Source organism: Pyrus communis, chromosome 3, assembly GCF_963583255.1.
Source record: "Pyrus communis chromosome 3, drPyrComm1.1, whole genome shotgun sequence".
Lineage (NCBI taxonomy): Eukaryota > Viridiplantae > Streptophyta > Magnoliopsida > Rosales > Rosaceae > Pyrus > Pyrus communis.
The window spans coordinates 16,807,932-16,934,692 of record NC_084805.1 but is presented as its reverse complement, the minus strand read 5'-3'; the positions used below and the strand labels follow the sequence as shown (position 1 = coordinate 16,934,692).

At 38.3% G+C, this 126,761-nt stretch overlaps 11 protein-coding genes, 1 long non-coding RNA gene and 2 pseudogenes across 14 annotated transcripts; 6 read left to right on the top strand and 8 right to left on the bottom strand.

The window, feature by feature from the left end:
- Positions 1–9,599: 9,599 nt before the first annotated feature.
- On the bottom strand, positions 9,600–18,405 carry LOC137729695 (mitochondrial phosphate carrier protein 1, mitochondrial-like). 3 transcript variants are annotated; one of them, XM_068468703.1, is made up of 6 exons: positions 12,414–12,826; positions 11,763–12,112; positions 11,645–11,688; positions 10,585–10,799; positions 10,367–10,491; positions 9,600–10,294 (listed from the first exon to the last, which is right to left on the bottom strand). In XM_068468703.1, exons 2-6 carry the CDS (start codon positions 12,086–12,088, stop codon positions 10,213–10,215), a joined length of 792 nt encoding a protein of 263 aa, XP_068324804.1. In that variant the 5' UTR covers positions 12,089–12,112; positions 12,414–12,826; the 3' UTR covers positions 9,600–10,212. The 3 variants fall into 3 exon arrangements, with proteins under 3 accessions (XP_068324804.1, XP_068324802.1, XP_068324803.1); XM_068468701.1 differs by lacking the exon at positions 12,414–12,826 and adding an exon at positions 18,109–18,405 and having other exon boundaries at positions 9,602–10,294; XM_068468702.1 differs by lacking the exon at positions 12,414–12,826 and adding an exon at positions 18,109–18,405 and having other exon boundaries at positions 9,799–10,280.
- A 5,778-nt stretch (positions 18,406–24,183) lies between these two features.
- On the top strand, positions 24,184–28,375 carry LOC137727924 (monosaccharide-sensing protein 2-like). Its single transcript, XM_068466791.1, has 6 exons — positions 24,184–24,658; positions 24,767–24,985; positions 25,265–25,831; positions 26,269–27,200; positions 27,294–27,481; positions 27,692–28,375. Exons 2-6 carry the CDS (start codon positions 24,907–24,909, stop codon positions 28,134–28,136), a joined length of 2,211 nt encoding a protein of 736 aa, XP_068322892.1. The 5' UTR covers positions 24,184–24,658; positions 24,767–24,906; the 3' UTR covers positions 28,137–28,375.
- Positions 28,376–28,941: 566 nt separating this feature from the next.
- Positions 28,942–30,271, bottom strand: LOC137727925 (homoserine kinase). Its single transcript, XM_068466792.1, has one exon. It carries the CDS (start codon positions 30,204–30,206, stop codon positions 29,097–29,099), a length of 1,110 nt encoding a protein of 369 aa, XP_068322893.1. The 5' UTR covers positions 30,207–30,271; the 3' UTR covers positions 28,942–29,096.
- Positions 30,272–32,148: 1,877 nt separating this feature from the next.
- LOC137728311 (glutamate receptor 3.2-like) lies at positions 32,149–33,064 on the bottom strand. The gene is made up of 2 exons (XM_068467132.1): positions 32,768–33,064; positions 32,149–32,529 (listed from the first exon to the last, which is right to left on the bottom strand). The coding sequence occupies exons 1-2, from the start codon at positions 33,062–33,064 to the stop codon at positions 32,149–32,151; spliced, it is 678 nt and encodes a 225-aa protein (XP_068323233.1).
- Positions 33,065–34,517: 1,453 nt separating this feature from the next.
- LOC137728973 (probable protein phosphatase 2C 27) lies at positions 34,518–37,687 on the top strand. Its single transcript, XM_068467790.1, has 5 exons — positions 34,518–34,673; positions 35,241–35,642; positions 35,741–35,935; positions 36,067–36,272; positions 36,919–37,687. Exons 2-5 carry the CDS (start codon positions 35,427–35,429, stop codon positions 37,475–37,477), a joined length of 1,176 nt encoding a protein of 391 aa, XP_068323891.1. The 5' UTR covers positions 34,518–34,673; positions 35,241–35,426; the 3' UTR covers positions 37,478–37,687.
- A 5,928-nt stretch (positions 37,688–43,615) lies between these two features.
- LOC137729401 (protein NUCLEOLAR COMPLEX ASSOCIATED 4) lies at positions 43,616–49,238 on the bottom strand. The gene is made up of 15 exons (XM_068468344.1): positions 48,781–49,238; positions 48,583–48,675; positions 48,406–48,479; positions 48,246–48,307; positions 48,080–48,131; positions 47,517–47,617; positions 46,757–46,830; positions 46,533–46,634; positions 45,759–45,817; positions 45,453–45,627; positions 45,159–45,332; positions 44,870–45,032; positions 44,727–44,784; positions 44,534–44,639; positions 43,616–44,325 (listed from the first exon to the last, which is right to left on the bottom strand). The coding sequence occupies exons 1-15, from the start codon at positions 49,144–49,146 to the stop codon at positions 44,122–44,124; spliced, it is 1,863 nt and encodes a 620-aa protein (XP_068324445.1). The 5' UTR covers positions 49,147–49,238; the 3' UTR covers positions 43,616–44,121.
- A 2,581-nt stretch (positions 49,239–51,819) lies between these two features.
- On the bottom strand, positions 51,820–57,580 carry LOC137729138 (alpha-1,3-mannosyl-glycoprotein 2-beta-N-acetylglucosaminyltransferase-like). Its single transcript, XM_068467979.1, has 18 exons — positions 57,307–57,580; positions 57,120–57,170; positions 56,651–56,738; positions 56,056–56,118; positions 55,488–55,599; positions 55,335–55,380; positions 55,158–55,220; positions 55,002–55,068; positions 54,860–54,928; positions 54,691–54,760; positions 54,495–54,556; positions 53,920–54,009; positions 53,724–53,818; positions 53,148–53,210; positions 53,002–53,040; positions 52,752–52,922; positions 52,406–52,534; positions 51,820–52,307 (listed from the first exon to the last, which is right to left on the bottom strand). Exons 1-17 carry the CDS (start codon positions 57,373–57,375, stop codon positions 52,418–52,420), a joined length of 1,335 nt encoding a protein of 444 aa, XP_068324080.1. The 5' UTR covers positions 57,376–57,580; the 3' UTR covers positions 51,820–52,307; positions 52,406–52,417.
- A 2,846-nt stretch (positions 57,581–60,426) lies between these two features.
- Positions 60,427–62,017, top strand: LOC137729733 (amino acid transporter AVT3B-like). The gene has a single exon (XM_068468743.1). It carries the CDS (start codon positions 60,553–60,555, stop codon positions 61,834–61,836), a length of 1,284 nt encoding a protein of 427 aa, XP_068324844.1. The 5' UTR covers positions 60,427–60,552; the 3' UTR covers positions 61,837–62,017.
- Positions 62,018–68,420: 6,403 nt separating this feature from the next.
- On the bottom strand, positions 68,421–69,167 carry LOC137728310 (uncharacterized). Its single transcript, XM_068467130.1, has one exon. It carries the CDS (start codon positions 69,165–69,167, stop codon positions 68,421–68,423), a length of 747 nt encoding a protein of 248 aa, XP_068323231.1.
- Positions 69,168–69,880: 713 nt separating this feature from the next.
- On the top strand, positions 69,881–75,217 carry LOC137727818 (disease resistance protein RPV1-like). The gene is made up of 4 exons (XM_068466651.1): positions 69,881–70,546; positions 70,675–71,767; positions 71,918–72,208; positions 72,306–75,217. Exons 1-4 carry the CDS (start codon positions 69,951–69,953, stop codon positions 74,151–74,153), a joined length of 3,828 nt encoding a protein of 1,275 aa, XP_068322752.1. The 5' UTR covers positions 69,881–69,950; the 3' UTR covers positions 74,154–75,217.
- Positions 75,218–98,005: 22,788 nt separating this feature from the next.
- Positions 98,006–104,339, top strand: LOC137727819 (disease resistance protein TAO1-like). The gene is made up of 5 exons (XM_068466652.1): positions 98,006–98,703; positions 99,946–101,047; positions 101,250–101,525; positions 101,626–103,278; positions 103,425–104,339. Exons 1-5 carry the CDS (start codon positions 98,120–98,122, stop codon positions 104,097–104,099), a joined length of 4,290 nt encoding a protein of 1,429 aa, XP_068322753.1. The 5' UTR covers positions 98,006–98,119; the 3' UTR covers positions 104,100–104,339.
- A 137-nt stretch (positions 104,340–104,476) lies between these two features.
- Positions 104,477–107,075, bottom strand: LOC137727820 (uncharacterized). Its single transcript, XR_011067857.1, has 4 exons — positions 106,542–107,075; positions 105,961–106,150; positions 105,211–105,508; positions 104,477–105,058 (listed from the first exon to the last, which is right to left on the bottom strand). It is a non-coding gene; the product is annotated as an uncharacterized lncRNA (long non-coding RNA).
- A 492-nt stretch (positions 107,076–107,567) lies between these two features.
- Positions 107,568–111,199, top strand: LOC137728309 (disease resistance-like protein DSC1; annotated as a pseudogene).
- Positions 111,200–122,720: 11,521 nt separating this feature from the next.
- Positions 122,721–126,761, bottom strand: part of LOC137727691 (disease resistance-like protein DSC1) — a 4,433-nt pseudogene continuing 392 nt past the window's right edge.

The window sequence follows — 126,761 nt, the reverse complement described above, 5'->3', positions numbered from 1 at the left end:
TTAATAACACGTGACGTCCAGTCATTATCCACATGGGTGCCACATCATCATTTAACGAGAGACTTAACAGTTTGACTAACGGATGTATGAGACTGTCCCAAAATTAACACTTTAGGTATGACTCTGGGATGAAAAAAACTTGATGTACCAAATGTTGAAAACCACGAAACATGAGAATAGTAAACATAGTTTAACCCTATATATATATATATATATATATATATATATATTAAAAATTGGATGAAGTTCTATGTATATGAAAGGGTGGTTAGCTAAATATGATAAGAAACAATAAAAATTTAAATGGATCATTCTTTTTGGTGTGATGGGGACCAAAGTCCCTTTCACTAGTTTTCAAAAAAAAAAAAAAAAAAAAAAATGAGTCCCTTTCACTATAAATGAAGAGCTTCTAGATTAAAGAGATAAAAAAAAATATATAGAAAATATTGCCATACAAACGAAACTGGTGAAACCATTCATCAATGGTCAAATTTCTAACCCTAAAAAGGCAAACATGCATATAACCAAGTCAATTTTATAAATGGAATAATTTTATTATTTTCTAATAATTTTTATTTATTTTCTGTTGGCTAGCCCGTAAGTGAGGAAATCTAAAGCCAATAAGTAAGGCAATTTCCAACCGAATGAGGGTCAAATGACTCGTTTTAGCCCTATAGCCCTCTAAGAAATTAATATTTTAATGAACAGTACAAGATCATATTTCTTACCATCTCCAACCGAGGGGCCAGAGGGCCATTGTGACAAAAAACCATCTCCAACCGAGGGGGCCAAAGGGTCATAGGGCCAAACATAATTTATTATTTAAATTTAAAAACTACAACTACAACAAATTAAATGTAATATAATTAAATATTTAAAATAAATTGTGAAAACACTTATTTCGTCGTAGTAATTGACACCACACTCATGTCTATTTGCGGTGGTTAATAGTTGTATGTTAAATTAATTTATTAATTTAAGTGTCAAATTACTAGTACAACTTAGTTTGAGATAGTCCCACATCAACGATGGGAGAGAATTGAGCAAGAAAACAGACCTATAAAAGGAACATCCCAACATTGAACTAATCATACCTTTCTCGGCCTATAAATATATATATATATATATATATTTTAAATTTTGGCCCAAAAAAAAAAAAAATCAAATCCAATAGTAACCGATGTTAGCTAACCGTTGCTAACTGGTGCTACGCTAATGTCAGCTAGCCGTTGGTTTCAAATTTATGGTCTAGCCCGGGGCTAGCTGGCTGACCCATTTTATGGCCAGCCGGTTGGCCCTTTTCTTCTTTTTGGCCCGGTGGGGCCTACGAGCCCTTTGGACTGGCCCTCGGTTGAAGGTTGTTTTCGTGTCATTTCGGACTATTTTTTAGCCTCTGGCTGGATCAGTTGGAGATGTCCTAAGGTCCACAACAATCCAGCCAAATGGTTAAATAGTGCAAAGCTGGTCATTTAGTACTCCGATCTAGTAGTATTTCTCTTTACTTATAATTAAAAGGTTTTATCGAATGTGAAGTTGAATAATATTATTATAGCAAGTTTATTATAAGACTTGGCCTACTTTTTTACTTTTTTTATTTAAATATTATCGTTTGTTTAAAAATAATAATAATAATAATAATAAAGAAAAGAAAAAAAAAAGTAGTGCAAAGCTGAAATACCTGACCCAAAATTCTGGTAGAAGTTTGCAGTCAACTCACTGCAGCCTAAAACTGAAAAATGAAAAGGGCAAATGGGACACTGTGTCTATTGAAGCATAGCAGCCACCTATAGATGCATAGGTCCAATGACATAAAATCTAAGTTCTTCTGAGACGCATGGACTTTACGGCCTGAATATACTGTTGTGATTTATGTGTCAATAATATGACATGGGAAATTTTTTTCATACATAAACAGCGTCATATATTAACATGAAATGTTACAATTATAGTATATGTACTATATAAATTGTTTTTAATGTGAAGAGTTTAAATACAACTAAGGCAAATGAAGTGGTTAATCTGTTTACGTGCAGCGAATCACACATCAAAATAAATTAGCATCAAATTAAACCAAATTGAACAAGAAAATTAACGTCATAAAACACCCAAGGCCAAATTGATTAGATTAAAATTTTCCTTAAGTACAACACAAGGATCCTAATCAATCAATTAGTGTCAGCCCAATGGTGACATTGACGAACATTTCAAGGATTAGAACAACTTCTATAACATTAACACCCATTATGTTTCTTTTTCATATGCATTCAAGAAAAAAATATATTAGTAAAAGTTGTATAAACAGTCTCAATTATAGATTTCTATATCCATATATTGATTTAAAAAAAATGAAGTTGATATGAAAGGGGGGCTTAACTAAATAAGATCACCATTTTATTCTTGCTTAGAGCATTCTTAATAAGAGACTCTATATGAAACTGTGGAAGCCTACTTTAGAGCTCAAACAAATTTTTGGGGCTCTAGAATAGAATCTCTTCCGATGGGGTCCCGGGCACTATATAAGCCATAAGGTTATATATTTATTTATGTAGTAATTCGATTACACGATAATTTCATTTTTTGTGTTAGCTTTTCTTAATTTGCTTTTTTTTTTTCAACAAACGATATTATCTACACTAAAGGGGTAGAGAAATGTACTAAGCCTCATAATGGGCTATTAATAATAATGTGGTTTAAATTTGCATTTGACGAGAATCGAACCTAAGACCTCTCATGCTATTTTAATGTTTTTTATAAACATTTCAACAATGTTAGATTTGCTTATAAGAATAGGGAAATAATATGTTGCAAAAACATGCATTGTGGCCTAAAAATGTCACTACAAGCCCAATCATTTCTCAAAACCCAATTGTTGTTGAAGCGGAGCTTAAATCCATGCATAAAGTACGAAACAAAGAATATGCCAATTTATGATCATGGCATGCCAATAGAATAATAATTTATTAGATGTCAAACCCATACAATCACGCATATCTACCATGCCAAGCTATATTATGATATTAATACATTAATATTATAGTACAAGTCACACAAAGCATGTGACACGCTTAAATGAGCTTAAGCCACTTAACAGGGCTTGCTGAGCTGTTAGTAGTGTGTATGATTACATAGATTCATTGGCCTATGTGGAATTAGAATTGTGGATGACTTTTGGGTTGCTTGAGAGCACTAAAAGTCCAAGCGTATGATTTTGGCTTCACATGAGAATGTTTAGAGAGAACATCTTTCCTTTTCAAGCTCACACAGGAAAAAGATGAGCGAAAGCAGGAAGGAGCGTTACCAAAGATAGAGTCATGCAGTGGGACTTAGTCCAGTAAAAGTGTTGTGGGACTTAGTTCAGGAAAGGAGAAATTTTGGGCAGTGTGCTCAAACAAGCTTCACAGAGTTTCTAGCCTGTGCAACATTATACCAAAAAAGAAACATGTAGTTGCAGCCATGGAAAGATGAAAAGAAGATTCAACTAATTTGGAAGAGGAGAAAGGACCAAGAGATCCCCCAGCTGGAGCCTACAAAAGTCTTTGCTTCTATAAATACAAGGCATCAGTACGCTATAAAGGGGAAGACACACAAACACACAGGGGAAAGAAGAACGACAAGGGCAAGAATGCACCACGCAGAGCAAACTTGATCTAAGTGTAGGAAACCCTAGTTTATAAAGGATAAGTTTTTCTTTCATCCTGAGTCTTCTAATAAGTCTCCTTAACTCCTACAAAACCATTAAAAACTCTAGATTAGCTACTTCAATACCATACAGCCAAGAACAACCTCTCTCTCATGCCAAAGTAGTGGGCTTTTAGCTTTCACACCATGCATCATTCGTGTAAGTCATAACTTATTGTGGTTACTGAGTCGTTTTCAATGTTTGTTAGTTTAACAAATACTCCTCAAAGTTGCTACAATCAATGAGAGAAACATTCTATCAGCGCCTAGGGAATGCACCATCAACGCTTAGGGAAACGCTCTGTCAACTCCTAGAGAAACACTCCATCAGTGCCCAGGGAAAGGTCCTATCAGCATTGGAAGCACTTCAGTGCCTAAGCACTCAATATAATACCAAACCAAGCATCCAAAAGTTGCTGTAAGAAGAACAAAGCATTCCCTAGGACTTGTTTTTCCTCCGGGATGCTTTGGGCCTAGTCATCACTAACTCAAAAAATGGGGGACATGAAGGTTTTGGCTTGTTTCTTTACAACATAAGCCCTTAGGAAAACTAATGAAAATGGCTTGAAAACTTTGAGTTTTAATGATAAGGACAAAATAAAGGGTAAAGTGAATAGAACTAGGTGTTAAGCAAAAATTGTACACAATATGTAAACCAATAATTCACTCGACACAATTTCACCCTCATTCATTTTTCGAAAAGGGTTTTATTAATTTGAGTTCGACCCATTCTAAGCTACACGCCTATTAATTACAACCTTTCTTTTGGGAAAGGAATATCTTTTGATTCTAATATGAATAAATTGTAACTTTGGGGATTTGGGTGTTTATTTGATTTTGTGACTACATTTAAGTAGAGCTTTAGATTGCCTACGTACCCTCATTGAGGGATCAAGTCACTCATAGTTCCTTAGTATTTGGTACTTGTTTAGATTTGATGCCTTGTGCAGTTTTAGCTCGTGCGGATGAGGACTTTGAACCATTAGAGATTTTGATGCCTTGTGCAGTTTTAGCTCGTGCGGGCAAGGACTTTAAGCCATTAAAGTGATTGATGCCTTGTGCAGTTTTAACTCGTGCGGCCGAGGACTTTAAGCCGTTGGAGCGATTGATGCCTTGTGCAGTTTTAGCTCGTGCAAGCGAGGACTTTAAACCGCTGGAACGATTGATGCCTTGTGCAGTTTTAGCTCGTGCGGGCGAAGACTTTAAGCCATTGGAGCGTTTAATGTAGCTTCGTGATTTTTGAGCTCATGCGGGCGAAGACTTTAAGTCGTTGAAGCGTTTAACGTAGCTTCACGAGGACTTTAAGTCGTTGGAGTGTTTAACGTAGCTTCATGATTTTTTTAGCTCGTGCGGGTGAGGACTTTGAGCCGTTGGAGCGTTTATCGTGGCTTCGTGAGGACTTTAAGCCGTTGGAGCATTTAACGTAGCTTCGTGATTTTTGAGCTCGTGCGGGCGAGGACTTTAAGCCGTTGAAGCGTTTAACGTAGCTTCGTGAATTTTGAGACTCGTTGCGGTTTTGTGCCATTTGATATTTGATACGGCTTCATGCCATTTAAGATTTTCTTTCGGCTTCGTACCATTTGGGATTTGATACAGCTTCGTGCCATTTGAAACTTAACGTGACTTCGTGCCACTTGAATTTGGAAGGCAACTTTGTGCCATTTGAGATTTTTCTTCGACTTCGTGCCATTTGATATTTGATTTTTCATTTGACATTTGTCGTGACTTCGCGCCATCGATCTTTGTGTTATAAGATGGTTAGCATCACGATATTTGAAGTGATGCGTGTCTACCAACTTGATGCCGACATTATCTTTATAATGTTGATATTGTCTTTATATTTCTTTTCGTCTTGGAATGCACCATCCTCTCGCCATTTAATTCTTGGTCAGAATTCAAATTCATGGGGTTACTCACATACAGAGCCCATATAAATTTAGATGGGGAGCTATGACTTCGTGCCACTTGAATTTGGAGATTTCCCCCCCCGCGAAATGGGTTCAAAGATTTTTCCCCCTTTTTCTTGGCTCTTATACCAGTGGTCTTCCTCCAGAAATAATTCCGATATTCTGGGCTTCCACGGATTTCGTATATTTCGAACTTCTATTTGGATTGGGTGACTGTTGATTTCCAATTGAGGATGGTAAGGTTTGTTAGAGCTCAGATCGTTTTCAATTTTCTTCAATTTACCATCATTTCCCCCCTTAAATCATAAAGGCTTCCTCCTGTGCAGGTCATAAACTCTTTCATTTTTCTGCTGCATTGTTCTCTTGCTCTTACTACCCGGCTTGTGATTCTTTTGTGGAGCAAAAATTCAAAGCAAAAAGGAGGAGAAAATAACCAGCATGTCACCCCATTTTCGTTTTTTTAATGTTCTGGGTTTGATTTGGAGTGGGTTGAAACTCTGAACTGTAACGAACTTATCAATTATTTCGTGCAGGTGTCTCGGGCAATGGCATCTCTTCGATTTGGTTTGTTGCTGTGTCTTTCAGGTAATGAACTTGATTGGGTTGACAAAACAAAAACCCGTCTTTTTTGTAATGGTAGATGATAAGCCTAATTTGATGTTGGTAACTTTTGTAGTCTAAATTTATATAACTTTTCCTTTATGATCAGTAGCTTTCAGTACCATTTTGACTTGGTTTTTGACATGGTCGTTGGACAAACCATTTTGCAGTACCGAATTTATTGAAGACAATTGTTGATTCATGGCTCCAAAGGTGAGAATTACACCCTGAAATTTGTAGTAACGTACTCATTGTATCTGCCGTATTTTGAATGGGTTTTAATGTTTCAGTGTGTAATAATCGCTCTCTGGCATTTCTGTTGCATTGAGAATTATTTGGTTGGTCTTGACAGTGGGCATTTGGACACCCTTTTTGTGCTCCCATCCATGTGTTGTCTATGATACTTGCCATCTTTTCTCATTAACACTTGTACAAAGTGATGCTTTTCCCAAAATCTTTTGTAATTTTGATTTGTCTTCTAGTTCTTTGGGTGTTAATACAAAGGTTGCCATGTGAATGAGTTTCCCAATTAATTTGGGAAGTTTGATAGCAAGCTTTTCCTTCTTTGTAAACTTGGGACATCTTTGAACTCTTTCAAATCCAACTTCACGTGGCAGAGAAGCAAATCCCCTTTAGCTGTTTATTTAGAGATTGGCAAGTTTCCTTTCTTTCCCCTTGTCTTGTAGCATCTGTCAGTCTTACTTCAATGCTTTTGGTCAATATTTTTTACCCATACTTTAACTTTCTTCTTTGGTAAAGTCCCATGCTTTGACTTTGGTCCATCTTTGAAATATGCAAACATCATCCCAATATATTTTGCTGGAACTTTATGAAGGGAGACATCATCTTTTCCAATTTCTCCTTTTCCTTGGACTCTTATCCCAAGTCAGTTTTCATAGGATTTTATGCAAAGGCCTTCTCCTCGTCTTGTACTCGTGAGTAGCAAAGAAAACAGAACAATTTCTTTCCTTTTGAGTTGCATTTTGTTATATGTTGATCCCTTGTTGTTTTTCTTCATAGAGACCAAGCATGGGTCGGTTTAATGGGAACAAAAGTTGTATTTGACTTCTTTTCCTTTGTTCATTTGTCCATAAGTGCACCTATTTTGTCATTGGACCGTAAAGAATGACCTTGCAGATAAGACTTGACTTTCTATATCTGCTTCCTTGGCTTGATTTTTGACCGATAGCAATTAGAATGATCCTTTGTTGTCTTTCAAGTCTCCTTAACTTTGCCCAACATGATAACCATAAGAATGGCATTCATGTTACCTAGAAGACTTGCCGTCAATGTTCTGAGTCGAATGAAACTTTGCTCTTTCTTTATCCAAAACATTTGCTTGCCGTAACACCAATTGCTCCTTTCCTTCTTGGCATGGACGGCAAGCATGGGTTACTTAGACTTGACTGGAACTTCACAGGATGGTCTAGGCCACCCCGAAGAAATTCATGGAATGACGGCAGTGGCGAGGAGCGAAACTCTTGTGTACTTTTGCTCTCTTCAGATTTAGGCAGAAAGAAAACATGTGGCTACTTTTTTTTGGACCGCTTTGTGTTGTTGTTGCAGGTATAGAAGAGTAGTCGGGCTACCATTTAAGAAACCCTCCTTGCACAGAAACCTTTTATGGTGGCTTGTTGGCAATTTTCTTGATGATTACAGGTTCAAGGTAGTTGATTATGCCCCATTTTTTCACTTTTGTCTGCAACACAACATTAAACAAGAGAGATAAATAAATTAACAGAATTTGTTTCATACCTGGTGATGAATGTTCTTCTTTGAATCTTGATTCGAAGGCACGAATGGTTGAACTCCTTGTTCACTTTTCTAGTCGCACTTCGTTGCTTTTGATATTTTCTCTCAAAGTTTTTCTTATTTTCTGCAGAGTATCCCCTCTCTTTTTCTGTCTCCTTCTTGCTGCAGATGATGCCTATTCATAGGCATCCTGGGAAGGCTCTAGATTTTTTTACGTGGGGGAGATGGAGGCCATGTTTTCTACCACTTTCTTTTAACCTCTTCCACTTTCTTTTGTTGCAGAAAAGTGGGGAGCCCGTCTTGCACGTTTCTCCCTTTTGTAGGAAGGGATTCACATCCTGTTTACTTTTATTTTTTAAAATTTATTTATGGATGTTTGACTTGTATGCAAAGCCTATCCTCGTCTTTTGGGCAGAATTACATTTTTGTCTTGGCTTGTAGTTTGATCCAATTTGTATTGACTTTATATATTTTTTATATGTTATATATTTTTATTGTTCAACACTAGAATTGATTTTTTAGTGTAAAAATGTGGTTTTTTTTGTTAAAGTGAATAATACCGGAAATTTTTCGTTAAAGTTCCCTACAATCTTTGACACGAAAATTCCCCAACATGATGTCCCACAGGGGCATTTTTGACATTTTACTGTTTACGTGAGGAGCATTAAACATGGGCAAAACCATCAAAACACAATTGAATGAACAATATTTTTAGTGCTCATAATACAATTTTGGCATTTTAGTACAAGTGGTATTCGAGATTGACATAACTCCATACTTTGGTCCCTGATATTTAAAATCGATAAAAATGGTCATTGTGTTTTTCCACCATCAATCATTTTGGTCATTCTATGAAAAATTTATGTTAAATAAAGACCAAAATAACAAAAATACCCTCAATTTAATAAACAATATGCTAAAATGATTTGACAAAATTTGAAAGTATTTTTGTTATTTTTTCCTTATTGAACAGATGTTTTTCATTAAATGATCAAAATAATTGACAATGAACAAACTAAAGGGTCAGTTCTATTAATTTTAAGGGGAAACTTGATATAAGTCCAATTTTTTGAGCCAATAGTAGGAATAGTCCAGTTTATTAAAATAAGTCCAATTTGTATATTTAATTATTTAATTATCAATAGTTTTATGTTCAATGATAAGATTTATTATAAAAATCAAATTTCTTCCCAATTATCTCTTTGCTTATTTCTTTTTATTTATCTTTTGGTTATTTCTCGTTTTTCCTCCTACTTTAAACCCCATTTATAGATTTTATTTTTAATTTTTATAATCAACCTATATCACAGGTTAATTATATTTATCTACCTATATGACAGATTCTTTTTTTATAATCAACCTGTCACAGATTAATGTGTCTTACTTGTAGGTATGTTATGTTTTTTATACATTTTAATTAGGTTTCATATCTCACGTATAGGTATTATATACATTCATATATTTGTTACTTGAGTTAGGGTAGAATGTTTTGTAGATAAATTTATGCTAGTATATTAGTATTTTTGTTGTAAGATATTAAATATATTCTTTTGGAGTTGGAAAATGCATAATATTAGAAGATTTTAATTGATTTTTAATATTTTTAGAAAATATAAAATGAGTATAAAAGAAATAAAAACATATAATTAGATAACTGGACTCACTCCTAAAAACACTCTACATTTTTGGACCTGAATCTAAAAGCCCCTAATTTTAAATCTCAGATACCAAAGCGATGAGTTATGCCAATCTTAAGAACCACTCAAGTTAAAAAAAAAAGGTACAATTTTTAATAAAGGATATCTAACCATGAATGACATGCCACTTGCACCACGATGTAGTGATATTTTTATTCGCATGTAAGTTATCTCAAGTTCAAAATCGATCCCATTGGACAGAGCGCGTGCCCTGCACTGAAAAGGCTCCGCAAAGTGTACAGCTTAGCTTTCCATAGGACTCATGAAACCCCTACTAACATAACATTTGAAGTATACAAAATGTCTTCCAAGGCAAAGCTCATACTTTATAATTGCTGCTGCACGTTAACATAAAAGCATGCAGCACAATCTATTTACATCTTATATACCCAAAATCATAACGTTCCACGAAGCTAGACTGCCGATCAACGACATATTATGGATATAACAAAACTATTTACCGTAGCCTAACGAAGGATCAAAGCCGAAAAGCGAGAGACAAACGATAGTATTTTCTGGCCCTAAGGGTGACTTCCCCTCATCCTCAAAGAAATTGATCCGATTCAACTGTTCTTTATCTAATCTATGTTATTCAGATGATATGTTAGCTTCTTCAAGACGCCTGGTAAGCCCTCCACTAGATGGCCTGAAATTTTCAAACTGGAACTTGTCATTAGATGAAACAAGAGAGAATATGTCGGGTTGTGTGTGAATCAAGTAACAGGCGCTTACAGTCCACAAAGAACTTTGATGCTGTCATAGAAAAACCACTGCAAGGTAATAACAGGGCCGACAAGTGTAATTCGCACAGGAAGACTTCGAGTAAATAGATTAACGAGGCCAATGTTCTTCACAGCCTGAAGATAAGATATAAAACCAATGCATTAATTGATGCTTTAACCTTGAAATGCAAAAAAAGAACCAATGAAAAGCTTAGTTCGAAGGGCTACCTGCATCACATTGGCAGCCTTTTTATTGTAAAGAGTGGAAACGATGTTATCTGCGGGGTTGGAGACCACAGTACCAACAGCTCCTGCTGCATAGGCCGCTAAACATGTCACACCAAGCTGTTGGGCTCTTGAACAATCCTCTTTTCTCCTTTGCATAATGTTGCGATAAATCAGATCCACTGAGTGCTCAAACGTCGTGAACATTATCACCGTGACTGAAGAAAATGAATACAACAGGAAATTTAATAAAAATAGTTACTGCAATGTGACATTGCATAATCTCTAGTCACTACTGAATGCTTGATCACAATAAATAAGAAAAGATAGTAACTTTCTCATGCTAAATGCCAGAAAGAAACTAGCCGATTGCTTGGGTCAGGCTTGACATAAGCCAACAGGCTACGATTTAGTCTCGAAGGTTTAATGTAATATTTTCCTGTTCAGAATAGATTTAAGACTATTTTCTTGTTTAAAATTTTCAATAAAACTTCTCAACTAAAATCATTACTGGAGAAGTAGGACGGCTTTGTCAGAAATCATGTATAGGACTGTGTACATAAAAAATTTGAACGATAACTAGCAGACGCAGACAGCCAAAAGAAGTTTATTTCTACTTGAAAACAACCAGACTAGCAACAAGGCAGCTCTTGTAATGACATATAGCCAACTACCATCATGATTTCATACTGCTATTTAACAGAAATCATGTATAATATTCTGTACTGAATACTAATATATTATTTAAAAGGGAATTGTTATTGGCACTCGAAAAATCTCATTCTACACTCCAAACTTTCTATATTTGGAAAGAAAAATACACTTGTGAGGAGTGTAGAATGAGATTGTTGGAGTGCCAATAACACTTCCCATTTAAAATTGCAAAATGGCATGAACATCAAAACTGCATTAGCTGCCCATTATACTGGATAAATCAGGACAACACACACCCTTGAAATTTCTACTGTGACAAACCCTCCAACAAGTATATTTTTAATTCAAAAGCAGGAATCCCACTAAACAAGCAAAAGAAACTTTTACAATGCAGAGATAGAGATATTACATGGAAGATTTCGACCCCAAAGTGGTAAAATTCCTCTGTAAAAGCTGCAGTGTAGATGAGCTGATAAGGATAACTGAGAAACTATGAGAAGGAAAAGGACCAGTTTTTGGTAACTTACCCAGATATCCCTTCCGTTGAGTATAGCTTTGGAAACCCATCAACTAAGCCCTTTGCAAAGTAGGGCTGTGTTTGAACTCGGACTTTGACGGCTTCAAAAGGACAGAGAGCCACATCAGCAAATACTTGAGCAGATGCACTGCTGAGGAAGAAGATGGTACTCTTGTTTTGATCTATCAATGCATCCGAGTAAAGCTTCTTAAAGTATTCGTAGAGACCAAATCTGCAGCCACCCTGAAAACCATATCCAAAAAGCTTTCCAGACCAACCTCTCCAAAGAGAAGAAGGGCCTTGTTCTTTCCAAAGAGTGGAAAACCCTGTACCCATCCTGTTATATTTAATTGGATTTACCTGAATTGGACAAGTTAAATTATCAGCATCCGTTTTAGAGAATAATAATGTTCTCGACTGTCAAAAGAGTAACGAATTTAAAGACAAATAAAAATAAGGGAGATCAATCCTTGAAACATTAATTTGCATCCCCCAGAAATGGAAATGGAAACTGAAATGAATATATGGAAACCAATGGAACCACATGAAATTTCACTACTGGAAAGAACAGAGATGTACATCTGGTAAGTCACTTGAAGATACAAGCTAAAGCACCAGAAGAATTATGTGCAAGGGAAGTGATGTAGTTGGTTATACTGACCTGAGACCAATGCCATTCAATGTATTAAATTTTTCAAGAAAAACCATCAGCACCGAGATCAATTTGCGAGGTTTTGGTCAAGGAGAAACATACCATCATACCAACCGCGCAAAACCCCTATTCCTTTTTTGGGAACTTCTATGCTTTAGAGACGGAACAATTTTTTCTATAAGGGCAAGGGCTAGCCTACTATGTTTAAACTCACCAAATGAAAACTTCAAACTTGGTATCTTATTATCCCACAGTTTCCTGATTTCTCATGCCAAATCCTTGCACATTATATTAATTCATCTCTAACAACAACTAAAACCGTCAGTAAGTAAACAAAGGATACAGCCACCTCTGCAACCAGTCTATTACTAATAAAAATTGGTAAGACATACAGTGGCACTCAACTGTACTAATCGGTAACATAAACTGTGAAAAGGTATTTAGCCAGAATAATCCTTTCATTGATAGAATGCTCAATATATACAATACCTACAATACCTTTCCTTGTACAACAAGAAGACCTAGAAACTAGGAACACGATAACAGAAAGTATCAATTACAAATCAATTAAATAAAACATTCCTATCTAGTTACAATGACTTTCTAACACTCCCCCTCAAGTTGGAGAGTGGATGTCAAGAACTCCCAACTTGCACAACATGGATGAAAATTTTTCTTTGCCTAAGGCCTTTGTAAATATGTCTGCCAATTGTTGAGAAGAACTGACATATCGAGTAGCTATAGAGCCGTCTAAGATCTTGTCCCGAACGAAATGGCAATCCATCTCTATGTGGCGTGTTCTCTCATGAAAGACAGGATTAGCAGCAATATGCAATGCTGCCTGGTTATCACAAGACATAATGGCAGGTCCTGAAATGGGTACATGCAAATCTGTTAACAAATACCGTAACCAAATGAGCTCGCAACATGTTCCAGCCATAGCCCTATATTCGGCTTCAGCACTAGAAAGTGAGACCGTTTTCTGCCTCTTAGTCCTCCACGAAATCAACGAATTCCCCAAGAATATACAATACCCAGTCGTAGAACGTCGAGTTATCGGACAACCAGCCCAATCTGAATCACAAAAGGCTCTCAAAGTTAACTTATTATCTGACTGAAAATATAAGCCCTGACCTGGTGCAGACTTCAAATACCGCACAATTCGAAGTGCTGCATCCATATGTGGTTGACGCGGTTGATGCATAAAACGGCTAAGTACATGCACGGAGTATGTGATGTCTGGTCTAGAAACGGTAAGATAAATCAACCGTCCAACCAATCTTCGATACAAAGATGGGTCTTTGAGTAATTCACCTTTATCTGAAAGTTTGTTTTCCTCCATTGGAAATCCTACTGGTTTTGCACCCAAAAGGCCGCAATCCTTGATTATTTCAAGGGCATACTTTCTTTGTGAAATACATAGTCCTCTTTTTGAACGAGAAACTTCAATACCCAGAAAATATTTCAGATTACCAAGATCCTTAATACGAAAGCGAGTATGAAGAAACCGTTTAAGAGCATTAATGGTATCTAAATTGTTGCCCGTAATAATAATATCATCAACGTAAATCAACAAAGCTGTGAAGGATGTACCGTTCTTTTGGGTGAAGAGAGAATAATCTGCTTTGGACTGAGTAAAACCAGCGGCAAGAATAGCTTCTGTGAATTTTGCAAACCATTGTCGAGAAGCTTGCTTGAGACCATATAAGGACTTGTTGAGGCGGCATACAAGGTTCTCCCCCTGACGCCGAAGACCAGGAGGAGGGGACATGTAAATTTCTTCCTGAAGGTCGCCATGAAGAAAAGCATTATGAACATTAAATTGTTGAAGAGACCACCCTTGACCAGCGGCAAGAGCAAGTAGACAGCGAACTGTGATCATTTTGGCGGTGGGAGAGAAAGTGTCATGATAATCAATCCCCTCGGCCTGAGTGAATCCTTTGGCCACTAAACGAGCTTTGTAACGCTCGATAGAACCATCAGCATTATGCTTGATTTTGTAGACCCACCGACAATCAATGGGACGCTTGCCGGGAGGAAGCGGAGTAAGAGTCCAGGTATTGTTGGAAGAAAGTGCCTCAAGTTCGGAAGCCATAGCTGCGCGCCAATGAGGGTCTTGAAGAGCCTCGGCAAAAGAAGAAGGTTCTACACTCCGACTAACGTGAGCAACAAAAGAAAGATGCAATGGTGAATATCTGTGATAGGAAATAGAATTACAAATGGGATAACGAGTACCTTTGGTGGAACCGGATGACGAAGGCGACGAAGATTGGAGTGGGGGCAGCATCACCTGCGAGCAAACGTAGTCACGGAGACGAACATTGGGCTCCCTGTGGCGTGTGGAAAAACGGGTGGGTTGAGTAGAAATAGGAAGGTCAGGGGTGGGGTCCGTGGGGGGGTCCGTGAGGGGGTGAAAGGTGGGAGGATGTGAGGATGAGTCAGGCAGTGGGGATGGGTCAAGCGGTGGGTCAAGCGGTGTGGAAGTGTGGGGGACAATATCTAGTGGAGTAGTGATGGAATGGTCAAAGGTGATGGGATCAAGTGGGATGGGTAAAGGTGTGGAATGAGATAAATCGGATAAGGGAGGGGAGGGTGCAGCGGTGGTGGATGGATCAAAAGGAAACATGTCTTCAAGAAAAATAACATCCCGATTGGTGAAAATTTTATGTGTCTCAAGATCATAAAGCTTATAAGCCTTTTGACCTGGGGGGTAACCAAGAAAGACACATCGATGAGCCCTCGGAGAGAACTTGGAGGAAGGATGGACAGACGTGGCATAGGCAAGACAACCGAAAACACGCATATGGGAATAAGAAGGTGGTTTGTTGTATAGTATCTCAAATGGTGATTTTCTGGAAAGTAATGGTGTAGGAAGACGGTTTATGAGATAAGTGGCGGTGAGAATACACTCCCCCCAAAACTTAACTGGTAAATGAGACTGAAAACGCAAAGCTCGGGCAGTTTCTAGGATGTGGCGATGCTTGCGTTCTACAACACCATTTTGTTGTGGTGTGTAAACACAAGAGTGTTGATAAATGATCCCATTGTCAGAGAAGAAATTCCGCATGGAATAAAATTCACCCCCATTATCGACTCTAATTTGTTTGATTTTGGTGTGAAATTGAGTTTCAATATAAGCAAAAAAAGTTTTGAGGGTAGGTTGTGTTTCATGTTTGTGTCGCATTAAGAAAACCCAGGTGAAACGAGAAAAATCATCAACGATAGTTAAGAAATAATGAGCACCAGTAAGGGAGGCAGTTTGATGAGGACCCCAAATGTCACAATGCAAAAGTTCAAAAAAACTAGAAGTTGAAATGGAGCTACGACTAAAAGGTTGGCGAGTTTGTTTCGCCAATGGACAAACATGACAACGATGACTTGAATCAAAAGGGAAATTTAAGGTTTTATTTGCTAAATATTGTAGACGCCCAAGAGAAGGATGCCCCAGACGGCGGTGCCAAAGGTCAGCAGAAACGGTAATGAGGTGACAGGAGGGTCGGTTTTGCAGAGAGGAAGTAGAAGCCAACGCCACAAGGTAATAGAGATTGCCCCGTCGCTTACCAACACCAATCGTCACCTTCGAAATCAGGTCCTGTAAAATGCACCAAGAGGGGAAAAAAGTCACTGAACAATGTAACCCATCTGTAATTTTTCCAACAGATAATAAATCAACTTGGAAAGAAGGCACGCATAGAACATCTTTCAATTGTAGTAAATCACTTAATTGAATATTGCCAATCGAAGTAATAGAAGCCTTCTCTCCGCTAGGCAGTGAGACAGGCGGCAAAGAGGTATTGTTAATGGAATTTGTCAATAAACTAGACGAGCAAGTGATGTGATCCGTTGCTCCGCTGTCGATGATCCATCGACCGGGAACAAGCGGAGACAAACCTGAGAGTGGTGGAGAAGTGAGAGCAGCATGGGCTTGTGGTGCTTCATTCGCAGCTTGTGGTTTGTCATTCTTGGAAGTCAAGGCAGAAAAGATATCTGCATATTGTTTCTCGGACAGGTTGGGCACGGCAGCTTGAAGATCCTTGATGGTGGGAGTAGAAGCAACGTGATGAGCAGAAGAACTTCCACGAGAGAAGCCGCTGCCACCACCAGTTTGTTTGGAGTTGCGTGTCTTGTTGGGATTGTGACGGGGATGATCTGGTGGATAACCATTCTTCTGCCAACAAGTCTCAACGGTATGATACTTAGCGTCGCAGTAAGAGCAGTGAAGAGGAGGTCGACTGTTGCTGCTGGTCTGCAACTGTTGGTGCTGCTTCTTGTAAGAGTGCTGCTGATGGCGAACCACCATGGCTGCTGGTTCAGTTAGACTACGGGATCCAGTGCCTAACTCCCGTTGTTTTTCTTCTTGGATGATCGAGGAATACGCTTGTCGGTAGGAGGGAAGTGGATTCATCAATAGGATTTGTCCACGAATAGCACTATAAGACTCATTCAATCCCATGAGGAACTGCATAAGTCTATTGGTTTCATGTTGTGCGCCACAAGTGCAGATTGTTGAAGAACTATAGGATGCTAACTCATCCCAAAGACCCTTCAATTTTGTGTAATAGACAGCCACAGAGTGTTGGCCTTGGGTGAGAGAGGCAATCTCTCTTTGAAGCTGAAAAATTCGTGGAGCATTGCTTTGAGAAAATCTTTCCCGAAGATCTTCCCAAACTTCATAGGCTGTCTTCAAGTAAAGAATTGAATCTGAAATATCAGATTCAATGGAATTGATGATCCATGCAAGCAGCATGTTATTGCACCTCTGCCATGCGGCGTAAGCATCGGGTTGCTTTGTTTCAGATGGCATGTTCACCTTGCCGTTAATAAAACCAATTTTGTTCTTGGCACCTAAAGAAATCTCCATAGCTCGGCACCAAGTGTTGTAGTTGTCCCCAGTTAATTTTTTGGAGACTAAAATCAAACCAGGATGATCTGAAGGATGAAGAAAATAAGGGTCGGCAAAACTCTCGCCGTCGCCCTTCTTGATAATGGTGTTGTCGCTGTCAGCCATGGAGAAGGAGGACAACGAACTAAAAAAAAGGTTCTGGTGGTTTCGGCAGAGAAAAAGAGCTAGGGTTTGGAACCTGCTCTTGATACCATGTGAAAAGGTATTTAGCCAGAATAATCCTTTCATTGATAGAATGCTCAATATATACAATACCTACAATACCTTTCCTTGTACAACAAGAAGACCTAGAAACTAGGAACACGATAACAGAAAGTATCAATTACAAATCAATTAAATAAAACATTCCTATCTAGTTACAATGACTTTCTAACATAAACACGCAAATGCAAAACTATAAAATCAGATTTGAGGGAACACGAAAAACCAGTATCGAACTATTGCAAAGTAAACTAAGCATGGATCTTTTATTCAAAAGTAAAACTTGAATGATCACAGTGACGAACATGAAAACAACTACAATTCCCTATAAAACAAATCCATGAAACACAATACTCGAAAATAGCTCGAAATATTGTCACACAGAGCTGAAGATTAACTGTTTAATTGCTTAAGATTCTTCAGCTTCCAAGAACAAAAACACCAATGCCAGACAATACAAAGCAACAAAAACCCACCAAACATTTTGTCACCAAAAGGCAAAGTTCTCAACTTCAACACACAAAACATCCAAGAAAATTGGAGAGGAAGCTAAAAAGGTTGATTAACAACAAAACGCAGCAAAAATAATGGAAAACTGACCTGCATATTAACTTTCAAGACATCGAGAGGCGTGATTGCGAGATGGGTAGCCCCAGCACTGAGCATTCCCCCAACAGTGCAGAGCCCATAATACGCAGGTGAAAATTCCTCACACAACCTTCCTTCAACCCCTACCATGATCTCGACAATCTCAACACTCTCTCACTTCCAATCTCACATCCCTTTAGGTTCCAACCCCAAGAGGAGCAAAACCCATCTGATAGATTCTTGGGTTGGAGGGCCGGAGAGATAGAGAGAGAGAGAGAGAGAGAGAGAGAGAAGAGCTTACTTGGTAGTAGTTGCAAACTCGCTACAAACTAGCTTTAGGGCGTTGGGGGAATAAAAAAAAGGGTAAAAGGAGGTTCCAGGATCACGTGGCAGCGGGGATTTGTGCAAAAAATTTCGATGCCATGGACGACTTCTCTAGCTACGTATACGTCCACGTTTACGATCCAAATACATGGCTTTGCCATTCTCAACTAAACCCAACTGTATTGCTCTTTATGGCGTGGGCTATAAGCTGGCCGTGAACGTATTCAATTTGAGTTTAGTTGTTGGACTTTTTAGAGTCTGACTATTCTTTTATGCATGGTAGAGAGAAATTTCGGCATCATGGTTTATAACTAGAACAATTCTCGTATTAAGTGAATTTAGTGTAAAGTCTAATGAAATTGAAATGTAAGAGGCCCTTACTTGGCCATGACGGTTTAACTAGAAATTTTGACACTGCTCTTGTCTTGCTAGATTTGTCGCGGCATCGCTTTTGTTGGATTCTAGCAACAGTAGATTTTACATAAGCGGTATCGTCTCAGATAGAGAGGACCCAACCCGTGGAGATGAGTTGACAGTGGACTTCATTCTTGTATTAGTTATGTTTTGTACGTGCTGTGTCTAGCGGGTAATGTCTCGCCTGGCGAGTGATGTGGTCTCGCTTGTTAGTGATAATTTTTGTGGTCTCGTTTGCCAGTGACAACATTGTGTGTGCCTTGGTATAGGTTTGCATCGTATGTTGTATTTGTGGTGAATTTATACTGCGGCACAATGTTGGGTAAGCATTTCTCAACTTATAGAAAAAATGTTTTGAGTTCGAATTCCTTATCCGATAGATCCAAAAAAACTTTTTTTTTCACATGCTAGTTACATAACTATTCATTGATTATGTGATCATCTCCTCCTCATATGTTGTCACATGACCAACATGGCGGGATTACATGTGGGTTGCAGTGCATGGAGTTCTGTCCCAGCCAATTTTGAACAATGCATAGCTTTAATTAGGGTTTTACCACAACTTACTATCCGATTCTAGAAAGATCTTATTCAAGTAAAATACCAAACAAACATCATATTCATCCATGTCCGATTGAGCCAATTATCTCAGTCTATCCAACTCTAAACCACATCGCTTCTTGTTTGTGCTTCAATTCCTTTTGTTCTACATGTGTTAGTAACACATAGAGGAAATTAAAAAAAAAAAGATGAATTTAAGAATCTGAATAAATTCAATAGACATTTTAGAGTCTCGTACACCATCTATTAAAAGGTATCAAATCCTTGATTACCAGGTGACAAGGTGAACATTTCTGAGTCATTTCGTGTACACAAAGATGTCATTGTAGTATGCAAGAACTTTTTGTTCGCTGCCACGTTAGGGTTATCAGACCATAAAACAAATTTGGAAGAATTTATCTACAATGTTATTTGGGCTCAGCCCAATGGGCTTAACATTATATCTTCTAATTTACAAAGGAAGGTCCAAGTTTTATCTCAGGCCTGCATCATAACCCTATAATTCGACATGTTTGAATAGAAAGGAACAGAATCAAGATCAGTCACAAGGCGCTAGTTTTCAAGTTTTCAAGTTTTCCTACCAAAATCAACGGTTCTTAATTATTTGCTAATTACACAAATGATATATTGAGAAGTATAGATTTCCCTTCGTTCTCTCCATTCAATTAGGTAGCTAGCTGTAAGGCATTGATAAATGGTGATAGATGTCAAATTCAACGTACTTGTTTGGAAGATAAATTTCGTAAATGATAAATTTGTTGGGACTGATTTGAATTTGAGTTTTGACGATTATTTGTTTGAGATTCCTCATGCTATTGTGGGACGTCTAGTTCAAGAAGATATTATGGGGGTATTTTATTTAGACTCGTGCTTGTGATTGTTTATGGTCTTTCTTGGGCTGTAACTCGTCTATTGAAATATTTTATTTTATTTTTTAACAAGATCACTTTTGTTCACTTTGATATTTATTAACCATCTATGATGCTAAGCTAAAGATTTATAGTTAAAATAATATAGAGAATTAGTAATCACATATTTACATGTTCAATTTATTAAAGAAAATTTATGTTGTGAAGGTGACTTACATGACAAGCAAAAGCTTATAGAATTCTCCTTTTTTTTTTTTTTTTTTTTTTTTCAACAAACGATATACCTAGACTAAGGAGTGAGGAACTGGACTTAGTCTCATTATATGTTAGTAATAATATAATTCAAATTCATCTTTCAAATTCGCCTTTCAAAATAAATAATTGAAACCCACGAGTACCATACCGCATGGAATTACTTGACCCACACAAAGCTGGCTTTCAAATTGTTGGTAACTTTGACATGCCAACCATGGAATAGATCCTATACTTGTTGGCTTCAATTATGCAAATCCCTAACTTGTTGAATTTGATGCCCCAACCATTGATATAATTGTAAATAATACTAACCAAATACAAATAAAAAAAAATCAACCCAATTAAAAAAAAAAAAAAAAAACTCATTTCTTACAAATTACGAGTCATTATAATGACTCGCAAATTATAGTCTCATTCGTGCACAAATCACTTATAAAAACACACACAAAAAAAAAGAAAAGAATATATGCACTTGCTAAATTGTAATTTGTAGCACAAATTATAGTCTCATTCGTGCACAAATCACTTATAAAAACACACACAAAAAAGAAAAGAATATATGCACTTGCTAAACTGTAATTTGTAGCCACTTAGTACTGCAGTATAATGGTATACCTCTTCACTTGTAAGTGAGAGGTCTTGAGTTCAATTCTCGCCAAAGGTGAATTGGAACCTCATTATTGCTAGCCCATTATGTGACTTAACCCACTCCCACAACCTTTTAGTATAGATAATATCGTTTGTTAAAAAAAAACTGCAGTTTGTATAACCAATGCTAATTTTGATCAAGCCTGTCTCTGAGAATTTGGGGCCCTAGGCGAGCATTTGAAGTGGGGCATTAGAGTTATTTGACCCCCATCCTTTGTACATTGATATCTATAAAAAGTATTCGCTAAACACATGAAATGTCTATTTCTACATCAATATCAAATAAATTAACGTAAAAAAAAAAAGAAGGAAGTGTTATTGGGCACTTCATAAATCTCATTTTACACTCCTCACAAGTGTATTTTTCTTACTAAATATAGAAAGTTTGGAGTGTAGAATAAGAATTTTGGATTGCCAATAACAATTCCAAAAAAAAAAAGAGAAAGATATACAAACATTACTTAAATATTATACATCTCACCTTTTTAGATGCAAATGTGCTAATTTTGAGTACATAATCTAAGTTTTCAACCAATTCTTTTCAATTGATAAAATAGCTAACCCATCCAATCTTTCTTGTAACATAGTTGATCGAAGTTAAGATTTCATCAACTTCAATTTTTAAAAAACTTCTTTTTGCAGAAACAACTATAACTTGTATAGCTAACAAAATTCTACACACAAGACTCAATGACTCAAAAGTTTGTAAATTTCTTATTTGAACAAACACAAAGTTTGTAATATTGATTTTTATATGAACACTTATACAATAAAAAAATGAAGCCCCTCAAAAGTGGAGGCCCTAAGTGGCCCGTCAACTCCGGCTACCTAAAAGGGAAATCCTATCAACTTATTCCGACCTAGGATAATAAGCTCATGAGTTTAGTCTTACTTCACTGTCAAGAAACAAAAGGAGATTTTCATCTCCAAATTTAACTCAGATGTAGCTCGCTTTTTTTGGATGTGAATGTATCAAACCAAAATACCTAACAAACATTAGCTTTTCCTAAAAAAATAGGTGATCCAGCCGCACTTTCTAGTAGGACTACTTTGATGATGGTGGGCCCTGATTTTGATATTTATAACATGTAGAAGGTAAGAGTAAAATATTTTCTGTTTAGAAAACAAAAAAAATAAAACAAAATTAAAATAAAGGAGCTCAAAGAAAGGGAAGAAAAAAGGCAAGCCGAAAGCCCAACCTACTAGATTGTGGATTGATAAATTTTATTTGAATCTTTGTAACTTCTTTCTACACTTAACTTATTCTTTACATTCATGTTATTTTTAATTAAAGAATTAATATCTATTTAAACTTAATTTTATTACCTAGACTAACCTCCCAAACCCATTTCAAACGTAAATTTATCTTTGCACCCATTTAAAAAACAAAATCCCAAACTGAAAATTTTATTGAAGTTTGTATTTGTGCACTAGGGGAGACAGATCTCCAATGTGTTCATGAGATGTTTGAATCTGTTGAGGAGTATGTTAGAATATTTGAACTGCTTTTGTTTGAAGAATGTCGGCACAACTTTACAACACCTAGGAGAAATTAACATAGGGTGTGTTCTAAAGATGCTCATATAATTGTTTGTGTAAGAAGCATTGAAAGGAGAAGAAGAAAGAGAGAGATTTTCCACGTCCAATTTGTTTCCTCCTACTTTAGTCTAGTGATACATCTGGGTACAGATTTTAGAAATAATGAAAATAAAAAAGGTTAACCATGTATTTAGGGTTGGTCGATGGCCAGTATAGCTTATAGTACCTGTGTTTTTTTCGTGGCTCTATGATTTTGTGAACTGACTAAAGTGTAACTTTTGGTGGTTAGGGTGGTATGATGTAATAGTCCTTCAAGTTGGTGAATGCAAGTAGACATTTAAAGAGGGGATGTGGCGACTCTCTCAACTCCACAACCTAGATCAGGTCTGATAGTCTCTGAGAATCATTTTCTTTATATCCATGTCAAGGGTCAATAAATTCAAGAAGCTTATAATTACCATCCATTGATAAATCCATGTCATTGAAAGATTAAAACTTCAAAATCATCATCCATCGATAAAAAAAAACTTGTCTTTCTCTACAAGAGTTATTAGGATTTTAGTCAGAACGAACGTATGATAAAAAGGAGTGATGGTAGAGTTTAATTATAGTATGTGGGTTTATTGAGAAATTTTTAGTTTTATTATTAATTTCATCTTATACTAAATGGTAATTGTACAAAAAGATAAAAAAGACAATTAACATTTAAAATACAAGATGTGAAAAAAAAGGTACATAAGTTCAAATACAACTTCTCTTGTGGATTTCCTTGTCCTCTACTTGTGTTCCGTTACCAGACAATCCAATTCGATTCGATTCACGTCATCTCTCAAATCAATCATTGCTTTAGTGTTGTCATTTATTTTTGTTACAAATAATATTTTTTTAAATAAATAATATTATCTATATTAAGAGAGTGAAAAAGTAAACAAAGCTTGATAATGACTAATAATAATATGATTCAAATTATTCTTTAACAAAAATTAAATCTAAGGTCTCTTGAACTTACAAGTAAAGATAAATACCATAAGATCGTAGTATTAAGTAGCCTATCATTGCTTTAGTTTAAGGCTTCTTCTTTTCTTAATACAAGATTGATTTGAGCTAATACATGTCCTACACGCTTACAGGGACAGGGACTCTGATATTTACACAAACAAATCCCAGTTAAATTATTAAAAAATTCTGCTAAACATGCTTTTGATTTGATTCACCTTTTTATTGGTCTTGTCCATTACGTAATAATGGCATTAATTGCAGATTTGAAAGTGGGAAATATTCAAGAGCTGAGCTGGGTTGGTGCTGTTGTGCTGTCCTCTGCTGAGACTGCAGGCCAATCGTTATGAATTTCTTTTAATTTTTTACCAAATCTTTATTTTTAGCAAATTCTTTAAGTTTTTTTCTTTATATTTCTTTTGGTTTGTTAAACTTAAACCTACACGGCCTTGGTTCAGCTGGTTCTCTCCTCTCAAAACCCCATTGGTTCTTCTCACATGCTCTTCTCTAAGAAAACAGAGCATCGTGCTCGTTGGCGTTCTTTCATTTTCGTTCGAACGATATTCGAATCTAATCAGTATTACAAATTGATAATTCATACTTGAGGAATATTGTTTTATTCAACTTAGTTACGTAAAACACGCGTTTAGATGGTGATGGAACATGTAGCAGAAAGCTGAGCAGGGAGGGGGTGACGTGCAGGGCGAGGAGAGAGGGAAGGGGGCAGGTGTCCAACAGCCACCGCTCTGTTCCGAAAGCTGCTTAACGAAAGAGAATTGCTTTATTTTTTATTTTTGCAAAACCCTGCGTTTCGTTTTCGTGGAAATTATAAAAAAAAGAGTGAAAATATCATCTGCAAAGAGTCAAAGTCTCGAACTCCCGACGGTGTCGTGGCATTCGAAGACAGACGCACACAACAGAACAGACCCACTATCAATCAAACACCTATATTTCAGGTAAAAACCTTAATCACCTATTGTTGTTGTCTTTTGGTTTTTGCTCATGTTCTTCCTTTGTGTTTGATTTTTGTCTTGTTTTCTGCAATGGGATCACTTTGTCACTAGGATTGCTGAATTGGGTGATCAAGAACTGGTTCGATTCGTTGATATTTGATCTGTTTTTTTTGTTTTTTGATTGGATTGGTTGGTTTTTCCTGAGATTTTGTGAAAGGGGTTGCAATTGGTTTTTATTTTTGAGTGGAAAAATGAGTGGAGCTGTTCTCGTTGCCGTTGCTGCTGCAATTGGTAACCTGTTGCAGGGATGGGACAACGCTACTATCGCAGGTAAATCTCTCTTTTAGTATCTACAACTTATGCCTGTCTTTTTTCAACATTTGAAAGTTGATGCTTTTAAGATTGAGAGAAATAGTCGCTTAGATGCTTCAAAGATTGGCCTTTTTAGCTTTGTTTTGATTGCTAATCGAGTTCAGTTCATCGGTCTATCCCCGAAATTTACTTCAACGGCAGTCCTTGATTCGTTTTTTCTTCCAGTAGTATTGGTTTTAAGTTAAGCTTATGCGATTTCGGAGCTTGATTGAGTGAACGTTTTGGTTTTTCTTGCAGCTTCTGTTTTGTACATAAAGAGGGAATTCAACTTGGAAAGCGAACCAGCTATGGAAGGGCTGATCGTGGCCATGTCGCTTATCGGGGCAACTGTGGTTACATTTTGTTCTGGAGCTGTAGCAGACTGGCTAGGCCGCCGTCCTACGCTGATAGTCTCTTCTGTCCTTTACTTTCTTAGTGGTCTTGTAATGCTGTGGTCTCCCAATGTTTATATCCTTCTCTTGGCACGGCTTTTGGATGGATTTGGAATCGGTTTGGCGGTTACCTTGGTTCCGCTTTATATATCTGAGACAGCCCCGCCTGAAATAAGGGGATCGTTGAATACCCTTCCGCAGTTTCTTGGCTCTGGTGGGATGTTCTTGTCATATTGCATGGTTTTTGGGATGTCGTTGACAGAGTCCGCAAGTTGGAGGTTGATGCTTGGGATTCTCTCTATTCCTTCTCTTGTTTATATTATATTGACTGTGTTCTTCTTGCCTGAGTCTCCACGATGGCTTGTGAGTAAGGGACGGATGCTTGAGGCTAAGCAAGTTTTGCAGAGGCTACGTGGCAGAGAAGATGTCGCTGGTTAGTCATTTTGTTCTGATTATCTTCGATTATTTGTTGTGATACTTTGTTTCTAATTAATTTGCATTGATAGTAAGTTTTCAGCAATTCATTTCTAGATCAACATAGAAAGATAGCTTTCTGAAACTAAATTGGAGAACCGGTTTCAAAGGCAAGTTTTGGGTAATTGGAGCCGTCATACTTAAAACCCTACCTTGTCACTTTGTGGATTTTTGTGAAGCAGAAGTCCTTTCTGCTTTCTTTTTTAGCTCTAACACTGCGAAACCCTTTTCGAGTTCGCATAAAGGTGGTACTTTTTCTTTCTTACTTCAGATTGCACAATCTGGTGTGGTAGCCATTATGGTAGGAAAGTACGTGCTATTTGCTTCTGCTATATAACTATTCCATATGCAATGCTGCATTGTTTGAATGGTATTTGATCCTTCTTTGGCCAACAGGTGAGATGGCTTTACTTGTTGAGGGTCTTGGAGTTGGGGGTGAAACGTATTTTGAGGAGTACATAATTGGCCCAGCAGACGACTCCGCTGATGACCACGATTTATCTGCTGAAAAGGATGAAATCAGATTATATGGGCCTGAACAAGGACAATCCTGGGTTGCCAAACCTGTCACCAGGCAAAGCACTCTTGGACTTGTGTCTCGACATGCAAGCATGGTAAATCAAAGTGGGCTTGTTGATCCTCTGGTCTCGCTCTTTGGCAGTATACATGAGAAGCTCCCCGACACAGGAAGCAAGGGAAGTATGCTTTTTCCGCACTTTGGCAGCATGTTCAGCGTGGGAGGGAATCAGCTTAGACATGAAGAGTGGGACGAGGAGAGTGTTGCCAGAGAAGGAGAGGGTTACGCATCTGATGCAGCCGGTGGTGATTCCGATGACAATTTGCAGAGTCCATTGATCTCGCGTCAGACAACAAGCATTGAAAAGAACGTGGGCCCACCTCCCCAGGGAAGCCTTGCTGGCATGAGAAACGGCAGTCTCATTGGTGGAGAGGGAGCTAGTAGCACCGATATTGGTGGCGGTTGGCAGCTGGCGTGGAAATGGTCTGAGAGAGAAGGCCAAGATGGACACAAGGAAGGAGGGTTTAAAAGAATTTATTTGCACCAGGAGGGTGTCCCTGCATCTCGCCATGGATCTATTGTTTCGATACCTGGTGGCGATGCACCGAACGACGGTGAGTTCATCCAGGCTGCTGCTTTGGTGAGTGAATCGGCTCTGTACTCACGTGAACTTATGAATCAGCATCCAGTTGGACCGGCAATGGTTAACCCAGCTGCAACTTCTGCAAAAGGGCCAAGTTGGAGTGATCTTTTTGAACCCGGAGTGAAGCATGCCTTGGCTGTTGGGGTGGGAATGCAGATACTTCAGCAGGTATTGAAAATTCGTTTACTGAGAAGTATCTAATAATTTGCTCGTGTAACCTCAACTGGACCAGTGATGTTTGTTTTTATCTTTTCCATGCAGTTTTCCGGTATAAGTGGGGTTCTCTACTACACGCCTCAAATTCTTGAGCAGGCGGGCGTTGGCATCCTTCTTTCGAACTTGGGCATTAGTTCAGCTTCTTCGTCTCTGCTTATCAGTGCAGTGACAACCTTGCTGATGCTTCCTAGTATAGCCATTGCCATGAGGCTCATGGATATAGCAGGCAGAAGGTAAATATATATTTTTTGGTTATATCTTGACATCTTTCTTGAATGGCTAACTGAACACGTACCGGTTTGTATTTGTTGTTTGAAGCATACGATTTCGTGATCCTCAAAATAAGATGTTGAACATCAGTTATGTTTCAGTTTTGTTATGTCAATGTTAAATTTATGTATCACATTTTCTCATGTAACAATTTGGAACCATTCTTAATTCAGGAGCTTGCTGCTCGGCACAATCCCTGTCTTGATAGTGTCTCTCGTCATCCTAGTCCTCGGAAGTCTTGTGAATATGGGCAGTGTTGTAAATGCATCAGTTTCGACTGTCAGCGTTGTGCTCTACTTCTGTTTCTTTGTTATGGGGTTTGGTCCAATCCCCAACATACTCTGTGCAGAAATCTTCCCCACCAGAGTTCGAGGCCTCTGCATTGCCATCTGCGCCCTCACGTTTTGGATTGGCGACATCATTGTCACCTATTCACTTCCAGTGATGCTCAAATCTGTTGGCCTTGCTGGTGTCTTTGGCATGTATGCAGTTGTGTCCGTCATAGCGTTTATCTTCATTTTCTTGAAAGTTCCGGAGACCAAAGGTATGCCCCTTGAAGTGATTACCGAGTTTTTCTCTGTTGGTGCGAAGCAGGCTTCAGCTGCCAAGAGCAATTAACTTGATCCATATTGGGTTAAAAGTTTTGACGGCTGTTTTATCTTCCTACTTTCGCGTTGAATCTACATTTTCTTTACTTGTTTTGGAATTGGTACGGTTGATCCTTGTAGAAAGGATCATTGTATAATTATCCCTCATTTGTTATACTAGATAAAAATGATAGGAGTTGTGTTTACAATTTGTTCCGAACGAAAATGTGCTTTAACCTTCATATGAAAGGTGATTGCTTTACTATTTTACTTGTCGAAATTTTACGTGTGCTTCGACTTGAATGAAAATTGTGCTTTTCTGCATCTTCCTCTCCCTATTGGAGCTCCAAAATCTGGAATCCATGAGTTCGGAACCACCTTCATTTGCGACGCCTCTCTTCCACAACCACAATGCGCGACTAGACGGGCACAAAGAGTTGCACTGCAGCCACCTATCAACACAACTCACATGGAATCCGTGACAACAATATGGCAACACCCCTGTGACATCTCCGTCCACAAATTCTATCACGCAGATCGCACATTCTGCGAGTCTTGCATCAACTGCTGCTTCGAGTGGAGACGATCGGAGGTTTTCCGGTGAAAAGCATTTAAAAACCAGCTAGAACCTTTAACCACCAACTGTTTGTTCAAACATCCAAATCCAACTCTGTAGTATCCAACTTTAGAGCATTACTCAAGAAAAGGTGGTTTCCATACTCGTTTATTTTAGAGCAGAAAAAGAAAAGTGCGGAAATCACTTCGCTTATAAAGCCATGCATTAAAGATGTCACAAGAGAGGCTAACTACATTGATATATGTGGGGCAGGCAACACTTGTGCTCAAAACACTTGGTTACGCAGTTCTCAATTTTTATGTGAATACAAAATGCAACACAAACACAAAAAACACCTCCTTCCTCCTACTACGTTTGTATACAAAACCACCTAATCATTTTGGTACCGAGCTGCTCTTAGTCTAGAGATATTTCTTATCTTGGAATGGTGCTGACAAGTCTGGCACCAACCCGGTCGAGTCTACTCACACTCGCCGCGGCCTTCAACTTTCCCTCCTTTAGAAAGGCCGCCACCATTTTTTCTCCGATCACCTTTCCCTTCTCGGGATCATCCGTGACCGCCACGGCAGTGGGCCCTGCCCCGCTAATGGTGCACCCGAATGCCCCGGCCTCGATTGCTGCCTTTTTTACAGCGTCCATACCGGGAATCAGCGGGGCTCGCCGCGGCTCCACGATCTTATCGCTCGACAAAGCCCTGCCGAGCCCGGGCAAGTCCCCCTGCAACACTGCCGCAACAAGGGCCCCGGCCTGGCTCGAATTCCAGACATGATGGGCCATCCCCACCTCCGCAGGCAGCGCCGCCCTCATCTTCTTCGTCGGAGCTTCAAACTCCGGCGTAGCCAACACAAAAAACAATTCTTTACCATCTGGAAAGATCAGCGGAATCAAATCCAACGGTTCATAGCTCCGAATCAATACGAACCCGCCCATAATAGCCGGAGCTATGTTATCAGCGTGGTAACCGGAAACCTTCTCCTCCGATTTCAGCCCCGCGATCACCAATTCCTCTATACCCAATTTCCCGCCAAAAATCTCGTTGACCGCAACAGCCGCGGCGGCCGCGCTCGCCGCACTGGATCCGAGCCCCGAGCCTAAAGGCAAGCCCTTTTCCAGAGTGAGCGAAAGGCCCACCGATCGGACTCCGAGCATCTTCATGACTTCGATGGCGGCGATTCCGGCGCAGTTCCAGAGAGGGTTCTTGCTGAGCTTCTTGGAGTTGTGGTCACCGGAGATCTCGGAAATGGAGATCTCGCCCGGCGATACCTGGGGGTCGAGGGTGAGAGAGACGAAGTCGCCGAGGCCGTCGACTGCGCAGCCCAAGAAGTCGAATCCGGGGCCGAGATTGGCGACGGTGGCGGGAGCGAAGGCCTTGACGGAGGTGAAGACGGGTTCGGGCTCGGTGGAGGTGAGGGGGGGTCTGGAGGGGAGGGAGAGGTTGCAGCGGAGGTGGAGGGGTTTGGGCTTCGACGATGGTGATGGGATTGCGGCGAAGAGCTTGAACGGAGATTGGTGGCAGATCGCCATTGGTGGACGGACTGAGCAGCTGAGGCCTGAGGTTCTGTGAGGGGTTTTAGGATGGAGAAAGATGCTTGTTGGGTAATGGTGGGGACTTTTGGGGTTTTTGAAGAAATGTTAATGGGCTGGGCCGGGGGTTTTTGGTATTGGCATAACCACTGTCAAGAGAAATTGAAAAGATAACTTCATTTATTAATTTTTTTTCGTACTTAAACATTAATCATTTTACCACTTTTATATTTTGGGAATAATTTTATTCACGATCATAATTATGGTGTATATTCATCATATATCTAATTATTTTTTAATGTGTTCTTTTACTTAACTCTAGTTAACTTTTACATTAAATATTACTTTTTTAATTTTGAAAAAAATTAACCAAGATAAAGTGAAAGGAGACGTAATAGATAATTGACACATACTATGACTGTTCACTTTTATTTTAATTGATGACGTGGTAGGGTGTCTAGTGAAGAAAAACTGTACAAATATTATCGTAAATGCATTAATTAATGTTCACGTATGTACATTGTTTGTGACAATATAATATCGAGATAGGCTTATTAATTGATTTGCCCTTTAAAACTATCATTTAGTCTCACTTTAACCTTTAAAGTTGGTTTTTTATCTTACTTTGCCCTATGAAACTGTAATTCTCGTCTCATTTAATCTCAGTTCACCCCACTTTTGTTCATTTTGTCAAATAAATGTTGAATTAAAGGGTAATTTAGAAATTTTATTTTTGACACAACTCTTTGCCTAAAATTTGTCGGCTAAAACAGTCCCAATTCCATCTCTGATAACTCTAATTCAACCTCTGTTTGTGTCTCTTATAGATTGATGCAGAGCTATTGCAATCATTAGATTCAATGAGGGGCTTGAATTAGATTTTGAAACACAACTCATTATTTGTTTTTGAAACACAACCCATTATTTGTTTTTGCAACAGCTGTAGCTACAGTTCCACACCAATTCACAAGAGAGACAGACAAGGCTTTGAATTAGGGTTCGACAATGGAATTGGGATTGTTAGCAGCCAAGTTGGAGGCAAAGAGTTGTATTAAAAACAAAATGTCCATACTACCCCTTAATTTAACGTTGATTTGACGGAATGGACGGAAATGAGATAAACTGAGACTAAATGAGACGATTGTCACTTTCATGGAATGAAAGTGACAGTTTCATGGAATGAAAGTGACAGTTTCATGGGGCAAAATGAGACAAAAACTGTTTCAGGAGGTAAAGTGAGACTAAATGATAAATTTAGGAAGTAAATCAATTAATAAGCCTATCAATATATACATTTTTTTCAATAATGAACATCGATATGCATATGGCATGTAGTCTAATATCTTAGTGGATCAGGTGTTTGGTTTATGATATATAACTATCCATGCATCCTGGGTTCAAAACTTCCCCTCCCCTAAATTATTGTAATAATTTCGAACCCCTCCCCTCCCCCTTCCTATTATAATAAGAAAAAAAAAATGCATATGTAAATTAACAATAGCATATCGACGATCCATTTCATAACCAGATACACCAAATTAGTTATATATATAACTCTCGAAAAATTGAAATGACAGTTCATTACCAAACAAAATGAGATGACACCACTTTATTTATCCAAATCACATGACTCTGTGTAGTGACTAAATAATAAAGCAAACAAATTTGATGATCACTTTTTTTTTTTTTTTTTTTTTTTCTGATATTAATACAAGGGATTAAAAGACAAAGCATGAATATGATTCTTTTTTGGTCAGAAAAATATGAAATGATTCACTTCTTAATCATGTTTAATTAACGAATTAGCCAAGTATCATTGTCAATCCTACGCATATTTTGAGAGTTGTTGATTTGTATTCTCTTGGAAGCACTCCTTACCGATCGATCACCTTCCTTTTCAATCACATTTGGTACCACGCTTTCGTTGCGTTTCCTTTTCGACTTACTTCTCTTTGATTTCGTCCCTCTTTTTGTCCACGAAGGACAAGAACGTGAGGAGATGTGTTAAGGTAGAACGAGAGTTGATGTTTCCGTGGCACGAAGGCTCAGACTGATCTTCAGCTTTGGGGGTATGTCGTTTGAACTGGCGTAACATGGAGAACAAGTGAATGAGTAGAGCAATAAAATATACAGCGCCCGCGATAAGGAATAGCCCCCAAAAGCTTTGTAGTTGAAGCTGGTCCGACACGATGTTGGAGGTCTCTGAAGCACAAATCTTTCTGGAGAGCCATTTGTTATAAATTCTCTGGAGATCACCATTCTCAGAGAGAGTGAGTGTGGCAGTTGACATGTCAATTGCCAAAGGAGAGTCTCTTGGAAATGCCTACAAAAAAACATGTATGGTGTAGTCGTCTCAGATATCTGATATGTTATGTTGTTAAACTGTAAATATGAACTAAACACGCAAACAAGATTTCACTTCGTTGAGTGGTCTAGATCGAAGTTTGATAACGTAAAGCATGTCAGACTGCTCGGCAAGAGAAAAATTTGAAACGGAAAGTATTGGTCTCCGGGCGGATTAAGCAATTTAAGAACAAAAGTAGTTAAGTTCAGGTACTCACAAATCCCCACCCACTTTTGGTGAACTCCGACCCCCTAATTGAGAACTTGCAATTTTCTGAGAGGAAGAGTTCTATGTATGCTCTTTCATCAACCACAGCAGCAACAGTTTTGTCCTTAAGCGCGGTTGCATAAGCTTCTGGCGAGCCGAGAGGAACTAGTCTAGACTTAGGGATGTTGAGCTGCTCAACCAAATAGCTCTGAGCAAAAGATCCGATTTGGAATCCTATAGGTTCTGTGCTAGTTATCAAGTTATCGATGCCGGTGACGGGGGATGATAATTGTTGTACTGTGAGCATTGATGTCAGGCTAGCTGTGTAGCTTGAGTTGATCACTAGAACTACAAAAAACCAGATGATCAGCACCGTGTGGCCTAGCGTGCTCACGATGTTTTCTCCTGAAAGTTCGAAGTAGATCTTTTAAACTCGCATCGAGTTCTTGGTAAGGACACAACATTTGGGGCAAAATTGAACTTACCATGAGCAAAAAAACATGGTAGAGAAGCTAAACCTGAAAAACGAGAGAATGAAGGCGGATGAGTCAACAATTTTTCGTGCCACCAGGGATCCCAGTCTCTGTAAATTAGTATCTATGTGCAAAATCTGTGTCGGAATGTTAAATGTACAAAGTACTTACCATAAAATTGTGGTATGGTATGGAGACATGACTATATCGTGGACACAATTGAAGTGATCAAGTTTGAGTAAATGACATATATTATCCATATATAATTTTTAGACAATTTCAAATGTAGAGATTCAATCATAACGAGCTAGAATCGCATAGGGTAGCCAGACCTAAATCTCCTTCATCAAATCAAACACACGACATGTTGTGAAAATGCATTTTAATTTTTTGGGCTGATTAATGTGAAAATAAAATTGTGAAAGGCCTTTCTCTTTAATGTTTCTACCGTGTTTGATGACTTATGTGATAATTTGATATTTTGTATAAATTTTTGCCTACTTACCCGATATGTTAAATAATATTATCAATTTATAAACTTTTTTTTTTATTTCTTTGCAGAGTCAAATTATTGAGACAACAAATCAAATACTTGACGCACACAACAACGTTTATTATATATTGCATCTCATATATTGAAAAGTCATTAAATGATTTTGACAGCTACTATAAAGTTTGACAGCAAAAGACCTTGTCTTTAAATGATTCAACACCACGTAAAAAATTGAAGACTCGATTGAAAAGAGTTTGCTGCTATTTTTTTTACTGTTTTATGTTTATGTGTCAATTTTGACAACTTAAGCTTTATGGTAACCGATGAAAAAATAAATTTAAAATAATGTGATGTGTGTGAATGGATGGCATTGGTTTGGAATAATAATATATTTAGGATTTAGAATCTCCACTTTTTGCAAAAACCTATTTCCAGTTTTACCGCTTTGAAAACATGAACTAAAGATCGGCGCCGTCAACGACCGTCAACTACCGGTTTCCCCACTTTTGGTGAGAACCGTCCACAACTGTTATAATCCAACGGCTGCAAAAACACCCCAGCCGCAATTGTTGATCTCCCACACCTGAACTCCCACACCCTCCTTTCCCATCATCCGGTTACCAACCCAGAATATCAAACACCATCCCCGCCAGGTGTCAGTCTCCCATCTGTCCGTATTTACGACTCCAACCGGGCGACCCGCGATGACCGGTTGAAAATACACACGTAGCCGGTTGCCCTCTGTTTTCTTCATCCATCAGAACTCTTTCAACGTCAAATCGTGCACACATCAAACCAAAAGAATTCAATTAAAATAGAAAATAAAAACAATTTTCCCAGTTTTTTAGTTGAAAGCCTTGTGGGTTTTGTGGGCTTATTTGTTCCCATCAATTTTCAATTTCTCTTTCAGGGATCTTTGAAGATTTCGTTTGGCTAACCAAAACAGTAAGGCAAGTATTTTCCATCTCATAATCTCATCGCCCACCTACTATTTTCTTCAAATTTTATCTTTTTTATGTGTAAAGTTTGAATCTTTATGGCTGAGGAGTTGTAATTTTTGTGTGTGATTTTATTAGGGTTTTTAAGTAATTAATTTTGTGAATTTGGGTTTTCTCTGCTTAAGTTTTTTGCTTGGTCTGTGATGGTTTCTGTATTTGGATTTGGTTTCTGTTGTTCTAAATCTGTGAATTATATGAGTTTTATTCTACAAATAATAGCTATGGACTTTATGCTTTACTAAAAATAGAATAGAGTCATGATTATTATGGGTTTTTCTGTTTTGTTCCCTGAAATTTGATATGGTTGTGGCGGATTTGATGGTTTGGATTGTGATATGGATTTGTGGGTAGTCCTGGAAATTTCAAAGTTCTTTGCTTTTAGGCAGTTTATATTTTCAGTACAGTTTAGGCTTGTAGCTTGTGGTTCAATAGGTTAACTGCGCTGTTTGATCTTTTAACTTTTAGTTTAACAAGTTATTGACAAGTGAGTTGAGAATTTTCGGGTACTTTTCTGCTCAGATATCTGAAGGAACAACACAAAAGGAAGACGCGTAATTGGAGCTGTTGTGTGGTATCTGTTCCTGATATCGAAATTTGTTTGCTTGAGAATAGTACGAAGCTCTTGAAGTTTGAACTACCTGTATGTGGAAAGAGTCCTTGAAAGGGTATACTTGAAGTCCAGTTTTTTTAATCCAGGAGTGGATTATGGTTTGGAAGAAAATGGCTGCAGGCACTGATTATCCACATCCGCTCTCCATGTTGGATGGCAGTTTGAGAAAGGAGAACGTTATTGTTACAAGAGACGAGAAATCAAGTACTTTTGAGAACTTAAAGCAACCGAGTGTTGGCAAACCTCCTCGGCACCTCTCAGCTATTAGGTATTGCGTGAGCACTGCCCAGTTGGCTCCTGCAGCTGAAGTGGTGAGATTGATTTCTATCAGCTATAACAATTGCATTTTATTATTCATTTCATATTAAATGGCATGAAATTTGATGTTGCCTTTTCACTCCTTGCTTAGGAGTTGGATATTGAGATTGTTAATTCAAAGTCCCCATCAAATAGTAACTCAGCTTTTGTACCTGTTTTTCGCTCTGGAAGCTGCTCTGAGATTGGATCAAAACCATTTATGGAGGATGAGCATATCTGTATAGACAATATACTTGATCATCTAGGTTCAACTGAGAACTTCACTTCTCCAGGAGCATTCTACGGGGTCTGTATTTCAATCATTGAACTATGTGTAAAATTGTGATCATAAAGAGTAATGCTACTTTCATGTGATTTTTCTGATTATACAACTACCCTGACATGCCATTATGTGTCAATCATTTTGTTCTATTGCAGGTTTTTGATGGCCATGGTGGTACTGATGCAGCTTCTTTTATTAGAGAGAACATTTTAAGGTTTATAGTTGAGGACCCGGATTTTCCCTTCTGTACTAAGAAGGCTATTAAGAGTGCTTTCCTAAACGCTGACCTTGCTTTTGCTGATACCGGTAGTCTTGATAGTTCTTCCGGTACCACTGTACTTACTGCCCTCATTTCTGGAAGGTGAGAGTTGTTATTATTCTATCGTGTCTTTTCTCATCTTTTGTTGATAAAGTGATTTCAAATTGTATCGGTTCTGCTAGCGGCTGTATGTTAGTTTTCATATTTGCAATGTGCTTTATCTGCTCCCTCGTTGAAAACTTTCTGTTTTGGGGTTGTTAAAAACAATTTTTGAACAATTGTCAACGGATCGATTTTGAAGCTTATGGAGCTATATGCTGGAGAATTGTTAGTAGGAAAATTTGAATTCTATTGAGATTGTTGTACATTATAAGCTATCTTATTGTGCCACGTCCACAAGTAATATTTCATCTTTGCCAACCACATTTCTTGCTGTTACAATGTCATCCATGGTGCTTTCATCCAGGAATGCTCTCATGGCTTTATATCTTATGGCATCAATATAGAGCTTGTAACATGGTAATAAACGTTTTAGTGGGAGGCAGGGGGTCACATTTTAAACACTTCCATTGTGCGATAGATGTCCGGCTATAAAATATAAAGTCATACCGAGGTAAACTTGATAAGTTTTTTTCTGTATGAAGAATGTACTGGAGGCTTGTCGGATTTGAACCACAAAGTTCTCTTCAATTACTCGTGTCTTTATAATTGGTATGATCCTGATGTGTATATGATTTCTCCTTTTCAGGACGATGTTAATTGCAAATGCTGGGGATTGCCGAGCTGTGCTGGGAAGAAGAGGTAGGGCAGTGGAGCTTTCCAAAGACCATAAACCCAATTGCGCCTCAGAAAGAATAAGAATTGAGAAACTGGGAGGTATGGTGTACGATGGCTACCTCAATGGTCAATTATCGGTTGCACGAGCTCTTGGGGACTGGCACATGAAAGGCTCTAAAGGTTCCTTGTGTCCCTTGAGCGCAGAGCCGGAGCTTGAGGAGACGATTCTGAGCGAGGAAGACGAATTCCTGATCCTAGGCTGTGACGGGCTGTGGGATGTGATGAGCAGCCAGTGTGCAGTCACAATCGCAAGGAAAGAACTAATGATTCACAATGATCCCGAGAGATGCTCAAGAGAGCTGGTTCGGGAGGCACTCAAGCGCAACACGTGCGATAACCTGACGGTGGTTGTGGTATGCTTCTCGCCAGATCCACCCCCGTTGCTTGAGATCCCAAAGTTAAAATTCAAGAGGAGTATATCGACGGAAGGCCTGAACCTTCTGCAGGAGGAACTAGATGGTAAATCATGATTAGATTAGATGTTCGATCAATCACAGTTTGAGGATGATATTGAATGATCAGTTTTCTTTTTTCTCTTTTATTTATTTATCCAGAATTGCCATCAAACAGCCAACCATTTCTTGTTTTGATCCGTCTTATGATCCAAACATTTCTGTTGGCTTTTGATTGAAATTTGTTGTACATAATAATATAGCAATAAATCAGGGGGGTTTTTTTTTTTTTTTCTGTTTTCCTGGTAACTAATCCAACCCATCTTCTCAAATCATAAAACCCTAAATTCAATTGCATTAGTTTTAATTTAGAAGGGGAAAAAAGAGAAAAACAAAGGCATCATAAAACAAGCAATCTGTTTGGAGGAATTTGGATGCGGTTGTGGGAACAACCGGATTTGTTGTTTAATAAATAAATTAATTTTCTTCAGTGCTAATTATTTCAAGATAAATTGGATTAATTTTGTTAGGAAAATCCTATGACGCGGATTCCAATTCCTATTAGGATTAAGAAATTCCTAAAACCTATGAATAGAGACTTTCCCATTCCATTACGACCTACATCACTCTCTGGACTACTAGTTGCTTTTCATACAAGTTAGGGTTTCGACTTCGGGATCGGAAAATATGGCTCCTCTACTAAGGCAGAGCAACTGGACTTCCTTCACCTGAGGCAGCAACTGAAAGATCGCATTCGCATGAAGAAATCTGGAGGCCCTGCTGCCGCTCACTTCTGCTCGGTTAGTAGTACTACCGATGATAACAAGAAGAAATTGCCTTCGACAACTTCGGATCCTTCTTCGGCCCATCGGAACGTGTTATGACGAAGACAGTGTGCGAGGAGAAGAAGGATTTCATGCCGGAGTTGAAGAAGTTGGCTTCTAGGGTTTTGAATTCCGGCGTCAAGGCTAAAGCCAGCGGAAAGAGTCCCGCCCCCTTGAGCACGGCATTGAAGTGTAAAATCATCGAGTCCCGGGTTACTCCTTTTTGCAATCGGACGGTGCAGAAATTCCAAAGCCTTCAAAAGGAGGAGAGCCTGAAGAAGTTGGCAAAACCAAACCCTCCTCGGCGAAGTCTGAATCTTCTTCAACAATGCAAGGCTTGGAGCAAACAAAGCAATGTAGCCTAAAGCCAAAGCCGGAACAGAAAAAAATCCGTCTCAAAAAATCCGATCAATTATCGCGTGGAGGAGCGTTCAGAGGATGTGATTGGCAAATCCCAACCCTCCTCGGCAAAGCCAGAATCTTGTGCAATAAAGCAAGGCTCGAAGCAACACAAAGCAATCTGTTGAGCCGAAAAGCACAGCGAAACCGAAGAAATCCGTCTCAAAGAACCAGGCCAAAGACCCGTGTGAAGGGGGAGCAATCAGTTGATGTTTCTTCTGTGATCCAGGAGATATTCGGACGCAATCGCAAGCCCTAGGCCAGATGATGACGGTGATGACCTTGCGATGGTGTCCACATTTGACGACATTCTGAAGGAAGAGAGGAAGAGTGCAAGAATCGCGAGGGGGGGAAGACGAAAGAGAGCGGTTGCCGCTCGAACAAGAGGAGAAGCAAGAAGAAAGGTTCAGAGCAGCAAAGAAGCTCAAGATTAAGATCCAAGTTTCCAAAAATTGATGTTGCATTTCTTATTGGAGATTTAATTAGGTTTAAGATACTTGGATTCTAATTAATGAAAGTACTAGTTTCTTACGACGAAATTCCCATATATATTCGACTGTTTGAAATTAACAGGCAGAACTTCAAATACTAAAAAAATGTCTAAAATTTACTAATTATGCCAAACTTGTAGACCACGTCATTACGGGGTATTTTAAGGTATCAAGGATACACAAAGAAAAATACACGTACAATGTTAAATTTGTTAAAGTTGTTGGCTTAGGTTTCCTTGTTTCTAGGGCTACTCACGTAGTTGGTTTTGTAGCTGTTAATAAATGCCTGATTCTTAGGAACAGGTTTGTTGCACTTTCAGTTTCAAGCTTAGTCAAATACCACGATTCTAGGAGCTGTAAAATCGTGGGCTGTTGCATTTACATTCCTTTATCTTGTAAAGCCTTTTAAAAGGCCATTATCATCTTTGAATTAATAAGTAAATCCTTCCTGAAAATAGTGTGCATCAGTTTTTCTCCTTGCTCAGGTTTCTTGTGGTTCTTTGGGTTTTAACATCTGGTATCAGAGCCCCACCACGGGGCCTGATCAAAGTCTTAAATCAAACACGAGTTCAGTGAGAAGGAGTAACAATATGGCTGGTGAAAGCAGTTTCGTGCAGCCAGCCATTCCTAAGTTTGATGGGCACTATGATCATTGGAGCATGCTCATGGAGAATTTTCTGCGATCCAAAGAGTACTGGGGTCTGGTGGAAGTTGGGATTCCTGCAGCAGCAGAAGGAGTGGATCCTACAGAGACATAGAAGAAGGCGATCGAGGAGCACAGGCTTAAAGATCTAAAGGCGAAGAATTATCTGTTTCAAGCTATCGATCGATCGATATTGGAGACAATCTTGAAGAAGGACACAGCGAAGGACATTTGGGACTCCTTGAAGCAAAAATATCAAGGCACGGCTCGTGTAAAACGTGCACAACTGCAAGCTCTTCGTAAAGAGTTTGAGGTACTTCACATGAAGACAGGAGAGTCAGTGAATGACTATTTTGCAAGAACACTCACCATTGCCAACAAGATGAGATTTCATGGAGAACAGATGGGTGATGTGGTGGTCATTGAGAAGATCTTACGCTCCATGACGCCTAAATTTGATTATGTTGTGTGCTCCATAGAGGAGTCCAATGATATTGACATTCTGTCCATTGACGAACTTCAAAGTAGTTTACTCGTCCATGAACAACGAATGAGTAGGCATACCATGGATGAACAAGCATTGCAAGTCACAAATGAATTTCAGCCAGGAGGACGGAGTGGGGGTCGTGGTTCTTATCGAGGAAGAGGAAGAGGACGTGGCCGGTCTGGGTATGACAAATCCACGGTTGAATGCTACTACTGTCATGGGCTTGGTCATTTTCAATGGGAGTGCCCTAAAAAGGAAAAACAGGCAAACATTGCTGAGACAAGTGAAGAAATGCTACTCATGGCATATGTGAATGACAACAAGGCTAGAAGTGACTGTTTTTGGTTCTTGGACTCAGGGTGTAGTAATCATATGTGTGGGAGGGAAGAGTTTTTCTGTGATCTTAATAAAAACCTCCAGGACTCAGTTAAACTGGGAAATGATGCACGCATGGAAGTACAAGGAAAGGGGAGCATTCGAATGGAGATTGATGGCATCATGCACGTGATCACCGAGGTGTTTTACGTACCAGAATTGAGGAACAACCTACTGAGCATTGGGCAACTCCAAGAGAAGGGTCTTGCGGTTCTCATGCAACATGGAACCTGCAAGATTTTTCATCCTGAGAGGGGTTTAATTATTCAAACGTCAATGTCACACAACAGGATGTTCATTATCATTGCTCGGTGTCAGATAAAGGAACAAAGGTGTCTTGTCTCTCTTATCACAGACCAATCTCAACTATGGCACTGTCGATATGGGCACTTAAGCTGGAGTGGTCTTAAAGTTCTTCAACAAAAGAAAATGGTGGAGGGTATGCCAGAATTCAAAACTCCCTTTAAAGTCTGTGAAGATTGCTTGGTGGGGAAACAACGAAGGGACGCATTTCCAAAGGAAAGAGCATGGAGGGCTTCTGGAATCCTTCAGCTAGTACATGCTGATATTTGCGGGCCTATAAATCCAACATCAAACAGTAAAAAACGGTATCTTATTACTTTCATCGATGACTTTAGTCGAAAGACTTGGGTATATTTTTTGGTTGAAAAATCTGAAGCTTTTGCTGTCTTTAAGAATTACAAAGCTAGAGTTGAAAAGGAAACAGGAGCATACATAAGGACTCTTCGCACTGATCGTGGGGGGGAGTTCACATCACAAGAATTCACAACGTTTTGTGATGTGAATGGAATTCGAAGACAACTGACAGCTGCATATACTCCCCAGCAAAACGGAGTTGCCGAGAGGAAGAATCGGACGATTATGAACATGGTTCGCAGTATGCTTTCTGGAAAGCATATCCCAAAAACATTTTGGCCTGAAGCTGTTAATTGGACAGTGCATATTCTCAACAGAAGTCCCACATTTGCCGTGAGAAGCAAGACACCAGAAGAAGCATGGAGTGGAGTCAAACCATCAGTGAACTATTTCAGAATTTTTGGATGTATCTCGCACGTTCATGTGCCTGACAATAGAAGGATAAAGCTTGACAATAAGAGTCAGAAATGCATATTTCTTGGGGTAAGTGACGAGTCAAAAGCTTACAGATTATTTGATCCAATCTCTCAGAAAATAATTGTAAGCCGAGACGTTGTTTTCGAAGAAGATCAAAGCTGGGATTGGGAGGCTTGCTACAAGGAAGCCATTGTTGCTAACCTTGAGTGGGAAACAGATGAAGAAGTAGAGACAGAAGTTGATGCAAATGAGGAGTCAGAAATCAGTAGCACTGAAGAATATGAGGACAGTGGTGAAACTGAAGACAGTGAAGATGTCGAAGAGATGGATCATGGTGCTCAAGAAGATTCACCTCATGAGGCACGGACACGAAGACCGCCAACATGGATGAATGATTATGAGAGTGGGCAAGGCCTCTCTGAGGAAGAAGACTTTGTCAACTTGGCTTTGTTCATTGACAGTGATCCCATGTTTTATGAAGATGCAGTAAAAAATGAGAAATGGAGGGCAGCCATGAACGTGGAGATCGAGGCAATAGAAAGAAACGATACGTGGGAACTTACAGAGTTACCAACTGGCAGTAAAGTTATCGGGGTGAAGTGGGTCTACAAGACGAAACTCAATGAGAATGGAGAAGTCGACAAATACAAGGCGCGACTCGTTGCAAAAGGGTACAGCCAAAAGTATGGGATAGATTATGATGAGGTATTTGCACCTGTAGCGAGACTAGACACGATTCGAGTTGTGATTTCGATGGCTGCTCAAAAGGGATGGGAGATCTATCAACTAGACGTCAAGTCTGCATTTTTGCATGGAGAGATAAATGAGGAAGTCTTTGTTGCTCAGCCTCCTGGCTATGAAAAAACGGGACAAGAACACAAAGTGTACAAGCTTAAGAAAGCCTTGTACGGTCTTAAACAAGCTCCACGAGCTTGGTACAGCCGTATAGAGACTTACTTTATTAATGAAGGTTTCAAGAAGTGTCCATATGAACATACTTTGTTCATCAAAACAGCAGAGGGAGGTAAAGTTTTGATTATTTGTCTATATGTTGATGATCTCATATTTACTGGAAATGATGAAGTTATGTTCAAAGATTTCAAACAGTCTATGATGATAGAATTTGATATGACGGATCTTGGAAAGATGAAGTACTTTCTTGGCATTGAGGTATCGCAGAGATCTGATGGTATCTTCATTGGGCAACGAAAATATGCGCAGGAGGTGCTCGACAGGTTCAGAATGGATCAATGCAATCCAGTGAATAATCCAGTAGTTCCTGGATTCAAGCTGGTGAAGGACGAAGGTGGAGTTAGGGTAGACAGCACTTTTTACAAACAAATTGTTGGAAGTCTTATGTATCTGACTGCTACACGTCCGGATATGACATATGTAGTGAGTTTGATCAGTAGGTACATGGAGAGGCCTACTGAAATGCATTTACAGGCAGCAAAAAGAGTATTGAGATATGTGAAGGGGACTATTGGTTTCGGGGTGTTCTATAAGAAGGGAGGAAATGAAGAGCTTCTGGGATACATGGATAGTGATTATGCAGGTGATCAAGATGACAGGAAGAGCACTTCGGGGTATGTGTTTTTAATGAGCTCAGGTGCTGTATCTTGGTCCTCGAAGAAACAGCCAGTGGTCACTCTTTCCACCACTGAGGCTGAGTTCATTGCTGCAGCGTCCGGTGCTTGTCAAGCTATCTGGCTAAGAAGAGTTCTAAGGGAACTAGGTTATGATCAAAGCAAGGCTACGGTGTTATTCTGTGACAACGTATCAACCATCAAACTCTCAAGAAATCCAATCTTGCATGGTCGTAGCAAACACATTGATGTTCGCTTTCATTTTCTTCGTGATCTTACGAAGGAGGGAACTGTGGAATTGGTTCAGTGTTCAACCCAGGAGCAAGTTGCAGATATTCTTACAAAGCCCTTGAAGTTTGATGTGTTCGTGAAATTGCGAAGTTTGATGGGTGTTGGTTCTTATCCAACAGTAAACTGAATAACTTGGTATTCAGTTTAAGGGAGGATGTTAAAGTTGTTGGCTTAGGTTTCCTTGTTTCTAGGGCTACTCACGTAGTTGGTTTTGTAGCTGTTAATAAATGCCTGATTCTTAGGAACAGGTTTGTTGCACTTTCAGTTTCAAGCTTAGTCAAATACCACGATTCTAGGAGCTGTAAAATCGTGGGCTGTTGCATTTACATTCCTTTATCTTGTAAAGCCTTTTAAAAGGCCATTATCATCTTTGAATTAATAAGTAAATCCTTCCTGAAAATAGTGTGCATCAGTTTTTCTCCTTGCTCAGGTTTCTTGTGGTTCTTTGGGTTTTAACAAAATTGTCATAGACCTATAACTCTATCGTTGTTGCTCGAAATCTTATGATTCACGAGCATATTCCAGCCCCCTTGAGCGAGTACATTTCGGTTATCAGCACTTGACGCGTTGTCGTTTGACCGGACTATGGTCACGTTCTTTATCTATTTTCCTGTTCTCATCAGCGCTGTCGTTCTTTCGCTTACTGTCTTCACACGTGAAAGTCCAACCGGGAAACTGAGACTCGGAGTCTGAGAACAAAGAGGTCGGAGCTGCTTTGTAGTATGCTAGTGGAGCCGACTTTATCCTTCGTCTCACCTGCAATATAGTCAGTGCAGTGAACTAAGATGCCTGGAGATCAAACCATCAAATTAATTGCACAAGGCATATACTAACAGTAGCTTTCTACAAATTATGTTCTTGGGCTGCAAGTACCGGTTCCCACTACTTTTTCCTTGTGAGTATAAATTCCCAGAATCCATAAAGTCTAATATACTCGAGGAATTCCGAGACAAGACAACAATACCTGCTCTCCAAATATTGTCGCATATGAACCTGAGCTAAAATCTTCAACAGATATTTCAGTGGTTTTGGCTCTGACTGTCAAATCATTCTCGAGTGACAAAACAAACCTAAGAGCAAAGGAAAATATATCAGGAAAAGTTGAAAGATATAAAGGACTGTACAGTAATCGCGCGATCAGGACTCTAGCATGAAACCTTGAAACAGCAGGGCAGTAGTGGTGACGGAGGGTATCAATCTCCCAAAGTGAGCTTCCTGTTTAAAAAGATATCTCATGAATATGTAAAAGCTACATGAAACGCAAAAGATTTGGAAATTAGGGGGGAAGTAAAATACTTACTCATGGCATTTGATTTCATAGGATCACTTTGTTCATTATCAAAAGGATCCATGCCTGATTTTTTGATTGACTTATCTGCCGAACCAGTTCCAGTGCCATCGGCGCCATCAGCAGCCCTCTGTTCTGCTTCCAGATCATCTTTCACAGTTTCACCACCACCTCCCTGCACGAACATTAACTCCTCATATGCTTCATGTATGAAAAGAAATAACAAAGAAACACCCACGAATTCAGGCCAAGAGGATAGTAAATTCATTGACAAAGAAACAATTAAAGATTGTCTTCATACCCGATTCACCAAGCAATTGATTGAAGGATGTCTCCGTAGAAGATTATGAACCAGCACAATAATAACTAATGCTCCAGACGGAGGAACTGAGATTGACAGCCTACTCAATTTCTTGGCAAAAGCAGCGGCCAAATATGCAGGAAGAAGTGGTGATTTTAAGCAAGCATCTACAAGCTACAAATAAAATAGCACGATCATAAATTAACCAATTAGTTCAATCTAAATATTACCAATTAGTCCTATATGGCTCGTGTATGGAAGTATAAACTGTTACTGCAGTAAGATTAGTATTACCTGGAAAAACTTTGATCGATGCTTTGCCATAAAAATAGAGGGAACCAGTAATGCATAAAGTTTCTCATAAAAGTTGGGGTACTCTAAACCATGTTGTGTCATGAGGATAAAGAGACTGCTAAGAGCCATGACACTAATAACACCACCAATGTCATATGATCGAGTTAAGAAGTCACTGCACATTGTCAATATATGTCATATGAGCTTATAGAAAAGGTACTGCATGTTTTGTCAAGAAATTAAATACACTCAAAGTCACAAAGAACAAACTGAAAACCATAAATAAAATATGTTCAGGAATTTTACCATAACAAGACGGGGTTGGCTAAGAAAGGAATGACTGCCTGATGGAGAGTGGCAAGAACCTGAGAATTAAACCATAGCCCAGTCAGAGAATTATAGAGTAGAAAACTATATATAAATGCAAGGTAAACAGAATGAACAGACAGGCACCAGATGAAAATAACATTTAGTCTTTTTTCCTGTTATAAGAAACTGAAATTTCATAATAAAGAGAGTACAAAACAAGATGGATAAAAGATCAATCATACAAAACGAAAATCAAGAACAGCGAGGGGAACCAACTAGAACCCCGAAGCCAAACAAGACCAAACTAAACCCACCCTTGAGACAAAGAAAGGGGGGTGAATCCAATAGAATCAAGCCAAGGCGAACATCCTTAAATGATTAGATATGGAGCCTAAATAAAGCAAAAAAAGCTGACTTTATCTCAACTCGTAAATTGCAATTTTGAAGGATTCTACCTTTGTTGGCCCTTTCTAATCATCTTAGTTATCAAAATAGCACTAAAAGAAACAAAAATTCTGTGTTTATATGATAAGATTTTGTCAAAGAGACTAAAGGGGACGAAAATCACAAAACCAAAGCACATGAAGTACAGTACCACACATCAGGCACTGCTTCTACATATTTACTAGCACAGCATTCCATATAAAGGAAACAAGTATGGTCCAAATAAAGTGTATGGCTAGTAAAAGACATTCAAATTAGGACATGGTGTTGAGCTATGAAGAAAGGGAGAGAATTAATCACGTTGTGGGTAGTGGGTATGAGTCTTACCTCCTTGTACACATCAATTGGAAGTGGTAACCTTAGAAATGATAACCATGCTTTAGTAAATTTCAATTTCATCTTTTTGGCAATATTGTCTGCAGACAAGACCTGAAGACATTGTGAATCCATAAGGAATGTGGAACTTTAATCTCATACGCAAAATACAGAGGGAAATCTAGTGAATGAATACACAAACAATTTTGATAGTTGCATTGACACATCTAGATTACCTTATCCTTCTGCTTCTCAGTCTTGTGCTGTTTACCATCTGCCTTCATCTTCCCAGCAAGCCCTTCATATTCACCTTTAGACAAAAAAAAAAAATCAATAAACAAAGAAACTTAAAAGCTCAAATGATCACAAAATTAAAAGATGTTATACAATAGGAAATAGGGACGAAAGTTCTTATAGTCTGAAATTGAGACATGAGGCATGAGGATACTCACAGCCCTCGGTTTATGTAGAAAATACTTAAAACATACAGGAAAACCACACACACACATTATTACTGTGAACTTGGGTAGGTGAAACTATGAGAATTGTATATTAGAGCAACCAATTTGAAGCAGAATTGGCAGTGTAAATTGCCATAGCTTAAAGAGACTCTTGTCTCATGCCATGGTTAGATCACAGAAGCATACAAAAAATAGAAAAGAAAGATAACACTTCCTTCTAATGTTTATGGAATTATCCATGTATTACTCACTCTTTCGACTAATTATAATACTGTCCAATGAACTGGAAAAGAGGATTATTTTTCAGCATCTTTACATTTCATTAAGTTAAAACAAAAGGTTGGGCCACAATCATGTTTGAGGCCATAGCAGGGATTGACTAACTGATGCATACTCTATTTTCCCTTTTAGTAGGTGACTAACCTATCCATTATAATATTAATAATAATATCTTCCACCAAGATAAGTATTAAAAGGAAAGTAAAGTATGAGTTTAACTGTTTAATCACCGAGGGCGAAGGCAGAGAACACTAACCTGATCCACTCCACATCTCATGATCAGTTTTTTCAACTGAGCTTTCCAGAGATGGGATGTGTGATATCAAATAATGAATCTTGTGAATTACTTGATCCATGCTGCAAGTAAATGAACTTAGCAGTCAAAAGCTAACCAGTTAAAGCATCAACATACTAAAGAATCTAACACCTATGCATTATAAACTAGAATTCATTGACTTGATCACAAAATTAAAGAATAGGACAGATGAAAATGGACTTTGAGTCAAAGAAGAATCCAATATTACGTAGAGGCTACAAGGATCTCAGTAACTTAAAAGTAAAATGTTTAATTCCAAGATATCTTGATGTGAAACCAAAACATCTGTAGTGTCAACAATCTGCATATGGCGAATGTAACACTAAAAATCTACGGTTATTATTACCCAAGAACTTCACCACTTGGCATTACCTCCGACTTAATCAGAGCACAGAAGGAAATGTTCCATATTAGGGTTATGTACATCTCTTAACAAGAGAAATTCAATGAGAGAATAAAAGAATCGAAATTTCCTATGTGATAACATCGTGGACAATACTAACCTTTTGCTGGGATGCTCCCCATCATTGCCGTCTTTCTTCACGTTTTTGTCCTCTAAGAGAGAGATAGAAACAACAAACCAACCAAGTTAATACTAATACCACCACCACTCGAAAAGATGAAAAAATGAAAAGCCAAACTTTTTGCAAGAACCACAGCACAATGTACCAGAAATGCCGTTTGCATCCAGAATTTTAGCAAGCTTTTCAAAGCTAATGTAGGTAAAATAACTGCAAAAAATAGATGCAACAATTACAATACTTTTTAAGTGGCCAGTACCACAACTTTCCTCAATAAAATTACTAAAATTAATGGAATGTGACCTTACCGGACATCGATATACTTGAAATACTTGGATGAGAGCAAGTCTAACAACAAATTAACCGGTTCTGTAGTGTAAACCTATGGATGACAACAGAAAATTATAACTTACTCTTCAAATTACAACAGAGAAACATGAAAAATAAAACTCAAATTAAGCTTTTGGAGAATAAATAAAACTTACAATACTACGAAGCAGCCTATGGTACATTGCAGAGTGAAACTTTCCGCCATTTCCGAACTTCACAAACTCCATTATCGTGTCCAACACCACCTCCTAATCACATCACCAGCAAACCGAATTAAAAAATTGAATTCAAAATTACATAAAAACACAAGAGAAAAGAGAAAAGAACTGAAATTCAACAAATGGAAAAGCGACCTTGAGAGTTTCGTCAGATTGCGGCGAAAGCAGGACTTCGACGAGGGCCTCAACGAGCTCGTCGAACTTGGAGCGGAGCCAGGTGCGGTATATGAAGTCGGGGTCGTCATGGGAACCATCGGCGGCGGAAGGCTTGGAGGAGGAGGGAGGTAGGTCGGGAAGGAGAGGGGTAAAGAAGGACTGGAGAGAGAGGAGGGACTCGACGACGAACTGAGGCGGCGAGGCCGGGGAGACGAATGAGAGAAGCTTAGGGAGGTTGTTGATGTGGGCCCGGGACGAGAGGAGCTGGTTCCCTAGTGTTTTTAGGTCGGAAAGCTTGGTGCTTTTTTGCTTCTGCTTCTGCTTCTTGGAGAGGATGGAGGCCATGGCTGCTTCTGGTAAAAGCTCGGCGGGAACGGAAAGGGAACGGGAGCTGAAAGGGAGGGTGAGCAGAAGGGTTTAGGTTTTTAGGTGCGAGACGACTTCAATTCAACGAGAACGACATGTCGTGATAGGTTGGTATAAATATAAACTTTTTCTTCTTCTGAAAAAACATAAATAATTAACAAGTCCTCTAAAGTTCATTTTTTATATTTTAAAAAGAGAGACAATCTGATGGCTTCGTCACGGCAGTTCATCGTTTTGGGGTCGAGAGTATTTCAGCATCTTCTGGCCACTATCGTGTGATTCACTATAATCAATAATTAAACTTAGGATATGCCATATAGAATACGGGCCTGAAATTCGTCTCCAACTACTGGGGCATCCAGTGTGGTTAACAAAGTCCTCTAAAGTTAGTACCTTCCAATTTGCAGTAGCTTTCATGAGGCGTTGTTTCGAAAGGGAATTTCACACAGAGGTGCCTCGAATGCGGATAATCTCTACAAGCAATCTGCCTCTCTCACCAACAGCAGCAATATCATCGGACGTCACGGATAATTTGGATAACAGAGTCACCGGCTCAGATGCGTCGAAGTCTGAGACGAAACAATCCTCCACATTTTCCAATTGTTTAACATCGACATTGCTTGCGGCACAAGGAATGTTGGAACAAGACGAAGATGGAGTTTTCTTGATAGTTGCCACTTTTTTTTTCTTTCTTATTTCTGTCATCATCCTCCCAAGTCGCTTATGATTGCATCCTAATGTTTCCTTAATCACACTGCTTTTAACCTGATTATGTTCAAGAATGGTTTTTCATCCAGTACTTTTAGCAAGGAGGAATACCAAGTCTCCGAAACTGAAGGGATAAATGCCGGCCTCTTTATATCCGGCCTGAAAGCTTTCATCTCTTTGTTCAACCTTTACAACATGACAGGCTTCCAGGGGCCAAAGTGGGATCCAAAGTTGTTGAAAGGAAAATTCTTGTTATCGTTACCGTCCGAGTAAGCCTTGAGCAGCAGCAGAGCCTCCTAATTTCTTCATGTCAGGTTCTCAGTCTCTTTTATTTGCTGCCTCAGCTGGAGAAAAAATTGCTCCACGCCGGCCGGATGCAAAACTTCAGCAGTTTGAAACCCTAACTTGTTCTAAAAGCAACTAGTTCACTTCACAAAAGACGGTGACCAAAAAAAGTGGTAAAGTGCAAAGACTGTAAATTGGAAATTATCAGGCAGCTTGCATCAATAATTTCCTTAAAAATAAAATCTTACAGTAAGATCAATTTCTTTAAAAAGAACTTGATATTAAGGAAATGAAATCCAATTTTCTGAATAAATAAAATCTCCAAAATCTAAATGGAACAACATCAGTTTTTCGAAACTTTGATCTTAATCTTCAGCTTCTTTGTTGCCTTAACCCTTCTTCTTGCTTCTCTTTTTCGAGCAGCAACCGCTCTCTTTCATCTTCCTCCTCCGCAATTTCTGCACTCTTCCTCTCTTCCTTCAGAATGTCATCACTGTCCCCAGGGCACTTGCGGTTACACCCAAGTATCTTCTGGATCACAGAAGAAACATCAACTGATTGCTCCTCCTTCACACGGTCTTTGACCTGATTCTCGAGACAGACTTTTTCAGTTTTGGCATCGGCTTTGCTATGCATTGCGGGTCAACAGATTGCTTCGTGTGCTTCAAGCCTTGCTTTGTTGAACAAGATTCTGACTTTGCCAAGGACGGTTTGGCTTTGCCAATCACAACCTCTGGACGCTCCTCCTTCAAATGATATTTGATTGAATGTTTCAGGAAAGGTTTGTTCTGTTTCGGCATTGGTTTCGTGCTACATTGCTTTGTTGAAGAGGATTCAGACTTTGCCAAGGAGGATTTTCTTTTTCCAACTTCTAAGGCTTCGGAATTTCTGCACCGTCAGATTGCAAAAAAGAATAATCCCGGGACTGCTTGATGATTTTACACTTCAATGCCTTGCTCAAGGGGGCAGGACTCTTTACGCCAGTTTTAGCCTTGTCCTCCGAACTCAAAACCCTAGAGGCCAACTTCTTCAATTCCGGCATGAAATCCTTCATCTCTTCGCTCACACTCTTCGCCATAACACGTTCTGATGGGCCAAAGAAGAATCCGAAGTTGTCAAAAGGCAATTTCTTCTTGTTATCATCAGTAGTACTACTAACGAGCAGCCGTGAGCAGCATCAGAGCCTCTTGATTTCTTCATGCGAATGCGATCTTTCAGTTGCTGCCTCAGTTGAAGGAAGTGAAATTGCTCCGCCTTGGCAGGACGCATAACTACAACAGCCATCTTTACCGATCCCAAAGTTGTAGAACTCTAACTTGGAAACCCTAACTTGCTTTCTAAGCAACTACTACTTGACAGAGTGATCGAACCCTGAAATAGAATGAATTGGAAATTGCAGCTTGTAATGTAATTAATGGAAGGGGAAAGCCTGTATTTGCAGTTGAGGCTTTGGATTGGCGGTGCTTTCATTTTTCGGCTATGTACCCTGGTGGTTAGTGCACTGTGTTTCGATTTCAAACCCTTCCCTCTCTCTAAATGTAAATTGGTGTATAATATAGTTTGTACTGACATATATTGAGTATGGACACGGTCAATTTGGTTTTCTTTTTCTTTTTCAAATTTAGTAAATTAACAGAAAAACAGTCGACACTTTTTCCAATGGTACATAAGTTTGCTAAAATTAAATAAATAATAATTTTAACAAAGAAATAAAAAAGGTAATATTTTGGAATTCTGTATGCTACTATATGAGTACATTCTGTCAAAACATTATACACGAAGGATTAGGATTAAAATCTTCTTCAAGAAGGGAATAGTATCTGTTAAGGAAACAAAAATGTTCAAAACTTTCAACACATAATAAAGATTGGACACTACCACCTAAAGATCAGCTGAATATGGTGACTGCTACTCGTTGAATGTGGCAACCCGGTAAAGTTTCCGAACAACTCAAATTACAGGAGAGTGAAGATATAGCCGGCTGCAGAGCTCCAATCACGAAAAAACGCACCTGGCTCTCATCTAGGTTTAGTTAGCATTGGTTATTGATTTTGGTGTGAGTTGCACTTGTGATTGATTCAAGAACATACGTTTAGCATGAACTCAAGATCTTGAACTTCGGAAGCAATGTTTTCTCCTTATGAACACTGTCCGGCAAAGAAGAGAAGAAAAATCTCAGATCCTATTAATTTGTGAAACTTCAAAACTTTGAGCAGAAAATGGTGGCAATTTGAACCATACTAACCTCAACTTTGCATCAAGAATCATTAACTCCGAGCTGCTTGAGAGAATCTGGACCAACAAGGAATATACGTTGTGGGATATGGTACCGGAAAACAACTATTCCTTTATATGCTGTCCGTGGTACACCATCCTGAAAACAAAGGAAACACAAACAATCAACTCCAGATTGATAACTTGACAACTGGGGTTTAAAGAGGCATTTGGCGCATTTTATTTCTAGAGCTACTTGCATCCTTAATGGAGACAGGACTTATTGAATCGAAGATTCTCCAGTCATAAAATCAAATGCATTATTCCTAATTTCAATGATGATTGAAGGAAAGTTGCACAATAAAAAAGAAAATGACCTTCCACTCTTCAAAAATACCAAACTGGCCAGCAATGTATTCAAAGTCTGGCTGGTCGTTGTACTGTATGCGAACATCACCACCAATGTTGCGTGCCTTTAGTACAAGATCAGATCCACGGATAGGTTTAGCTTTTTTCACAATGTCAGCAAAGTGTTTTATATACTTGTCCTGCAAACAGGTTGAAAAATGTATTGATTATAGATGTAAAGAAAGAGCATTCCAGCCAATGTATTAAAGCATCCAATACCTCCATCAGGTAGCTCAAATCCATTGATTTCCAGTCAACCTTTAGAAGCAAAAGGTAGAAAAGAGTAATTCAATATGAAAATGTTGAATAATGATAAGGACAAACTTAGAGTAGAGGAATGATATAGAAGAGAGATTGGTAATTACCGGGACATCATTCAGCTTGATTGGCTCAAGATATTGTTTGAAAAACTGTCCCAGACTAGAACCCTGCATTACAAGAAATGAGAAACGAAGCATAAGAAATTTGACAATCCTACAAGGAAAGGGGAGGGGTTGGGGGGGGGACTATTTTAAAGACATTGTACTTGACAATATCACTTAGGTTAAGTTAATCACAATGCAAAACTACTATAGGGATTAAATAAAGAAGTTATATACGGCAATAAAAAGATGGGAGAAGAAACAAAGAACCAATTTAACTCAGAATATGAAAGTTGTTCCTCTAACATTGTTTGCATTTTCAAAGAACAAAGGACCACTTAAAGATAACTCCGAACTTTATGAAATCTGTTCCTCTAACAATGTTTGCGGTTTCAAGGAACAAAGAACCACTTTAAGATAAGACTTCCTGACTTCCAGGATAGATATTAAATAAAGTCGGTGCAGAAATCAATACACTAAATCACTGAATTGTTCGGAAAGTAAAGGTGTGACTGCTTGTACTATATAACGCTTAAGGTGGTTGGGAGGCAATGAACATGAAAAAGTACGAATACATACATTTTCTCCAAAATTATATGTTCTGCACACTTCTGGCCGAATAAATTGTCGACCTTTATGATTGTCTTGTAACCTCAACCAGTCATCCCAGTAAGTGAAGCATTGTGAAAGCAAACATTTAGAGGATATGGATCTAAATTTAAAAGCATAGAGAAGTATATATTAAAATAAAAGTCATTTCAGCAACAAGGATATGCCTTTGGCCATTTCGGTGATAGCTCATCCCATGTAGATCTAGCCAGCATCCACCCGAGACCAGGAAAGAAATCTGATCTATAAAGTATTTCTGCACAGTGAATCAGACAGCAGATCAGAAAGCATAATGGCTCTGACAGTTCTATTTCAGATAGCTGTCGCTCTGACAGTTCTATTTCAGATAGCTGTCAATGTCTCGTGCCCAAACATCTGTGGAAAATACTGAGGATGCATGCACTTGTTGGTAAGATGATAATAATGTAATGTGTTAACTGATAAGGGTAGATAATGTAGCAGAAGGCCTAGATGCAAACATAATTGTCAAACCTTAAAAATACGAGCAAAATGTTACAAACCTACATGAGCCAGTAACCTGAACAAACATGCCTAAATAAGCATTGGTTCTCCCACAAAAACAAAAACATTTTCTCACTCCAGTCACAAAGGACAACAAAAAGGGGTGTCGGATAGGGACATTAATATTACATTATGCAATTGGTCCTGAAAAAATAAAAGTTGTATTATGCTTTATTCCAATCTTAGGAAGATTAACTTGAAAAATTAATGAGAACTCACTAGGATCATGCACAAACTGCTTTTGCCCATTGTCATTCCACGAGGAAACGGCCATGATAGACCTACCACAGTTTAATATACAACATAAAAAAAAGTGAGGAAAAGTCAGAATTTCTGGAGTCCAGAACATTTATATAATACGTATTCAAGCCATAAGACCTTGGATTCATCTAGAAGACATATCTAGAAGACATACTTATCCTTGTCAAGAAGAGCTGCTGCAGCCTCAAAATAATCGAAAAAATCAGGAGCAATTTCCATATCATCTGTGTTCAAGGATGATGGATTGTATCATACCTCGAGTGGAAACATAATAAAATAAAATAAAAAGATTGACAAGATAATCCGAGGAACACTGTTTTCACCTTCAAGTATGATTACGCGGCTGAACTTATGCTTGTAGAACAATCCATCCAATGCCCATTTGTAATGACCTAAAAAAATAGGGATGTAATGGTAAGATGTAATAGTGAGGCTAATATACCTGAAGAAGCAAAGAATCCTTACGTGCAATTTTGTAGTATGCAATCAACTCCCCAGGTCTTTCAGCATGAACTGGTTCATAATCCAAATGCTGCAATTTAATGAAGTCAGAGTTGATGGCTATCCTGGTGCATTTCCAGCACCAAGGATATACAGTTTGATTATAAATGTACAACTTACTTGCATATAGGTAAGCTGATCATAGCTCAAAGCCTTTTGTTTGACAGCTGGATGTGATCCGTCCTATGAAAAATGAAGTTACCATGTTGAGCTATTGATTCTCTACAAGATAACTTCTAAAGAACAAGAAGTGTCAATGACATCCGTAATGTTTTACCAAAAATAAGCACATGATACCTGGGAGACAAATAGAGGAAACTTTGAGGCAACAGAACTCTGATATCTGGATAATTGGATAATTAGGCCAGTGAGTCGGTACAAATTTAAAAACTGTGCTGGGCGGTGTATGTATGATACTTACTTTTTATGTGACAAGAACATGAAACTTACTTTAAAACAGACTTCACAGTCCTTTCCAGATAATCAGCACGATTGCATGCCATAATTACAACTGCTGCCACTGGCACCTGGTTTTTGTCAATCAGCCGACCTAGGCCTTTCCCTGAAAATAAAAGGTGACAAAATAATAATCCTAAGTTCGTTGGAGTGTGTTATGGCAAAAAAATAAGTACTGAAAAGAGAAAGGGGATTCAATCTAAAAGTTTAATTAATATAACTAGTTAAATTGGTTGAAGGGACTATTATAATAAATAACTATTTGTATTTATATTTGAAGAAGAAAACACATGGGCTTCAAATGATTTGTTGTCTATAGTTATATGAAATCCATTTCAAATACATTCATCTAGCCTAATTCTGGTTTACAAAAAGGATTTTATATTACTATATAGTATCTGCGATGAATCACCGAAACCCACATATTTTCTTCTTCTAATTGACTAATACTATATACATGGCATGAAAGCACACACAATATCTTACAAGACTAGAAAATAAGTAAATGGAGGTGCTTCTTTATACCACTATAAGAAAAGGATTTTTTCTAATAACCACATACTTTCAAGTTCTTGAACTAGGACCTTCAGTTGTCCACACTCTTGCTCTAGCCGTTGCTTTTCTTCTGCAATTGCAGCAGTCTAATGTCAGAATTGAAAAAAAAAAAAAAAAAAAAAAAAAAAACAGAAAAAGGTATGTCATCACTTTTTTTTTTTTTTTTTTTTTTTTTTAAAATAGAAAACCAGAATCTTACAGAAAAAAAAAATACATACGGGCAAGAATTTCATCAAAACCAACTGACTACCAAAGAGTAACAAAAGTACTATACAATCAACACAATAACCAGATCTGATCAAGATAAATTACAGTAGAATGGGTATCCATAGTATGCTTTGGCAAAGAAGCTACAAAAGGAATAAGCACCTCCAGAAACCACGTTGCTACCTTAAGATATATGACAGTAAAGCCAAATCAAAACTAAATTTCGGAAAATGACGGAGACACTAGACTAGCAAAAATTACGATAATATGCACAGCATAGTTGATAAGTCTAAAGCATACTCATTAGTACAGGACTAAAGAAAGGATAATCGTCGTGCACCATATGGTGTAAAAACAAACATCTAAAAGAGTCATGTGCTAGAAATATATCACACCGTCTAGGGAAACAATTTGTCCTTGTTGCAAGCTTATTTGATCAATAAATGTCCTCAACTGAGATGTACAATGGTTCTCTGACTCTATCTGCAAAACGAAAACAGATGTCATTCAAGATAAAGTAACCAACTTTTTACTGTAGAAGCTTCAAACGCATAAATACGCCTTATGGTTCCCAAAATACAAGCATGACCCATCTTGCTGGTCTCAAAGTAACATTAAAAAAGAGACATAAAGAATATTAACATCGAAAATTAATCAATACAGATGTGAAATTATGTAAAAATTGCTTCTTTTGTTCAATTTTTTAAAGCAGGCAACAAACCAATAACATTAATTGATCCTACTAAACAATGTGCACCTAAATTCACATTTCTCATCAAATGAATAAACAAAAAGAGTTCAAACTGCAGACGAATTTCTCATGAACTACTCTGATACTATAACAGACTCATAATTTCTACATACCGCATCCGCTAGGCGATCAGCGTACTGCGATTGCGTAGCGAAAAGCCGCATCTGCAACCAAACAGATACACACAAACACAAACAGAAGAAAATTTAGCAGTCATTTCTTTCAGCTACTGCAGCAACAACTCCACATACATTTAAATACCATATATTCGTGTGAGAATTAGGGTTTTGGGGTGCCCACCTGAATATAGATGAACGCCGCCGCTGCAAGAAACAGGAGGAACCGAAAATCGCAGAGAATTTTCTTCATTTTGTTTAAATTTGGTGCGAAAACAAATTACAGGAGCTTCCGATCTCATATGAATTTGAATCGGATGGAATTATAAAGATCAAGTATTGCAGAGAATTTTCTTCATTGTTTTGGTGTTTGGTGAATTTTGATCGCGTTTAATTTACGGGCAGTCAAGTTTCATGACTTGCTAACCTGCGCCGGCTGTTCTTGCTCGAAGCACAGTGATGACAGTGTCCCATTTTTCCTTTGTTGGGACCAGAAATGTGAAATGGGCTTTCTGGGCTGAAAGGAAGAAATGAAATGGGCTTTGGGTTTAATATAGGCCCGATAGGTTCCATCTTTCATTTGCTTTTCTAAAGAGATCATGAACAAAAGCTGCAATTGCACACAGAGAACAAGAATTCCAACATTATCTACATCAAAGTTGGCTAAACAATCAACCATCTGATTACCTTCAGGATATATATGAGAAACTTGAATCCTTATGGAAGAGAGATCGGTACAACAGTTGGACTAGTCAACTTATAAACGCCAAAGCACCTAAATAAATGTATTTGAAAGAAAATGCACTGCCAAAGTAGAATCACACTTCATCCAAAGAGAATGTCAACTCTTTTCTGCATCCATATTGACAACATGAATAGTATCCTTAAGCTCCGACTCCAATCCAGTAACAATATTGAGGTATCGTTTGGTATGCAAATAGGACAGGATGGAACGGAATGGGACGGGACAAGATGGAACGGAATAGAGCGAGAGTAAAGATGCCCTCGGATGGAAACAAGGAGGAAGAAAAAGGAGACGGAGAGGTTATAATTTTGTGTTCCACAGATGTGGAACGACTCGTTCCAGGGGGTGAGGTGGAACGAAAATTCATCCAAAACTTGTCCCGTAGAACAGCTCGTTCCACCCGTTTTGGGTGCACCAAACGTGGGACGGAACGCCTTGTCCTACTCTGTTCCGTCTCATCCCACGTACCAAACAGTACCTGAAAGAACCCACAAAGCACCCTAGATAATGACCCAAATGGTCTCGAGAAATAGCAACAAATTTAGCATTGCAAGAACCACAAACCTAACCGTTGGTATTTTCTTTGACTTCAAATGCACAAGGAGAACGCCAAAGAACCTCATGGATTTGGGTCACCCTGTAAGGCCTATCATGCACTCCAAGCGCTCGGAGAGTGCAATGCTCGTCAACGGAGATTCAAAAACCTGCCAACACAAAGAAAACATTGACGCAAATGAAAACCCGTGACGAAGCAGTAAGTCATTAGTGAAAAGCTTTCCCTCAAGAAATCGCCATAAAATAATAAAGTTACACGGATGAAAATTTTGACGCCAAATCCATCTATCCCAAGTAACAACTAATTGTTTACTTGGCTTAAAATCATAAGCCATGGATAAAGTGCACTATCAGAAGAAGGCAACCAAATTAATTTAGGGAATTGTTATTAGCGCTTCAAAATTTTCATTCTACACTCCAAACTTTCTATATTAAGAAAGAAAAATACACTTGTGAGGAGTGTATGAGATTTTTGGAGTGCCAATAACATTTTCCTTAATTTATCATCCATTCATGACAAAAGAGGCTTAATTTCTGAAATTTCTGACCAGATAGCAACAAGAGTAGCAGTTAAATCAATAGGGCAACACCTTGCACGTAAAAAAAAATGAGGAAATACAATACATAAGAAAGAACTTTGAAATGCCCCAATTGTATTACTCAAATCAAATGTTTGAGATCATAATTGCACTATAGTGGCTAATATTTGACGTCATTTTGTAATCGAATTTTATTTTGTAGATCATAATCGCAAAGACTTAGTAGATAATACAAAAAAGAAATATTAGGTGGCGATGTTAATTCATATTTTAATCTAAGAAGAACAATATATCTTTAGTCAATATGTAATCTCTGTTTCATGTGAATTATTCTTTAATAGTAAAAAGATAAGTGATACCGGGACAAATTTGAGGCAAACATAATGTCATATGGGTAGGGGATTTCTATTTCTAAAATCCCCGAATTATAAGTTGTGTTTTTTAATGATTGGTTGGTTAGTTATTATTCATTTTCTTGCTTAACCAAGTTAAATGAAAAATAAGTAATTTCCATGTATATATCCATCAAACTCTCTAAAACAGCAATCAGGTGAAAATATAAACAAAAGCAAACTAGGCAGTTAATCGACACATGCTCCACAATTGTCCACGTGCCAAACCCATCTATCCCAAGTGACAACTGATTGTTAACTTGGCTTAAAATCATAAGCCATAGATAAAGAAAGTGCACCATCAGAAGAAGGCAACCAAATTAATTTATCATCCATACCTGACAAAGAAAGCTTAATTCCTGAAATTTCCATCCAAATAGCAGCAAGAGTAGACAGTTAAATCGACATGGCAACACCAATTCACAACAGGATCACCAATCCAATTAGCATGCCAAAAACTAATAGAAGCACTAGTGCCCACCAACCATTTAGAGTTTTGACAAATATCCACAAACAAAGGTCGCAAACCATGCCAAATATAAGATCTTGTAAGAAGAGTGCATTGGACCTTCACCAGAAATACAATACCTAAGAAAGAACTTTGAAATGCCTCAATTGTATACTCAAATCAAAGGTTTGTGATCATAATTGCACTATAGTGCATTGCTAATATTTGACTCAAATGACTCCTAATGAGTCCTTTTGTAATCGAATGTTATTTTGTAGATCATAATCGCAAAGACTTAGTAGATGATACAAAAAAGCAATATTAGATGACGATGTTAGCTCGTATTTTAATCTATGAAGAACAATTTATCTCTAATCAATATGTAATCTCTGTTTCATGCGAATAATTCTCCGACGCTAAAAAGAAGCCTTTCTATTTCTAAAATCCCCTAATTAGAAGTTGTGTTTGTTAAGGATTCATTTTCTTGCTTAATCAAGTTAAATGAAAAATAAACAATTTCCTTGTATTTCCATCCAATACAGCAAAATCAGGTGAAAATTTAAACAAAAACAAACTAAGCGCATTACCGTCATCCCCAACTCCCTCCCATATCTTCCCCAATCTTTTGGCAACTTCCAATCGTATAAATCTCTCAAAACTCTCCCCCCAGGGCCCCACCGCACGGTCTCCCTCGACTTTTGTTATTGGTCTTTGTTAATTCAGGGTCTAGAATCAAAACAGAGATCAAAACATGGGTGGCGACAAGGAGGCAACCTCCTCGTCCCAGCGTCTCAGGCAGCCGCCCCCGACGGAGAACACGCCGCTGATCGGCGACCCCAAGCCGCTGTCGTCCCAATCCAAGACCTTCGCCAACGTCTTCATCGCCGTCGTCGGAGCCGGCGTTCTTGGCCTCCCGTATTCCTTCAAGCGCACCGGGTGGCTCATGAGTCTCCTCACGCTCCTCCTCGTTGCGTTCCTCACCCACCATTGCATGATGCTCATCGTTTATACCAGAAGAAAGCTCGAGTCTTCCAATGGGTTCACAAGGATCCCGTCTTTTGGGGATTTGGGTTTCGCCGTCTGCGGCGTTTGGGGGCGCTTGCTGGTGGATGTTCTGATCATTCTCGCTCAGGCCGGGTTCTGCGTCGGGTATCTCATTTTCATCGGTAATACTTTAGCACATTTGCTCAATGCACCCACAGCATCCGATTTGACACCCCAGATTTTGGGATTGGCACCCAAAAGCTTCTACATTTGGGCGTGTTTTCCCTTCCAATTGGGGTTGAATTCGATTGCAACACTGACCCATTTGGCCCCGTTGAGTATTTTTGCTGATGTGATTGATCTCGGAGCAATGGGGGTTGTGATGGTGGAGGATGTGGTGGTTATGTTGAAAAAAATGCCGGAAGTGAAGGCATTTGGAGACCTTTCTCTGTTCTTTTACGGGCTAGGCGTGGCAGTGTACTCCTTCGAAGGGGTTGGGATGGTTCTGCCATTGGAGTCGGAGGCGAAAGACAAGGACAAGTTTGGGAAGGTTCTGGCTTGGACAATGACATTCATTTCTCTGATGTATGGAAGCTTTGGAGCTCTTGGTTATTTTGCATTTGGGGACCAAACCAAGGATATGATCACGGCTAATTACGGTGCAGGATTGATTAGTACCCTGGTGAAGCTTGGCCTTGTGGTGAATCTGTTCTTCACATTGCCTATAATGATGAACCCGGTGTATGAGATTGTCGAAAGGCGGTTTTGGGGAGGGAGGTATTGCTTGTGGATGAGATGGATGCTGGTTTTGGCAGTGATCTTGGTGGCATTGTTGGTCCCCAATTTCGCGGATTTCATGTCGTTGGTGGGGAGTGGTGTGTGCTGTGCATTAGGGTTTGTGGTGCCGACTCTGTTTCATCTGATCGTGTTCAAGAGTGAGATGGGGTGGGGGCAATGGTGCTCTGATGTCAGCATTTTGGTGTTGGGAGTTGTTCTTGCGGTTTCAGGAACTTGGTCTGCTCTCCAGGAGATATTTGCTGCCAAAGTATAGGAGGGTTATACGAGTTGATGTGTATTTTGATTAGCATAGATTGAATGATTTTATCTGTATGACTAGAAGATTTGTCATCACAGTTTGATTGCATCATTATTCAAAACCTGTAAAGGTCTGATGTTTAAAGAAATTTACCACAATCTAATGAAGGGCTTGCATTGTCATTTGTCACGGAAAATGTTTTAGTTTTTGATTTGGGAGCTTTTTCTGGTTTTGGAATGGTTTGTTTCATTTGCTGTTTATTAATCCTCATTATTCTTCTGTTGTGTGCTGGTAAAGTACGTTAAACATAGAATGCATCTTGCACAAAGAAAAATTGAAGTGACTTGTTTGAGAACGAACGGGATAGAAACTAGAAAGAGAGAATTATAATGCCAACTCTGCCGAGGTTTGTTGTGCTGAAATCAAACTACAACAACAAATATTTGCGCCACATACATGAAGAAAACAAGAAGGTGAGACCCTCATTTGCTTAACCTCATTACGAGATTAAGAGTTGAGTGGAACCATGATTAAGAGCATACCTGCAAGCATCAAACAAGCTTCTCAGCTGTCTCGCCTTCTCTTAGTGAATTGCAAGAGGCTTCAATCTCTACCAGAGCTTCCAGTGTTGCAATTCCTTGAAGCGGATGGCTGCACATCACTGAAGACTGTCAAGTTTAAGGACTACACTCATAGAAGGTTGGGATAAACATGAACATTTTCGAGGGGAATTTAACTTTTATAATTGTCGAGCATTGGATTGGAATGAAAGGAGCAACATAATGGCCGATGCACAGCTTAGACTTAAGCAAGTGGCAACTGCGTCATTGGATTGGAGTCTCCCTCTCTCTCTCTCTCTCTCTCCCTCTCTCTCGTGTGCGCACACACACATACACATGCACTTCTGTTGGAGTACACAGGTGCTATGTTATTACGAGTAGGAATATTATGATGTTCATCAGTGTGACAGGAAAAGTACTCTTATCGGCCTTTAGTTACCATCATATGTCGGGGGTATGAAATTCCAAATTGGTTCAGCTATCAGAATGAGGGATCTTCCATAAAAGTCAAGCTTCATCGCTATTGGTTTTGAACAGGTTTCAAAACCTCTCTTTGTCATTGTTGTTGCATTCCACCGACATATGCATTCCAGCTTAGGAGTCAAGTTCAATTTCACAACGAATAATGGCAAAATGCGTGAAATCAGTTGTTCTTACAAATTTCCATGTGATGAAAGTTAGTATAATATCAATCCACATCATGTACATGTGTGGTATGATGGCTTTGAACTTGAAGAGGGAGCGAAATGCTCCACCGATTTTTATAAACTTGTCACTGCTGCGTCCGTTCACTTCTTCCCTCTCGATAATTCCAGCCAACCTGTTTCTTGTGATGGAGAAAAAGTGTGGTGTCTGCCTGTTGCACGGCGAAGATGCTGCGAAATTTAAATTTGATGTTTTATGAAGGGAATTAGAAGCTGAAGAATACATGGGAACACATGAGTCAGAAGTATTATGAGCCTAAAGCCAGTAGAAGTGAAGAGCGTGAAGAATCAAGTGACGAGTCCGACGTCAGTGGAATTGCCGAAATGCTGTGAAATTAAAAATGATCTCAAGTTCTGGAAAGAACAAGTAGAAGAAGATATGGAACAGAAGATGTACCCACTTTTTAATCTAAAATGTACCAGTTTTTTTTTGTATAAAAAGTACCCAATTTTCTTTTATGGTAAATGTACACATTTGTTATGCTCTGTTGTTGCATACGACCTATATCTTCTGATTCCACTTTTGAGGTTGAAAGTTCATTTCAATTTCAAAAGTAATTGTGGTGAATGCTGTGGAATCAGTAATCTTTTCATTTTTCCGTCTGAATATGAAGAAGGGTGAACGCATTCATTTTCAATCCATATCACATGCATGTGTGGTATAGTGCCTTTGAACTTAAGGAAGCGAAATGCTCCACTAATTTTTACAAACTTGTCAACAAGGTCTGTTCTCTTCATTTGCCCACTGAATACTTTTGATGAACTTCTTTCGTACGTGAAGGTCAAAAAGTGTGGCATACACCTGTTGAATGCCGAAGATGCTGAGAAATTATAATTCAGTGTCATTTCGCAGAAGCAGTAATAATAGGAGATCATGAAGGAGAAAGAGAGTGGCCGTGATGAGTATGAACTTATGAAGCCATGTAAAATTGTCAATTGAATTCGACCTTGATACAACCAATGTAAGGTATGTTTCTTTTCTTTTCGAGAAATGCTCTAACTTGGCTATCACTATACCGCTTAAGCAACCAACTCCAACTTATCTCTTTCTATTCGATAATACTGCTATTCCATTCACTTTGAACAATAATAACCTGTCTGTAGTTCAACGGAAAAGTTTAATCTCTCTCTCTCTCTCTCTCTCTCTCTCTCTCTCTCTCACAAAGGGGCAACTTGGCAGAAGTGAGGACCTTTTACTTCTCCAACTTTGATGAAGACTAGGAGGAGAGGAGGTGCGAGACTTCTGCAAGCAGTTGAACTGGTCATGGTCCATGTATGAGGTTCTGGGTACATCTGATAGGAGGAGGAGGAGATGTAGGGTTGGCTGGTTGCTGACTTTATTACTTGCTGTAAAAGTTAAACCCTGGAGTATACAACACCATAAGTCTGGACTTGTTGCACCATTTTTGTATTGAAATTTGAATGTCTATTTCTCATTATATGAAACAAGATACAAGAAAAGCTCATATATATGAGCGGAAGAAAAGGAGAAAACAGAAGCATAAATCAAGGGACAACACTTTCCTTGATTTATGCTTTACCAACAACTAAAGATAAGGACAACAAGCTAACAACTAAAGCAAGGTAGAAATCCCTTGAATTAGTGAGAATGACAACTATGACAGCCATACACAACCATGGCAGCCATACTTTAGTTGTTAGACTGCAGTGCACCATACATACACCTATGTCTGCCGACTAGAGTTTGAGATTTAACTTAGACTAACCCTAGAACTTCTTCCAATACTCCCCCTCAAGCTGGATCAAAGGGATCAATTGATCCGAGCTTGAATAGGAGATGATGAAAAACGGTAAATGGCAGTCCTTTGGTGAAGATATCTGCAAGCTGATCATGGCTGCGAACAAAGTGTGTAGCAATTACTTTGGACTGCACTTGATTCCGAACATAGTGGCAGTCAACTTCAATGTGTTTAGTTCGCTCATGGAAGACAGGATTGGATGCGATGTGCATTGCTGCTTGATTGTCACAATGAAGAGACATAGGTTGCGGATGAGGAAAACCTAGGTCCAAGAGTAGAGTTTTGAGCCAAGTAAGCTCACATGCCGTTGATGCCATAGCACGATATTCCGCTTCTGCACTTAAGCGTGCAACCACACTTTGTTTTTTGCTCTTTCAGGTGACAAGGTTACCCCCTACGAATGTGCAAAAACCAGTGATAGACTTGCGATCGAGAGAGTTCCCTGCCCAATCTGCATCTGTATATCCTGAGATCTGAGTATGACCATTATTGCGCATGAGGATCCCTCTACCAATGGAACCCTTCAGATAGCGAAGCACACGGTGAACGATCTTCATGTGATATGTGTTTGGAGCATGCATGAACTGGCTAACAAGGCTCACAGCATATGCTATATCATGGCGAGTGATAGTTAGGTAAATGAGCTTGCCAACCAGTCGCTGATAGTATGCTATGTTAGGAATGAGATCACCATGAAACTGCAGCTTCAAGTTGCTATTCAAGGGTGTTCGAGCAGGTTTACAATCTGTCATGTTTGCCTCATGAAGAAGATCAAGGATGTACTTTCGCTGATTTAGAAAACAGCCCTTGTGGGAATGTGCCATCTCGATTCCTAAGAAGTATTTAAGAATGCCGAGATCTTTGATAGCAAATTTGTGACTGAGATATTGCTTAAGGGCACTAATCTCAGAAACATCGTCACCTGTAACAATTAAGTCATCGACATAAATAAGTACAACAAGTTTACCAGATGTGCCCGATCGCACAAATAGGGAGGAATCTGCATTGCTTCGAGAGAAACCAACTTCCTCTAGGACATGACTAAGCTTGGCATACCATGCTCGGGAACTTTGCTTGAGTCCATAAATAGATTTATGAAGTCTGCACACCAAGTCTGGATGGTTTGATTGAGGATGACCCGGAGGGATTTTCATGAAAACTTCTTCTTCTAGTTCCCCATGTAAAAAGGCATTCTTAACGTCCATTTGGAAGAGAGGCCATGCATTGTTAATGGCAACAGATAACAACACCCTCACTGTATTCATCTTTGCCACAGGTGCAAAGGTCTCTTTGTAATCTACTCCATAAGTCTGAGTAAATCCACGAGCAACCAATCGAGCCTTGTGTCTTTCAATCGTGCCATCTGAATGGAACTTGATTTTGTACACCCAACGACTTCCTACAGCCTTCTTTCCCTTGGGAAGCTTTATGATGGTCCAGGTGTTGTTCTCGTGAAGAGCTTGAAGCTCTTCTGCCATAGCAGCTATCCATTCGCTGTGTAATTTTGCTTCCTGAAAGCTTTGAGGTTCATGTGCCTCAGTGACTGTATTAAGAAATGCAACAAATGAAGGTGACACTTTGCTGTAATTATTAACAGAAGTCAAGGGGTGCCTGACATTGTAAGTTACATAATCATTTAACTTGGATGAGAGTCTCCTCTCACGGGAAAGATTTCGACGAACTGTGGAAGGTTGAGCCACTGGTAGTTGAGCAGCCTCTTGGTTGAAGGTATTCCTCGAGGGTTCAGGTGAGATAAGTTCATCAGATACCACTGGCTGAGAATGGACCTCATCCAGTGTTTGATCCCCTAAAACATCCGTTGCGTCTTCTTCACATGGATATGGCATTGGAAACAAATCAAGCAGTTTCTCCCCTCCTTTAGAGTAGTCCAGGGGTTGAGTGAAGTAAGGCATTGGTTCCTCAAATCTTACATCTCTTGAAACAACCATTTTCCTAGTTGTGGGATTGTAACATTTATAACCCTTTTGAGTAGAAGAGTAGCCTAAGAACACACATTTTGCAGCTCGTGGATCTAGCTTGTCACGTTTCTGTGCTTGAATGTGAACAAAACATATACATCCGAACACCCGTAAGTGTGACAAATCTATCTGTCTGCCTTTCAGAACCTCATAAGGTGATTTGAAATTCAAAACCTTACTGGGCAATCTATTGATAAGATATGCAGCAGTAAGGACACCTTGGGACCAAAATCTTTTTGGTACGTTCGAGTGAAACATCAGTGCCCTAGTTTTTTCAAGCAGGTCTCTATTTTTTCTTTCTGCTACCCCGTTTTGTTGGGGTGTTCCAACACAACTGGTTTGATGTAGTATGCCATGTGTGCTTAGGTAATGAGACATATTATGGGACATATATTCGGAGCCATTATCTGATCGTAAGACATGAATATTTGAAGCAAATTGAGTGTTTACAAGTCTATGAAAATCTTGAAAAACTTCCAGCACTTCACTTTTAAATTTCAAAAGATATAGCCAAGTTATCCTTGTGAAATCATCCACGAAGGTTACAAAGTATTTGTATCCATCAAATGACTCTAAAACTGGTCCCCAAACATCGGAATGCACGATTTCAAAAGGATTACTAGCCCTAGATAGGGAGGAAGTAAAAGGTAACCTAGTGAATTTAGAAAAATGACACACATCACAAGAACTTGTAACCTTACACAGGTTTGGAAACAAAAAGGATAGGACTTTATTAGAAGGATGTGCAAGGCGTCGATGCCAAAGTTGTTGTTCTTGAATCAGGCTTGAGGTGACTTGAAAAACCTTGGGAGTTTGAACATGCTTGGAGAGGTAGTAAAGGCCGTTTAGAAAAAAACCTTCACCAATCGTCTTCTTGGTGGTGATGTCCTGAAAAATCACAATTTTGGGGGAAAAGATGGCAGTGCAGTTTAGTGAGTTTGTGATTTTTCCAACAGATAAAAGCTGAAAAGGGAATGAAGGAACATAGAGTGCCTCAGACTCGACATTATTAGAGATCAGATGTATTTTTCCCTTCCCTACAACCATGGCACCCTTGCCATTAGCGACTGACACTTGAGATGGACGTGAAAGTTTTTTAAAATCATATAGATTTGTGGATTTGTTGGTCATATGATCAGTGGCTCCTGAATCTATAATCCAATAATCATGCATATTACCTATTTCAAGAGCAGTTAAGAAGGATCGCAAGATACCTGGAATATCTTGTTGTGTCATGCCTTCTTTTCCAGCCAAAAAACCAGCAAGCTGTCCAAATAGAGCAGTTGGTTTGTTGTCACCCTGACTGGTTGATCCTTCATTCTCTCCACCACCTTGTTTCTTGTGAAGAAAGGCAGCAAATTCATTTATCAGCATGGCCGGATTGGATGTGAACATCTGTGCTTCCTCGGAATGAGAAGTCACGGTATGGTTTGCCTTGGGTGATGGGTTGTGTGCTCCTCTAGTGAAGCTCTTGTTGCTGTCCCTCGAGTGCTTGGGCCTTAGTTCAGGATGGAGAATCCAGCAATGGTCTCGTGTATGTCCACCAGTATCGCAATAGCTACACTTCACAGTAGGTTTCTTTCCTTTATATCTTCTCTATTCACTAGCCCTGTGGTTTGAGAAATATACCCTAGATTCTGGTATATTTGACTTTAATTCCACAGTCATGATTTTCCTGCGAGTTTCTTCCCTTTGGATAGTAGCACACACACTTGAGAAGGAAGGAAGTTCAGGATTCATGAGGACATGACTCCTGAGATCTTCGTATTCAGAGCTCAAACTTGCTAGAAGCTGAAAGATTTTATCTTCTTCAGCTCTCTTGATCAGCACGGCAGCGTCAATGGTGTGTGGCCGATAAACATTCAACTCGTTCCACATGGTGGTCAACTTGCCAAGATGATGCACAAATGAGTTCCCTTCCTGTTGTAGACCAGCAATATCCTTCTTTAGCTGAAACACTCGAGCTGCGTTATTCTGATTCCCATACATCTCTTTGAGATTTTTCCAGAGATTGTACGAAGATTCAGCATAACTGAAGATTTCTGCAATTTTTTGATCCATAGAATTGAGTAGCCATGACATGACCAGCTGGTCCTTGCACAGCCAATCATTGTAACCTGATGAGGATGCATTGGGCGCTGGGATCGCGCCATTAACATAACCCAGCTTCGATCGTCCTCCTAACGCAAGTGTGACAGCCCTCTCCCACGGGAGATAGTTGAACTCATTCAGTAGGACTGAACTGAGACGTTGATTTGGATTAACATCCACGTCTAGATGAGATGGGGAAGACGCAGCATGTGAGTTTACTTCTTCGCCTTGCACGGAGCTCCCTTCAGCCATGATAGAGAAGAAATAGAAACAGGAGGACAGTATTCAGAAGCAGATCGATGGAGATCACTGCTCTGATACCATATTGAAATTTGAATGTCTATTTCTCATTATATGAAACAAGATACAAGAAAAGCTCATATATATGAGCGGAAGAAAAGGAGAAAACAGAAGCATAAATCAAGGGACAACACTTTCCTTGATTTATGCTTTACCAACAACTAAAGATAAGGACAACAAGCTAACAACTAAAGCAAGGTAGAAATCCCTTGAATTAGTGAGAATGACAACTATGACAGCCATACACAACCATACTTTAGTTGTTAGACTGCAGTGCACCATACATACACCTATGTCTGCCGACTAGAGTTTGAGATTTAACTTAGACTAACCCTAGAACTTCTTCCAATATTTTGTATCTTCTTGGGTCCCATGGATATTGATATTAATCAGACAACTTGATAAGGATTCCATTTGAATGGCGTGAATGCTTTCAAAGTTTGAATGTATATTTTCTTCAGAGGAAGGGTTTGGGCAACTTCCCTTCTACTTCTCTATATTTTCATGTCTACCGTTGAATTTTCTGGAGTACGTGTCTGTAACTAATTTGTGCAAATAGTCATTTGTGCAAATAGTCAATGTCAGCTCAAGTCAACTACTACTATTGGTGAAGTAAAATCTGCTCTAGTTCTATTCTATCCCATGCATCTCAAATATCGGATGTTCTTTCGTCTATCTATAACCAATTACTCGCTTCATTTGCTTGATTTTCAGTGTTAATTAGATACAGTAGAGATGGAGTTCATCGGATTCTGTCAAGTTTTCATCACCATCATGACTCTGCTGTACATGTGGTGCAGATCATTAACATTTTCTTCTCGGGATTCTTCTGCTGCTACCGAGCATGATGATGATGGTGGTGATATCCCCCTTTCTCGTGAAAAGTACGATATCTTTGTTAGTTTCAGAGGTGAGGACACCCGCCTTGGTGTCACCAGCCATCTTCATGAGGCCTTACGTCAGAAGAAAATCGAAACATACATAGATTACAGACTTAATAGAGGAGCCGACATCAGACCTGCCCTTCTAGAAGCAATCGAGAAATCTACAGTTTCAGTAGTCATTTTCTCACGAAACTATGCTTCTTCCTCGTGGTGTTTGGATGAACTGGTACATATGCTGAAGCGCAAGGAAAAATACGGGCAGATGGTTATACCTATTTTTTACGACATCAACCCATCAGATGTGGGAAAACAACAGGGGAGTTACGCAGATGCATTTTCTCAACTTGAGAAACGTTTCAAGAGCAGGATTGACAAGGTGCACAACTGGAGGGCCGCTTTGAAAGAAGCATCCGGTATATCTGGATTTGATCATTCCAGCAAAACAGGGTAACTAACTCCCTAACTTAATTATACAAATTTCTATATTTACTCAAAGTTTGTCTATTCATAACAGATTCATTAAGGAAGTTTATACTAATAAACAATTGTTTGTCCTTCATAATTCTATATGCCAGGACAGAGGCCGACTTAGTTAAGAAAGTTGTCGACACTATTTGGAACATATTGATTCGCGAATCGTCATGTGATTTAAAAGGCCTGGTTGGAATTAAAACCCACATTGAACAAATTGAATTGTTATTATGCATGAATGATACAGTAGATGTTTGCACTGTAGGCATTTGGGGCATGGGTGGTATTGGCAAGACCACTGTTGCTGAGGCTGTATTTCGCAGGCTCTATTCTAAGTTTGAAGCTTGTTGTTTTCTTAAAAATGTTAGAGAGATATCAGGACAAACAAATGGACTAGACTGCTTGCAAAATAAACTTCTTAGTGAGATATTAAAGGAAAAAGATCGACCCATAGGATCAACTTTTGTTCGAGAAAGACTCAGCCGTACAAAGGTCCTTGTTGTTCTTGATGATGTGAGTGATCCAATGCAAATGGAGCATCTAGCTGGCGATCATCTTCGGTATGGCACTGGAAGTAGAATCATTATAACAAGTAGAGATAGGAACACACTTAAGCAAACTGTTGAAGATGACAAGATATATGAGATTGAGGGATTGAAACCGGATGACGCTTTTCAGCTCTTTCATTTGAATGCTTTCAAGAATAGGACTCCTACAACAGATTATATAAAGTTGTCACTGATGGTGGTGGATTATGCTGGAGGCAATCCGTTAGCTCTTAAAACGATAGGGTCCTCATTTCATTGCAAGAGCAAAGAAGAGTGGGAAGACGAATTTAAAAAATTGAAACAATTTCCAAGTGAAAAAATCCAGAAAGTGTTGAGACGAAGTTATGATGAATTAGAAAAAAATGAGAAGGAGATATTTCTGGATATAGCATGTTTTCATAAAGGAAAGCGTATGGATGATGTAAAAAAAATGTTTGATATTCGTGGGTTCTCTGCAGCAGCCGGAACTAGGGTTCTCATTGACATGTCTCTCATATCAGTTGTTTCGACATGGAGAAAAATAGAGATGCATGATTTACTTCAAGAAATGGGCAGGAAAATTGTTTTGGAGCAATGTATTGAAGAGCCTGGAAAACGCAGTAGGTTGTTCACGGCTGAGGATGTGTATCATGTATTGAGAAATAACACGGTAAGAGTCAAATGCATTCACTTTCCTAAGAAGAAAAATAAAAACTAGCAAACTTTTGATGAACAAGTCGGATTCCTATGAAAGCAGTTTCAATTAAGTTTTGTTGTATATATGTTGTATTCACATTTATACTTTGTTCTTGATTGTCAGGGAACAACATCGGTTCAAGCCATATTCTTTAACAGATCTGAGTTTGAAGAACTTGAATTGAACGATGCAGATTTCAGATCGATGTCTAAGCTAATATTGCTCAGTGTGGATTTTTCTAAGACTGGCGACTACTGCAAATTAAGGGTTTCTCTACATCTTCCAAATTCTCTTCGTTATCTTTACTGGCGTGGATATCCTTTGAAATCTTTGCCGTTAAAGTTTTCACCGGAAAGTCTTGTTGAGCTTCATATGCCCAACAGCCATGTTCAACAGCTTTGGAAAGACGACAAGGTATTTATTCTTATTTTAGTTCATGTATAAATGTCATGTAGAAAGTCACGATAAGTAGTTATTAATTCTTGCTATTTCTCTTCAACTTTTTCTACAGAATCTGATGAACTTAAAAGTGATCAATCTTTGTTATTCCGAAGATCTAACTGAAGTGCCAAATCTCTCTCGGAGTCCAAAACTTGAGCATATAAATCTTCTTGACTGTGAAAGTTTGGTTAAAATACCTTCGTATTTTGAATACCTTGACAAGCTTACTTATCTTAATCTTGGATGTTGCATGCGTCTCAAACATCTTCCTGAGATGCCAGGCAATATTGAATTCTTAAGTTTAACAGGCACTGGTATAAAGGAATTGCCTTCATCAGTTTGGTCTAATGAAAAAATATCTAGGCTTAACATTGGATATTGCAGAAACCTTAAGAAACTTCCAAGCGGCAGATGTAAGCTGAAAGTCTCCGGTACTTTTAATCTAAAACACTGTTACTCTCTTGGCGAGTTTTCGGAGCTTCCCAGGGATATAAGTGTATTAGATTTGACTGGAACAACAATAGAAGTATTGCCTGTATCATCACTGGAGCGCCTCTGTAGTCTCACCACAATTCAACTGAAAAATTGCAAAATGCTCGTGACTCTCCCGACCGGCATTTGTACGCTGAAATCTCTTAAGGAACTTGATCTCACTGGTTGCTCTAAATTCAATAAGTTCCCAGAAATCTTGGAGCCTATGGAACAACTGGAGTTTCTCAGTTTAGAAGGAACATCGATTAAAGAACTACACTCATCAATCGAGTTTCTCTATGTTCTAAAAAAACTTCGACTGAAAGGTTGTGAAAAGCTTAAATGCCTTCCAACAAGCATTTGTAAGTTGAAATCTCTTGAGGGACTTGATCTCACTGGCTGCTCTGCATTTTACGAATTTCCTGAAATATTGGAGCCAATGAAGGATCTGGAGTTTCTTTGTTTAGAAGGGACATTGGTTAAAGAGCTTCCGTCATCAATCAAATATCTAATTGGACTTGAAACACTAGATCTTCGTCTGTGCAAGAACTTTGAGTTTTTCCCGAACAGCATCTACAGTTTAACCAAACTCAGAACTCTCAGCTTCTTTTCCTGTTGGAAACTTGAAACTTTGCTTCCTGCTACTGTCTTAGTCAGTTTGCTTTCTTTGGAAGTACTAGACCTCAGTTACAGCGGTATATCCGAAATCCCTCCTGGCCTCATTTGCTTAACCTCATTACGTGATTTAGATTTAAGTGGAACCAAAATTAAGAACATACCTGCAAGCATAAAACAAGCTTCTCAGCTGTCTCGCCTGTGCTTAATCATGTGCAATAGTCTTGAATCATTACCAGAGCTCCCGGTGCTATGTTGTCTTGAAGCAGATGGCTGCACATCCCTGAAGACAGTGTCAAGTTCAAGGACTGCACTCGTACAATGTTGGGACAAATTTGAACTTTTTCCAGGGGTGCAAAAATTTTCTAATTGCCGAGCATTGGATCAGAATGCAAAGAGCAACATAATGGCTGATGCACAGCTCAGAATTTTGCGAGTGGCAACTGCATCATCCATGTTTATAGAAGAGGATAATGTCTCTCTCTCTCTCTCTCTCTCTCTCTCTCTCCCTTTTTTTCTCACTCTTGTGATTGAATTGAATACAAATGCATCTTTGCTCTCTAACAAATTAGACCTGGAGCAGCTTCTATTTTCTTATCATTTAAATAATACGATGTCCACCAATGTTATAGGAAAAGTACCCTTATCGGCGGCCTTTGGTTACCATTGTATGCCCGGGAAGGCAAATTCCAATTTGGTTCAGCTATCAAAATGGGGGATCTTCGGTAAACATCGAGCTTCCACCAGATTGGTTTCGTGCAGGGTTCTTGGGTTTTGCTTTCTCTGTTGTTGTTGCATATGGCCAATATCCGCTTTTGAGGTTGGGAGTTAATTTCATTTTAAAAAATAATGACGGTGAAAGCCAGGATATCAGTCGTCATTTCATTTTTCCGTGTGGATATGGAGAACGGCATGACTACATTTTCAATCCATATCACATGTATGTGTGGTATAACGCCTTAGAACTTGATAAGGAAGCAAAACTCTCCAATGACTTTTGCAAACGCGTCACCGAGGCCTCTGTTCACTTCTTTTGCCCACGGAATTGTTCAGACCAACTCGTGTCCTATGTGAAAGTGGAAAAATGTGGGATCTGCCTGTTGTATGCCGACGATGCTGAGAAGTTAAAATGAGAAGTCATTTCGAAGGAGCCTGAAGTAGTAGCTGATTTGCGACAAGATGAGTCTGAGGCGAGTGGAAGTGATGGGGGAGAAGCCATTCGAAGTGATGAGAATGAAGCGAGTGGAAGTGGATGATGACATTGGCAATCGTGGATTGTTCTGGACTACAACCAACCCATGTGTAAGGTATGCTTCTTTTCTTTTTACTGAAGTTTATTTTACAAAGTGGCACTGGCTGTAAAGAGATGGGTTTCAGCTTGAAGTTGAACGTACGGCTTCATTCAAAGGATCAATATCTGTTCCATAATCTTGTTGCAGCCTCCACATTTGCATGCTGCTAATTAACATTACCAATTGTTTTGATTTGAGGCCAACGTCAAGCACTAAATCAATTTGAACTCACAAATTATTGCTGTAAAATTGAAATCACACATATAACATGAAATGACCACGGTTGCCGTGATACTTTGGAGCCCCCCATGGCCAAGAACTTCCTTCTCCTTGATGACTTTTCGCCTTGTCAACATTTCTTTTAGATCCACCACCGACATGAAGCTGCTTTTACATTTTTTTTTTGATGTAGAGTGCTTCCTCCTCACCTTTAGACGAAACCCATCCCATTTGTTTAGTCATAGCTTCTTGATTGGCAAACAAATTTTCAAATTCAACAAGTGATGGTTGAGTTAGCCATCCTTGTACAACAGCAAAATACTGTTACATACCCTTCCTTAAAATATTATATTTTATTTCCGAGATGTGAAATGACTATTTTGCCCCTGAGTAGGTGTCCTAATTAATTTTCGAGCCTCAAAATCCAATTTCTTATACTTTCTGTGTTTCCCTGATCATATTCATGTACGTGTACATAACGTCGAAAATTAAATTTGAATCGAAGCCTCGAGGGCTTATGGTATGATCTTTTCAAGAAAATTAAGCTAGAAGTAAATGCAATAACGAAATCAAAGATAAAAGTGCTGTCATCTTTCTCATAGCTATCAAAGAGGCGCAACCTGACAGATATATAGTAGAATGAAATGGAAACCCTAATGATTTGGTGCTCTGCACCATACTGTAACTATTGGGAAAAGGTATACAATATGCCAGCTAAATAATAGATATATCATATAAGGGTCTAAATGTAATTGTCCGCATCAGCTTAATTATATTACAAATTTTTTTTTGGGGGGGGGGGAGGTTGTATTTTGGTAATTTAAGGGGTTTAATCCGATTTGACACCCCCGATTTTGGGATTGGCACCAAAAAGCTTTGGGGGTGTTGCTTGTGGATGAGATGGGTTCTGGTTTTGGCAGTGATCTTGGTGGCATTGTTGGTCCCCAATTTTGCGGATTTCATGTCGTTGGTGGGGAGTGGTGTGTGCTGTGCATTAGGGTTTGAGGTGCCGACTCTGTTTCATCTGATCGTGTTCAAGAGTGAGATGGGGTAGGGGCAATGGTGCTCTGATGTGAGCATTTTGGTGTTGGGTGGGAGTTGTTCTTGCGGTTTCAGGAACTTGGTCTGCTCTCCAGGAGATATTTGCTGCCAAAGTATAGGAGGGTTATAAGAGTTGATTTGTACTTTGATTAGCATAGATTGAATGATTTTATCTGTATGACTAAAAGATTTGCCGCACCCCTTGTAAGTTCGTATACTGGCATCGGGATTTTTGCTGGGGCTGACGAATCAGAGGAAGACAAATCCAAAACCTCATGTACCTTGTTCGAGCCTGTCGACCAATTAGATGACTATGCTAAAAGTATTAACAGTATATTACTCCAATTCCGCCGTGTCCAATTCGGAAACTATGTAAGTATTTTGACGAGTAACTCAGCATTCAGGGGTATCATATTCGTGTCACCACCCCCAGAGCGTATCTCAAAAGATGTGGCTAGTGTGTTCGCAGTCCTCGATTGGGAATCACTGGTCGTGACACTTCCCAAACATGTGGCGTTCAAAGGCCACAATGGTAACTACCTCAGCGTCCGCTTGAACGACGGACACTCATATCTGCAGTTTCAACCACCAAAATTGGAGATCAAATGCTGGGGAACCAGGTCTTCACCAATGCGGACGGGAGCATCCGCATAAAGTCCAATTCCTCGGGCAAATTGTGGAGGCTTAGTAAGGATGATTGGATCGTCACCGACTCCGATGACTCCACTAGCAACGACTGACACACCTTGTGTTGGCACATCAAGGTCGGCAACAATCTCAACAGGAGCAACAATAATTTCTGCACGAGGTATACCGTCACCCAAACAATCACAAGTAGTGAAAAGGATACTGTTCGTAAGGTTGTGCTGCCGGCAATGACTAGGGTGATGGTGAGGCAACTATCAACGGTGGCCTGATGTGATGTTCCCTTCTAGACCCAGCGTGACAGTCTTACTAGTGGGGAATTAATTACCAGCAACATGGATGATGGCATCTACAATGGTGTCAATACCTTCGACTTCAAGTTCGAGACCACAGAAGAAAAGCTTTGTGACGCAGCACGAAGCTAAGAAGGATTACCAGTGTAAATCCTTGTAGAACAAAGTCTGAAGTCCACCAGTTAGATAGAAATCCCAAAAGGATAGTTTGATTAATTGATTGAAAGATTGAAAAGATGATTACAAATGAGAAGACAAATGGCTTAAGTAAACAGCTAGACTATTGTTTTGACGAATTTTTGCAAAAGATGGCTCAAGCTACTTTTGTGGGAGAATTGAACCCCTCTTCTACGACCGCATCAGAAATGAAGGTAGCGGTCAACCAAGCTACTTTTCTTTATTGCTCCCCTCTTCCTTCTTTTAATTTTATTGCAAGCGTAATAATCGAATTTTTGTCCTACATTAGACTCCTTCACTTGAAAAGAACTTGACCTCGAGTTCTCCTTGAAACGATCTTGATAGCTAGTAGATAACTTCCTTGTTAAGCATAAATTCTTCAACTCGAGAAGCCGAACCTTCAATGTTCTTAGGTGGAATAATCATGAAGTTAATTCCATAAACAAGATTAAAATATGGCAAACAATAATCAAAATATTTTTCCTCCTCTAATTTTCTTGTTTGATCCACAATGAAATTTAACTCCAATTTATTAGATTGATGATTCTCCAAAGTCATAACTGACACGCCCTGATCCTGATTTTCTCAATACATCAGGGTAGGCACGTGCTGGTTGACACCTGAAGGTAACACAAGCCATTTAGAATGCATGACAATTAAAAATACGAATAAGATAATAGAAATTTAATTATAAATATTATGCAAATGAGGAACATGTTTAGAACATATAACTAATTAGAACATTAAAGGAAATAATATAAAATTGAATGAATAAAAGAATGGGTCCCACGCTGAGAGAACTCGAAGATGCCGATGCGGAAGTGCCTTGACGTCGGGATTGTACGCCTTGTTTCTAACTCTTGAAGGGGGCACAAAACAAACATGAGTGGACCAAATTGATATACATATATAATAAAACCGTTATCAACATACTAACCTCCAAAGTTTTATGAAAACAATAACATAATATGTAATAGGTTTTTCCGAAAACCTTAGCATGCCGTAAAACATATCTCGTATATAGTGTGCTAACTAGTGGTATTAGTATTAGTAACAGTATCAGAACCCTTCATTTGCCAAACAGGCATATCTATCACTTGCCAAACAGGCATAACAATATCATTTGCCAAACATGCATGTATATCATTTGCCAAGCATGTATATCAGTGTCATTTGCCAAACAGGCATATAGTGACCACTAGGTATGCACAAAACGTTGAACATAATCTTTCTAAAACATAGGTACATATATCTCAAAATCATCTTCATAGTATAAAGTCATCCATCGTCTTTACTATAAAGAAGTGTATGAAAACATGTTCTAATTAGTATATTGTCATCCATAAGATATTCTATAAAGAACACGGGTTATAGGAAAAATAGTAATAATTCAAACTCTAATACCATTCTGTCACATCTCAGACCAGCTCCGCCGTAGCACAATACTGTCCGCTTTGGGCCACGCCCTCACGGTTTTGTTTTTGGGAACTCCGACGAGAACTTCCTAATGGATCACCCATCCTAGGATTGCTCTCACCCGAACTCGCTTAACTTCGGAGTTCCGATGGAATTCGAATTCAGTGAGTTCCCAAAAGGTCTTGTGCTATATAGAGATGGGCATGTACATATAAGGCACATCACCCCCTCTCCGTTGATCGATGTGGGATGTAACAATAACAATTTCAGAATCACCCATACCTTGAATTTCTTGAGTCTCCACTTATGAGTTCTCATGTTCCGGGAGATAGTCTTCAACATGATTCTTAACAAGCAAATTTCTTGTTCTTTTTCTTCCACCTTGACCTCCATCGTTTCTTGGCAAAATGAAAATTCAGTCTTCATCATTGTAGCTTCTTTTCTAATGATTGCTTGACCCATTCTTACCAAATACAATTTGTAGAGATCAGGAAAGAATTGCTTAACAATTAGGCGCTTCAACCAACGTCAAGTTTGGATATGATTTTTACCTTGTTGTCGCGTAGACACTTGCATTTGATCCCACCATAAACACACGTCACCATCTAAACAAGAAGCAATCTAGACTTGGTTGTGTCTTGAAATGTTTCTCTACATCCTCAACCCACAAGAGAAAACCTTCAATGCAATCACTTCCTAAGAAAATAGGAATATCTTCAACATCAACTAGTAGAGGTTGGCTCAGGGCAATTCCTTCTGCGCACACCGCATTTATTGTAACAACCTTGCGATCAACGTCGCTTAAGGTATATCTTCCCCCACGATTGATTGCATTTAGAATAGGGCAAATACCTGCTCTGATACTAATTGATGTGTGAAATCCTGTTCCTGAATTTCACTATTGCAAACTATGTATTTACATTAAGGAGATTCTATATTATTTTTGGAAATTTAAATTATTTTTAGATTTTAATTACTTAATTACAAAGTTTGAATTTTTGAAAATAATTATTTAAATCCATAGACCTTCAGGGGTCACTCTTAATGTTTTTGAATTGAGCTCAACCCCACGAGCACATAGGTGAAGGCCATTTGTGAATCGGGACGAGAAAAGAGAAGTTATGCACGTTAGAAGTTTCTTAAATAAAATAGGGATTTAATATTTTTAGGGGTTCCTATTAATTTGGGAAGGGACCAATAAGAGGGCGGAAATCTCAAAAAAAAAAAGAAAAAGAAAAAAAAAAAAAAAAGAATGGCTAGAAGCCTGATGGCAGCAAGTGAGAGAGGAAGAAGAAGAGGCGCGGGAGAGAAAGGAGGGAGTGCATTGGCTGCCCAATCAAATAAAAAGGAGGACAGACCAATGAGAGGCAAGAGAAAGGAAGAAAGGAGAAGGAGGGGAACTCTGCCAGATCCCCTTGACCCAGTTTCCCCTATGACCAGACCCAGTCGCTACAAGGTAATCCCGACACCTTTTACGGAAATTTTCCTGTAAATTGAAGCCACCCACCCCCTAGAATCAACCTAGCTACCTCTCATATTCCAATTCCACTAAAAAACCAACGGAAATTGGCTTCAATTTTGTGAAAAACCTACAGTGGGTGCGACGAGTTCGTGGCGGCAATTCCTAAAATCCTGAAGCTAAATCCTTCAATTACTACCACTAAAACACTCATCCAGAGGCTAGGAACAAAGCCCAAACAGGTTTGGGGGAAGCGGAGCACTGGAGGTGACAGATCAAGGCACACCCTTTTTAGGATTTCCAGCGAGTTCGAGGGAAATTGGAGCTTTTCTCGGCTAAATTGGCCTTAGCCACAGGTATGAAAATTACTCCCCTCATTAAGATATACATGCCTGCAAAATTTGGTAATTTTTTGAAATAGTTGAATTTTCCGGCGAGTAGGGGCGGCGCGTGGCAGCGTCACGTGGGCTGAGACCCCACCTGACCATCCTAGGAAAATTTTGATGCCCCAATTTCATATTTGACATTTTTTTTAGTGAAATTCTGAGGTTTTAATATAGTTTCGTAGTTGACCATCTAGCTGGCCATCACGGGGTCATTATATGAATTGACGATTTGACCGTTGGATCGGCACCAAAGTTAAATATGTAATAGTACATAATATTTGAGTACATTAGGAACTTACATATTGGGAATTTGACATAAGGATCTTCCTGAATTGGATTTCTAAGTTCGTAAAATCAAACGTTGACCGCTACTTGAATTTGCGATTGACGGAGATCCAACTGATGTATTATAATGAAATTTTAGTATGTTGTTCTAGAAGAGTAGTGAGACTCTTGGGAAGTTACGGATCATAAATCTGATAGGCGAATCTTTGGTTTAGATTACTAGGATTATGGACCTTACCGTTGACAGAGATTTGACTTTTGGTTAATATGTTGAGAATTGATCTTAAATATTAAAATCAACATTACTAGAGACTATGTGGGGCTTAGTGGGCCTATATTGGTTAGTGAGCTATCCCAGTTAATATATATACCTCGGTTCACATATATGGGATGTCTTATTGTTATATATATATATGTAGTTATTTTCTTGATAACAAGAATGATATGTATGATAGCTGTTTTGACAATGTGAGATAGAAGTATCATGTAGAACTTATATGCTTGTGTGACAAGTTAGTTAATGACCATGAAAAGTTGATAGTGCAGGTGCCTACGTTGTAACTTATAGGGGTTGAGGTATGAGTAGGCTGTGTGTTGAATTTACTGCACCATGTAGCAGTGGTCCTGCTTGGTATATCCGCAATGGGGGACCATGCATATTTCAAGGGTGATCATGCTTGGTACATCCGTGATGGGTGATCATCGCCTGCACGATTAGACTATGCTTATGGTTTTGCTTGGTATATCCACGATGGGGGACTATACGCATTCTTGGAGTGATCATGCTTGGTATATCCGCAATTAGTGATCACTACCTAGAGCTATAGGATACAGTCCTGCTTGGTATATCCGCGATGAGGGACTGTTAGGGGTGATCATACTTGGTACATCCGCGATGGGTGATCACTGCCTACATTATTAGACTATGCATGTGGTTCTGCTTGGTATATCCGCGATGGGGGACCATACATATTCTAGGAGTGATCATGATTGGTATATCCGCGATGGGTGATCACTACCTAGAGCTAGGATATGGTCTTGCTTGGTACATCTGCGATGGAGGACCATACTTATTTCAGGGGTGATCATGCTTAGTATATCTGTGATGGGTGATCACTGCTTGCACGATGAGATTATGCCTATGGTTCTGCTTGGTATATCCGCAATGGGGGACCATACACAGTCTAGGGGTGATGAGGATTAGTTGTACTTGGTACATTTTGATAAGTGATCATATTTTGGTTGGATTCCGTTGAGTGGTCCAGAATCCTTACTCTTGCTCATTTCCATAAGGTTAGCCCGACCCTAGATTTGAGTGAGTAGGAATTGTTCACAGTAGATGTTATGTTTATAAATTAGAATTATCATGTTATTACTTGGAATCCAGGTAGGGAATTATGTAGAATTCATTTATTAAATTTTGTGCGTTGAAATGCGATCTTATTGATGGATTAATGTAGTTAAATGTTAATATGGTGCATCTCTGATTCTTAGGATTGATTAATTGGAGTGATTGTGGAATGATGTTAGATATGATTGTTATTATTATAATTAGACTCGTTGACCAATGTGGCTAGAGAATAAAATTGTGCTTCGTTGACTGTTCTTTGAGATGGTGCATACTATGAATTGTGGAATGATGTTGGATATGATTGTTATTATTATAATTAGACTCGTTGACCAATGTGGCTAGAGAATAACCTTGTGCTTCGTTGACTGTTCTTTGAGATGTTGCATACTATGAATTGCTGTATTATGTGAAACATGGTGATTTATATGATTGAAATCTTGATGGTCATGTGGGTTTGTTATGTAGCCTTGAGTCTAGTAATTTCATGCTTGTCAAGTTCTAATGATTGATTGAGAAATGTTATGCCTTTCGGCTTGAACGGACTGTGATATATGTCAAATTGTAGTGAATGGTGAACTATGAATGGCTTGATCCTTTTTAGGGTATATAGGCAGTCTAACGAGGTGGTTAGATGTAGCCATAAAGTATACGAAAATTACTACACAATTCGAATATTTAATTATGCTTTGTACATATCCCGGAGGCGGGATCTGTTGGATATACGGATATTTGGTGACATCACATGTCGATCTTGGACGTATGTTGGGATCAGGGCGTGACATGACGTAGCACGAAGCTAAGAAGGATTATCGGCGTAAATCCTTGTAGAACAAAGTCTAGAGTCCATCAGTTAGATAGAAATCCCAAAAGGATAATTTGATTAATTGATTGAAAGATTGAAATGATGATTACAAATTAGAAGCCAAATGGCTTAAGTAAACAGATTACAATCCCTTGGGGCATCTCAAAAGACTTAGGTAATTAAGACGAAAATGAAAAGACAAATAATAAATCCCTTGAATTACCAATTCTCCAGTCACTTTTCTTTATTGCTTCCCGCTTCTTTCTTTTAATTTTATTGCAAGCAAATAATCAAATTATTGTCCTACCTCACTTTGACATCAATTCCACACTAGCTACTACATTGCAGAGTCTGTATCTGCAAACAGTCTCTAATAATTAATAGTATTGAGTGAGTATTTATCCAAAGGAATCTCCAATTTTTGGTAAAAATTGGTACTAGTTATGGGACCCATTATACATCAAACTTCAAATATTCGAACTGTCTATTTTTTTAAGTCTTCATTCATAGATCATCCTTACTAAAAATCAATTCAATTTGAAACCATTTACTTATTTGATTGTCATGATGAAATTTCAATGTTTTTAAGAATGTAGTGTTGGTCAATTTCTTTGTGTTCAATTAGATGTCTCAAACATTTTTGATTTGGCTAATATTTTGGAAGGATGATGTATAAAGTGAAACTTGAAAAATAGAAGTTCAGATCATTGAAATTCGATGTGGAGTGGGCCCCACAACTAGTCTCAATTTTTGCCAAAAAAATGGGATCCCTTTAGATAAAAGGCATGCTTGAAATATATGTTTAAGTACTACTGCACACGTCATGTATGTTTTAAGTTATTGTGGTTTAAATGTTCTTGTGATCCATGACCGGTGCATTCTTATGCCAGTAAGGCAATTGTGCCAATATGATGGAGTTGATGGGCAATCCAATTGACTCCCTCCTCACCCCACCCCACCTCCCCCAACCCCACCCCAAACAAAGTCCTCCAGCCCAGTCAAGTAATTGGGCTCCAGGCAAGTCCAATGGAAAAGTCAGACAATAATCCACTGGCTCAGCGCCTTGTCTATGTGATGCAAGGGTGCCGCCATTGTGACGCCAGCCACAATATAAATTATAAAAAAAAATTATAAATAATTAATTAAAAATATAAAAACTTATAATTTTTTTCTGTAAATACCTAAACATGTTCTTCGACCTTTCACTATATTTCAATATTTTCAAATACTTTCAATCAATCTTTTATTATTATCCAAAATTAAAAATAATTTTTTTATTATTTTATAAAATAAAAATATTAATATATTAATACGGATTGTCTGAGCTATTCAGTTTAGCAGTGGAGATGCACTTAGACAGTTACTGTTCATTTAAAGGGATTGAGTTGCCTATTGCCTAAGAGCCTAGCAACGCTGAAACTGCTTTAAGAGTGCTACAAAGACAGTTGAAAGATGGGAGTTCGTTGCTTATTTAGCCCTAGAACTTAACCTAATTAAAGACTACAGCTGCATTCATGTTTTCTTAACTATCATTATTCTTTTTTGATCCTGGGATCTTAATTAGTCAACAACTTTAACTCATAAAACATCAAACACTAGCTAAATTAACAAAATACTATATAGATCGCTAGTTGTTAAATGTTGGTGTTAATATTTGATATAAAACTTTTGTACGGAAACTTTGAATCAACGTCTGCAAGAAAATAATGTTGTTGAAATTATTAACCCAAACAATATCTGTATTTTACTTCGTGGGATGGTAGATTACAAATGTGTCCGGACAAGGAATATATAGAGAGGGTGGGGATTGTAACTCAACGAGTAGTTTTAGATTATAATATTACCTTATATTACTAGGGTGTATTTGTTGCACAGAACCATCTTGGACTGGACTAGCTTAAGGACTAAGCTGGATTGGTTTAGACTAGACTAAGCTGAACTAACTTAATGAAGCGTTTGGTGCAGTGTCGGAATAAGAAACTGGATAATAACACATTCTAATATAATTATTTAATCCAATATATATTAATATTTTATTATTTAATCTATTTTTCTTTGTTCTAAATTCTCTTCTTCTCTCTCGAAAATTCATTCCACACTTATAGATCATTTAAACAATTGCATGGAAAATCAAATATCAATTCCAAATCACAAAAAAAACAGTTCGAAATCAAAACCCAATTTAACTCAAAACCAAATGAAAACAAGAATCCTAAGTCGCTGCCATTGGCGGAGAACACACCGATGTCGTCCCTAATCCAGCCAATGTCTTTATCGTCGTCGTAGGCTCCGGCATTTTTGGCCTCCCATATTCCTTCAAGCGCACTGGGTGGCTCACCCACAACTGGGTTCACAAGATCTCGTCAATCGTGCAAAGCCGACAAGTCCGAGGTTGAGTTCGAAGCACAGTAAAGCAGACGACTAGAGTTGGACGGACGACGGTAAGAGCGGGATCTTCCTCAGTTCGAAATTCTGGGTTCAGGGTGAGGAGAAAGGGAGAGAGTGGTGGTGTGATCTTACTAGAGTTGGCGAGTTATGGTGTGATGGTGGCTGTCAATTCTTAAGAGAACAAAGAGCAGAGAGAAGATGAGAGGGAGCATACGAAGACGAAGCAGACGAGGTCTTAGCAATCCCATGGGTATTGGGAGGTCTCGCTAAGAACTCCTAATGAAGGAGTTTGTCTATGCGAGTCCCCTTTAATCTCATTAACCACAAAACCACTACGGAATGAACATAGGACTAGACTAATAGTTAGTCTAGTCTAGTCTAGTCCAATGACACTTAGTGAGGGCAAACAAACACCCCCCTAAAGCCTAGCAGGATTCAAATAATCCATTTAATTTGTTTCTAAGTATTTATTGATTTAATTCATAAAATTAGTTGCTTACATGCATGTGAAGTTGTGTACTACAGTGAATTGAACTCGTACTCTGTAGTGATAAATTGGGAAATGGGAGACTTTGGATTCGGTCCCTAGTCATTAACACTCTCTAACTAAAACCTTAATGGTATTCAATTTTTGATCAAAGTCACTTGATTTTGAAAACCTCATTATATCAATATTAATATGTATATTTCTATATGTTTGACATTTATGAGATTTATAATCCCATATTGTGTGTGTGTGTATATGACACACCCTGACTGAAATCAAGGCATGTTGGCCGTCACGTGACAGTGACGTAACCATGTGCACAGTGTGGAATCGATAAAGAAATAGAGAAATATGAGATGATAAAAACCAACTACCAAAGTACTAGCATGAAAATAAGTGTGAAATACACAACCAGAGCATAAGTAGCCTAATGTCAATCCAGCTAGATAAGTACTAATTAAATAACACTCAAAGATAATCTTACATTGGTAGTCTGTCAGAACTGCCTTGAAGCCCTCGCAAGCCAGCAACGAGAATTCATACCTAGAACCTGGAGGGGCGCAAAACAGAAAGTGTGAGTGGGCAAAAACAAAGCTTTTCCAAATCATTTCATTTCTGAAAAGTTGTAACCCCTTGCCGTAAAACTTGTATAACTTTCCCAGAAAATAGAATATATAAACATATATCAAACCTGGCTCTAATACCAAATTGTCACATCCCTGCCCGGGCCCCCACACATCCCGAGCTCGACTCCACCGTAGCACGATATTGTCCGTTTTGGGCCTCGACCATGCCCTCACGGTTTTGTTTCTGGGAACTCACACGAGAACTTCCCAGTGGGTCCCCCATCCTGAGAATGCTCTCGCGCGCTACTCGCTTAACTTCGGAGTTCCTACGGAACCCAAAGCCAGTGAGCTCCCAAAAGGCTTCATGCTAGGTAGAGATGATAATATACAAATAAGGATCACTCCCCTAGGCGATGGCATGCTTATGCAAGAAGGGAGAATGTATGTGCTGAATAATATGGAATTAAAGAAAGAAATTTTGGATGAAGCACATATTTCGGCATATGCAATGCATCCTAGAGGTACTAAAATGTATCATACCATTCGACCATTTTATTATTGGCCGGGTATGAAGAGAGAGATTGCTGAGTATGTGAGTAGGTGTGCCGACGAGGACGTCGGGCCCCTAAGGGGGGTGGATTGTAACATCCCACATCGCCCAGGGGAGTGATCCTTATATGTATATTCTCATCTTTACCTAGCATGAGGCCTTTTGGAAGTTTACTGGCTTCGGGTTCTATAGGAACTCCGAAGGTAAGCGGGTAGCGCGTGAGAGCATTCCCAGGATGGGTGACCTACTGGGAAGTTCTCGTGTGAGTTCCCAGAAACAAAACTGTGAGGGCGTGTTCGGGGCCTAAAGTGGACAATATCGTGCTATGGTGGAGTCGAGCCCGGGATGTGATGGGGGCCCGGGCGGGGATGTGACAATATATATGTGGCATATAAATCCTAGATTTAAAGTCCCTCGTTATATTACAATGTAATAATATGAAACGGCTATAGGAAAAAGTTTTCAAAATTTTTAATTGAATAAATGAATAAAAACAATGTACTAATATGAAATCATAAATAGCAAAAGAATGTATTTATAGTGTTAAAAAATTGTAAATAAGCTATATAGTAATGTACCCAAAAATTCATATGGATACATTATTTTGATTGAAATTTTATTATACCAAAATCTTAGAATAAATTTATTCATTTGAATATTTTACTTAAAAGACAAAATATTAAATTTTAGTATTAATTCCTCCCTATAATCTTTCAAAGAGTGATAATTCTTCTTACACTTTTCAGATTTTTTTAGTTTTTCACAAAATAAAATATTTTATTTTATATTTTTAAATAAGAGTACATTTGAAATTGAAAAAGGGGTACATTTATAGATTTTACATTAAAAAAAGGGTACATTTACACAACAAAAAAAAAATGAAGGTATATTTCACATATAAAGAAGTGGTACATTTATAAAGTAAAATGGGTACATTATAGATAAATTATGGGAACAAATAATTTAAAAAAAAAAAAAAAAAAAAAAAAAAACTAGACTACAAATAAATCTTTTAAAGAAAAGGGCAAAAAAAAAAGAAATTAATATATGGGTACAATTTAAAACTAAATAGAAATTTAGTACAAAGACATTGCGCTTGTTGAGAACCTAATTTTTCCTTGGGAAATCTAACACCACCAAGACATTGCGCTTGTTGAGAGCTTTCCATAGACACCAAGATCACTCAAAATAGAGATCTGACGGAGGAGAAATGACCAGGTCAACCAACCGGGTCGGTGACCCGATCGCCCCCTAAAACGGGTCTGCAATTAGACTTCCCTTTTTTGAAGCTTTTGGAACTTTCCCGAAGTTTCCCTCAATTTATAGCACTCTTACCAAAATGCCGTCCAATTTAAAACGCTTCTAATTTTTTCGTTCTAACTCAGAATTAGGATATGTTTGCGCTTGCACGCTCGTGGGATCAAGATCTAATAACAAACTCAAGAGTTGACACAAAAGGTTGAGTAAAATTCGAAATACCCCTCAATTCACTTTTTCTCAAAATCTAAGAATTTAACGAACTAACTTTAATTAAATCTCCGAAATATTTTAAATACAAAATAAATCACTAAAAGTTGGGATGGGATATCACATCAAGTGAGGGTTTGCTTTATGCAAGTTGGCAACTTAACTTTACAGATGATGTGTAGTTTGAAGGGTCAAAATATGTATGTTTTATGCAAAAAGTTTGGCAAATTACAATAGGGCCTCAAAAGAGCTGGGTTTTATAATTTTTCCTCCTTAAAACGGAAACGTGTCCTCTAAACACGTATCTTCAACTGATTGTTTACTGTACAAGATGCACCAACTAAAGCAAGTCAACTGCAAAACCAACCAATTTGAACTTATAAGTCATACAAAGTAACCAGTGGTGAACAAATAGATATTTCTTTTTAAGGCCACTAGAAAGGGTAACGTATTGTTTTGATACCTTATTGTCACACCTCGAATTTGGCATTATATATGTAATTATATATTATTATCATTATATATGCACTTATATATTTTTTTTCCCAGTTATTTATCCAAAACCATCCTCTCACCCTCTAACCTCTACTTTTCCAATAAAAAAAACCTAAGCCCTCTCTGTTGCAACTTCATATTTTCACTCATCTTGCCACGGGCTTCATCTCTATTGCTCCCGTTCTGGCGACTATCTCTCTTCGTAGTCCATCTCATCTTCTCCTTCATCAAATTGGGTTGTCTTTCTCCCTATCTTCATATATCAAGTTAATTTTTGTACAATTTTAAAGAATGTAGAGATAGAATTTAGGAATCTTTGTACTTTCTTTTAGGGATGTTGAGTTCTTTCAGCAATTCTTCCATCTATTTACTTCTTTTTCTTAAATGAATCTCTATAAAATTCTCATAATTAATTACAAAAGTTTTAAAAACCCAAAGAGAGTGGCCAAAACACATTTGGGCCTTGAATTGGGTTGAAAAAAAACCAAATTTTGGGCCAAAAGAGTGATCCAAAACAAAGTGGTAAATACCATTATCATACCATGCCGACCGAACTATTTGGCATGCCGAAATTCGATATACCGAAAGTTTGGCACGGTAATGGTAATAGATTTTGCTATACTAAAAATTTGGTAAGGTAATTGGTACGGTAATCGTACCAATACAACCCCATGTATATAGGAGAGGTCATTTTGGGACCACTATGTTGCCATTGATAGATGATATTGATTGATATGTTTCCTGTTTTCTTGAGATTCTCTGTGATCTCTGATTTTTTTTGTATAATTAAATCATTCATTTTATGTATTTCTTATATAGCAATTATACTTGTAAATCAAGCTATTATACTCATGTAATTCAATGATAATTCACCCTCAAGACCATCGAGGTATTTAGCCACTTACCTACCAAAGCATGTTGTCTTGCGTGTGAGGTCCAATGACTACAAGTGCTCTACGTCATCCGATTTGTGCCGTACACGTGTTAGGCTTGTAAATTCATCACATGTTAGGGGGCGTATTGAAAGTATCAATCCCACGTCGGGAAAACAAAAGACCTTGCATGCACTTATAAGTCATTTGGCTACTCCTCATATTGCTATTGGTTTTATTGTGAAATCTCAACTTTCTTCGTCCACAAGCTAGTGATAAGTCAGACCATGACATTGTTTCCATTTGAATGGCTTGGGTTGAATGCTTTAAAGGTTTCAACGTTTTGCGACTTTCTTGCTTGATTGGTTACATTCATCTATAATCAACCACTCGTTCCACTTCATTCTCTTTTTTAATTATACTCACAAACCGTATCAGGTTATTAGCTTGTGCATTGGGAGGAACAGCGAAAGACATGGAGTGTATCATGACTCTGTTGTCTATGTTCCGCATATCATTAACATTTACTTCTTCTTCATCTTCTGCCACTGCTGCCGATGCTGACGCTGGTGGTGATGCTGATATCTCTCCTCATTGGGAAAAATATGATATGTTTATAAGTTTCAGAGGCGAGGACACCCGACTTGGAATTACCAGCCATCTTCACGATGCCTTACTTCGGGAGAAAATCGAAACCTACATAGATTACTGGCTTGTGAGGGGAGAAGAAATTGGACCTTCCCTACAAAAAGCGATCAAGAAATCTAAGATTTCGGTGATCATATTCTCACAAAACTATGCTTCTTCCACATGTTGTCTGGATGAACTTGTACATATACTAAGATGCAAGGAAGCATATGGCCAGCTGGTTATACCCGTCTTCTATGACATCAGTCCATCAGATGTACAAAAACAACAAGGGAGCTATGCAGTTGCATTTGCTCAACTTGAAAAACGTTTCAAGAACAGTATCGACAAGGTGCACAAGTGGAGGGCTGCTTTGACAACTATAGCCAATCTATCTGGGTTTGATAATTCAAACAAAACTGGGTAATTAAGTAACTCCATAATTTGTATAATTTTTTTTCTACTTGTTATCATTTGATTCATACAAAATTAGTTTGGGCATACTTATTACTAACTATTGTTTGTCCTTCATAATCATATTATACTTGCCAGGACAGAAGCCGATTTAGTCAAGAAAGTGGTTGACGATATTTGGAACAAATTGATTCGTGAATCATCATGTGATTTAAAGGGCCTAGTTGGAATTGAAAGACGGATCGAGCAAATCGAATCTTTGTTATGCATTCATTCACCAGACGCTTGTATCACTGTAGGAATTTGGGGGATGGGTAGTATTGGCAAGACCACCCTTTCTGAAACTGTATTTCACAAACTTTCTTCCAAATTCGAAGCTAGTTGTTTCCTTAGAAATGTTAGGGAGAACTCAAAACAAACAGATAGACTATATCGCTTGCAAAATAAACTTCTAAAAGAGATATTAAAGGAAGAAGGCCTATCCATAGGGTATTCCCAATAAAAAAATTCATTAAGTGCTTCTAGTCTAAGTCAATAATAAAAAATCCATTAAGTGCAAGAAGAACAAAGAAAGCCAAAAAGTGTCTTAGCATGGCGTCTGCATCAACAGCAATTCATTCATCCAAGAGAGCTATCTCAAGGCTAAGCATATGACGTCTGCTATAACCTTGTCTCATACATATAAAAATTCATATTAAAGGTAGCTAATCAATAACATGAACATAAAAAATGATTTAAGCATAATGAATGAAACTAGAAACCCTTGAATTGATAAAAGAGTAAAATTAACTAAGACATAGAATTATCATGAAGGCTACATCGGATCCTTTAGCTACTCATGGCCATCAAATGATAGCAAGACATAATCATGACCATCATAATCACAAAGTCTGAAAAGATGTAAAAGAAAACCCTTGGAGGACCCTTTGTGTTTGGCTTCTCCTTAAGTCAGTCGTCCATCAATCTGATGAAGTGCGTCTCTTTCTTCCTTTCCACGTTGCTGCTCTACCCTTTTTTTACAACCATTCAAGGAATATATAGGTAGGTTTAGGTTAGGCTTTGCTTTGATGCAATTATTGAATCCCAGCCTAAACAGAAATCCCAACATGTTTCCTGATTCAATTTGGACTCCACTTCCGCCTAGAATTCTTGAACTGACCTTACAGCACTAAAACAGGTATAACTTCTTCTAGAAGTATCATAATCATGATTTGTAAAAGTTTACCCAAACTAAACATCCAGAGCTTTCCATACATATGCGGCACGACACCCAGTTCGTCCCGATGAATTTGCAACGTCCCAATGAAAATGGTAATTCTACGCAGCACCTTCCAGCTCCAGTTATAATTCCCAAACACCAGCCATTAAATTACGAATTGAACAAATTAGCATCTGATGAACGTTGGAATACTTCTTGACTTCAGTTCTTTCCAACTTTGATCCTTTTTTGCCGTAAAATCACCAAAAGACTCCAAAGTCTTCTCTACAGTCCATTATCTACAAAATACGCACCAGACACATCACACAACCAATTTCACAAGAGGACATAGCATAAAACTTAGGAAATATGGGTAATATAAATGTAAAAATATTGTGTTATCAATGCATGGAAAAAGTTATGAAGTAAGTTTGTCTATTATGGTTACAAAGTATTATAAACGCAGGAAAGATTGATTCGTCTGAGTTGATTACAAAGAAAACACTCAAGGATACAGGGGCAACAGGGAAGCAGATTGAAGATGGAGTGCGATTGATGGGACATGGGGGTGAACAGATCCAATGGCCAATTCATCTGGAGCAGACAAGCAGGTGGAAAAAAAAATTCAAAAGCAACAAGAAATGAACCCAAATTAGACCAATAAACACTCAAAAGTTTTACAATATTTTATAGCCTTAATTCACCCCAAATTTGAAAACAAATTATGGAAACAACACAGAAAGTAAAACCCAATTCATCATCTCTCTACCAAAAGATGCAGAAACAGGTGTACCAAGCAGCAATTTAACTAATGAAAACAAGCATATTCAATATTCGCAAAAGACAAACTAGAACAAACACATATCAAGCTCAAAAAACTGACTTGATCCAATTGAGTTGACCCAAGTCTCCCTAAACATACAAAAATCCAGCTAAAAGTTCAAAGCTCTGGGAACCTTTCAAATAGAAAACTAGATTTTAATCCCTAAATAAGATGAAGTTTAGAAAAATGTCTTATACAAGATTAAAACTTGATTTTAGTCCCTAGACTCTATTTAATGTCAGCATATGTATTCAATATCTTTTTTTATTTTTATTTTTTTTAATTTTTTTTTTATAATTTTATGAAAATATTATAAATTTTAATTCTCATTATGGTAAGCATCTTATAAAAGAAAATATTTTCATAGAGATTTTTCGGTACATTTATGTTTTTGCATATTTTTTTATCTGCCACTAATTCATTACAATATATTTGAATACGAACATTTTGGTACATTGTGTTAGTATAATAAATTTAGATACGGACATTTCGGTACACTAGTTTAGTATAATATATTTAGGTACCAATATTTCGGTATACTAGTTTAATATCATATAATTAGGTATAGAATTTTTGGTACACTTATGTTTTTACATATTTTCTAATGTGTTACTAATTCACCACAATATATTTAGGTACGAGCAGTTCGGTACACTAATTAGAAAAAGTTAAATAAAATTAATGAATTAAAATGTGTATAATAATAAATTTAAAATTTATTGTAATAACATTAAATAAGTTATCTATTAAATATAAAAAATAATAATATGAATTTGAATTAAGTACACATTAAGGGATTAAAATGAATATTTAATCTAACATCAGGTTTTTATTAAATTTTAATCTTCATGAAGGATTAAAGTTCAAAAACCCTAATTTCAAAATACTCACATGTGCTAAAAGCTCAAAGCCCTATGGATTATATTACACCCCATATTTTTGGCACAATATATTATAATGTTGGTACGAGAATTGACGTTAAACTGTGAGGTGACAAATAGTCCTTAGAGAGTATCATTTTTTAAAGTATCCTTAGCATTTCTCTTGTAAGAGCCTAGTGAGTAATTTTTCGTTGTCATCACCACTTTGACAAGTACCCTTATTGATCCACTCAACTTATAACACATAGTATATAACGTTTGTCTTTTACGATACAAGATTAACATCCTTATGATAGTGACACTCGCTTAAATTCACTAAATATGAAAAAAAAAAAAATACTCATGTAAATTTGTTTAACTCATAACTCAATAACATAACATACCGTCGAATGGCCGTCACACAAAAAAATCTCTCTTTACAGATCAAAGCCTTTCATAGTTTTATCATGGGGAAGAAGAGAAAAAAAAAAAAAAAAAAGAAAAGAAAAAAAAAACAGAAAAGAGGAGTGGTTATACACAAAAGCACATAAAAGACCGGAGCTTTTTGTAGTGGTAAGTAACTGTTCATAGACCAGTAGAAAGGATTTGGATCCTCTCCTGATCTAATGGAGAGGATCCTCCTGACCCATCATCGTGGACCGTTGGATTTTTATCCAATGATTACAAATAGAGGATCCTTTTAAAATTATAATAATTGTAACCGTTGGATAAAAATCCAACGGTCCACGATGATGAATTAGAAGGATCCTCTCTGTTAGCTCAGGAGAGGATCCAAATCTCAATAGAAACACACTTTTAACAGTAAAAATATTATAAAAACTTTCCCATCTCGTGGAAAAAGGATTTGGATCCTCTCCTGAGCTAATGGAGAAGATCCTCCTGATTAATCATCATGGGCCGTTAGATTTTTATCTAACGGTTACAATCATTATAACTTTAAAGAAATCCCTTACTTGTAATCCTTGATAAAAATTCAACGATCCATGATAATTGATCATGAGAATCCTCTCCATTAGCTCAGGAGAGGAGAGGATCCAAATCCGTGGAAAAAGAAACCAATAAAAAGCCAGTCAAGCACTCCCTCAAGGTCAAGAGTCTATTGAGCCAGTAGCACTAAATTGCAGTCCTCAGGTCGTCGCTAATTTGGACAAAAATGGCCGGCCTTCTTCGACCCGTCGGCCCTCTCTCTTTTCCTCTCTTTTCTTCTGCAATCCCAGCCAAACGTTTTTTTCTGCAAAAATCCATCTACATTCACACACCTTTTTACAAATTTCCCGGAAAAAATTATTGCGCAAGTATTTTTATATAAATTGTGTGTTGCACTTTTTTTGTTGACCGGGAAAGTCTTTGTCTTTATGGAAAAAAAATCCATCTCCATTCACTCACCTTTTTACAATTTTCCCAGAAAAAAATTATTGGGCAAGTATTTTTATATAAATCGTATGTTGCACTTGTTTTTTTGTTGACCGGGAAAGTCTTTGTCTTTGTGGAAAAAGAAGGAAGCTTCGCTGTGGATTCAAGAACCCGTCTCCGGGATCTTTGATTCATCTGTGTTTTCTGCAAGGGAATTATCTCCGGTGAGTATTTTGAAATTTTCCCAGAGCTTTGAACTTTTAGCTGGATTTTTGTCTGTTTAGGGAGACTTGGGTCAAGTCAATTGGATCAAGTCAGTTTTTTGAGCTTGATATGTGTTTGTTGTAGTTTGTAATTTGTGAATATTGAATATGCTTGTTTTCATTAGTTAAATTGCTGCTTGGTACACCTGTTTCTGCATCTTTTGGTAGAGAGATGATGAATTGGGTTTTCCTTCCTGTGTTGTTTCCATAATTTGTTTTCAAATTTGGGGTTAATTAAAGCTAAAATATTGTAAAGCTTTTGAGTGTTTATTGGTCTAATTTGGGTTCATTTCTTGTTGCTTTTGAATTTTGTTTCAGGGCTTAGTGTTACTAATGCTGGGGTTTTGTGGAATTCAGTATTCTTGAGCTCTGGTAATAAAAAATAGCGAATTTAGGCAATTTTGATGGCTTTTGCGATGTATATGTATGAGAATTCAATTTTCCTTAGCTATGGCTACAATGTAGCCATGACTATGAATGCTTAAATTGTGGTTACAAAGTCAAGGATGATGTAGATAACAGTATAGGCACTCATTGTTGTAAAGCAAGTTTGTCTATTATGGTTACAAAGTCAAATGATGATGTGGATAACGTTTTCTCTTTGTGTTTATTTTTTAATTACATCATAAGGTTCAGCTACATTCAGATTATAATTTAAGGCGTATATTGTGTTGGATTAAAAATGGAGTGTGTTTTACGAATGAAATTTCTGTATAAGAATGCCCAGGTATTTACATGTATATGTGTGTGTACTTAGGAAAATAGTCGTTTAGGTAGCTGAGTGAAGTCCGCATGATGATTACGATTTGGGATTTATATTTAGTTATATTAAAAAGAATTATTTGGTTAAAAGAAAGGGGAAAAATAAAGAGGAAGATAAATTATGTGCCTGGATAGAGATTTCTTAGTTTAAAGCGTGTGTGTTTTGTAAATTTTTTTTAACCTTTCTTAGAAACAGAGCTTAAGAATAAAGAGGAAGAAAAATTATGTACCTAGATAGTGATTTCTCATTTTAAAGGGAGTGAACTTTGTAATTTTTTTAAAATGTTTCTTAGAAATAGAGTTTTCTCAGTTATTAGTGCTTTGAATGAAAAAAAAAAAAATATCATTGCAATACTGGTCCTTTGTGTATCTAATTTGTAACTGTATTTTCTGTTGCAGATCATTGTCAAAGCAATTTATATAGCTACAGAGTGCTCTTGCTGAGATTGAAAAAAAAAAAAAAAAGGTGAGTTCGGCTACTAAGTAGCGTTAAGTTTGGAATTTACAAATTTCTATTAATCATTTTGATAAATGTTTATATATATATATAGGGAATTGTTATTACCACTCCAAAAATCTCATTCTACACTCCTAACTTTCTATATGAGGAAAGAAAAATACATTTGTGAGGAGTGTAGAATGAGATTTTTGAAGTGCCAATAACACTTCCCTATATATATATATGCGCCATTGCTTTGAATGAAAAAAAATATTGTTATAGTGTTATTGTTTTGTACATCTTATTTATGACTACGTTTTCTATTGCACATTAGTGCCACAACAATTTATATAAGCTACAAAGTGCCTTTGCTGAAATTGGCAAGCAAAAAAAGAGGGTGAGCTGACAAGTAATGTCAAATTTAGAATTTACAAATTTTTTTTAATTATATTGATAATTGTTTATACGTATTTGTATCATTCTTTAAAATCTTTTGGTATATCAAATGTCATTCCGTGTTAAATTTGTAGTTCCGTTTATGTCTTTTGTAGTGTCGTTCAACTTTTTTTTCTTTTCTTTTATAGGTTAAAACATCTTTGGTGGTGGTTAACAATTTCGTTACTTCACAGTTTAATAAATTTATTGTTCAATAATATTTATGTTGGTTTTTCACAGGGTTTGAGAACGTGGCATTATTTAACATTAAGTTAGTTTTGTTTGCGTTGCAGGATTCTCTACACAAAAGGTAAAACTTCAAAAATTATTGAGTTCAAATTTACCATCTGGTTTAATTTTATTTTTTACAATTAGAAAAAAGTTTCATATTCTGTTTAGGTTTTATTATACTCAAATTGAAATTTTAATTTTAGTAGTTTGTTTGCATTTAATGTTATATGTGTTGTTTTAATATGTGTGTTGCATCTTTGTTAATTTTTTCCTTTTTCCCAATTTGTTTGCAGCTGTTTGTTTTCCAATTGGTCATAACAATTTGTTTGCAATATGTCTAAAAGATCTATAAATTTAAAGCTTATGGATTATGATGTTGGATTCCAGAGTTGACCCTTTCACGAAAATTATAAAACTTGTCTTGTTTCTGTGCCGAAGGTGCTTCAGCGATTTCGTCTTTTTTTTTGTCTGATCTCTGATGATTTTCCTGGATAGTTGTTTGTACGTATATTTTATTAAAAGATGCCTTTGCAAGAGTGCTTCGGACAAAACTGTCTTTTAATTAAGCATATTTAAAAGAAATTATTATTATTTTTTTTTTGGGTGAAGATTTAAAAGAAAAATTTTAAGTAGTAGCATTATCAAATATTTTTTGGTTGACTAATTCTAATTTAATTTTTGTCCTCTCTGGAGTGTTTGTAACTTTGTGCACATGCTCAGTAAGAACTAGGAAACTTCCTCGCATCAGGAGGAGGAGGTGGTGGGGCTCATTCTCTACTTTTCGTTCTTTCACTTTTCTTCTGTTTGAATGCACACAATTTCTACGCCGAATGTGCTGATGAGCAATTTCGTCTTTTTATTTTTTATGGTTTCTTTTTGGTCTAATCTTTGATAATTTCCTCGATCATCTATATTTTATTGAAAGATGCCTTACAGAGTGCTGCGGACAAAATTTTCTTTTAATAGTTGCATTATCAAAAAAAATTTAGGTGACTAATCCTTGTCTCTATATTTTATTGAAACACTTGTTAGGTGACTAGTCTCTCTCTTCAAATTTTTAGTTTCTGTACTAAAATCTGATCTAGTCTCAAATGCAAGAATAGTTCAGATTCTCTTTCTGCTCTGTGTAATCAAATACTCTCGCTTCGATCGCTTCATTCTCTTCTCTAACAGATAGAGAGATGGACGCCATCGGGACTCTGTTGTACATGTGCTGCAGATCATTGACATTTTCTTCCTCGACTTCTTCTTCTGGTGCTGCTGATGCTGCTGTTGATGATAACGATGATGATGTTGATATCCCCCCTCTTCGAGAAAAGTATGATGTGTTTATTAGTTTCAGAGGTGAGGACACCCGCAAAAATTTTACCAGCCATCTTCATGCTGCCTTGCGTGGCAAGAAAATCGAAACCTACATGGACTACAGGCTGGAGAGAGGAGACGAAATTGCACCCGCCCTACGAGAAGCAATAGAGAAATCAAGGCTTTCGGTGATCATTTTCTCCAAAAACTATGCGTCTTCCACATGGTGCTTGATTGAACTTGTGCATATACTCAAATGCAAAAAGAAAAATGGCCAGATGGTCGTACCCATTTTTTACGACATCAGTCCATCAGAAGTGCGAAAACAAGAGGGGAGTTATGCAGGTGCATTTGCTGAACTTGAAAATCGTTTCAAGGACCGTATGGATAAGGTGATCGAGTGGAAAGCTGCTTTGGTGGAAGCAACCGGTTTATCTGGGTTTGATTATTCAAACAAAAAAGGGTAACTAACTTTGTAACTTGCATCAATTTCTACTTGTGATTATTTCTTTTCAAATTTTTATTTTTATTGTTTATAGGAAAGGATATTCATTACATAGACTTCAAATTTTTTATTAGGTAAATTGAACCTTATTCATAATCAATACAAATATAACACTGAGAAACACAAATTAACCATATTTGACATAAAATTCTAAACCATGACCAATTCACCAAACTTACACAACATGAAAGTTTACCCCATATCTTTCCCTCCAATACTTCACTATACTAACGTGTGTGTACCTTACCGAAAACCCCATCACAAAAACATCTTTTTTCGAAAATGAATCACCACATCACCAAGCAAACTGTTATTCAAATGAAAAAACTACTTAATACTTAATACCATAACCATAAAACCATAAACCACACTCAATATAATCATTAGCTAAACCAAACCATATTCAACATTCATTAAAAAAATTAAAAGAAAGTAAAAAATAAGGGTCAAATTAAACACCTTTAAACCACAAAATCGAAAACAACAAACCATATAATTAGTGAGTGCAGACTTTCCGGCATTCGGGACACCAATTATGCCAACAGACAATGCCTTTTGGTCCTCAGCCTTCACCATTTCCTTACTAAGTAACGTGAACGCTGATAAGTAACGTGAATGTTGATAAACATTCAGCACATAATAATAATAATAATAATAATAATAAGAATAAAGGTCATCGTTGCCTTATATACTTGTATAAACACATTACACAGCTTATCCCAGCTGAAGCAGAACTTGTAATTCATGCGAACTTTCTCGCTAAGCAAACAAATGGTGTGCGAATTAGCTCAAATCCATGAAACCTTGAGATTGAGCAGGGTGGAGTGGTGGGTTTTACCTTGTTCGCATACAGAGGGACTAAATCTCTTTCCTTCATGAACAAATCTTGCTCTATAGTTTTGCTGCTGCTACTAGATCGGCTTCTACTCGTCCTAATTCCTTATTCTCCTAATCGCAAAGAGGAACAATGATGTCGAAGAAAGGGAGCGACACCTGAGGAAAGCAACCTCAGATGACCAACACGTGGGAAAATTTGACAACAGCTGGGCCAAAGGGCATATTAGTAATTCTACTATGCAAAAATAAAAAATACAAAGGGAATGAACAGTGTCTTTGAACTGGGTTTACTAGACAAAGGGAATGACTAGTTAAAGCATTACTTACTACATATCGCTCATCATTTGTAATCCTATTTTGCAGGACGGAGGCTGATTTCATTAAGGAAGTTGTGGAAGATATTTCAACGAAATTGAAACGTGAAACCTTATGTGATTTAAAGGGCATGGTTGTAATTGAGAGCCGCATCGAGCAAGTTGAATCGTTATTAAGCACTAATGATTGGAAAGGTGTTTGCACTGTAGGCATTTGGGGTATGGGTGGTATTGGAAAGACCACCCTTGCTAAGGCTGTGTTCAACAGACTCTCTTCTAAGTTCGAAGCTTCTTGTCTTCTTAACAACGTTAGGGAGAAGGCAGAGCAAACAGACGGAGTCGTTCAATTGCAAAAAACACTTCTTAGAGAGATCTTAAAGGAAGAAGATCTCTCCATAGATAAGAAGAATGTTAAAGAAAGGCTCGGCCGTACAAAGGTGCTCATTGTTTTTGATGATGTTAGTGACTGGAGGCAAATAAAAGATCTAGCTGGAGACTACGACAATGGAAGTAGAATCATCGTAACAAGTAAAGACTGGGGCGTACTCAAGAAAGCTGTTAGTGATGAAAAATATATATATGAGGTTCAGAAAATAAAAACTGATGACGCTCTTCGGCTCTTTCAACTTCATGCTTTCAAGGATAACTCTCCTAGAGAAGAATATACAGAGTTGTCAGAAAGGGTGGTACAATATGCTGGAGGCATTCCTCTGGCTCTTGAAGTTTTGGGTTCCTTATTCTTTGAACGTGAGAGCAAACACGAGTGGGAAGAAGCATGGAGCACACTGAGAAATTATCCCAATGAAGAAATTCAAAATACGTTGAGAGTAAGCTATAATAGATTGCCAAGAAGTGCGCGGGAGGTATTTCTTGATATAGCATGCTTTTATAAAGGGGAACGTCGTGAGCATGTAGAAAAGATGGTAGACTTTGGCCAAGGGCATGGTGGTTCGTGTGCGGCAGATGGAATTACAGTTCTCCGTAATAGGTCTCTCATATCGATTGCTTCGGAATGGGGAACCATAGATATGCATGATTTGGTACAAGAAATGGGTTGGTCAATTGTTCGCGAACAATGTATTGAAGAGCCCGGAAGACGCAGTAGGTTGTTCACTAATGAGGATATCTATCATGTATTGAAAAATAACACGGTAAGAGCTGCAAGTGGATTCACAATTTTTTTAAACAATAAAGAAAAGAAATAGATCGATAAAATACTGTGTACTTGCTATGAGAAGACAGCTAGAGAAAACTCATTTACAAAAAATAAGTCATATTCCTACAGATGTAGTTTTGATTAAATTTTGTTGTGTGTTAGTGTGTTCACATTTGTACTTTGCTGTTGGTTGTCAGGGAACCGAAAAGGTTCAAGCCATAAACTGTCCCCTGGGGTCAAGGATTGAAGAGCAAAACTTGGATCGTGCAGACTTCAAAAAGATGTATAATATGAGATTGCTCAAAACTGGTTTTTGGAGGAGCGTTAAAACTCTCTTTCTTCCCAATTCTCTTCGTTATCTTAACTGGTTGGGATATCATTTGAAATCTTTGCCCCCAGAATTTTCTGCTGAAAATCTTGTCGAGCTTCACATGCCCTTCAGTAAAGTCACGCAACTTTGGGATGGAGGCCAGGTATATGTGCTTGTTATAGTTTTTTTTGCGTAAGATGTAATGCATAAGTTTATTCAGACAAAGTTGTTAATTCTTACCCTTTCTCTTTAATTTGTTACAGAATCCTATGAACTTAAAAGTGATCGACCTTTCTAAAGGCAACTGTCTAACTGCACTTCCAAATCTCTTGGGGAGTCCAAATATCGAGCATATGGATCTTTCTGGATGTGGAAGTTTGGTTGAAATTCCTCAACATTTTAAAAATCTTGACAAACTTACTCGTCTTAATCTTTCATGTTGCAAGAGTCTCGAGTACCTTCCAGAGATGCCAGACAATATTGTGTACATGAATCTTTGTGGATGTGAAAGTTTGGTTGAAATTCATCAGCATTTTAAAAATCTTGACAAACTTACTTGTCTTAATCTTTCACGGTGCAACAGTCTCGAGTACCTTCCAGAGATGCCAGACAACATTGAGGACATGAATCTTTTTGGATGTGGAAGTTTGGTTGAAATTCCTCAGCATTTTAAAAATCTTGACAAACTTACTCATCTTAATCTTTCATGGTGCAGGGGTCTCGAGTACCTTCCAGAGATGCTAGACAATATTGAGGACATGGATCTTTCTGGATGTGAAAGTTTGGTTGAAATTCATCAGCATTTTAAAAATCTTGACAAACTTACTCGTCTTAATCTTTCACAGTGCAAGAGTCTCGAGTATCTTCCAGAGATGCCAGACAATATTGAATTCTTAAATTTAAGATACACTGGCATAAAGGAGTTGCCGTCATCAGTTTGGTCTCATGAAAGAATTTCTTCCTTGGATATTGCCCATTGTGAAAAACTCAAGGAACTGCCAAGCAACACTTGCAAGCTGAAAGTCTCTGGTGCTTTTAGTCTAAATGGCTGCACCTCTCTTGAAAAGTTTTGGGAGCTTCCCGGGGGTATTGGTAAATTAGATTTGTCTCACACAAGAATAGAAGTATTGCCCACATCATCAATGAGGTGTCTCCTTTGTCTCACAAAACTGGAACTGTGGAATTCCATGAATATTGCGAGTCTCCTACCGAGAATTTGTGAGTTGAAATCTCTTGAGAAACTTGATCTCTCTCGTTGCTCTGAACTTGAAGTTGTCCCAAGTAGCATCTACGAATTAACAAATATAAAAACGCTCAGCTTTAGTCACTGTCGGAAACTTCAAAAGTTTTGTGAGCCGACTGGCTCAGTTGGTTTTCTCTCACTTGAAGTACTAAACCTCCATGGCAGCGGTATTTTAGAAATCCCTGAGGGCGTCATTTGCTCAACCTCATTACGGGTTCTTGATCTGGAATTAACCAAAATTCAGAGCATACCCTTAAGCATTAAACAAGTTTCTCAGCTGTCTAGGCTGTGCTTATCCTGGTGCAAGAGCCTACGATCTTTACCAGAGCTCCCAATGGTACGTCGTCTTCATGCAGATGGCTGCGAGTCACTGAATACAGTATTGAGTTCAAGGACTGCAATTACACGATGTTGGAATAGATATGAATTGCTACAAGAGGAACATACTTTTTGTGATTGTCCAAGCTTGGGTTATGATGCAAGGAGCAGCATAATGGTTGATTCACAGCTTAGAATCATGCGAGTGGCAACTGCGTCTTCAAAGTTAAAAGAAGAGAAAGAAGATTTCGTATGTTTCTCAACTGCATCTTCAAATTTAAAAGAAGAGGAAGAAGAGGAACGTTACTTCTGTTCGTACAAGGCAGATCGCTTCTGTTCGTACAAGGAAGATCATGTATGTCTCTCTCTCTCTCTCTTTCTCAAGTAACATGATGTCAATCAATGTTGCAGGAAATGTTTAAAGAGGACGATTATGTATCTCTCTCTCTCTCTCTCTCTCTCTCTCTGTGTTAAGTAACAAGATTTCAATCAATGTTGCAGGAAAAGTACTCTAAAAAGTACTCTGGGCCCTCAGTTTCCATTGTATGTTCGGGAGATAAAATTCCAAATTGGTTCCTACATCAAAATGAGGGGGCTTCAATAAATGTCAGGCTTCCTGCAAATTGGTTTCGTGAAGGTTTCTTGGGATTCGCTCTCTCTTTTGTTGAATCCCGAGGCGTTCGTTCATTTATGGCGTTTAAATGCAAGTACAATTTCAAAACTGGAGAGGGGGAAAGTCATGAAATCAATTGTTCTTTCACTATACGATTTCCTGATTACATAGAGACACAGCATGTGTTCGTATTGTATAAAGACCTTGAATATGAAGAGAAAACAAAATGGTCCTCTGCTTTTTACGACCGCGTCGCTGAGGTCTCTGTTCACTTCCTGTCAGGCAGCAGATACGATAGGATGGTGGAAAAGTGTGGGATGTGCCTATTGTATGCCGAAGATGCTGAGAAATTAAAATGTGATGTCATGTCGCAACAAGAACAAGATGAGCGTGCAGCAAGTGGGAGTGGTGATCCTGAAGCCAGTGGAAGCAATGAATCTGAGGAAGCAAGTAGAAGCGATGACTCTGAGGGAGAAAGTGGGGCTGGTGATCCTGAAGCCAGTGGAAGCAATGAATCTGAGGAAGCAAGTGGAAGATATGACTCTGAGGGAGAAAGTGGGTGACGAGGAAGCAAAAGAAGACGACTAGTCTTGAGGAAGCAAGTGGAAGAGATGAGTCTGAGCAAGCAAGTGGAAGTGATGAGCCAGATGCAAGTCGAAGGGATTAATCTGTTGTTGGTTTAGGGCTCTCCTAAACTGATCCTTAAAAAATAATTTAAAGATAAAAAATTTGAGTAGTTCATCCAGTATTCAACCACAATTCTATGTTAAACATGTGAAATATATTAAAATTGTCTACATCTATCTCAAAATCTATTTACATCCTAATTAAGGGAGGAGTAAGAGATGAGAAATTTCATACCGACAGGCAGTCCTTGTTTAAGAAATATAAAGTATTCATTGAGTTCTACAAATATAATTAATACCTGCGTCATAATAGATCACCTATCAATTAAGGTTGCTATACAAACCAAAGAATTCGGTTGATTCAAAAATCGAAGCCCATAACAAAATTTATATAATATATTTAGAAAAAATTTTGTCAAAAGAGAAAACAACTAAAATCATTGACAAATAGATACAACAAAGATAAAATTCATTGGAACTCCTGTTGAATAAAATAATAAGCAACATTTACGGAAAAAAAATTCAATGATTTTGAGAAAATTACTTGACCTTCTTTGTCATTGATAACTATATTGACAAAATTTGATATAGAATCAACGATATTGAAAAAAGAAAAAAGTGCAAGGCCTCTGAGCTTGTTTCTAATTTCCTCATAAACATACGAACAAAAAGAAAGAAAAAAATGAGTGCAAATAAAACATTCTGAAATACGATTTTCTTTTATCAGATTCACATCTTTCATTTTAAGAAGTTACCTCTTAAAATGCCAATCTATCAGCAACATCATTTGTGCACTCAAAAAGCCTAGTTAGTTGACGGGTTACTCTCAAGACAGAAACTGGGACTCTTGTTATATTTGCCTTTTGCCCCGCAAACCTTTCACACAATGTTATTACCTGAAAGCAAAAGGCACTTTTAAAAACCCCAGACCTTGGTTATAATGAGGGTGAGGCACAGTAGGAGCTGGCCTTAAGTTCGGTTGCAGAGTATTAAAATTAGAGGAAGAAAGGACAATGAAGGGCCTCTGGTGGTAAACATCCTCGCTCACCTCTTGGGTTGTCCAAGCGCGAGGGCCAGCAAATGTGAGAAGCTTCCCACTGACTTTCTCATTTCTTAAACCTATAAAGGTCAGAGGAGCTACATCCTAATACCAAAAATAAAAAGTGTTCAGATACCATAACGAGAGGTAAACAAAAAGAAGGTATTTCTAAAATCAACCAGGGAAACGGTCAATGCATGATTAAACTGGGTGTCCATGTATGCAATTCTTGTGGGGCCATCTGTTCCCCATACTGATTTCTCTTCTAATATAGGCACTGCAATACTGCATACTGTCCAATAATCCCCTGAGAATAAAACGTAAAGATAAGCCTTTTCACGTCGTAGCTAAAACTAACATCAAAATAGATATTCCATCTCACAACGAAACACAAGAAACTGTAATGACAGAAGGATAACTAGCATACATAATTATTGATTGTTCTATGAAATCATGTCCTTGGAAAGATTCGTTTCTGAACATATGATCATTCTCCACGCATATGCATACCTTTTCAGGTTGTGTGTGCTTAGATGCATGCCTGTGTTTTGAATGATTTTTAAACATGCAACTTCTTATAACTCTATCTGGTTTAATTGTTGTTCTGATAAAGAAGGTGAATGGGGGTTGGAGGAGTGCTACATGAGAATAAGAACAATAAGAAGATACGGAAATTAATTTGAAACATCAAGCTGACAGTGAAGCACAAATCTGGATATGCCAGTAACAAGATAGTAAGAGAGGAAGTTTAAGTGAAACCTGCTTCCATGAATCCACATAAACGAATTATGACGTGATTTAATTTATGCATGAATCCTGGAGAAACTTTTCAGTGCAATACTTGATCTCCATAAGTGGAACTTCGGGATGCTTGTCACAGTTGTGGATGGAATAGAAAACAAATAAAATAACTTCATTGTGTAAGAGCAACTTTTCCTTCCCAATCTACCTAAATGGAGAAAATGGTTAGATAAGACCAAAAATGCACGCAGGACACATTAGTAAGTCCGGTAATGTTTACTGCAACATATAAAATAACTTCATGATCTTAGATGGATACACGAATCTCTAAATTGAATCGCAGCATTTTTTTTAAATGTTGAACAATCCATAGACCTTTTCTAATTTATTCCTATTTTTTATTTGAACAAGGAATAACATAAATACACAAAAAGGTAGGAAACCAAAATTAGACAAAAATATGCTTTAATGGACGAACTGATCATTTAACGAATGAACTGCTCGTTCTGCTTTTCAATGATAGCTTCAACAGTTGGGCATTAAAACTCACATTTTTATGGGCTCTTTAAAATTTATAAGAGTTGGTGAATTGGAATTACATTGACAACAGTAGCACGCCAATCTCTTAGAAAATCGTCAGGGGTTGGTCTCGGCCTAACCAAGCACCTAACATCATGTCCCTCATCAAGTGCTCTCCTCACAATCTGCCTCCCCAAAGTCTCGGTGGCGCCGACCACCAGTATGCTGGACGGGTGTCCTCCGAGCAAGATTCACAGCCCCAGCTCCCGCCCTGGCCGTACATTTCATGAAACGCCACGTATTGGTCCCTGCACACACAAATCAAAAATTGAAAATTCAGTTCTTTTCAAATTTGAAAACAAATATGGGTTCTTTTCAAGTTTGTAAACAAAAATATGGGATTTTTTTTGCGATTTGTGAATAAAAATGGAAAAATGAAAGCTTTCCTGTTGAAGGGAGGAGACGAAAGAGTGGCGGTAGAGGTGGAAGAAGATGACAAAGGAAGGAGATGGTCTGGAGCTAAAGTCCGGCATCATGACAGCGAGGCTTGGAACGAAAGCGTTTTGGAGTCATGGTGATGGAGGTTTCCTGGTGTTGCCAGCAGTGTGGGAAGCCTCCAAGCCATTGCCATTTTCAAAGCCCTCTCTCTGTCTGTCCGTCAGCGTATGAGCTCCGTGTTGCCATGTCATTCTCCAAAGTGGACTAAGATTTTCTGCCACTTGTCGCAACTCATTTCTGTCTTACAACCCGACTCGCCCTGACCCTGGCATATTCAAGGTCACTTTGGGCCGACTTCCAAACGAAGCCCAATTAGTCAAGACAAGGGGAGGACGTCCAAAAAAAAAAAATTTGAGTAAAACGAGTCTTTGCAAGAGTTGAGTTGATTTGATCAAATTTAAATTCCTTGCATTGCGAATGGTTGGAATTAAAAGTCCATCGAGCAAATTGAATCGTTATTAAGTATTAATGATTGGAAAGGTGTTTGCATGGGTGATATTGGAAAGACCACCATCCACGGCCATATATAATCAAACATAAATCGCATATATGTGGGCGTAGGTGACGTTGTGTTTATAGATTTTATTCAATATGAGAATCCCAAAAGCATGAGTTTTCCCCCTTCCAGGTTGAGCTCGACTGATCATATCTCGCCCTTGCATCACTGGTTCCACACACAGCCTCTATACCCAAAATCCCCAACCAAAAAAAAAAATATATATATATATATTAATACGTAGTCCATATACAAATCAACCGACTAAGGCATAGGCGGATTTCGTACTTAAATTTCCACAGAGTCCCTCCAGATCAAAGAGTCTGTGCAATTATCCTCTTGAAAAGGTTTGAAAATGTTAGGGAGAACTCAGAACAAACAGATGGACGAGATCGCTTGGAAAAAAAACTTCTTAAAGAGATATTAAAGAAAGAAGATCTATCCATAGGATCGACTTTTGTTAGAGAAAGCCTCAGTCGTACAAAGGTCCTCATTGTTTTTGATGATGTGAGTGATTCAATGCAAATGAAATATTTAGCTGGCAATCGTCTTCAATATGGCATTGGAAGTAGAATCATTATCACGAGTAGAGATAGGAGGACGCTTAGGCCAACTATTGAAGAGGATAAGATCTACGAGGTTGAGGGATTAAAACCAGATGACGCTCTTCAGCTCTTCTATTCACATGCTTTCAAGAATAACAGTACTCCTAGGACAAATTATAAGGGGTTGGCAGAAAAGGCGCTGGATTATGCTGGAGGCATTCCTTTAGCTCTCGTACTTCTGGGGTCCTCATTCCTAAATTGCAAGAGCAAAGAAGAATGGGAAGATGAATTGAACAAATTGAAAGAATTTCCCAATGAAAATATCCATAAAGTGTTGAGACAAAGTTATGATGGATTGGGAAGAAATGAGAAGGAGATATTTTTGGATATAGCTTGTTTTCATAAAGGGAAGGATGTGGACGAGGTAAAACGAATGTTCGATATTCGTGGATTCTCTGCAGCAGGCGGAGTTCTCATTGATATGTCTCTCATATCAATTCATTCAACAAAGAAAAGAATAGAGATGCACGATCTGCTACAAGAAATGGGAAGCATAATTATACTTGAATAGTGTATTGAAGATCCTTGTCAACGGAGTAGGTTGTTCAAGTATAAGGATGTCCATCGTGTACTGCAAAATAACACGGTAAGAGCTAAGCGTATTCAATTTCTTTCGTTTTTTTTTTAATAAAAACAAATAACGAATTTTAGATGATAACAAACCAAAGAAAAGGTCGTCTATAAAATTTAATTATAGATTGAATTTTGTTGTATGTATATTCACATTTAAAATTTGCTCTTATTGTCAGGGAACTCCAATTGTTCAAGCCATATTGGTTCACTCGTATAAGATTGAAGAGCAAAAATGGAAACGTGCAGACTTCAAAGTGATGTCTAACCTAATGATGCTAATTGTGGTTAACTCTAGAATGGTTGACGCTTACTGTAAATTAACCTCTTCTCTAGATCTTCTCAATTATCTTCGTTATCTTAGGTGGGAAGGATATCCTTTGAAATCTTTGCTGTCAAGTTTTTCTCCTGAAAATCTAGTTGAGCTTCATATGCCCGGAAGCCAAGTTAAAAAGCTATGGAATGAAGAGCAGGTATATATGCCTATTTTAGTTCTTGTATAAAAATGTAGTGTCGAAAGTCTCCCTTATTAATTCTTTGTATTTTTCTTTGCTTTTGTTACAGAGACTTGTGAACTTAAAATTGATCAATCTGAAGTGGTTTGTAAATTTAATTGAAGTTCCAAATCTCTCTGGGAGTCGAGAAATTGTGTACATAATTCTTGGTGGTTGTGTCAGTTTGGTTGAAATTCCTGGGTGTTTTCAACCTCTTGACAAGCTTACTCATCTTGATCTTGCATATTGCAAGAGTCTCAAGTATCTTCCAGAGATGCCAGAGAATATTGAAATCTTAGATTTACATCGCAGCGGTATACATGAGTTGCCTGAATCAGTTTGGTCTCACGAAAAAATTTCTTACTTGGATACAACAGATTGTAGAGACCTCAAGAAACTTCCAAGCAACAGGTGTAACCTGAAAGTCTCTGGTTGTTTTGATCTACAGTGCTGCACATCTCTTGGCCAGGTTTCTGAGCTTCCCAGGGATATAAGTGAATTATCATTGGTTGGTTGTAAGAGACTTGTGAGTCTCCCAACCGACATTTGTAAGTTGAAATCTCTCAAGACACTCAATATCTATGGGTGCTCTGAACTTGAAAACTTCTCGGAGATCTTGGAGCCAATGGAACATCTCAACTTTCTTAGTTTGAAAGGGACAGCGGTTGAAAAGCTTCCTTCGTTTATTGGAAATGTAATTGGGCTTGAAACATTAGATCTTGGTACGTGTAGGAACCTAAGTGTTGTCACGAGTAGTATCTACTGTTTAACAAACCTTAAAACTCTTAGGTTTCGTTACTGTCGGGAACTCAAAGAGTTGCCGTCCAGCTCTGTTCATTTACTATCTTTGGAAATTCTAGACCTCCTAGGCACCCGCATATCAGAAATCCCTGATGGTCTCGTTGGCTCAACCTCATTGCAAGATTTGGTTCTGACTGGAAGCCTGATTAGCAGCATACCTGCAAGCATCAAACAAGCTTCTCGGTTGCATAGACTAAGCTTAATCAGGTGCGATAAGCTTCAATCATTACCAGAGCTCCCAGTGCAATGTGATCTTGAAGCTAAATGCTGCACATCGCTGAAGACAGTGTCAAGTTCAAGGACAACACTCACACAAGGTTGAGATAAATACACATATTTTGGGAACCGTAATTTTTTTAATTGCCAAAAATTGGATCATAATGCAAGGAGCAACATGATGGATGAAGCACAACTTAGAATTTTGCGAGTGGCAACTAATTCATCAAACAAATCTTATGGGAACCCTTGGTTTGTCATTGTATGTCCGGGAAAAGAAATTCCAAAGTGGTTCAGCTTCAGCTATCAAAGAGAGGGATCTTCAGTCCATATTAAGCTTCCTCCAGATTTTTTTCGAACAGGTTTTTTGGGTTTCGCTTTCTCTATTGTTGTTTCTTGTGTTTCCAACTGCGATAAAGAGTTTGTAATAAAAGCTAGGTGCAATTTCAAATCCCTGGGTGAAAGCCATAGACTGTTCGATTCTGCAATTTTTGTCGACGGCTGGAGATTGAATGACTGCTATGACGACGGACAAGATCACGTGTACGTGTGGTATGAAAACGTTATAAGTGAAGAGGAAGCAGATATGTGCACCCCTGAGTTCCGGTCTTGGTTATTTTGCATTTGGGGACCAAACCAAGGATATGATCTCGGTTAATTACGGTGCATGATTGATTAGTACCCTGGTGAAGCTTGGCCTTGTGGTGAATCTGTTCTTCACATTGCCTATAATGATGAACCCGGTGTATGAGATTGTCGAAAGGCGATTTTGGGGAGGGAGGTATTGCTTGTGGATGAGATGGATGCTGGTTTTGGCACCGATCTTGGTGGCATATATTGTTGGTCCCCAATTTCGCAGATTTCATGTCGTTGGTGGGGAGTGGTGTGTGCTGTGCATTAGGGTTTGTGGTGCCGACTTATTTCATCTGATCGTGTTCAAGAGTAAGATGGGGTGGGGGCAATGGTGCTCTAATGTCAGCATTTTGGTGTTGGGAGTTGTTCTTGCAGTTTCAGGAACTTGGTCTGCTCTCCAGGAGATATTTGCTGCCAAAGTATAGGAGGGTTATACGAGTTGATGTGTATTTTGATTAGCATAGATTGAATGATTTTATTTGTATGACTAAAAGATTTATCATCACAGTTTGATTGCATCATTATTCAAAACCTGTAAAGGTCTGATGTTCAAAGAAATTTACCACAATCTAATGAAGGGCTTGCATTGTCATTTATCACGGAAAATGTGAGTTTTGATTTGGGAGCTTTTTCTGGTTTTGGAATGGTATGTTTCATTTGTTGTTTATGAATCCTCATTGTTCTTCTGTTGCGTGTGCTTTCGCTGGTAAAGTACGTTAAACATAGAATACATCTTGCACAAACAAAAATTGAAGTGACTTGTATGAGAACGAACGGGATAGAAACTAGAAAGAGAGAATTAAAATGCCAACTCTGCCGAGGTTTGTTGTGCTGAAATCAAACCACAACAACAAATATTTGTGCGACATTACATCATACATGAAGAAAATGAGAACGCGGCAGCAGGGTTTTTGAAAGTCATCGGAGAGGAGGCATGGAGTGACTTCACAAAGTTTGAAGTGGAGAAAACAGAGTGGTGGGAACGAGGGGCTCGTCCACATTAGAAGCTGTTACAACAATAAATACTGGGTAAGCTTGCCGTACCCCTTGTAAGTTCGTATACTGGCATGGGGATTTTTGCTGGGGCTGACAAACCAGAGGAAGACAAATCCAAAACCTCATGTACCTTGTTCGAGCCTGTCGACCAATTAGATGACTATGCTAAAAGTATTAACAGTATATTACTCCAATTTCGCCGTGTCCAATTCGGAAACTATGTAAGTATTTTGACGAGTAACTCAGCATTCAGGGGTATCATATTCGTGTGACCACCCCCAGAGCGTATCTCAAAAGATGTGGCTAGTGTGTTCGCAATCCTCGATTGGGAATCACTGTTCGTGACACTTCCCAAACATGTGGCGTTCAAAGGCCACAATGGTAACTACCTCAGCGCCCGCTTGAACGACGGACACTCATATCTGCAGTTTCAACCACCAAAATTGGAGATCAAATGCTGGGGAACCAAGTCTTCACCAATGCGGATGGGAGCATCCGCATAAAGTCCAATTCCTCGGGCAAATTGTGGAGGTTTAGTAAGGATGATTGGATCGTCACCGACTCCGATGACTCCACTAGCAACGACTGACACACCTTGTTTTGGCACATCCAGGTCAGCAACAATCTCAACAGGAACAACAATAATTTCTGCACGAGGTATACCGTCACCCAAACAATCACAAGTAGTGAAAAAGATACTGTTTGTAAGGTTGTGTTGCCGGCAATGACTAGGGTGATGGTGAGGCAACTAGCAACGGTGGCCTGATGTGATGTTCCCTTCTAGACCCAGCGTGACAGTCTTACTAGTGGGGAATTAATTACCAGCAACATGGATGATGGCATCTACAATGGTGTCAATACCTTCGACTTCAAGTTTGAGACCACAGAAGAAAAGCTTTGTGATGCAGCACGAAGCTAAGAAGGATTACCAGTGTAAATCCTTGTAGAACAAAGTCTGGAGTCCACCAGTTAGATAGAAATCCCAAAAGGATAGTTTGACTAATTGATTGAAAGATTGGAAAGATGGTTACAAACGAGAAGACAAATGGCTTAAGTAAACAGATAGACTATTGTTTTGACGAATTTTTGCAAAAAATGGCTCAAGCTACTTTTGTGGGAGAATTGAACCCCTCTTCTACGACCGCATCAGAAATGAAGGTTGCGGTCATCCAAGCTACTTTTCTTTCTTGCTCCCCTCTTCCTTCTTTTAATTTTATTGCAAGCGTAATAATCGAATTTTTGTCCTACATTAGACTCCTTCACTTGAAAAGAACTTGACCTCGAGTTCTCCTTGAAACGATCTTGATAGCTAGCAGATAACTTCCTTATTAAGCACAAATTCTTCAACTCGAGAAGCCGAACCTTCAATGTTCTTAGGTGGAATAATCATGAAGTTAATTCCATAAACAAAATTAAAATATGGCAAACAATAATCAAAATATTTTTCCTCCTCTAATTTTCTTGTTTGATCCACAATGAAATTTAACTCCAATTTAATAGATTGATGATTCTCCAAAGTCATAACTGACACGCCCTGATCCTGATTTTCTCCATACATCAGGTTAGGCACGTGCTGGCTAACAGCCGAAGGTGACGCAAGCCATTTAGAATGCATGAGAATTAAAAATACGAATAAGATAATAGAAATTTAATTATAAATATTATGTAAATGAGGAACATGTTCAGAACATATAACTAACTAGAACACTAAAGGAAATAATATAAAATTGAATGAATAAAAGAATGGGTCCCACGCTGAGAGGACTCGAAGATGCCGATGCGGAAGTGCCTTGACGTCGAAATTGTACGCCTCATTTCTAAGTCCTGAAGGGGGCTCAAAACAAACATGAGTGGACCAAGTTGATATACATATATAATAAAACCGTTATCAACATACTAACCCCCAAAGTTTTATGAAAACAATAACATAATATGTAAAAGGTTTTTCCGAAAACCTTAGCATGCCATAAAACATATCTCGTATATAGTGTGCTAACTAGTGGTATCAGTATTAGTAACAGTATCAGAACCCTTCATTTGCCAAACAGGCATATCTATCACTTGCCAAACAGGCATAACAATATCATTTGCCAAACATGCATGTATATCATTTGCCAAGCAGGCATATCAGTGTCATTTGCCAAACAGGCATATAGTGACCACTAGGTATGCACAAAACGTTGAACATAATCTTTCTAAAACATAGGTACATATATCTCAAAATCATCTTCATAGTATAAAGTCATCCATCATCTTTACTATAAAGAAGTGTATGAAAACATATTCTAATTAGTATATCATCATCCATCAGATATTCTATAAAGAACACGGGTTATAGGAAAAATAGTAATAATTCAAACTCTGATACCATTCTGTCACATCCCAGACCAACTCCGCCGTAGCACAATACTGTCCGCTTTGGGCCACGCCCTCACGGTTTTGTTTTGGGAACTCCGACGAGAACTTCCTAGTGGGTCACCCATACTAGGATTGCTCTCACCCGAACACGCTTAACTTCGGAGTTCCGATGGAATCAGAAGCCAATGAGTTCCCAAAAGACCTTGTACTATATGGAGGTGGACATGTACATATAAGGCACATCACCCCCTCTCTGTTGATCGATGTGGGATGTAACAATAACAATTTCAGAATCACCCATACCTTGAATTTCTTGAGTCTCCACTTGTGAGTTCTCATGTTTGGAGAGGTAGTCTTCAACATGATTCTTAAAAAGCAAAATTTCTTGTTCTTTTTCTTCCACCTTGACCTCCATGGTTTCTTGGCAAAATGAAAATTCAGTCTTCATCATTGTAGCTTCTTTTCTAATGGTTGCTTGACCCATTCTTACCAAATACAATTTGTAGAGATCAGGAAAGAATTGCTTAACAATTAGGCGCTTCAACCAACGTCAAGTTTGGATATGATTTTTACCTTGTTGTCGCGTAGACTCTTGCATTTGATCCCACCATAAACACACGTCACCATCTAAACAAGAAGCAATCTGGAATTGGTTGTCTTGAAAAGTTTCTCTACATCCTAAACCTACAAGAGAAAACCTTCAATGCAATCACTTCCCAAGAAAATAGGAATATCTTCAACATCAACTAGAAGAGGTTGGGTCAGGGCAATTCCCCGTGCGCACACCGCATTTATTGTAACAACCTTGCGATCAACGTCACTTAAGGTATATCTTCCCCCATGATTGATTGCATTTAGAATAGGGCAAATCCCTGCTCTGATACTAATTGACGTGTGAAATCCTGTTCCTGGATTTCACTATTGCAAACTATGTATTTACATTAAGGAGACTCTATATTATTTTTGGAAATTTAAATTATTTTTAGATTTTAATTACTTAATTACAAAGTTTGAATTTTTGAAAATAATTATTTAAATCCGTAGACCTTCAGGGGTCACTCTTAATGTTTTTGAATTGAGCTTAACCCCACGAGCACATAGGCGAAGGCCATTTGTGAATCGGGACGAGAAAAGAAAAGTTACGCACGTTAGAAGTTTCTTAAATAAAATAGGGATTTAATATTTTTAGGGGTTCCTATTAATTTGGGAAGGGACCAATAAGAGGGGGGAAATCTCAAAAAATGAAAAAAAAAGAAAAAAAGAAAAAAAAAAGAAAGGCTAGAAGCCTGATGGCAGCAAGTGAGAAAGCAAGAAGAAGAGGTGCAGGAGAGAGATGAGGGAGTGCATTGGCTGCCTAATCAAAGAAAAAGGGGGACAGACCAGTGAGAGGCAAGAGAAAGGAGAGAAAGGAGAAGGAGGGGAACTCTTCCAGATCCCCTTGACCCGGTTTCCCCTATGACCAGACCCAGTCGCTGCAAGGTAATCCCGACACCTTTTACGGAAATTTTCCTGTAAATTGAAGCCACCCACCCCTAGAATCAACCTAGCTACCTCTCCTATTCCAATTCCACTAAAAAAACCAACGAAAATTGGCTTCAATTTTGTGAAAAACCTACAGTAGGTGCGACGAGTTCGTGGCTGCAATTCCTAAAATCCTAAAGCTAAATCCTTCAATTACCACCACCAAAACAATCCTCCAGAGGCTAGGAACAAAGCCCAAACAGGTTTGGGGGCAGCAGAGCACCGGAGGTGACAGATCAAGGCACACCCTTTTTAGGGTTTCCGGCGAGTTCGAGGGAAATTGGAGCTTTTCCCGGCCAAATTGGCCTTATCCACAGGTATGAAAATTACTCCCCTCATTAAGATCTACATGCCTGTAAAATTTGGTAATTTTTTGAAATAGTTGAATTTTCCGACGAGTCGGGGTGGCGCATGGCGTGGTCACGTGGGCTGAGACCCCACCTGACCATCCTAGGAAAATTTTGATGCCCCAATTTCATATTTGACATTTTTTTAGTGAAATTCTGAGTTTTTAATATAGTTTCGTAGTTGACCATCTAGCTGGTCGTCACTAGGTCATTATGTGAATTGATGATCTGACCGTTGGATCGGCACCAAACTTAAATATGTAATAGTAAATAATATTTGAGTACATTAGGAACTTACATATTGGGAATTTGACCCAAGGATCTTCTTGAATTGGATTTCTAAGTTCGTAAAATCAAACGTTGACCGCGACTTGAATTTGCGATTGGCGGAGATCCAACTGATGTATTATAATGAAATTTTAGTATGTTGTTCTAGAAGAGTAGTGAGACTCTTGGGAAGTTACGGATCATAAATCTGATAGGCGAATCTTTGGTTTAGATTACTAGGATTATGGACCCTACCGTTGACAGAGACTTGACTTTTGGTTAATATGTTACGAATTGATTAAATATTAAAATCAGCATTACTAGAGACTATGTGGGGCTTAGTGGGCCTATATTGGTTAGTGAGTTATCCCAGTTAATATATATACCTCGGTTCACGTATATGGGATGTCTTATTGTTATATATATGTGTAGTTATTTTCTTGATAACAAGAATGATATGTATGATAACTGTTTTGACAATGTGAGATAGAAGTATCATGTAGAACTTATATGCTTGTGTGACAAGTCAGTTAATGACCATGAAAAGTTGATAGTGCAGGTGCCTACGTTGTAACTTATAGGGGTTGAGGTATGAGTAGGTTGTGTGTTGAATTTACTGCACCATGTAGCAGTGGTCCTGCTTGGTATATCCGCGATGGGGGACCATGCGTATTTCAAGGGTGATCATGCTTGGTACATCCGCGATGGGTGATCATCGCCTGCACGATTAGACTATGCTTATGGTTCTGCTTGGTATATCCACGATGGGGGACTATACGCATTCTTGGAGTGATCATGCTTGGTATATCTGTGATCACTACCTAGAGCTATAGGATACAGTCCTACTTGGTATATCCGCGATGGGGGACTGTTAGGGGTGATCATACTTGGTACATCTGCGATGGGTGATCACTGCCTACATTATTAGACTACACATGTGGTTCTGCTTGGTATATCTGCGATGGGGACCATACATATTCTAGGAGTAATCATGATTGGTATATCCGCGATAGGTGATCACTACCTAGAGCTAGGATATGATCTTGCTTGCACGATGAGATTATGCCTATGGTTGCAGTTTCCATTTTTTTTTTTTTTTCCTCCTCCTTCTTCTTCTTCTTCGGTTCTTCCTCCTTCTCCTGGGGGGGGGGGGGGGGTTGGGTTTTCAAATGTTTTTTTTTTCCTCCCCCTCTTCTTCCTCTTTCTTCTTCTTCTTCTTTGGTTTTTCCACCTTCTCCTTGGGGGGGGGGCGGCTGGGGTTGGGTTGGGTTTTCAAATTTTATTATTATTATTTTTTTTCCTCCTCCTCTTCTTCCTCTTTCTTCTTCTTCTTTGGTTCTTCCTCCTTCTCCTAGAGGGTGGGTGGAGTTAGGCTTTCAATTTTTTTATTTTTTTTTATTTTTTTTAGTTAAAGATTAAGCAGAAGAAGATGAAGATGGGGAAGAGAGAGAGGGGGAGGGGGGAAGGGACGACTAAGGTTTTTTTATTTTTTTTATTTTTTAATTTAAAATTTAAAATTTTACTTTTATTTATTATTTTAATATTTAAAAAATATTAAATATTTTTTTTTGTTTTTAATAATATTTTATTAAGTTTTTAATAGAAAGTGGTCTCAGTCTATTGCCACGTTAGCACTTAACAGAAAAACTAATAGAAAATTTGACAGAGGTATGACATTGTCACAAATTTGTAAGATGCGGTATGACATTGTCAATTTTAAAAGATAAGGTATGAAACTGTCGTGACCCCAATAGTTGAGGTAGTTTTTTGTACTTTATCCAAAATAATAATAAAACTGTAAAAAAAAAAAAAAAAAATGCAAGCTAGCCGTTGCATTTGAATTTTAGATTCCGTGGGCCTTTGGCTCTTTTAGATTCCGTGGGGCCCTCTCAGATTCCACGAGTCATCTGGCCTAACTCTCGGTTGAAGACGATTTTCGGGCTATTTTCGACCCTCTAACCCTCTAGATCCTTCAGTTGGAGATGGTCTTAAGGCATTGAGACAACGATGTCTTTGTCAATAATTTTATGTTCAATTATTTTATGCAAATATTTGTCTACATGGTCTTCATTAACAATAATACTTATTGTCTCCATCTGAAATTTTCCTTTGATTTCTCTCACTCATCTAATCCATCTGACTCACCATTACACCCCCCACTAATTCACTCAACCCTTATTACACCCCCACTAATTCACTTAACCCTTTTTCTTCATTGTTGTGCCCTCCAGCTGGATCTCTGGAATTTTCCTCTGATATATACTGAAAGAGAAAAACGTTCAAAATACTATTTATTCTACAGTGTTTTTTCATTTTTGCCCCTTCCTTATTTCTATGGTCAATGTTCATTCTACAATGTGATTTTCTTTTTACCCCTGCTTTAGTCTTTAGTCTTTTACTTCATTTCTGAATTCCTTCTTCCCTCACCGTTTTATTATCTTGACCCACCTTTTCTCTGGATGCTTCCCCACCATTTTAGACTGGGTTCACCTTTTCTCTGCCTGCCTCCTGCTCTCCCCGTCTCCCTCCTCGCCTCACCTCCCAATCTCCCAACTTATTTTCGATTTGCCGGGTTTGGTCTCCATCTTCTGGTGTTGTCTACTGTGGCTATTATGATTTTGTCTGCCTCATGGACTCTGAAAATATGGCATAAGCTTGATGGGTTTGCATGGCAGGGTTGATTTGGCGCTGACCCATCATCATGGGCCATTGAGTTTTTATCCAACGACTACAAACATGGGGTTCTTTTAAAATTATAATAATTGTAACCGTTAGATAAAAATTCAACGGCTCACGATGATGGATCAAGAGGATCTTCTCCATTAACTCAGGAGAGGATCCAAATCCTTTATTTTTAACCTAGGGAAGAAGTGAGCTGGATAAACCACCAAACAAAAATTAAATTGACGATTCCCCTGCAGCGTGAGGGCGCGTACGACGGCGCACGGAGTACCCGAGGTCCCTTTTATGTTTTCTGACGTCCTGAATCTATTTATGACTTCTAATTTCTGAAATTCAATCGTTACAGTAGATTTTTATTAATTAGACCTTTTATGTACTTATGTGCATTTATTGTGGAGTTCCCTTCTTCGCTAGATTGCGTGGCTTTTCGACGGTAAAGTATTTGTGAGTGGACCTCTTTTAAAATGCATATTTTACTATTAGAACTGCATATATGAAAAACATGATTTAATGGTTACGTTTTATAAGCAAATTGAATTTACATTGTATGAATATCATGTTTTACTGAGAATATTTTGGAATAGCATATTTTATCGAACTTATGTTCTTTGTATTATATATGATGGATGACTATATACTATTTATGAACATGTTTTTACACTTCTTTATAGTATATCTAATGGATGACTATATGCTATGAAGATGTTTTTAAGATATATGTACCTATGTTTGGAAATGGTATATTCAATGTTTTTGTGCTTATCTAGTGGTCATTGTTCTGCCTACGAACGAAGATAGTTGTTGGCTTCGGGTCGAGAGATATAGATATTGGCTTTGGGCCGAAAGATATAGTTGTTGGCTTCGGGCCGGTAGATTAGTTATTGGCTTCAAGCCGAGAGATATAGTTGTTGGCTTCGGGCCGGGAGAGATAGTTATTGGCTACCACGGATGACTAGGGTACCACTATTTAGCACATTATGTGATATATGTTTTGGAAAGTTTTTTTGGCATACTAGGGTTTTCGGAAAACCTATCACCTATTATGCTATTAGTTTTCATAAAATTTTGGGGGGTTAGTATGTTGATAACTGTTTTAGTATTATGTGTGTGTGTGTATATATATATAAACTTGGTTCACTCATGTTTTGTTTTGCACCCCCTCAAGACTTAGAATCGAGGCATACAATCCCGGCATCAAGGCACTCCCGCATCGGCATCTTCGAGTCATCTCGGTGTAGGACCCATTCATTTGGTCATTTAATTTTATATTATTTCTTTTTAGTGTCTCTGTTCAGTTGTATGCTCTAAATACGTTCCTTATTTGCATATTAATTATATATAAATTTATAAGTATTTAATTTATATTCGTTAGTCTCATGCATGTAATTATGGCTTCGTCACTTTTGGGTGTCGGCCAGCACGTGCCTACCCTGGTGATCGGAGGATTTTCAGGGTCGGGCATGTCATGTTCATGTATTTCCATGTTTTGAATATTAAAGATACATATTTTATTTATGTTTATTTTATTTGGCCCAAATTTGCATGCTTGTTTACATGTTCTTAGCATAAATATGACATGATCAGGGCACGAAGCCACGTGGAGGCCACAATAGGCCATGACCCATCCTGTAATTTCACCCATTTATGTGTATTGTGTGCTAATTTTTACAATAAAGAGTATATGGTTTATTGATGGATACAATTTAAAGATTTTAGTAGGTAACAAATTCAAGACTTCCTTTTAAGGGTGGGCAAACGGGTATAGGAACCGCGGGTCGGGGCAGGTAATGCGGGTACGGGGTGGGTACAAGTCGGTTCCTAATTTTCAAAAAGAGAAACGGGGCGGGCCGGGCCAGGCCTTTGAAACTTTAGGTTCGGGCCGGTTCCATAAGTGTAGAAAAATGGGTACCCGGACCGACCCGTTTCTAATTATAATGAACGGCCCAGATTGGATGATAAGTTATCGTCCAATCTCAACCGTTAGTTTCAAGATCAACCCTAGCTTCCTCTAGATTCCAGAATCACTCATTTGCCTCTCCCTCGACCCCATCGCCTCTCCTTGGACTCCCTTCACTCCATCGCCTCTTCTTTGACTCTCTGGACTGCCTCCACTCCATCGCCTCTCCCTCGACTCCCTCCACTACAACTCTCAATCGTCTTCCCCTCACCTCACAGTGCTCACACCAGTCTCACTATCTGGGTTTTAATTTCCTAGCTCCAAGGTGTGGGGGTTGTAGGTTTGATGGAGGTGCGTTCTAGGTTTCTAATATGAGCTCGCAGAGTGACGGGTGTGTAGAGAAATAGGGGCCAAGAGTTGAAAGGGTTTGAGAGAGAGAGTTGCGACCTTAGGGTTTTGAAGGTAGAAGTGGAAGGATGGGCGGCGGCTGTTCAATTTGTGCTATGTAAGATTGAGAGTTGTAGAGGAAGCTTTCTACGCTGTTGTAGACTGGAGCTCACAAAATGAGGTCTTTTGGGCATAGCGTGGCCGTTTCAACTCTGATGGATGGCGTGGCCTTGGCGGAAGGAGGCGGAGACATCGAGGAAGGTAGAGGTTTCAGGAAAAAAAAAAACAAAAAAACAAAAACAAAGAATTGTGGACCCGGCCCGAACCGGGCCGGGTTAGGTCCGGTTCCTATATTAGAATATGTTGTTCCCGACCCGTTTCCTTTGCACCCGGGTCCGGTCCGATCCCTTCAAAATTGGGCCCGGCCTAACCCGTGCCCACCCCTACTTGCTTTTCCCAACAATCTTTTAACTTTTTTACCATACAAGTTATAATTAGCCTCCTATTTTATCATAAAAGTCTTCTATCTCACAATATAAGCCTTCTGATGTCAACAACCTTTTATTATTTTAAACCAATTCCCTTTTCTTTTTTTTTTTGGTTAGTTCATATAAACCAATTCTATACAATTTAAAAGAAGATTCAATTAAGTTGAAAGAAAAATCTCATGGTAATATATAGTTTTGAGTTATGACCTTAAATTTTGTTCGAATCTACTTTGTTAATCCTTTTTTTATAAGGGCTCGTAAACAAGCTTTGTTTTTATGATATAATCATCTCAGTACCAAATATTTCGTTCAATTTTTAAACCTCCATCACTCTTGTTTGATTAAAATATTCCATGAAAAGACAAAAAAATAAAATAAAAACCTTTAATTGTTCCCCAATTAATTGTATTGTTATAAATTTTTTTTTTTTTCTAATTTCTTTCATTTGGCTTAAAGGCCCATCCTCGGATGAATTTTTGGATCCGTCACTAGATGGGATGGCTTGAGTCACCATCGGGTGTCAACCATCACATGGCCAATCCAGTGTCTTCCGGATACTGGAATCGAGACGTGTCAAGGTCATTCATATATATTTTGCTCATGGCAGTTGAGCTATAAAACCATGAGTATTTCTCTTTTGTCGAATGTTCACTTCCACTAACATGATGGCTTCATAGTACTCTTAACTTGCATTTGCTTCAGGTGCATGCCTAGGCATAAACCTCTACTCTAAGGCTTAGGCAAAAAAGCCTACATCTCCCAAAGATATAGACAAATTCAATAATTTGATGCGCCATTCAGGCCAAAAAAAAAAAAAAAAAAAAAAACCAAAAAAGAGAAGAAAACAAAAACCTAAAAAAGTGAAAGATAATAAAAAAGTTTGTGATCTCAACTCAATGACTGAGCGAGCCCACCGTTCATTGATATTTATAATAGTACAAAGCTAAAAGTAATCCGTGTAGGACAGAACTAATGTCCAAGTGATCTCCAGCAACACCAGTCGTCAAAAAAGACTAGGCCTCTGACCATCATCACTCTCATTTGCTTCCAACTAATCATAACTTGATTCACTGGCTAATGACTCGTCATCACTTTCATTTGCTTTGTTCTCATAACTTGATCCACAAGCTTCCAAATTTTCATCCTGTCTTGTTTCTTCTGGTATTTTTGGTTCCCCTGATACGAAGACATGATCAACTTTGAATTTCTCAGCATCTTCAACATAAAACGGGCATATACCACACTTTTCCACCTTCGCACCGGGAGTGTGTTGTTCGTAAAACTTTGGCAGGTAGGACTCAACAGAGGCCTCATTGGCAAGTTTGTAAACATCAGGGGAGCATTTTTTTTGCTACCTCTTCACTTATAAAGGCCTTATTCCACACATACACGTGATGTCGGTCGTAACAGTAGCCATTCAATCTCCGAATTGGGATGTAGAATAAAGAAGTGAACAGTTCATGGCTTTCACCCAGTAATTTAACATTGAAACTAGCTCTTACCCTTAAGTCTCCCTGGCAGTTGGAAACACAAGAAACAACGACAGAGAGAGCGAAACCTGATAAACCTGTTCGAAACCAATCTGGAGGAAGCTTGATATGAACTGAAGATCCCTCACTTTGATAGCCGAAGCTGAACCAATTTGGAATTTCTTTTCCAGGACATACAATGCTAACACAAGGGTTCCCATAAGGGTTCTTTAATGGCTCAGTTGCCACTCGCATAATTCTAATATGTGCTTCATCCATTATGTTGCTCCTTGCATTATGATCCAATTTTCGGCAATCAGAAAAATCAAGTTTCCCAAAAGAGTCGTATTTATCCCAACCTTGTATGAGTGTTGTCCATGAACTTGACACTGTACTCAGCGACGTGCATCCATGTGCTTCAAGGTCACATACCACTGGGAGCTCTGGTAATGATTGAAGCCGCTTGCACCCAATTATGCTTAGTCTATGCAACCGAGAAGCTTGTCTGATGCCTGCAGGTATGCTCCTAATCCTGGTTTCACTCAAAATTAAATCTTGCAATGAGATTGAGCCAACGAGACCATCAGGGATTTCTGATATGCGGGTGCGACGGAGGTCAAGAACTTGCAAAGAGAGCAAACCAACAGAACCGGATGGCAACTCTTTGAGTCCTCGACAGTCACGAAAACTGAGAGTTTTAAGGTTGGTTAAACTGTAGATGCTTCTTGGGACAACGTTAAGGTTCTTGCACATATCAAGATCTAATGTTTCAAGCCCAATCAGACTTCCAATAGACGAAGGAAGTTTTTCGAGCGCTGTCTCTTTCAAACTAAGAAAGTTCAGATGTTCCATTGGCTCCAAGATTGGAGGGAATTCGTAAAAAGCAGAGCAACCGGTGAGATCAAGTCTCTCAAGAGATTTCAAGTTACAAATGCTCCTCGGGATACTTGAAAGCCTTTTGCAGTCTCTTAGTTGAATGTTTTTGAGAGCAGGGAGAAATTCGATTGATGAGTGTAGCTCTAGAACAGCTGTTCGACTTAAGCAAAGATATTCCAAATATTCCATCGGCTCCAAGATCTCTGGGAAGGTTTCAAGTTTAGAGCAGCTAGAGAGATCGAGTTCCCTGAGATATTTCAACTTACAAATGTTGGTTGGGAGACTCACAAGGCTCTTGCAACCAACCAATGATAATTTACTTATATCCCTGGGAAGCTCAGAAACCTGGCCAAGAGATGTGCAGCCCTGTAGATCAAAACAACCAGAGACTTTCAGCTTACACCTGTTGCTTGGAAGTTTCTTGAGGTCTCTACAATCTGTTATATCCATGTAAGAAATTTTTTCGTGAGACCAAACTGATTCAGGCAATTCCTGTATACCACTACGATATAAATCTAAGATTTCAATATTCTCTGGCATCTCTGGAAGATACTTAAGACTTGTGCATCTTGCAAGATCAAGATGAGTAAGTTTGTGGAGACGTTGAAAGCACCAGGGAACTTATGTCCACAATTTTTAGACTCCAAGAGAGATTCGGAACTTCTGTTAGATATTTAGAGTATTGTAGATTGATCACTTCTAAGTTCACAAGTCTCTGTAACAAAAGTAAAGAAAACTACAGAGAATTAATAAGCAAGACTTCCTACACTGCATTCTTTACAAGAACAAAAATAAGTATATATATACCTGGGGTTCATTCCAAAGCTCCTTAACTTGGCTTTCAGGCATATGAAGCTCAACTAGATTTTCAGGAGAAAAATTTAACGGCAAAGATTTCAAAGGATATCCACGCCAGTAAAGATAACGAAGAGAATTGGGAAGATCAAGAGAAGCGGTTAATTTCCAGTAAGTGCCAAACTTTTCAGAGTTAACCACAATTAGCATCATTAGGTTAGACATCACTTTGAAGTTTGCACGTTTCAATGTTTGCTCTTCAATCTTAAACCAGTTAACCAATATGGCTTGAACAATTGGAGTTCCCTGACAATAAGAGTGAAGTTTAAATGCATGTACAACAAAATTCAATTAATAATTAAATTTGTAGTAATCTGACGTCTTTATATAAATGAGCTTTTCTTTTGTGTGTTTTCATCTAAAGTTTCTCTATTTGCTTTTACTTAAAAAAGGAAATAAAAAGAACAGGAAATTGAATTCATTTGGCCCTTACCGTGTTACTTTTTAGTAGATGATAGATATCGACATCATTGAACAACCTATTACGTTTAGCGGGATCGTCAATACATTGTTCATGAACAATTGTGCTTCCAATTTCTTGAAGCAAATCATGCATCTCTATGGTTTTCTTTGTTGAATGAATTGATATAAGAGACATATCAACGAGAACTCTAATTCCAGCCCCTGCAAAGAATCCACGAATAGCTAACATTTTTTTTACATAATCCACATGCTTCCCTTTATGAAAACAAGCTATGTCCAAAAATATCTCCTTCTCATTTCTTCCCAATCCATCATAACTTAGTCTCAACACTCTCTGGATATTTTCATTGGGAAATTGTTTCAATTTGTTCAATTCATCTTCCCATTCTTCTTTGCTCTTACAATTTAGGAATGAGGACCCCAAAAGTACAAGAGCTAAAGGAATGCCTCCAACATAATCCACCGCCTTGTCTGCCAACTCCTTATAATCTGTTCTACGAGTACTGTTATTCTTGAAAGCACGCGAACAGAAAAGCTGAAGAGCATCATCCGGTTTTAATCCCTCAACCTTGTAGATCTTATCCTCTTCAACAGTTTGCCTAAGTGTGCTCCTATCTCTACTAGTGATAATGATTCTACTTCCAGTGCCATACTGAAGACGAATGCCAGCTAAATGTTCAATTTGCATTGAATCACTCACATCATCAAGAACAATGAGGACCTTTGTACGACTGAGGCTTTCCCTAACAAAAGTTGACCCTATGGATAGACCTTCTTCCTTTAATATCTCTTTTAGAAGTTTATTTTGCAAGCGATATAGTCCATCTGTTTGTTCTGAGTTCTCCCTAACATTTCTAAGAAAACAACTGGCTTCGAATTTGGAAGAAAGTCTGTGAAATACAGTTTCAGAAAGGGTGGTCTTCCCAATACCACCCATCCCCCAAATTCCTACAGTGATGCAAGCGTCTGGTGAATGAATGCATAACAAAGATTCTATTTGCTCAATGCGTCTTTCAATTCCAACCAGGCCCTTTAAATCACATGATGATTCACGAATCAATTTGTTCCAAATATCGTCAACCACTTTCTTGACTAAATCGGCTTCTGTCCTGGCAAGTATAATATGATTATGAAGGACAAACAATAGTTAGTAATAAGTATGCCTAAACTAATTTTGTATGAATCAAATGATAACAAGTAGAAAAAAATTTATACAAATTATGGAGTTACTTAATTACCCAGTTTTGTTTGAATTATCAAACCCAGATAGATTGGCTATAGTTGTCAAAGCAGCCCTCCACTTGTGCACCTTGTCGATACTGTTCTTGAAACGTTTTTCAAGTTGAGCAAATGCAACTGCATAGCTCCCCTGTTGTTTTTGTACATCTGATGGACTGATGTCATAGAATACGGGTATAACC

Excerpts from the sequence above, each read along its gene's own strand:
- LOC137728973 (XM_068467790.1), top strand. The coding sequence starts at position 35,427 with ATGGTTTGGAAGAAAATGGCTGCAGGCACTGATTATCCACATCCGCTC. Across the intron at positions 35,643-35,740 it reads TGGCTCCTGCAGCTGAAGTG|GAGTTGGATATTGAGATTGT; the intron begins GTGAGATTGATT and ends CTCCTTGCTTAG. Across the intron at positions 36,273-36,918 it reads ACTGCCCTCATTTCTGGAAG|GACGATGTTAATTGCAAATG; the intron begins GTGAGAGTTGTT and ends TCTCCTTTTCAG.
- LOC137729138 (XM_068467979.1), bottom strand. The coding sequence starts at position 57,375 with ATGAAGAAAATTCTCTGCGATTTTCGGTTCCTCCTGTTTCTTGCAGCG. Across the intron at positions 55,221-55,334 it reads TTCCTCTATTTGTCTCCCAG|GACGGATCACATCCAGCTGT; the intron begins GTATCATGTGCT and ends CATTTTTCATAG. Across the intron at positions 54,010-54,494 it reads GCAGTTTGTGCATGATCCTA|AAATACTTTATAGATCAGAT; the intron begins GTGAGTTCTCAT and ends TTCACTGTGCAG.
- LOC137729401 (XM_068468344.1), bottom strand. The coding sequence starts at position 49,146 with ATGGCCTCCATCCTCTCCAAGAAGCAGAAGCAGAAGCAAAAAAGCACC. Across the intron at positions 46,635-46,756 it reads CTGAGAAGCAGAAGGATAAG|GTCTTGTCTGCAGACAATAT; the intron begins GTAATCTAGATG and ends CAATGTCTTCAG. Across the intron at positions 44,640-44,726 it reads TACTGCCCTGCTGTTTCAAG|GTTTGTTTTGTCACTCGAGA; the intron begins GTTTCATGCTAG and ends CTTTGCTCTTAG.
- LOC137727819 (XM_068466652.1), top strand. The coding sequence starts at position 98,120 with ATGGACGCCATCGGGACTCTGTTGTACATGTGCTGCAGATCATTGACA. Across the intron at positions 98,704-99,945 it reads GATTATTCAAACAAAAAAGG|GACGGAGGCTGATTTCATTA; the intron begins GTAACTAACTTT and ends CCTATTTTGCAG. Across the intron at positions 103,279-103,424 it reads GTTCGTACAAGGAAGATCAT|GAAAAGTACTCTAAAAAGTA; the intron begins GTATGTCTCTCT and ends TCAATGTTGCAG.
- LOC137729695 (XM_068468701.1), bottom strand. The coding sequence starts at position 18,246 with ATGGTAGGGGTTGAAGGAAGGTTGTGTGAGGAATTTTCACCTGCGTAT. Across the intron at positions 10,492-10,584 it reads AGGCTGCCAATGTGATGCAG|GCTGTGAAGAACATTGGCCT; the intron begins GTAGCCCTTCGA and ends TCTTATCTTCAG. Across the intron at positions 10,295-10,366 it reads ATCAAAGTTCTTTGTGGACT|TTTGAAAATTTCAGGCCATC; the intron begins GTAAGCGCCTGT and ends GACAAGTTCCAG.
- LOC137729733 (XM_068468743.1), top strand. The coding sequence starts at position 60,553 with ATGGGTGGCGACAAGGAGGCAACCTCCTCGTCCCAGCGTCTCAGGCAG.
- LOC137727925 (XM_068466792.1), bottom strand. The coding sequence starts at position 30,206 with ATGGCGATCTGCCACCAATCTCCGTTCAAGCTCTTCGCCGCAATCCCA.
- LOC137727924 (XM_068466791.1), top strand. The coding sequence starts at position 24,907 with ATGAGTGGAGCTGTTCTCGTTGCCGTTGCTGCTGCAATTGGTAACCTG. Across the intron at positions 25,832-26,268 it reads TGGCAGAGAAGATGTCGCTG|GTGAGATGGCTTTACTTGTT; the intron begins GTTAGTCATTTT and ends TTTGGCCAACAG. Across the intron at positions 27,201-27,293 it reads GAATGCAGATACTTCAGCAG|TTTTCCGGTATAAGTGGGGT; the intron begins GTATTGAAAATT and ends TTTTCCATGCAG.
- LOC137727818 (XM_068466651.1), top strand. The coding sequence starts at position 69,951 with ATGGAGTTCATCGGATTCTGTCAAGTTTTCATCACCATCATGACTCTG. Across the intron at positions 71,768-71,917 it reads ATGTATTGAGAAATAACACG|GGAACAACATCGGTTCAAGC; the intron begins GTAAGAGTCAAA and ends CTTGATTGTCAG. Across the intron at positions 72,209-72,305 it reads AGCTTTGGAAAGACGACAAG|AATCTGATGAACTTAAAAGT; the intron begins GTATTTATTCTT and ends CTTTTTCTACAG.
- LOC137728310 (XM_068467130.1), bottom strand. The coding sequence starts at position 69,167 with ATGGCTGAAGGGAGCTCCGTGCAAGGCGAAGAAGTAAACTCACATGCT.
- LOC137728311 (XM_068467132.1), bottom strand. The coding sequence starts at position 33,064 with ATGCTCACAGTACAACAATTATCATCCCCCGTCACCGGCATCGATAAC. Across the intron at positions 32,530-32,767 it reads CCAAAAGTGGGTGGGGATTT|GCATTTCCAAGAGACTCTCC; the intron begins GTGAGTACCTGA and ends GTTTTTTTGTAG.